Source organism: Vulpes vulpes, chromosome 14 (genome assembly GCF_048418805.1).
Source record: "Vulpes vulpes isolate BD-2025 chromosome 14, VulVul3, whole genome shotgun sequence".
In the NCBI taxonomy this organism is placed as follows: domain Eukaryota; kingdom Metazoa; phylum Chordata; class Mammalia; order Carnivora; family Canidae; genus Vulpes; species Vulpes vulpes.
Window position 1 is genome coordinate 129,201,004 of NC_132793.1, and position 144,179 is coordinate 129,345,182.

The following is a 144,179-nucleotide window of genomic DNA, read 5'->3' on the forward strand; positions in this document are numbered from 1 at the left end:
AAAAGCTTAGTTCTTTCTTTTTTTTCATTAAAGTTCAAAATCATTAAAACTTTATCTGTATTCAATTGAAATTAGGAAACTCAATGAATTCAATCTTTCTTTATGGCCTTCTATTTTTTTTTCTATTTTTATTGTTACCACTAATTCTTACTGTAGACAGAATAACCCCCTCCCCAGATGTCTACATCCTAATCCTTGGGACCTAAAAACGCATTCCTTATAAGGCAAAAGGGGCTTTGCTAATATGATTAAATTAAGGATCTTTCTTAAGGTGAGATTATTTGGGTGGGATCAATTAATCATAAGAATCTTTTTAAAGGTAGACAAGGTCAAGGTAAATCAAATTCCACTTGTGGACAGAAGGTCCATCACCTGCTCAAGCCCATCTTACCTTCCCTGATTGACTCCATCAAGAATTTTGGAGTTACCCAGACAGACCCCACTATTGTGTATGCTAATCATCTCAGTCAAATAAACAAAATAAAATAACTAAAATTATTCTAAAATTATAATTCTGTATTCTTAAGAAACTATAAGGCATAAAGTGTCTGTAATCATCCTTGTGCAGATATGAATGCCAATGAAACTTTGGTCTTATTTTTTTCACATTATATTCTTCACCATGAATTGCTATTTTTGTGACATTAAAAGCACAACAAAAAAACCCAGCAAGTGCCAGAAATATATTCTTATCTATTTTTAAACAAATTAAGATTTAGTGAAGTCTTAGCTGTTTGGTTATATGCATTTGTGTATGTCATCGGAGCCATATTTAAACCTCTGTAATTTCATATACCTACACCAATGCATAAAAGAGTGGCATTTGCTTGTGTTATACCTTAGACAGGCATAAACAAATGACCTTTTTCCTGTTAAATCTTTAATAACCATAGAAATAGCCCTGGTTTTATCTGAAGTCACACTCAGATAAGACTTCAGCAAAAGCTAAAGAGAATTTTCTTTTTTGTTTTCCCTGCCTGGTTTTCATTATTTTGTCTTGTATTTTATTTCTGTTTATGATCCCAAACAATAGTACAGTAGTAACAACCAATTCTAGACTTTCCTGATGAGAGATAGCAATCTAAAATCTGTTTACAATTGTATTCCATGTTTTTACTAACCAATGAATATGTGGCCTAATATTTTAAATGTCAGTCTTCCAATTCTGCAGCTACTATCAAACTGTAGCAAAATGAGGTATTGTTTAGTCAAAGGAATACAGATCCAGGTGCCATCCAAAATCAAAGCAGAATCCTGGGTTACTGTAGGAGATACTGTTGGTCTTCCTCCTTTTTCTAGATGGGTAAATCTTTCTCCAGCTTCTTTCAGTGTTGGCCATTCACACTCACAGCTGTTCCTTCTGAGAATCCCCCCCCACTTCCTATCAACAGGAGCTGCTTAGCATGCTGTGCACACTGGGAGGTTGTCTTGTTCAGAGAGCCTCTCAATCACCACCCCACCCATCTAAGTGCCTACTGCTTCAACAGTGTAGTCACCCTCAGTGGTCACCTGTCTTCTCTGAGCTAGAACTGCGGGCCTGTGGGAAGGGGAGGAAGACCCCTCCCTGAAATTCCCTGCCCTTGATTGAGGTGGATAGTGGGAAGAGGCCCTGGCAGCCAAGTAGGCCCCTGAAATATGCCAAGAATGGGCCAGAACCCTCTATGGTGGTCTGTGCTTAACCAGAACCCAGTGAATATCTGTGTTCGAGGGAGTATGACATTACATGGCAAATAAAAACCAATACAACAGGTTAAAAGATAGTCGAACAAAAGATAAAGTATAATTTAGCACTTTTCCTCTGCTTTTTAACAAGATTTCTGCCTTCCCATAAAGAGATATCTACTCGTCTGCTTCCCATGGCTTGATATAAAATACGATGTTATTAAAGAATTGTTGTGTTCTCTTTTTCCCTTCCTTTCAGTTACCTTTTCTTTCCTCTTCTTCTTTGTTCCTGTTGATCTTTTAATCTCTTGTAGTTTAAAATATCACCTGAGTGGATGACTATTGCTTTGGTCTTCCATAGCTGCTGTAACAAACTGCCACAAATTTAGTATCTTAAAACAATGCAAAATTATGCAAAAGTAATCCAAAATGGGATTCAGGGAGCTAAAATTAAAATTCTGGTAGGACCACTTTCTTTTCTAGAGGCTCTCGGGCAAAATCTGGTTTCTTGCCCTGACAGCATCTAGAGGCAGCCTGTATTCCTTTGCTTCTGGTCATCTCCTCCATCCTCAGTCAGCCACAGCCAGACCCAGTACATTCAACATAGCTTTTTATTTATTTATTTAATTCATAAGAGACAGAGAGAGAGAGAGAGAGACATAAGCAGAGGGAGAAGCAGGCTCCCTGTGGGAAGCCTGATGTGGGACTCTATCCCAGGACCCTGGGATCACGACCTGAGCCCAAGGCAGACACTCAACCACTGAGCTACCCAGGTGCCCCAGTACTTCCAACATTATATCACTCTCATCTCTTCTTCTACCTCTCTTGACCAATTTATAGACCTTTATGACTACATTGGTTCCACCCAGATAATCCAGAATAATCACTCCATTTTAAGGTAGGTGATTAGCAACATTAATTTCATACTTTACATTAATCCCCCTTTGCAAGGTAAAATACCCTATTAACACATTTCAGGAACTAGAATGTAACTACCTTCCGGGCTCTGCTATTTTGCCTACCACACCTTACCAAATCAAAATAAGTATTTGTAAGGATAGATGGAAATTTTTAAAGGAATCTCAAAACTTAACTTTCTAACCATTATTCCTCTGGTGACATAAGAGGATTACCTTTCATTTACCTTTCTATAAACCTAACAAAATCTATTGATATCACCAAAAATTATTTCTCTAATTGGCATTTTTTTTTTACTATCATTGCATTAGGTAGATTGATATTAGTTGCAACAAAAAAGCTTCAATTCTTAAGCTCAACACAAATATGTTTACCTCTTACTCCTGAGATATTTTGATATATATAATCAATAGCTGGTATTCTACACAGTGATTCAGACACACAGAATACTACCAAATTATGGATTAATCCTCTCAGAGGATCATGGAGTCCTTTATTTCCAGCTGGCAGACAGGAGATAGAAGCCATTGAAAACCCATAAATTTGACCACATTGTCCAGAAAATTGCACATCACTTCATTCTATATTCATTGGTTACATAGCCATGCTAGCTTTCAGGAGACTAAAAATATAATCCCTGGCCTTATATCTTACTTCCCATAGAAACAAAACCAAAAACCAAAAACACAGCGGTACAACTGGGCCAACATCTATCAGGCCATGGGATATTTCTGCTTTCTGCAGGCACTTCTTGCTATGCACAAAAGAACCCCGGTCTAAAGGAGATGCGCCACTTTATCAGAACTGGATGGACACCCATTTTTATTATATTTGGGTATGAATCTCATGACCTGAAAATGAATTCATTAAAAACAATTCAGCTGTAACACTTAATACACAAGAGTGGGTAACCGCAACAGAAACTCTCTTTTGGAAAAGGAAAGAATGAGAGCCCACAGGGGTCACTGCTTCACAACAATGGTTAAGTCACACCAACCCAGCAGTGAGATCTCTTGTTAAGTGTGATAAAGTATCTGAGATGTTGCCCTACCTATAAAACTAATGAATTAGCTCAACCAATTTTGTGGAGTCTGTAGAATATACAAGATTTCTAGAGCAAACATGAAAGAAAGTTTAATATTCACAGCAATAGAAATAGTTGGGGTATCAGCATTTTTTGTACCAGTTCTCTGAGCCTCAGTTCTCAGAAGGAAACTGAAGACAGTGTGTATCATCCACACAAACAGTAAGTTAAATTGCAGTACTAGAAACATGAGCTTGGGGAATCTGGATTGTGTGTAATGGACAGTAAATTAACCCAGCCTTAACTCTATCTTTCAAGGCATTTTGCTATAGAAATGTTTAATATCTACCAAGTTTGTTGTACAAATAGCCTTGGGAACATATCTCATAACAAAAAGGCAATTACTGTCTCACAAAATGTGCAGCAACCTAAGAAACCTATACGGAATTGTATTTTATTTTTTTAAAGATTTTATTTATTTATTCATGAGAGACACAGAGAGAGACAGAGAGAGGCACAGACACAGGCAGAGGGAGAAGCAGGCTCCATGCAGGGAGCCGGACGTGGGACCCGATCCCGGGTCTCCAGGATCACGCCTTGGGCTCAAGGCAGTGCTAAACCGCTGAGCCACCCAGGATGCCCATACAGAATTGTATTTTAAAATGCCATGTATCTTGTTGATGGGATAAATGTATTGATTAGATGCTTATTCTGCTTTCTGATATGAATTCTCATGTCCAGTATTCTTTGTGCTTTATGACCATCCTATGGGTGGTCATTGCAAAATTATTACTGCTTTTCATAATTAAAAAACTTTAGAATAGTTGTTGATTCACAGAAAAAATATGAATATTGTACATAGAGTTCTTATACCCCCTGACAAATTTCCCTCATAGCATCTTGTGTCATTATAGTATAATTGTCGCAACCAATGAGTTCAATTTGATATATTGTTAGGAAATTCAAGTAAGTTATGGAGCTTATTTAATTAGATTACTTAGTGTCCTTTTTCTGTTTTAAGATTTCATCCAAATAGCACATTACATTTAGTTGTCATGTCTCATCATGCTACACATCATGTCTCCTGTTTATGATAGTTTTTTTCTTTTTTTCATGAGAGACACACAGAGAGGCAGAAACATAGACAGAGGGAGAAGCAGGCTTCCCACAAGAAGTCTTATGAAGACTCCATCCCAGGACTCAGGATCATGACCCAAGTCAAAGACAGACACTCAACCACTGATCCACCTCAGGTGCCCTCAGGATTTTCTTGTTTTTGTCACCTTGACGATTTTGAGAAATACTGGTCAAGTATTTTGTAGTACAGCCTCAAATGGCATTTGTCTTTGTTTTGGGTTTATATTGTTATTTTCCTCACATGGGTTTGAAAAACTATGTTTTAATTTTTTTAAAGATTTTATTTATTTATTAATGACACACACACACACACACACACACACACACACACACAGGCACAGACACAGGTAGAAGCAGGCTGCATGCAGGGAGCCCGACGTGGGACCTGACTCCGGGTCCCCAGGATCACACCCTGGGCTGAAGGCGGCACCAACCACTGAGCAACCCGGGCTGCCCAAACTATGGGTTTTTAAGGAGAAGACCACTGGGATAAAGTACCGTTTATTACAACATATCAAGAGTACATGCTATCAGCCTGACTTATAATTGTGAATATTAATCATGATCATTTAGTTGAGATAGTGTTTGGTAGGTTTCTCCACCACAGAGTTACCCTTTTGTTCTCCCTTTCCTTTTTTTTTTTTTTTTTATTTTAAACGATTTTCTTTATTTATTCATGAGAGAGAGAGGCAGAGACATAGGCAGAGGGAGAAGCAGGCTCCCTTCGGGGAGCCTGATGTGGGACTTGATCCCAGGACCCTTGGGAACGCAACTTGAGCCAAAGGTAGAGGCTCAACCACTGAGCCACCCAGGTGCTCCTCCCTTTCCTTATCATACTTTTTGGAAGTAAATAACCATGCACAGCTTACGTGTAAAGTGGAGAATTATGTTCCATCTCTTTGAAGGTATAACATCTCTATATAGTTATACAAAAATTATTCTGCACGGGAGATATTTCCTTTCCCCTACTTATTTATCCATTCAATTATTTTATGTTAATATCAACTCGTGGATATTTATTTTTACTTTGAGTTATACTCTAATCCTTTTTTATTGGTTTTGTTGTTCAAATGATTAGTCCTTTGGAAGATCCTTCAGTTGGATTCTATGTTCCTTTGACATAATCCATGTGTACGTGTTTGTGAGCATGTGTGTATTCATGACACTAGAAGATGTTCTGGGCTCATCTTGGATCTATTTTGCCCCCAGGCTTAGAGTCAACCATTTCTCAAAGGAGCCCTGGATCCCATAATTGGATAATGGAATGGATTTTTTTCTTGCCTATTGCTTAAACACTAAAATAATGAAGCATATTTAGGTTTTTGTATCTGGTAACCACTGTAATAGATAGGGTAAGGCTAATTGTAATTGTAAAAACTCCAAACTTTACAAGCTCAATAACATAACATTTTATTCCTTTTTCAGATTTTCTAGGACTGCCTTCCCACATGGTAATTTACAAAGCTGGGCTTCTTCCATCTTTAATCTCTTCAAGTTATTTTGTTTTCTATTAGTAAACAGGGGTAAAAAAAAATGGATACGGCAAATTTGCTTCTTACTCATTTGTCCTGACAATTACACATGCTCTTTCTGCTTACATGCCTTTCGCTATCATCAGACATTTAGCTGTACCTCACTGCAGTGGAGGTTAAAAACTACAGTCGCTGACTAGATCCTGCTTCTTAGCAAAAACTATAAGCTATATATTTTGTAGACAGCAGGTCGTCATTTCCAAGTGCTATTTTACTTTAAGTTCTTCATGTTTCTGTGTCCCAGGCCATGGCGTTAGACCACCCCTACCCCACACATCAATCTTAGAGTCTTTGGGTATCTCTTTAATTACTTCTAGTCATTATATGCATAAATGCCATATTAATAATGCCAAGTCAAAGAATTTATTTTATTAAATTTCCCTACTCAGAAACTCTTGACAACCACCTATTATGGCCAATAATGTTTTAAAACTTGATCTGATTATTCGAATGTTTGCATGAACTATATATTCCAATCTTTTCTCACACTGTTTCTCAATATATGTTAAATGATGCAGCCAATCTGACTTGTTCATCATTCCTAGAACACACCATGTGGTTTCCCTCCTCCATATTTTAATACCCTCTCCCAGTCCTTCTCATTGTGCTGAATTTTTACTTGTCTGTAAAGCCTGACTTAAATGCCACCTCCCTTCAAGATGATGGAAGTTCATTTTCTTTCTTTGAATTTTGACAGAACCTTGTAGCCTTTGAAACCACTTCCCAAAATGTTTATTTTTGTTATAGGGCTATTAAAACAACTACACTATATGGATCTGGAGAACAGATATTAAATTTATCCATCTGTATATCACTTGTAATAAATGATAAATTATGTTTCATGATTTTTTCACTCAATAAACACTTGTTAAGTAACCATATACAAATGATTTTAAGTAAAAAAACCCTTATCATGCATAATCTGCTAAGACAAAATGTTCTTTCATGTTAAATTTAAGCCAGTACAAAGAGCCTAATTTAAACATTTGAATTATAATTAATATTTTTCTGTTATACTTTTTAAAATGTTTATATCAATAATATAAATTAATAAAGATAAAAGAGCGGGCAATTAAAGATTCAAATAGCCAATTTAATAAATGTACACTAATAGAGTTTGGGAATTTAAGCATGTACATTTTTCACACATTATATAAAGATATAAAAATATGAACACAAATCTATTCAGAAATAGCCATGTATTTAACAAAAACAAATTAGAATGTGCATTAAAACATTTATTTTTCTCCAATATTGCCAAGTACTTTTAAGTAAGGACTCCACTTTTCTTACTACTATATCAATTTTTTTTTAATATGGTAAAACACAGAAAAGAAGAGCTAAGTCTTATTTATTTCTACAACCCAAGATGTTAGGAGTTTATTAGTACTTTCTAATCTGATTAAGATTCAGAAAAAGGAAGGCAACATTAGAAAGGTCAACAATTAAATACCTAATCAATTAAGAGTCTGTAAATCATAAAGTACCTACAAAATGCATTCACGTAAAATATAATTGGAAAATAAAATGATAAAATGAGAAAGAGAGCTAAAGGTACTTTCCTTAAGGAACTTTATACCATCCTCAGGGGTGAGCTGAATTGAGATAGGTTTCAAAATAGTCTGTTCATTTAATAGACTTCGCACCAACCACTTAAACATTAATTCCAAATTATTTTAATGATTATGTTATTTAATGATTATGTTATGATCTCTGTATCTATATTCAAAATAGTATATTTCATAATATTAAAATAGAAAATACTAGTTTTAAATTTAATTCCTCAACAAATGTCTGATGAATGGAAAACATTTCAGTGGTTTTCTTTATTCAAGTAACCCATATTTATATAGCCTAAGTTACTATCAGCATTGGAAGAAAAGAATTGCTAACTGGTTCTATGGCCTTTCTTCTAGCTTTAGGGGTGTCTTAGTCAATTCTCCTGGAACATGTGGTTCAGGATATTATTATATGACAATCTGAAAATCTGGCTGAGGCCTATGTAACACACCAAGCAACAGGACTTCATGCTTTGGAGCATGCTTATCAAGTAAAGAGCAACCAGTACTGATGCATTTCAGAAGAACCAGGAGAATGGGAGTTGATCATATATGTCTGAAGAGCTTAATGTGCAATATGCAATGGTTTCTCTGAATTGAGGTTCTCTTCAGTCAGCCTACTCCTTCATGTCTACACAGGCACCAAGGGCAGAATTAATTAGACATAGGATATTATATCTAGCGTGTTTTGAATACGGTATAAATTCTCGTTTTGTATTTATTTGTTTGCACTTCTAAAGCTAAGTGACCTTTATTACTTACAGAGGGTGCCCATTGAATGTGATGATTGCTTGTCATTCTGAAGTGAAGACCATGGATCACTGATGCTAGTTAGAGCAAAGTGAGCAATATGTATATGTTTATGTATATACTTCAAGCATTATATAAATATATGTGTGTATTATACATGCTTTGCCTTTTATATACCTGTGTTTATATATCATTAATCTATTTTAGGCTGTGATGTTTTTAAATATTAAGTGTTATTAAAAAGGGTTTGGTCAAAGTTGGTTGCTATTACTGTACCTTTTACTTTTTTTTTAGAATTTATTTATTTATTATTTATTTATTTATTTATTGAGTATACAGGTAGGAAGAGGTACAGAAGGAGAGGAAGAGATAATTCAAAGCAGATTCCAAGCTGAGTGTGGAGCCTGACTAAAGATTTGTTTTCACCACTCAGATCTCATGACCTGAGGTGAAATCAAGAATTAAAGGCTGAGGGAAGGTGGGAGGGGTTGGGTTTACTAGGTGATGGGCACTTGGCAGGATGAGCACTAGGTGTTATGCTATATGTTGGCAAATTGAACTCCATTAAAAAAATTTAAAAAAAAAAAAAAGAATTAAAAGCTGAACAGCTAACCCACACAGGGATCCCGCCTTCACTGTACTTTTTAACTTTCTGCATTCAGAATACAGCAATATAAGTTACTAGATAGAACATAAAGATTTATTTATACATTGTAAATCTGTTAACGTACTGAAAAATTGATTTACTAATTCATATATCCTACATGGCTCTAAGGTAATGCTATCAGGTATTCCAAATCTTTGCTAATTGGTATATTGGAATTTGTGATACAGCAAATTGAGTTGAGAAGCTTTATAAAGAAGATGTTTCAAGAGTCAAAATGGGGTTATTTAACTCTTACAACTTTGTTGTCAGGAAGTCTGGATTTATTGGAATATCTCTAATAACTTTAAAATAATAAAATGAAAATCTTGAGTGACTCAAATATTGTGATTACCAAATATCCCTAAAGGCCAAAAAAAGGTGGCTGAATGTTGAATAGCTAGGCTTTATAATCTAGTTTCACAGTGGCCATTTGATTATATAGTAAAAAGTTTAGGTAATTTTCTTTCATAAATTTTTGATCATTAAATACATAGCATATTCATATTTCTTTGAAAGTCTACAAGTCAATTCTAATCAATTGCGATAATGATCCATTGTCACGACCATGTAAAATTTTCAACTGAACCATCTAAATTCATTACTACTAAAAATTGCTCTCATATCATCCACATTTTCTTTTTGGGGAGTTACTTCACAAGTAAGACTGCAAGCATTCATAATGGATTCCTATCTGAAAATGAATTTTCTAAGTCACTTTTGACCATCCTACTAATGCACAAACTTGCAATCATTTAAGTAACCAACAAATCCAAAGTTACTTAATTTTATCTATTATATGCCAAGCACTCTTCTTTGAGGGGATTTTTATGTTTTAATTTAAAAAATATTTTTATTAAATTGTAATTAACATAGAGTATTATTTTAGTTCTAGGTGTACCATATAGTGATTCAACAATTTTATAAATTAGTGCTCAACAAGGTAAGTGTACTCTTAATCTTCTTCACCTATTTCACTTGTCCCCTCCACTATCTTTGAGATCATTTTAAAGTGTCTGGGACACTTTTATAGGTTCCTATTGCCTCTTCAGCACAAACTTTGCTGTAATTCTATGCAATGTATTGCTGGGCCCAGCATAACTATGCCAAAGTAATGCTTTTCCATTAGTCATATTACTATTGAAATGAAATAATTTCTTCAACATTTTACTCTGAGTAGTGCTTGCCTTTTCTAAAAATATTTTAGCTGAATGAATACTATGTTATAAAAATAAAAACTCATTGCATGTATTTTAATGTAGGAGCAAAGTGTCTCAACAGTAATTAATGTGTCACTTGAATTAATTTAATATATTTTATTTTATTTTTTAAGATTTTATTTATTTATTCATGAGACACACACACACACACAGAGGCACAGACACAGGGAGAGGGAGAAGCAGGCTCCATTCCATGAAGGGAGCCGGATGTGGGACTCGATACCGGGTCCCCAGGACCACACCCTGGACCAAAGGTGGTGCCAAACCACTGAGCCATCCGGGGTGCCCAATATAATATTTTAAAACAACTTTCTATCAGATGCTGTGCTAGGAATTGAAGATATACAGATAAATACCATATAGAGGAAATCACTGAATGGATATCATATAAACTATTGGATGCTTAGCTCTACATTGAAAATCTTTATTAGATATACTCTAACAACTCATTTATTTTACCAAATGTATTTTCTGGTGTTGTGTCAGATTGTGCATTATGAATATAAATGGTAACAACAAAAACATTTTGGGGGGGTTTAGCTCTTGTTTTTCTCTACAAATTTCTTTTTTTTTTTCTCTACAAATTTCAACAGAAAATGTCTGTAAAACTGAAGGCACATGTTAACTATTGTTAAGTTTTCATAAATAGTTTTTTAAGCATATGTATTTTTATCAGAGAAAGAAATGATTTATGTTGCTTGGCCTGATTGGATTATCTGTAGATTGTGTGGTAAAAGCACTAAAATATGACAGTAACATTTGGTCTGAAATATAGATACATAACAAAGTCATGGAGAAGAAATATATTGCAAGGATTTATTCTCCAATCAATGTGCTGTGGAATAAGGTACATAAATCCCCAGATATCAATGGAAAAATAGAGAAAGTATTATCCTAAAGACACAGCTAAGAAACAGGAGTCTGCACAGGTAAAGTGTTGCCACCTTATTATTAATGTAGCACAATGTAATGGCAGAGTATATTATGTAAGACAAGAGAAACAAAACACAAATCTTGGCCTAAAAATTTGGTTTGAATGTTCAAAAAGGCATGCGGTTCTCTATTCACATCAATGCTCGCAGAATTTCTAAAGTATTTGGAAGTTTTCTCAGATACTAAAGTATTTGGAAGCTCTTTCAGATAAGGAAGAGAACATGCTGAGAAATACATGATATGCTTGATAGTGCAATCTTTTAAAGAATATGTTTATACAATTTCCCATATTTCCCATGAAAAACTATACTTTTTCATATAAAATTGTGATTGATTGAAAAAAAAATTACTACTATAAATTCCCAGGCAACATTCACCTAATTATCCTTACGTAGATTTTACATTACATGTCACACAGGAATGCTGTTTTCTACTTTAGGTTTTATTTAGGTTTTATGAGTATGTGACTCTAAGCTCTTTTAGGAGAAATATGTGTTTTGTGTTTTACTGAACCCCCAGCTATTAAGCCATGGCTATGCACAGGGAATATATTTAAGAAATATCTTAATGGGTAGCTAAGTGAGTTAAGCGGCTGCATTCAGCTCAGGTCATGATCTCAGGGTCCTGGGATCAAGCCTTGAGTCAGGCTCCTTGCTCGGTAGGGAGTCTGCTTTTCCCTCTGCCCTTCCCCTCTGCTCATGCTCCCTAAAGCTCTCTCTCAAATGAAATCTTAAAAAAAAAAAAAGAAATATCTTAACGAATTGAAATGTTTTATAAAAATTGTAAAGCTCTCGACAAATAAGGAAGGTAAAATTAATAAACATTTATTTGAGTGCCAGGCATTGTTTGGGGTTTAGTGCATATATTAACTCACCTATCAGGTAGTAATGAGATTAGAAGAGCTCATTTGAAATGAATGATTGAAGAAGATAACCAGGTTAGATGGGAAATAGAGAAAATTGGAGAGCATCTTATTAATAAGCAGTCAGCTTTCCTAGAACTTAGTCTATATTTTTCCAGTAGAGCTATAGGAAAATAATTTACTTACACAGCATGGAATTTCTAGTACGTCTTAGTAATTTTGAATGACTAGAATTTCAGTTTGGTGTGATGAGGAGAAAGTTAGGAATTTGGCTACATACTGAGAATGAGGTTCTCATAGGAGACTTAAAAAGACTTGAACTAGTAAAAGGAGAGCTCAAACACACACACACACACACATGCACACACACGCACACACACACACACAGAGGCAGAAAGGGAAAATAATGTGATGGAGGAAATAAGTAAAGTTATTATGGTATTGAAAAAAGAAAAAAATCTAGTGTGAGTGGTAAATTTTGAAATATTTTAGTTCACTAAAGGACCTTCCATAGACCAAATAGTTGTCTGTCATGTGTTGAAAATTGTATGTTGAAAACCATGGCCCACCACAAAGACATGGGATATTGGTGGCAGGAGAATTTAACTTTAAATATTAATTGATACAATTTTAGTGTTACATTATTGATGTATATGAATTGCACTTACATATATATTTCTGTGTGAAGAATGCCTTCCTCCATGCCTTATGCTTCCAGAAATAGTGAGATAGAATAGAGCACCATAAACCATATTTCAGAAAATTTAGCAGTTTTAAAATTTTTATAAACTTGTCCTGAGTGATTGGCTTTCTATTTGGTTAAAAATATATTTTAGCCTTTTTGAGTTACATGATGTCAGTCATTACACTTTTTTACTCTTTTCCAATGGAATTAGGTCTGTTCTTCATCAGGGGAGGAAAATATAAACACTCAGGTCTTTGCTGAAAAATATAACCTCAAACTGTTGTTTGAATTTAATTGGAACTTTCAACTAAGAAAATTATGTTAAATAGAAAAGCATATAAGTGTATGTTCTCCTCTCACTTTCTTAAGTAATTTTGGTTCTATCATTGGACCAAGTCAGATAGTGTAACTCTTAAATATTTTCACCTGACAGAAGAGGGATTAAAAGTTACAGGATTTTTCAGGCTTCTTCAAACTTAGATTAGGTCATGTACATTTTATTTGGTTTAAAGACACAATAGTTCATTGTGGCAAAACAACGACTAGAATTGTTGAGCCTGAGATCCAAAATTTCATGACAGAAATCATTCCTTAACTGCAAATAAAACCACCCATGAGACCCAAATAACGTGGGAGAGAGAATATCTTCCAGAGAGAGGGCTGGGATAAATTTAGAAAGATAAAAAGTTCTGAGTAGAGCATCTTGCATTATCTTTCATAGACTTGCTCCAAAATAGATTTTGAATAATACAAACATAGATTTACTGACATTAATTTTTACATTAATTTACTTGATTTGGTTTTATTACAGTATTATTTGTCTTATATATATATTATTAAATAATTGTTTTTATATTTGCCTTGATCTTGGATTTCCCATTCTCCAGAACTGTGAGAAAGAAATTTTTATTATTTAAACCACATAGTCTATGATGTTTTGTTACAGCAGCCAAAATGGATTGAGACACTCCATTTCATCTATGTGTCTAATTGACTTACTCTACCCCAAACAAGCATTAAAAAATTTACACTCACTAAATATATTTTTATATAGCTGAAACTGTTTTGTTACTAGTTCATAATAAGTAGACTAATGTCTACCTGTTTATAAATATTTTTAGCTACTGAATATATCAACCATATTTTTAATGAATTTCTTTTATTGTGTCTCACACACAGCATTAGGTAAACAATGAATAATGTTTAAAATACATACAGTATAAATTATATTAAAAGAAGGAGCATTAGGTAAATAATGAATAATGTTTAAAATACATACAGTAGGGATCCCTGGGTGGCGCAGCAGTTTGGCGCCTGCCTTTGGCCCAGGGCGCGATCTGGAGACCCGGGATCGAATCCCACGTCGGGCTCCCGGGGCATGGAGCGTGTTTCTCCCTCTGCCTGTGTCTCTGCCTCTCTCTCTCTCTCTCTGTGTGTGACTATCATAAATAAATAAAAATTTAAAAAAATTAAAAAAAATACATACAGTATAAATTATATTAGAGAAGGAGCATTAGGTAAATAATGAATAATGTTTAAAATACATACAGTATAAATTGTATTAAAAGAAGGCCTTCCAAAAAAAAAAAAAAAGAGAAGAAGAAGAAGAGAAGAAGAAGAAGAAGAAGAAGAGGAAGGAGAAGGCTTTCTAACTCTGCATTTATTTTGAAATTACAATAAGTACTCTAATAGGTCTACATTTCCAAACACCAGTTTACAAGGGGTAAGAATCACTTAAGAAACTTGTTGAACCTTTTGTCCAAAGATGCATTCCTAAATATTCAGGCATTTTACATATGAACCAAAGCTTAAGTTTCTGTGATTTTAGAGTAGTTAACCCCTCTTCTGGACTGCTTTTTTTTTTTTCCCCAGGCAACACCATATTTAAATGTACCCTAAAGATCTTTTAAACTTCATCTTATTTTTATTTATTTATTTATTTATTTATTTATTTATTTATTTATTTATGATAGTCACAGAGAGAGAGAGAGAGAGAGAGAGGCAGAGACACAGGCGGAGGGAGAAGCAGGCTCCATGCACCGGGAGCCCGATGTGGGATTCGATCCCAGGTCTCCAGGATCGTGCCCTGGGCCAAAGGCAGGCGCCAAACCGCTGCGCCACCCAGGGATCCCCTCATCTTATTTTTAAAGAAGCAAGAACTATAGAGTTTAATACTTTCAGCATTTAAAAAATAATTAGTATATCATATAGTAATCACTAAAACTAGTAAAATTATTATAGTAGAATTAGAAGTCTCTAAATGATATTGGATCCCTTTCAAATTCATAGTTCTAATCTATATTCTTAACTTTGCATTGCAATATGTGAATTATGCTTTTAATATAGAGTGTAAAGTTATAAAGTTTTTAATAATTACCTTTACTTATCTGAAGCCCTATTGTTCACAATAACTTATCACTCTAGCAAAATAATACTTTGGATGAAATATTAATCACAAATAATTGTATTGGGATGCCTAGTTGGCTCAGTGGTTAACCATCTGCCTTAGGCTCAGGGAGTGATCCTGGATGCAGAGATTGAGTCCCACATGGGGCTCCCCACAGGGAACCTGCTTTTCCCCTGCCTATGTCTCTGCCTCTCTCTCTATGTCTCTCATGAACAAATAAATAAAATCTCTGAAAAACGAACAAAAATCAAATAATTGTGTTATATTGAGGAAGATGGGGCATGAGAAAAATATACTTTATATATTATTATCGTGCTGTTTTCCAGTTAGGTGAGATAATAAAAATATGTATAGGGGCACCTGAGTGGTGCAGTCAGTTAAGTCTTGGTCTTGGCTCTGGTCATGGTCTCAGGATCATGAGATCAAGCTCCATCTCAAGCTCCATGCTCTTGAGATTCTTTCTCTCCCTCTCCCTCTGCCCCTCCCCTATTCTCTCTCTCTCTCTCTCTCTAAAGTAAAAGAAGAACTATTTTTAAAACATAAAAATATAAAATAAAACTAGGAACAAATATTTTTCAGAATACATAATAATTAATCTATATACAGAAGACATAGGTTTAGTCAATCTAATGGTGTAGCAATCTATCTATATCAACTTTGAAAACTTCTTACCTCTCTTTTATTTTTTCATCTGTGTAGTGCTCCAATACTTTCTTGATACCTCTTTTTGAATGCTTTGAGAATAAATATTTCATAAAATACTTTATGAAATAGAAATTATAAGTATTAATAGTATTGTAGGTGAAATGTATACAATCAAGATGATTGGTTAGTATATGTAGTATAAGCAGCATAAGCATAAATTATAATTGTAGACTAGTCAGGAAAAAGTGAATTCCAATTAGGATATTAAAGAATCCCTCAAATTTAATGAAATAATAATTTTTAACTATTTGTATACTATGTAGTTTTAATTTTAAGTAAGATGTCATTCCAAGTATTTAAATAAAATGCTAATTATTAATATTTAATACATGTACGTTTTAGTTACCTGAGATATAATACTAATTTTTAATTTGATTCATATATGCTTTACCAAATACAATTTACTTTTCATATTAAAGGTTTATACAGGGGCACCTGGGTGGTTTAGTGGTTGAGTTTCTGCCTTTTGCTCAGGTTGTGATCCTGGGATCCTGGGATCGAGTCCCACATTGGGCTCCTGCAGGGAGCCTGCTTCTCCCTCTGCCTGTGTCTCTGCCTCTCTCTATGCGAGTCTCATGAATAAATAAATAAAATCTTTAAAAAAAATGATCTTTGTCTTGGGAACACAGGATTATCACACATACACTTCTAAATAAATAAATAAATAAATAAATAAATAAATAAATTTTATACAATAATGAGATCTTTCAAAACTGAACCAAAGAATACTATATGTTTTATTTAAAAAATAGATTACCTTACCATCAGAAAATTTATTGCAATTTCCCATGAGAAGTGCCTTATCTCAGTACATTTTTTAGATCAAATCATTATATATCAAAAATGACCATAGGATATTGAATTTTAGAAACAAAAAAATAATATATCCATGAATTTCCCATTGCTGCTTTTGAGAAGGCCACAGTTAGCATCCACTTTCAGTCTGGATGTTTATATCTAGGTTTTCTTTTCTTTCTTTTTGTAAAAATGTTTATTATTTTTTAAAAATATGAGTAAATTCAGGGGTGCCTGCATGGCTCAGTCAGTTAAGCACCTGCCTTCTGGTCAGGTCATGGTCCCAGAGTCCTGGGATGGACCGCACATCAGGAGCCTGCTTGTCCCTCTGCTACTCCCCCTACTTGTGCTCTCTCTCTGTCAAATAAATAAATAAAATATTTTGTAAAAATTGGTAAATTTATCCTATTGTTTTTGGGATACTTTTAAATTTTGCACTATTTCCCATATGCAGAAATTAATGAATACTATGGGAAGAAATGAGAGAGTGTAGGGGGTCAGGAGGACTGTGAAGTTGGGGCAATGGCTGAAATTATAACCAGGGTGTCAAGAAGACTAGTTAAGAAGTTGTCCATTATGTAAGGTCTTGAAAGATGTGAGGAAGTTATCATATGAATTCCTAAATGTGAAAGTGTTCCAGTCAAAGGAGAAAATCAGTGGAAAGATCCTATGGTGGTAGCCTGCCTCACATGTTCAAGGAATAGCGAAGAGAGCAGGTCACCTGAAATAGGTTCAGCAATGAGGAGAGTAGACATAACATTAAAGAACCAGAATCATGAAAGGCCATGTGGGTTATTGTGAGAATTTTTTATTTTACTTGGCATTAAATAGGATGTCATTGAAAGGTTTTGTAAAGACAAGTGATACAACCTAACAGATGTTTAGAAAGGATCACTCTGTCTATGCTGTTGAGAGTAATTTTAAGTGGCCAGTGTTGGAGCAAGGACAGAAGTTGGAATGCTATTGCGGTGGTCTAGGTAGGAAAGAGATAATGATAACTCTATCAAAGAAGTCACAATGGAAGTAAGAGATGAGATGGTTCAAACCAGAGTCAGAACAGTTGAGAAAAAAAAAGAGATTGCATTCTAGAGCAATTTAGAAAGAAACAATCAAATTTCCTAGTGGGCCATCTGGGGTGCATAAAAGAAAGGGATCAATTCAAGATGAAATCAACATTTTGAGTAGGCCAGCTTGAGGGATGGAGACGTCATCCACTGAGATGGGAAAACTGTAAATACAGTATGTTTTAGAGGAAAGAGCAAATTAATTTTGAACATGGTAAGCTTGAGATGCCTCTTAGACGTTCAAATAGAGGTTTGAGGTAGACACTCAGACACATGAATCTGGAGTTGCATACAGAAGTCTTGGATGGAGTTACAAGTTTAAGAGTTATTGTAAATATATGGACATTACTAAAAGCCACCAAAATATATTGATAAGTGAATGAGTTGAATGAACTGAAGAAAAAAAAAATCCTTCCAAATGAACTCTGAGACACTCCAATATTAACAGAATTGGGAAAGTGAAGTATAGAGCAAAGGAAATTGAGAAATAGCAGTAAGAATGGATGATAAACACGGGGCTGCTGTCTCAGAAGCCAACTAAAGTATACCTAAGAAGAGAGAGTGATCAAATACAACTGATAGATCAAATAAGATGAGGAAAGATAATAGACACCTGTTTTATCTAGGTAGCTATTATTTATGAATTGGACAATAATGTTCCTTTGAAATGTTTAGGGATGAAAGCTTGAATGAAATGGGTTTAAAGAAATGGAAAAATAAAATTGGAACTGGATACACAGTCAATTATTTTGAGGAGTTTACTGACATACAAAAAGGGAATTGCAGAGAAAGCTGGTGGGAAAAGTCAGGTTGAGAGATGGTTCTGCAAAGTGACAATTTGTAAATGATTGCAGGGAATTCCTTGAGAGCTCAGTGAGGAAATTAATTATCAAATTAGTAAAAATCATGTGAAGTTTTCTCTTTTATCTATGCTTCCTCATTGCCAACTGCTCTGATTTATTCAGTTACATTATTTCTAACCATACATTTTGTCTGGTCTACTTTCTATATTCGATCAAATTCTCACAGTATCTGGATTTCTAGTGGTACTTTTAGTTATTTTGTAGCCCTGTTGCTAATAAAGTCTCTTATGCAAGAAAATAATCTTCTGTTAGCACTTATCTGCTTCTCTGAAATAACTTGATTTATTCTGTTCTCTGATATTTGATGCCCATTGCTCCCTTTTAATCTGAAATTATTTTATTCATGATCATGGCTAAATTAAGATGTGTGCCCAGAAATGTGGACCTAATAGTATCTAGTTCATTAAATATTCACTGCTGTTGTGGTTTAGATTCCTTAAGACTAGTTTTTTAACATTTAAATATTTGGGTCTCTATAAATATGCATATTAAAATATTTAATAAATACATATTGAATAAATTCATTAATTAATAAATATGATAAGTGACTCTGTGCAAGTGTATATAACTTAGAAAAACTCTATGGAAAAGGCTTAAAATTAACTATTTCAACAAAAATAATCTATTGTCAATGTTGTTTTGGTTATTTAAGCCAGATGTTACCCACTGTAAGGTGAAGATGTAAAGATTGTGGAGGTAAATAAAATTTGTTTGTCTTAACGCTTTTCAAAAATAAATTATTAAACATATTAAAACGTAAAATATGTATGAAATGCAGATATCTGATTTCTCTTGAACAATTAGACTAATATGTTAATGCTGAGCTCAAATTCCACATGGCCACACCATGTTGAGAATCTCTTCTCTGGAAAATCATGATCTCTTTTGTATACTTCCCTGCTTCTCTAATTGACTTTAACTTCTGTTATCTATACAAAGTGACTTTCTTATCTTTATTTAGTCATTTCAAACTAAGTTTAGAATATTGCAATGACTGTTTAACAAAAATTATAAAATTGTAGTAAATCATATAATTTAAGAAGCAGAGTGAAAATACGTTAACCAATTTTCAATTAGTCATTTTAAAATCACAGTTGTTTAAAATAACAACAACCGCTCTCATAGGATTTGTCTTAGCTACCAGGTGAATACACATAATTATGATGCAATGAGATGATATAGAATATAAAACATTGATTTTATGTATGTATGTATGTATGTATGTATGTATGTGTGAGGCAATATTTATTTTAGGCAAACTTTTGTTAGTTAGTGAGAAGTGGGTAGAAACCAGGATCTAGTATGATATCACCTAAGAAAAGTTGAGAAGCAACTCCAATAAGAGGGAGAGTTAGCCTAGGGGATATAAAACATCATCGATGGTATATGGCAAACCCATTCCTGTTTTATGTTGCAGGTTGCTCAGTGCAAGAGAGCTGGAGAGAGCCCAGGTGAAGTAGTGGGTGTTTATTATCATGGTCTAAGTAACTCATCCAGAGTTCACGGCGAAAATCCTAGAAAAGAAGCTTGCAGTTTCCCAATATATTAGGAAACAAAGCAGAATCTCTATCTGGCTAAATATGTGGGAAATCATTGTGAATTTCAATTTAATAAGACTATAATGGGAACGGGATCCTGGCTTGTTCCTTAGACTGGGGACTAAGGAGAATGAGAAACTAACACAGGAACCTTTCAGTAAATATAAGGAACCAGTCAATAGGTTGCAAAGGGCCTAATAGAGCTACCTAGGAAAATAAATTAATATAACAAAACATAGCAGAAGTCCTTTATAACCTCAAAATCTAAATATATGACATATGAAAGTATGCTCAGTTACAATTAAACAAAATGATGTGATAAGCAAAATATATGTGTGTGTATGTATATATATACACATATATATGGATATAGATATATATGGATATATATATATATATATATATATATATATATCCTAAAATGCATACTAGGTTTGATTCAACAAATTATCAAAATAATACAAAAATATTAAGAATTTTACGTAAAGATGTCAGAGCTGTAAAAAACAAGTCAATGCAGACATCAAATCATAATACACAAGAGAGGCTTCCAGGTTTATTTGCTAAATTCCAGACCGTGACTTATACTGTCATTTTCTTATACTTTTTAATACTTTGATCAGAGAGCCAGATGCATGTTTTCTCGCAACTGGATTTTCATAGGTTTTCTTATACACCGTTGTTTTCATTCTAAGCATATAAAATATCAAGCTAAAATGGCCAAAGCAGTTTTCAGTGGACTGGAACATATTGATTGAAAAAATTCTTTAATTTGAAATGTTTCTGTCAGGTTAATGAATTTGAGTAATAAAATCATATTGAAAATACCTACCTGTGAAAAAGAGGCTATGTAAAATCAATGGGGAGGAAAATATGTAGGCGACAAACTGTAAATTTTCTGAAAGAAAATTAGTTTGTCTGATATAGGCAATATTTGATTATTAAGACTCTTTCATTATGAGATATATTGATGTGATTTTGCTTATCTATACATTTCTCTTGTTTACATACCATTGACAGGAAAATCTATCATTTTGTCAATTCTCAAAATACCAAAAAGATGCATTTTAGATTAAATATACTTCAAAATAGGATAATGTAAGATTCAGTGTCTGGTGTCATGGGCAAGTAGAGATTTAACAATGGTAAAAATAAAATCAAGTTTTCTAATAATTTTAGTTAGCAATGGGATTTGAACTATGTAAAATGATAGAATAATTTTTACATTCCTGGATAGGCATAGATATCATATAAAATGGATTGATTTATTAAAATTTATAATGAAATAAAATTGTATTCAATTTCAGATTCCTGAAAGCGAACACTTCTTAGTGGTTTCTATTTAAGCTATCGTTAAATAGAGTTTAACACAGACTTCTCTGGGTCACAAACTAACTTAGAAACTTATTACTGTAGCAGCAACGAAATGTAACTTTAGCAGTAAGATAGACATGAAAACTGTCTTATGTTGAAATTATGAGCCATACTAATGCTCCTGAGTGAGAGAGAGAGAGAGAGAGACTCTGAGAAATTGAAGCAGAGAGAGAAAGATTGCAAAATTGAGAGAGAGATTCTACAGATTGAGCTTTGGATCTTCTGGTATAATTTCTTTCTAAAAACAAAGGTTTATTATTTATAAGCTTCTGTTCTTGTAAAATCATTCAATTTGTAATGATATTCTTCCATAAAATGCCATTAAATTAATATTATATTAATAATTATCAGAAATAATAATTAGATTCTGGTTAAGGAGAGATTTTGTTTGTTCTCCAAACATCTTTTTTTCCCCCATTTCTATTCCTTTCTGCAGGGACTTAATGATATAATTAATTCCTTAATTCATTAATTATAGAAATGTAACTTTGGAGCAAATATTTGGATTTTCTTCATATTCCTCTATTGCTAGTATGTTGCAAAAATAACATGTACCTATTTTTGTTGTGCTTTACGACATCTATTGACTTCACAGAATCCACTGTTTCCAAGATTTATGTAGAACATTTATGCTAATAAACCTTGTTTTGGCACATTTAATATAATATTAACTATTTAACTATTAACTATTAACTATTTCTTCTGAGCAAAGATCTCAGTCCATGTCTTGACTGTACCAAAAGTAAACGAACAACAATAATTTCTGTAAAGAATAAAATTTGTGAAATCATAAAGAAACATACTAAAACTTGTGCCTTATTCATTAGCAAAGTTAAATCTGGGCAACAAAACAATTATGTCTATGTAGTTCATAAATTAATGGCTGATAAACAGATAATTATTTTAAAAAAATTCTTGCTATATAGCAAGGATAATACTAGGAACTGAGATAGGGCTTATGAAACATGACCTAAGAACTGAGTTGTTCCTCCCTGAATTTGCCATTTGTGAAAATAGACTGAATCCACCAAGTGTCAGAAACAATGATGTGATGGAATGAATGGGTCCCAGACTCTGACTGAATAGGGTTCTAGTTTGGGCTCCATCACTGGCTTAGTATAAGATGCTATTTAATTGTTATTGATCCAAGTTCTTTTATCTGTTAGTTGATGATAAGAACAATCCCTGTTGTGTAGCATGTTATGAAGATTAAATGGGGATGATGAAATTATAGTTCCTGACAGATGTTTCACACAGTCTGTGTTAGTTCTTAATATCTTTTGGGAATACCTTCATTTTTATGACTTTACTCAGAAGACGCCCCAACTATCTGTGGAAACTCTGAATTCTGCTTAACTGAAGGTGAAGAAAAACTGACATTTGACAAGGAATACTGAACATAATAATAGTATTTGTAGTAGTAGCAGCAGTGGCAGTAGTAATAGTTTGTTAGGAATTCTTATCAGGATTGTAATTCTGAACACTGTTGACCACGGTGAAGAGCTATGATATAAAAGGTAAACAATTTAGCAAGAGTTTTTGAAATGCCAACTTTAAGACTTGTATGATCAAAACTAATAAATGGGACGCCTGGGTAGCTCAGGGTTGTGTGGGTAGCTCAGGGTTGTGTCTGCCTTTGACTCAGGGGTGATCCTGGAGTCCTGGGATCGAGTCCTGTGTCAGGACTCCCTCTCTTTCTCCTCCCTCTGCTTGTGTCTCTGCCTCTCATTCTGTCCCTCCTGAATAAATAAATTAAATCTTGAAAAAAAAAAAAAACTACAAAATGAATTTTTAGACCGACCAAAATAGGAAACTTGATGACATGAAGGGATATTCTTCAAAGAAAAGATTAAATGTTGAGAATTGTCTCACATATTAATTTATAAATATAAAACATTGACAAAATGATCACAAAAGATATGTGGAAGTAAAAGTAAGCAAAAACTAACCTAAAAATAAAGAAAAAAAAAAACTAACCTAAAAAATATTGAAAACATAGTTTAATGTCAATTTTTTCCCTATAAGCTACTAGAGTAGTTGAAATGATGTTATTTGAACAAGAAATTATAGTCTTCATATGTCAAATGCTTCACCAAATTACATATTTGAAATATGATGAACACCAGTTGAAAAAAGGTAATTCAGTAAGTGGCTTTAGGAAAATTGATTAACTATTTGAAAAAGAATATATTTACCTATGTACTCCCCACAGTACCATAGATTACAAATATATCAACTTGCTTAAAAAAAGTGAAAACAAATGTGAAAAAAAAAGCATAAATTTTAAGAAAGTCTTTATGAGAATAAAATGGGAATGCCACAAGGGAAATTTTTTTTTATCAACTTTACTATGAAACATTTAAGCTTTTGAGCCTCATATAACATTGTAAATAAGATTAATGTGCAAACAAACCAATGAGAAATAAACTGGTAGAATGATTCTTGAAAACATTGTGGATAAGAGATTAATATTATTAAAAGATTAAGTACTTGAAATAATTGATAATTTCAAACTTAAAATGTAAGCAGTATGTAAAAGAATAAATTATAAACTATCACAAATATAATCTACCTTATTACCAAGAGAGAAAATTAGTGAACATCAAAAAAATGACAGATACTGTCTTACAATTTTGATGAGAAAATGACACCTAGGTTCATATACCATTGTCCAAAAATTATACTTCAAAACTTTATTAAGGAAATAATCAGAATTGAGTACAAATATGTATGTAAAGTATGTAAATTCCAAACAGTAATGGTTTTGCCAATGAATTTTGGAATAATATTTAAATTATGTTTAATTAAGAATAATTCCATGGCAATTATTTTTGTTGCTCATAGTATTATATTGTGATAATATAAACAGAAAGAAAATTATATATATAATTTAACTATTTAATTAATAAAAGAGCATATTACATTAATAGTATATTAAAATATTATAGTATAGTTTTATTCAAGTGTTTTCTAGTCTCTGGGTGGTAACTTTATGGGCAACTGAGAGATTTTTCTAGTTTTTTTTTTTTTTTTTACTTACTTATTTGTGAGATACTGTGCGAGAGAGCATGAGTGTGAAGGAGGGGCAGGGGGAGAGGGAGAAGAAGCAGGTTCCTTCAGGGAGCCCCATGCAGGGCTCGTCCTAGGACCCCAGGATCATGACCTGATCCAAAGGCAGAGGCTTAACTGACTTAGCCACCCAGATGCCTCTCTAACTTTCTAATTACACATTACACTTGCCTGTATCTTAAAATGAATAGTTGTAGATCTTAGCAAATTTGTGATATGAGATGATCATGTACCTAAAAGTCAAAGGCAACAATATGTACATAATTAGCTAGCTGAGTTTCAAGTAATTAAAATCTACTTTTTCTTTTATTCACTGAACTATATTAGGCTATGAGTTGAATATGATAGATAGGCAAGGCCTTCCCTTTTGTTCAAGAGACAAACTAAACAAAGAAAAATTAAATGATAATATTATAAAGTTTAAAAATGTATAGAAATAAACTATGAGATCTGAAAATAAAACTTTGAAAGGTCTAGCACAGTCTTGGGAAAGATCTAAGAAAGACTCTTGGAACATACCTCTGTAATAAACAGAAGGACAAACCCAAGTCACATAAAGAATGATAGCATTAGGGGGGAAAAAGGTAGATATTTATGGTTTTTCCCTGAAGATTACATTTTTGGTTAATTGGTTCCTATTAAAAAAAAAAAAAAAGAATTGGTTCCTATTCTTTATGCAGTGTTTTACCAAGAAGTCAAGGGAAATAAAAATTCTAATTTTAATGAACAGCAGGCACTCTGCTTAGCCATCAGAATTCCTGGAAGTGAAGGGTTTTTTTTCTGGGGAGAACGGGAGAAAGAGTTAGACACAGAATTTAATCAGAACATGTTAAAGAGAGAGAAGAGCAAGAGTCAGACTCTATTCAGGGCTTGCAAAGTGATCTGTCCACGCAGGAAGTCACCAGAAAACCAATTGTACTATTAAGCATAGTTATGAAGGATATGAACTATGAAAACATAACTTCAAATTGGAATAATTAAGAACTACCCATTAATTAAATGGATGGACTGAAATAAATGCAAGATCACAGTTCTTAAGTCTCAGAAAATTTTGTGCTCTGCAGTGCAGAGGGAACTTCGAAATAGCACAGGTCCCTGCGGTAAGTTTTGGTCATAATGAGTGTCCAGCAATGCAGAACCCTGAAGCAGAATGGACTTGAGGATCCTCGTGTTCAGGGAGAACTAATGAAAGGAAGCAAAAAACCTTGACATTACATTCTCTCTCTACTGCTCTGCCCAATCAGGAGTCACTTCTGGAAACAACTATTCTGTGGAATAGAACAGGCTCTTGGCTCATTACTGAGCCATGAGCGCAGTGTCACATAGGTCTCAGTGGAAAAAAATAAAGAAAGAAATCCATTAGGAACAAGTCAGAGGACAGTTGCACATAGTCATGCTGTGTAGTTATGGTCCTGCTGTTGTTAAAAACATTCCAAAAATAATGGCCTCTTAAAAGTCACCAAGGAATAAAAAATGTTGAATGTTTTTCATGTTAAAAAATAATTCTTTATGCTCTCTAATAATGTTTACTTCTGACATCTATGGAGATTTACAAAAAAAATAAAAGATGTTTAATGTCAGCTTGTCAAATATAATATTCTTTCTGTCCTTTAATAGCTTTTTGGTAACATTCTTGATTTTATTTAGTTTTTGAAATTATTATTTTTTGTGGCAGTTGTTCTAAACCAATGGGAAAAAAACAACACAAATTATTTTTTGAAGTATTGTCTAGCCCACTAGAGTAGAAATCATCCAAGCAACATTTTCAGAGCCAATATATGTTAAAATATAATTAACTTGTAAAATTTGAATACCTCTCCATGGATACTCAGCAGCTAAATGAAGACAAGACCATGGCTGGGGTGCAGTGTCGAGACCTTGGCAGGTGTGAGGCTGCCTTTTATTTACTTGTATTTAAACTCTTTATTTTGGAATGATTTCAGATTTACAGGGAAATTGCAAAGAAAATACAAAGAATTTCTGTAAAGCCCTTATTCAGTTTTGCCTACTGTTAAATATCTTACATCACTCTAATACTTTCATCAAAACTAAAAGACTGGCATTGGCATATTACTATTAATTAAACTCCAGACTTTATTTGGATTTCACCATTTTTCAGTGGATGATCTTTTTTCTTTCCTTGATATAATCCAGATTTTTTAGTCTGTTTGCAAAACTGTAACAAAAATATCATAGTCTGTGTATTTCTCACTGTTCTGGAGGCTGAGGATTCTAAGATCAAAGCACCAGCAGATTTTATGTCTGGTAGGGTCCATTTTCCTGGTTCATAGATGTCTGTCTTCTGATTGTGTCCTGACGTCATGAAAGGGGGTGAGGGAATTCTCTGGAGTTGTTATTTGTTTGTTTGGAGGGATAGAGTCTGAGGTAGGGAGGGGCAGAGAGAGAGGAAGAGAGAATCTCAAGTAGGCTCCATTGTAGAGACTGACATGGGACTTGATCTCACGACCCTGAGATCACAACCTGAGCTGAAATCAAGAGTCCGATGCTCAACCAACTGAACCACCCAGGCACCCCTGTAGTCTCTTTTATAAAGGCACTGATACCATTCATGGGGTCTCCACCTTTATGACCTAATCAGCTTCCAGAAGTCTTATCTTAAAATACCAATCGCATTGAGCATTAGGTTTCAATGTACACATTTTAGGGGTACTCAAATACTTAGTCTAAAGCACCAGCGTACTACATTCCACTTAGTCCTAATGTCTCTCCAGTCCTCTCAGTCTTTCCTTGTTTTTCATGACCTTGACAGTCTTGAAGAGTATCATCCAGGTATCCTCCAGAATAGCTCCTAAACTGGGTTTGTCTAATATGTATATTTTTTTCTCAATAGACATGGATTATGATATTTTGAAAAGATTACTACAGAACTGAAGTGTTCTTGTCATCACATCATATCAGCAAGTAAATTATATACACATGACTTCACTGATGATGTTTATCTTTATTCCTTGTTTAGGGTAGTATCTGCTAGGTTTCTCCACTCTAAGGCTACAGATTTTCCTTTTTGAAATTGAGTCTTTAAGTCTAGTGTACATCAGGGTTATGGGATTGGAGGAGGGAGATAATCCCCAATTCTTAGAGGGAGTACCTAAGTATCTGTATTTTTGGATTCTTCTATTAGAAAACTTGTCTTTTCTATATTTGTTTCTTTATTCAATTATTTATTTATATCAGTATGGACTACCATTATATTATTTTTATGTGAGATTATAGTCCACATGACATTTATTTTGTTGTTCAAATCGTCCAAATTTTGGTCATTGGTAGCTCCTTTAATTTGCTCCTCTGTCCCTTTGACATGCCCTCAGATTTCTTTTTAGATCATTTAAATTGTACGTTAAGGTGCTCCAGGCTTATCTTCCACTTTCCCTGCCTTAATTCTAAAATCCATTAGTCCAAAGACTGCTGACTTTTCTTATGATTAGTGAATATCATTCAGAAACCAAGATCTAGGTTCTGAGTGTGCTGCTTGCTACAGAGGCACCCTTGTTTCTAGGCCTTCCTAACATAACTAGAGAATATATGTATATTAGCTTGTGTACATGCAGATATCTCAAATTATTTCTATATCTACATCTTTGTGTGTATGTGTGTGCATAAAACTATTCATGAGTTCATACTGATATCTTAGGCTCTAATCCAGTACCACAGCCTACGATCTATCTTCATTTCTTATTTTTCTGAATTTCCTTTGCTGATAATAACAAACTTGACTCTTACCATCGACTCTCATTTATCTAATTCTTCATTCCCAGTAGCCATGTAAAGCAGTTTCAGATATGCTACTTCTACCTAGGGCTCCTTTTAATTTTTTTTTAAAGAGCCTACAACTATATGCATGCTTAAAATTCTTCTGTGACTTCTCATTATCTTTAAGAAAAGTGTGAATTACTTGACACAGTTTAGAGAAGGGTCCTGGATAATCTAACCTCCTACCTCTGCAGCCTCATTCATTAATTTTTCTTTTACGTTGTTTCTTAATTCAAGTCACACTTGTCTTTTCAAGCTCCATGACAATAGCATGTTCTATCCTATCTTGGAACTTCATACCTGGCATAATCCTCTCCCCCATAGTGTGACAGCAGGCAAGTCTTTCTTTCTTTCTTTCTTTCTTTCTTTCTTTCTTTCTTTCTTTCTTTCTTTCTTTCTTCTTTTGTTTTTTACTTTTTCATTTGAGAGAGAGAGCACAAGCAGTGGGGAGGGTCAGAGGAAGAAGTAAACCCCCCACTAAGCAGAGAGCCCCATGTGGGACTTGATCCCAAGACCCTGGGATCATGACCTGAGCTGAATGCACTTAACCAACTGGGCCATGAAGGTGCCCCTCTTTATTTTTCTTTTTACTACTATATTGACATTGCCTAGAAAACTGCCTGACATAAAATAGAGTGTTAAATTATTGCTGAATGAATGAATGAATGAATGATTTTTCTTCTGTACCTGATTCTCTCTGCCTTCTCCTTCCTACTGCCATTTTACTTGGCTAAATAATACTCATCATGAAATTCATTGCTTAAATTACACCTCCTCAAAAACTCATTCCTAAACCACCCTGACCACACTAGGTTTGGGTCCACATCTACTCTTTTGGGTCCCAGCCTGTATTTTCCTTCAGATCATTCGTGGAGATTACAATGTTAAGTCTACATTTTCTTTCTTTCTGAATCAGATGGAGTCAAACTTCAAAACTATGCTTTCTTCTTTCTTTTCTTGGTCCCCAGGGACCCGATAATGTCTTGCCCATACTAGGAAGCTGGTAGTTATTGGTTGAACGAATGAAAGAATGAATTGAAGAGAGAAAAGATTAGATACAGAATCTGTGCAAGGTAATGGAGCAGCTACTGAGATCAAGGGCAAGTTTCTTCGTGTACTTTCAGCTGGAGGCAAAGTCACCTTGGGGTACTTCAAGGAACAAGGTGTAAATTATCTGTGAAAATGTCATTAGGTCTTTGAGGCAATGAGAATTCCATTGAAGAAGTACTTATGAGGTTTCAGAGCACAAATTTTTAAACAGTTCAGTTGAAGATTGCAAGACCTGGGAAAGCTTTTGAAGATACATGTAAATTGATTTTGTGGAAGAAACTAAAACTCTCATATATTTAAAGTTTGCCAGAGTATGCAATTTCTGATTTTATTTTATTTTTCATTTTTATCTTTCTTACATGGGATTCCACTGGAAATCAAAACATCTAAGTCTACACAGCTTCCTGTTTTCATTAGTGTGATTTTTATTATTCACTTTCTTCATCATCATGACTTTATTGCTCTGGGAGACCTTAGCCTAGAAAAATTAAGGGAGAAAATGATTTTATTTTTTATTTTAGGAACTACCTATGAGACCCTCCAACTCTTTGGTAGAAAGTATTGAAACACAATTTATATTTTACTATACAATACTAACTATTTTACTAACTAACTAATTTTACTATACTATACTAACTATATATATACAAATATACAATTTATATTTTACACTTACTTTATTTTTATTCATTAATACATTTAGAAGTACACCATTACATTCCATTTTTGTGGACCAAAAAAAGATTAAATATTGAAGAATATTTTTTACCACCTTTAAGCTATCAATATGACAACTCTTAAATATTTTAGTCTCGAACATTTTTTTTAATCATGTATATTTAACACAAAATGTTACATTAGTTTCAGGTGTATGACATAGTGCTTCCACAACTGTTTATGCTATGCTATGCTCAACACAAGTGTAGCTATTATCTGTCACCATATGCTATTACAATACTGTTGACTATATTCCTTATGCTATACCTTTTACATTCCAAAATATATTTTTGAAATTTAATAGTAAGTGTATATCATGCTAACCAGAATGGTATTGTATGGTTGATAAATGCTTTGTCACTATACTAAAACACCAAAAAAAAAAAAAAAAAAAATATCTGTTTAATGTCACCATATTATTACTGGAAAGCCTTTGAAAATATTGTTTACTGTATTTTTTAAAAGAGAATATGTTTTAAATAATATTCATATGGGCTAGGAGAATTAGGAAAATGCCTTTCATAAATTTGGCTCAGTGGCTTGGCCATTTAGGATACTAATCTATAAAACTTTTAATTTTCACTGACTTTGCAGAGTATTCTGATAATAATTCAACATATGAATTAAATTTTTATTTCACAAAATAAAACCAAATGACTCTCAGTCAATAAATTCCAACCATGAAAGAAGTGAATGGAGCAGCAAACTATGTATTAAGTGCCCAATGAACTTGCAATAGAAAAATAAATGTCACTGTCCCTGGTCCTGGGAACTTGTGATACAAATCATATATCATGATGTCACTGTAAAGCTCAACATCATACTCATGCCTTGTGCTTAGGAAAGCATAAGCCAGAGGTCTAGAATCTTGAGTTTCATTTCTGTTCTATCTTTAAACTCCCTTTGAAGCTTTGAGGAAGAAAATTTATTTTTTAGTTTTTTTGTGTGTGTGAACTGAGAGGGTTGGATTAGATCATTGGTTCTCCAATTGTTTTCTACAGAGACATCTTAGAGGGCATTTTGATCAGAGAGTAATGAATGCGTCCAGTATGAGGACCCCTCACTTTGCCAGTGCTTCAAATAGAGCAGTTCTGTTTTCTTCCTTTTTTTTATTTTGGACTTCTAAGCTTACTTTCACTTGAACAAACAAATCAGTACATTAAACTAAAACAAACAAACAATAACTAAAATTCCACATTCCATTTGTCTCAAATATAGAGTTTGGATTATGACAAACTTATTTCAAATTCCGTAGTTAAAATATTTCTCAATAATAATAATAATAATAATAATAATAATAATAATAATGATGGTATAATTTGTTTGGTCCTTATAATGTCCTGGGCAGCTAAATATATAATCTGATTTCATTCTGACAAGAGCACTGAAAGGTAAGTATTATTATCTTTTTTTAAAATATACATATATTTTTTTTTAAAGAAAGGCAAAGTGAATATCAGAGAGATTGATTTCCAATTATCCAATTCTCTAACATTTTTGAGAGCCTACTTGTACCAGGTGATTTGTTGGGTGTGTTTAGATTCCATACTCACAATACACTATGTAGCTATTTATATAGTAAAGCTCAGAACTGGAATTGAATTCCAGAGTGGATAAAGCCAGTGCTTCATCAATACTAGTAATAATAAAACTGCTGCCACTGAGAATAATGATATACCTCACCTTGATGTGGAGGGACACTCTTGAGGAACATTGCATATTAACAATTTTATTTAATTTCACAATGCAAATGAGATACACTATTTATTTATTTATTTATTTAGTTTGTTTATTTTTATTTTTATTTTTTTGAGATACACTCTTCAATTACTCCCATTTTAAGGATGAAGAAGCGAAAGTTTAAACAAGTTAAGTGGTTTGCCAATATCTAAGATCACAATATTAGTAAGAAGCAGAGATGAGCTACAATCCTAAATTGTCTAAGACCAAAGTATTCATTCAACCCATATACCTTCCCGATTAGTTTATTGCCATACTACCTCCCACTGCAATTTAAAATGTGGTTAAAAGTAATGGAACCTGAGGACTGGCTCTCCCTGATTCAAGACATATTATAAAACTACTGTAATTAAAAGAGTGAAACACTGGAGAGAATATACACAAGTAGACCAATGGAGCAGAATAGAGAGCCCGAGAAGAGATCCACACAGATATAGCCAACTGATCTTTGACAGAGAAGCAAAGGCAATATAATAAAGCAAAACAATCTTTTAACAAACGGTACTAGGACAACTGGACATTCACATGCCAACAAACAAATAAATAAACAAGAAAACAAACAAAAGCTAAACACAGACCAGAAGTCATTAAAACAAAAACAAAAACAATGTAAAACTTTTGCTTATGAAAGACACTGTTAGAGAATGAAAAGACAAGCCACAAACTAAAAAACATAATAGTAGTTTTGAAAAAAGAAAAAAAAATTGCAAGAAACTTTTTGGATAAAGAATTATTACTCAAAATATATGAAAACTTAATTTTCAACAATAACAAAACAAATAATGAAATATTAAAAAAATAGACCTTAACAGATACTTCATTAAAGAAGATATAGAATAGATGACAGGGGAGCCTGGGTGGCTCAGTCAGTTAAGCGTCCAACTCTGGTTTTGGCTCAGGTCATGATTTTAGGTCTGATCTCAGTGGAGAGCTTGCTTCCCCTCTCCCTCTGCCTCTGCCCACCCCACCCCCAGCTTACATACTGTCTCTTCCTAATAAATTGATTAATCTTAAAAATAAAATAAAAAGGGGCAGCCTGTGTGGCTCAATTGGTTAAGCATCTGCCTTTGCCTTATGCCATGATCCCAGTGCTCTAGAATCAAGCCCTGCATTGGGCTCCCCATTTATTTTTTTTTACAAAATAAAATAAGGGTTGCCTCGGTGGCTCAGTGGTTGAGCATCTGCCTTTGGCCCAGGGCATGATCCTGGAGTCCCTGGATCAAGTCCTGCACTGGGCTCCCTGCAGGGAGCCTGCTTCTCCCTCTGCCTATGTCTCTGCTTCTCTCTCTGTGTCTCTCATGAATAAATAAATAAAATCTTATAAAATCTTATAAAATAAAATAATAAAATAAATAATTAAGATATAAAGATGACAAATAAGAATATGAAAAGGTGCTCTAGAGGCAGCCAGGGTGGCTCAGCAGTTTAGCGCCGCTTTCAGCCCAAGGCGTGATCCTGGAGACCCAGGGTTGAGTCCCTTGTCAGGCTCCCTGCATGGAGCCTGCTTCTCCCTCTGCCTGTGTCTGTGCTTCTCTCTCTCTGTGTGTCTCTCATGAATAAATAAATAAAATCTTTTAAAAAAGAAAAAGAAAAGGTGCTTTACATCATGTATCACAAGGAAAATGCAAATTAACACAACAGTGAATATATATAAAATATCTTCACCCATACAGCAAAAAAACATTTGTACAGTTATTACTTAAGTATGTTAACTAAATAACTAAGGAATTGTTAATATTTCTCAATAAAATTTATACCAACAAAAATTAAAATTTCTTTCTTTACTGCGAGATTTGAAAAACAGTTATAAAAATTACTGTACAGTTAGGGACACCTGGGTGGCTCAGCAGTTGATCATCTGCCTTCTGCTCAGGGTACAATCCTGAGGTCCCAGATCGAGTCCCACGTCGGGCTCCCTGCAGGGACTCGATCTTGGGTCTCTAGGATCAGGCCCTGGGCTGAAGGTGGTGCTAAACCGTTGAACCACCGGGGCTGCCCAAAAGTCTATCTATATAATAAATAATAGTAATATTTAAATAATTAATAAAATACCACTACACAAGTATTAAGATGACCAAAATCTGAAACACTAATAACACTAAACGCTGGGAAGAATGTAGAGCAACAAGAGCACTCATTCATTGCTGGAGGAAGTGCAAAATGGTACAGCCACTTTGGAAGACAGTTTGGTGATTTCTTACAAAACAAAACATACTATTATCATAGGATCCAGCATTTGTACTTCTTGGTATTTACTCAAAGGAATTGAAAATTTATGTCCACACAAAACCTGCACATAAATGTCTATAGCAGCCTAACTCATAATTCCCAAGTCTTGGAAGCAATCAGGATATATGATAATGGGTGAATAGGTAAAGGATCTGTGGTACATATGGACATGGGCATATTATTCAGCATTAAAAAGAAATGAGTTATCAGACCATGAGAAGATGTGGAGAAATCTGACAGGTATATGAATAAGCAAAAGCAAACAAGCAAACACAACAACAACAACAAAAAAACTGAAAAGGCCACGTATTGTATGATTTCAACTATGTGACATTCTAGAGAAGACAAAACTATGGAGACACTACAAATATTAGCAGTTGCCAGGAGTTAGTAGAAAAAGATGAATAAGCAGAACACAATACATTTCTAACAGTGAAATTACTTAGTATGAGACTGTAATGGTAAATACATGTCATTATACATTTGTCCAAACCCATAGGATTCACAAGACCAAGAGTAAACTCTAAAAGAAGTTATAGATTTGGGATGATTTTATATCAATGTAGGTTCATCAATTATAACAAATATACCTTTCTGATGGGGGTGCTGATATTGAGAGAGCCTATGCACTGGTATGAGATTGGGGGTGGGGTAGTATATGAGAAATCTCTGTACCTCCGCTTTATTTTTCTGTGAATCTGTAACCACTCTAAAAAACAAAGTATATAGGGGATCCCTGGGTGGCGCAGAGGTTTAGTGCCTGCCTTTGGCCCAGGGCGCGATCCTGGAGACCCGGGATCGAATCCCACGTCGGGCTCCCTGCATGGAGCCTGCTTCTCCCTCTGCTTCTCCCTCTGCCTGTGTCTCTGCGCCTCTCTCTCTCTCTGTCTCTCTCTCTCTGTGACTATAATAAATAAATAAATAAAAAACTTAAAAAAATACAACTATTATTAAAAAAATAAAATAAAAAACAAAGTATATAAATAAAAATGTAAATACTCAACATTTCAAAGCAAATCAAACCACACTGAGACATCACCTCACACCTGTTAGAATGGCTATCATCATATAGACAAGAGACAATATGTGTTGGTGAGGCTATGAAGAAAAAAGAACCCTTGTGCACTGTCGGTGGGAATGTAAATTGGTTCAGCTGCTATAGAAACAGTATGGAGGTTCCTCAAAAAAATTAATAATAGAAATACTGAATGATCCAGCCATTCAACTTCTGGGTATATATACTAAGGAAACAAAATGACTACCTCAAAGATTTGCACCCCATGTTCACTTGCAGATTATTCACAACAGCCAAGATATAGGGGGGGACAGATACCTGGTCATTGAGAGATAAATAAAATATCTTAAAAAGTGAAACATAAAATGGAATGTTATTCATTCTTTTTTTAGAAGGAAATCTTGCCATTTGTGACGATGATAGACCTTATTATGCTAAATGGAATAAGTGATAGGAAAACAAATACTGTGTGATATCACTTATATATGGAACCAAAAAAAAACAAAAACAAAAACAACAACAACAACAACAAAAAACAAACTGAACTCCTAGAAACAGAGAACAGATTGGTGGTTGCCAGAGATGGAGTGAGGGTGGGGGTTGGGAATGGGTCAAGGTGGTCAAGATTATTTATAAACTTCCAATTATATAATAGGTAAGTTTGGAAGATATAGTACAGTGTGTATATAATATTAATTTTATAATTATATATTTGTACATCTTATTAATATGCTTGTGGTGGAACCAAGTATAGTGGGAAGAAAGGAACTTAAAAAAATGTAAGGGAGTCAGTGGTAGACATACTCTAGAAAGAAAACTTTCACCTTTTGGCTTTAATTATGTGTCTCAGGGCCAGTTTCTGCCTTACTTAATGGAGCAAGAAGCCCCTGCTAGGCTTTACTTGCTCTCCACAGCAGGTTCTTAGAACAAAGCAGAGTCTGAACAGCTCATGGCCTGGATCGATAGTTGTAAACTCATTGCGCACAACCGAGCCACTCCACTGCACTGCACTTGAAAACAATGCCCATTGTGCACTCTCAGAATTTGTGTCTCTAATGATTTTCTTGACCAGTTTCACACAATAATCTTGACCCTGATAACTGCTAATGAGGTTTAAAAATAAAAGAAAATTATGACTGTAGCCTAATAAATTATCACTGTAGCCTATCTAAGAGTGTTTCCATAAAATCTGTAGTAGGAGGACATTGTTGTTCATGTGAAATACTAGCTTATATTTTCAGAGTTGGCTACATTGTCTCCTGGAATGCAACTTTTTCTCTGTCCCCTGGGTAGAAATGCACTCACCTCTCTTCTTTCTTATTATATCTATCATTTAACTCAATTCCTTTTTATTCGTAGCTTGAGTTATTATTGTATAAACCATAGTTTTTGCTCAGGAAATCATGCTTTATAAGATAAAATGAGTTTGGAGACCAAAAATGACTGGAATAATTAGTTGAATGAGAAGGATTAAAAATTGAAATTGCATTTTGCACACAAAAATATGTTTTGCTCCCGATTACTTTTCTACATTTATCAAACCACATTTGCTTAGAAATCTATTCATAAAACCATGGTACATTTTGTTTTTATTCTCTCAAATTGGGAGCCAAAACTAAAACTTGCAGAAACACATAAAAAATAAACTGGAGAAAAAATTCAAGTTAGCAAATCTCTACAGCACAACAAATACATACATTTTCTCTCTATGCGTAACACATGGTTTGGACAGGTGTTAGTATTAATAACAACAAGAGATTTGCATATTTTATAAACAAGTTTGCAAATATACCATAACACCTAACACTCCATACATAAATTTCCACAGATGTATCTTTCTTGTCTAAAATATGTGTAAAATTTTCTAGCATGTACCAAAAACACTCCAGCAATAATGCTTACTTCGGCAAAAACAGGGCATATCTATTCACAAGACCTAAAATGCAGAATTTATGCGATCAATTAAATCATTTGCCAATTAAATTTCACCAGCGTATCCAAAAGTTAACTCTTCTAAAAGTCCTCCTAGAGACAAGAATCAAATACAATCTTTAAAGTTAATATACTGAAAACAGTAATGGCATGTTTTTAGATATATTTAAAGAAAAGAAAGCTGTAGTGATTAAAACTCCTTTTTCTAGCTGGTGTTGTGTTGGAAAGGCATGAATGCAGAGACGCACTTATTCCTCCTTTTGTTTGTTTTTGGCCAGCAGCCAGTTAAGGCTGTAACTCTAGCTTGTGGAAATTGGTTGAGTAAATGGAGACAATGAACCAGGTGCGGTGGATAAAGATTAGAGAGGCTGAAATTATACAGTTAGTGAGGTCTGATTCTATTGTTTCAGTAGGGGCACCAACTCCTACTGCAGGGAGGAGGGATGTGGAACGAAAAACCACATCAATCAAAATCTTGTTCCTGTACATGTTGATTTGTATCTCAGATGGCTGTCCATATATTAGGGATATTTACATGAAGAGCTATTTAAAATTGTTTCGTTGTGTTTTTATCAGAAGTATTGGATTCCATTTGTCTTTCTTTTTCTCTCTTATCACAGGAGCTTGCCCACTGATGGATAGGCTTGACAAAATGTTTTGAGGGCTTCTAATAAAAGTAAGATCAGGAAGACATATGCATAAATTTAATCTCAGGGTCACTTAAAAAAAAAAAAGCTCTGTCAGTGGAGTCTAAGACTTTTACTACATCATTAGCTACTATTGTGCATAATTTAAAGATCATCTCAGGATGACTTGATTGATTGAGGATGACATGTATTTTGTTCTCTGAATTTATAACATGCTTCAAAAATGGTAGATTATATGACCCTTACAAGCAGATTTTTGGCATTAACATAGACTCAGTGCTCTGCCGACACAGAGGCTGTTATTTTTGGTTATGATCTCCTTTTCTCAGTCTATCAGATCATATAAAATTTCTGACACTGATCAAGCAACTTCACACAGCTTTCCCCGGCAAATGGTGTGGCTTGGCATTCTTCTTTCCTTATGTGTGACACTAAGCCATACCTTTTACACAGTTTACAAGGAAGATCTGACATTTTTTTTTGACATTTTTATATATAACCAATATAAGAAAACCAAAAGGACAAGTGACATAGGAATTCTTTATGAATTCAAGAATAATTATTCTGCATGTGGATATCAAAATCATTAAATTATTACTAAAAAAAACCTTTAGCAATTATGAAACCTGACACATTCCATGAAACCTTTTACTTTGATCAGTTCTATAACATTGTCATTTACATAAGGCTGAAATATTTCATCAATCCAATATCGTGTCCTTACTAGAAAACAGCAATTTACTCCAATGTGTTTAGGTACCACATAAATTAACGTATATGAAATATATTTGAACAAGGTAATGAAAATCTTGAGTAAAAGATTCTGTCGCTAAGAGCTTTGACAATGATTTTTCTTATAATCTAAATAATTGCCCACCACTCTTCCACTCTCATCAGAATGGACAAAGGGTGTGCTTCTATTTCTTATCTTAAAATCATAATTTCAAATGAGTGATTCCACCAGGTAGAGACCTAAGTTGCTATGCATATTGCATTTTTCAAATACGAGAACTGATGGGAAATTGAGATTCAGTTGAGCTAAAGTGATCACAAGCTTGCTAAATGTCTAATATATCAATATATTTTACCTATATCTATATATCTATAGATACATATTAAATTTTCTTAAAACATCACTAACTTCTTTGTTTAATTTTACATTTCAAATTTATAACTTGTAAGATTGGTGATTTTAATATTCTAACTAAAAACTTTAATTGGAATAGATTGTAAATCCTTAAATATATAGATCTTATGCCTAAATTTTAAAATTTAATAAAATTAAGGAGAAAAATGGAGGGAAAAAGGTAGAAAGCATTCCAATATTGTTAAACATGGTAAGCAGGAACTCCTCTTCCTTTCTCAAAGTTATATTGATCAATGTACTCTTTAGATCCAAAATATCAATACAAGAAGACATGAAAATCATGTAAAGTCCAGGATGCTATATGGAAAAGATATCTATCTCCTCACTATATCTCTATCCCAACAGTCATATCTTCTCTCCTTTTCTGGTTTTTATTCTTGGTCTTTAACTCCAGGCACCAAGCCTCCAGCCCTCCTCCTCTGGAGTCAAGTCAAGACTTTTTTTTTTTTTTTCCAACTTCACAACAAGGATTCTGTAGACTTGACAACCAATATATTGTTAGTTATCAGTAACAATGTCCATTTCTTTCTTTATTTATTTTTAGAGAGGGAAAGGGAAGAGAGAGAATCTTAAGCAGGCTCCACCCCTCAGCATGGAATCTGATGAAGATCTCAAGTTCAAAACGCTGAGATCATGACCTGAGCTGACATCGAGAGTCAAATATTTAACTGACTGAGCCATCCAGGTGCCCTAGTAACACATTTTTTTTTTTTTTTTACTAATGAGTAATCTGCGTCCAAAATTCTATCCTGAACATGTGTAGGGCCCCTCATCATAGCCATTTTCATACTCAGGTTCATCAGAAAGCAGATTCTCAGGGAAAGTCTGAGGAAGCATAATAATCTCAAAGGTGGTACTTGAAGTACAAGAGCAGGAACCAGCAAGAGATAATATAAACATGTATTATCAAGATGGCCATTACTAGTTGGAATGAGTTGCTCGTTATATTTCAAATGCCCACACAAAAATCTATAAAAACTGTCTCTTAGAACAGGCTCTCTGGAAGAATTTATTCATTCCATCTTATAATATTGGTTTGAGAAAGAGAATTTAAAAACAGTCAGCCCTCACATCTGGTAGCTATTTTCTACCAACTTAGCCATGATGTTCTTTTAACATATATTATTTTCATAATATCAACAATGGACAAGAACTATCCCTGACTATAAAAGAAGAGAAAACCAAGATAATTACAAAATATCTCTGAAGAGTGATACAAGTAAGTATATTTGCAAGTACAAAAATATGACCAGACATGCCCTTATACTCATTACTTCTCCAATGATAATCTGGACTCTGCTCTATTCCTCCTGTATTTAACATTTAAAAAAAAATCTTCATATTGTCTCTGACTTCCTAGAGTACTCAATCTAGAATAGCCCAAACTTCCTTGACCCTTCCACTAAATCTCCTAACAGATTCCCAAAATTCTATAGGTCAGCATTCTTCATACAAATCAAACCAATAGTATAGATTAGATAGATAGATGGTATAGATGATATAGATATAGAGATAGGTAGAAAGAGATAGATAGAGATGATAGAGATGGAGATAGAGATAGATAAGAGTTACTATTGCAATTAGTTCACCTCATTATGGATCCTGAGAAGTCTCATAATCTGTTGTTGGAGAACTGGGGAACCAGTGGTGGAAATCACTCTGCATCTGAATGCCTGAGAAAGTGAAGACTGATGGTGAATGTATCGTCTGAGCCTGAAAGTGCAAGAACCAGGACCATCAATGTCAAAGGGCAGGAGGAGATGGATGTCCTAGCTCAGTTAAAAAGAGCAAACTCATTCTTCTTCCACTTTTTTGTTCTGTTCGTCCTCAATGGATGTTGCCCAATCACGCTGGTGAAGGCAATCTTTCCTGTCTACAAACTCAAAAACTAATCTCTTTTTGAACACTCTCACAAGAGGTACCTGGGTGGCTCAGTCAGTTAAGCACCTGTTTTCGGCTCAGGTCATGATCCCAAGGGTCCTGGGATCAAGCACCACATTGGGCTTCCTGCTCATTGAGGTGGCTGCTTCTCCTCTCTCCCTGTTTGTGCTCTCTCTTTCTCTCTCTGTGTGTGTCAAATAAATAAATAAAATCTTAAAAAAAAGAAAGAACACCCTCACAAACACACCTACAAATAATGTTTTACCAGCTACCTGGGCATGCTTTAGCCCAGTCAAATTAACACATAATATTAACTATTATTCCCTCCTAACAACTCTTAATAGTAAGATCACATTTTCCATTGTTTTCAGTCTTTGCTAACAGAAATTAATAAATTTAACTTTGACCATAGATGTGTTCCTCTAAACTTTACCTGTTGGCCATCAATAGAGTAATCATTCACACTTCAGAATTGTACATAGTTGAACACCATGTTGGTTCCAATGAGGCCCTCAACAATACAGCTCCAGGACAGGAAGCATCAAGGGCATGAGGTAAGGTATTATCACGTGTGCCTGTATGAATCTATGAATCTTTCGTGAGACCATAAAAACACATTACCACAGTACTAGAGATGTAATATAACTAGAGATGGGGGGCCCAGTGAGGTAAGGTTTTTGATGTCCCTGATATAATTAGTATCTAAACAATGTGGGGCAGCACTTCATCTACAGTATAATGTGAAATGTGCTCTTTAAGGTTAAATATATTTACATTTTTAAAAGATTTTATTTATTTATTTATTTATTTATTTATTTATTTATTTATTTATTTATTCATGAGAGACACAGAGAGAGAGAGGCAGAGAAACAGGCAGAGGGAGATGCAGGTTCCCCACAGGGAACCCAATGCAGGGCTTGATTCTGGGGTGCAAGATCAGGCCCTGGGCTGAAGGTAGACTCTCAACCGCAGAGCCACTCAGGTGTCCCAATTCATTTACATTTCTGAAACATACTGAGAAAACCATATCAAGATGATGGAGATTGGTTTAAATGGTTGCATGGTGAACATTTTAAAATTATGAATTTAGGGATGCCTGGGTGGCTCAGTGGATGAGTGTCTGCCTTCAGCCCAGGGCGTGATCCTGGAGTCCCAGCATCGAGTCACTCATTGCACTTCCTGCATGGAGCCTGCTTCTCCTTCTGCCTATGTCTCTGCCTCTCTCTCTCTGTGTCTCTCATGAATAAATACATTTAAAAATATGAATTTAAAATTTTAAATATCTTATGAACATGGTATATACACACATCAAAATACCATTTATGCACTCATTTTTGGATTAAAACTTTGTTTATAAGTTTAAGTAATTAAATATATCTAGAACCAAGTTATTTCTTCTTTGCAATTATCTCTACATATGGGAACAATAAAATGATTTTGACCTGTCAAAGAGAGCTCTCCAATTCACAGTAGCCAAGATGGTCTTCAGGAGAAGAGTTGAGATTGAGGTAACCATTTAGGGCTTTATAGATAATTGTAGACTGAAATTGCTCTCCAATGAGATTAGTTGCTAAAATAGACTTAAGATTTGTGTAGCCCTATTGTCCTGTGAGTTCCAGATACTTTACATTTCCTTCCATTTATTTCCAGTGGAATCTATGCTGATATTTAAACAAAAGAGCTGTCCAGGAACATTTTTCTTTTCTGGAACAACACCAACCACAATAGCAGCAACATTCTTCCAACCAGTATCCTTACAGCTGGGTGGCCACTTACAGAATTCTTCTCCCTTGACAATATCAGCAGAATTGTTTCCTTTTTCCATTTTAATAAATACAATGTTTTCCTTTTTATTTTTACTTTTCATCTTCTATAAAATGTTGGAAGACCAGGCATCACCAGGCATAAGTGTGTGTGTTACTTGCTACTTTAATACACCTTAATTTCAAAAGACAAATTTTCTTCAGATTGTACCACATATTAGAAGTAAAAATCAGATTTAATAATCTCAGATTTAAGTCAGATGTTTGACTGTCTTTATTCGTTCATTTATATATTTCTTTCTTCACCCAGTAAATATTTATTGAATATTTCTGTACTAGGCACCATGCCAGGTACTTGAAAACAGTCATAAACATGATGCACTCAAACCCTGTTCTCATGAGGTTTATAATTTATTTCCATTATGCTTAAGAATCTCATGGTAAATATGAAAAAGTCTTTCAGTCTTGGGGATGACCTTTACAAGATATTGAAAGGCAATTTTAATATTGTCTGCAAGCACTTAAGTATTTTCTTATGTAGATTTGCAGAAGAAGGCTTCCTCATCAGGCAAAGCAGGTATTCTCCCTAGATGAAAACAGTAATTTGGTAATAGAAATTCCAAAACGATGTTTCCCTACCATTAACACTTTGGTTTTTCACTTGGCAAACACTGAAAAGGAATGAGTCTGTACAGTTGGAGTGCAACTGAAAATAGCATGAATGTTAATGCTTTTTACAAATCTCGATCACTTAATTGTTCATCAAGCTCAGAACATCTGTATTTAAGCATTAGCTCCACGGTCTGCTATAGGCAATTCCAAGAGCTATATTCAATGGAAGCTGCAAAATCAGCCGATGGAAAAAAAAATCAACATATTTAATATCAAGAACTACAAATAAGAGACTATTTTTACTTTTCTTACATTCATGCAAATCCTGATATTGTTAATAAAAACAAACAGTAATGCTAAGGGCCAGTTCTATTTATAATCATTTTGAAGCCAAACTTCCCCATAGGTTAGTACAATGATTCTATAAGTGGAGACTGTACTTTAAGAGGTAAAGAGATAAACACATAAAGTGTGAAAGCTCATTCAGGAAGCTTTTACTTCCACATTTCAAATTCTGTAATTCATGAGGAAATTAATTATTAGAGTATTTACACAATGAAATGTCAACAATAAACTATCTTAACCTATTAACAAACTTCCAAATTCGGATGATTTAAAACCATGTGACTACAAACATAAAATATGATGGTTCAATAATTATCATGCACTTTTCAAATCAGGTTTGGGTCATATGAAACTTTTTGTGAAAGTTTGCATCTCGTTGTTAATTGTTGTCATAGTTTTACATATGAGGGAAAACACAAACCTGAATGCTATTTTTATTTTTACTATGATTCTCTGGAAATTTAAACTTTGAAGATCATAAAACTCTGGCTCAATAACTTTTCAAACTAATTCTTTGTAGAGACATAGTTCTACATATATGCAAGCACCACTAATGTCATTTTACACTGATAATTTTATTATAAATGTGATAATGATGTAGAGAGAAGAAAAAAGTGTATGAGATTCCAAATTTATGTAACAATTATAAATCTTTACCTTCATTCTTTATTAGTTGCCAAATAGCTATATGTTTTCTATGAAAATACTGATTAATACTGCACTCTATCAAATGCACACATAATAACATTAGTGCATGTAATGGCATACCTTTAATAGATAATAGATCAACAATCACTAGTAGGTAGGAGGGAGAATATTTTGATTACAAAAAGAAACCATTGTTTTACATTGTTCTACATCCTGACTGGAGAGGGGGTTGTGATTGTATGATTCATACATTTCTGAAAATTCCCAACACTGTACAACCCCAAAAAAGCAAATTTTGCTGTATACAAATTAAAAAATAAAATAAAATAGATTTAGACAGTTCTATTCTGCAGGCCACTCAAACACTATGTAAGAATTTTCAGAAAAACAAATTCCCTTTTCCATAGTCTGCCATTTATTTATTTATTTTTTAAAGTTTTACTTGTTTATTTATTCATGAGAGCACAGAGAGAGAGGCAGAGACACAGGCAGAGGGAGAAGCGATGCAGGACTCCATCTCAAGACCCCAGATCATAACTTTAGTCAAAGGCAGACACTCAACCACTGAGCCACCTAGGTGCCCCACAATCTGCCTTTTACGTTTTATTAAGACAGGCTTGATTTGGTTATCCTAATATATATATATATAATACATATTATATATAATTTGTATATATTATATATAATCTAATTTGGATATCCTAAATTACTGAACATATGATCTTTATAAAAATTCTTTGAAAAGTTCTATTCTGATCATTTAAGTTTTAATTTGGAGAAAATTTTAAAGATTAAGATCTTAAAAATTTTCTGAGAAAAGTGGTAACATTTTTGAAGCAACTTTCACATGAAGAATTAAGAAAGTTTCCCGATATTTACATATCTTCTAACTCCAATCATATTCTATTTGTTTGTATAGATGGATGAGATAGAGCTTTCCAGTATTTTGTATTGTCTATTACTTTTTCGTCTGTTCTTAATTATCTGACTGCAATATACCCACTAATTTAGGTAAGAAAATTCTGTAAAGATTTCTTCATTTTAATAGTGTATTGAGTTATATTCCAAGTTTTAACTCTATTATTTTATTCTGAGTTTTATTTGACAATCATTCACCACTGTGATTTGCCAGTTATCTTGCTTGATGATAAGAGGACTGGAAGATAAGAAGAGATGGTCTTTGCTCTTAAAGAACTTAGAAGAGGGATTCTCAGAAATGTAAAATTATTGAATCTCAATGCTTATGAGCCATAATAGATGCCTGAAGAAAGTGGTTCACAGACATGGAATTAAGAATCTTTAAGCTTACCTTTATAATTGAAAGGTAAAGGATCATAAAGATTAAAGGGCATAAGCCCCTATGTCATGACATTGTTGTGTGAAATTAAAAGGTCTCAGATGTGTGTGAGGTTGAATTTGTCAAAATAATTACTCAGGAAGATTTTCTTCTCCCCTCAGCCCTTAGGAATAAAGTGACTTTCTTCCAGAGTAGAAAGATGGTTTGGCTGTTTATCCTTCCGTCCTCCACTATTTTGGAAGTGCCCCCTGGGCAGCTGCAGCCTGTGAGGAAAGTCTCCAATTCAACATTTTACTTGAATGAACACTAATTAAGTAAGTAAATCCTCTACTTTACTATGTCTGGTCTGTTATTACACCTATAAAAGGAATTATTAATTTTAAAAGTTATACTTTTTCTGTTCTAGAACGTTCATTTTATTCTTTTATATTAACAAATTACAATCGCTGTTGAATTTCTTTATGTTTTTACCCTTTATTTCACTATTATTTCTGTATTTTGTTTATTTTTATGGTCATTTTAAAGTCTCTTTGTGCTAACTCCAACATCTAAATTATCAGTGTACCTAATTCAATGTTTCTTATTCTTGATTTAATTATCATTTATCTTTTGATGCCTTTTTTATGACTTATAATACATGATTCCATGCCATATATAGATGTTGTAATTACCTTGTAAAAGGACTTTATATCTAAGCACTGTAAAGACAGAGATTTCACTGCCTTTCAGATATAATACTTCCTAACATTTGGTTTGTTCAGGCCTTTGATTGGATCCTGGAAGATATCTCCCTCTTCTACTCTGAAAGTTTTGCTTTTCAAAGATTTTTAGCTTAGCTCTTTGGTGTCTAACCTCAAATAAGTTCAAAATCTGACAAAGGTCCTGAGAAAAAGACCTCTCCTTAGCATTACTTGTCTCCCAAGCACTGCAAGATAGTAAAAGATTTTACTTTACCTTCATCTCAGCCCTATACCCACCATGCTATCCAGGTATTCAGTAAATATCCAAAGAAGGCAAATTGGCAGAAAATTAGAGAATATTCTAGGAATTATTATGTCATCCTGGATCATAGAGGCCTCAAAAATTATGCTGATTTTTCTTTCTCCCAGTATAGTTTTTCTGCTTGTAACAAAATTGATTTTTAGTTCAGAATAAAACTTGACCAATAACCATAAGAGAAACAATTCTGAAGTCAATCTGAGAACTCTGCTATTTAACCTATTGTCCTGGCTTCTGCAGTTTTCCAATGTGTTTGCGTAGAAGATCCTTAAATGTATCCCTTTACTTCTACTCTAGCAGCATAGGTGGTGTAATGCTATCTACTATGTCTCACTAAGAAATTGATTCTACCTTTTGTGCTATGCATTGCTTTCGTATTTGAATTAACTCCTGCTACTTAGGTTTTTAGGATCTGGATACAAATGAATTGCTCCAGGTTAGGTTGGCTTTGTTGCAAGTCAATAAATTGTACATTTCTTTGGAAGTACAGCTGTATACAGTATTTTCAAGATCACTGCATCCTGAAGGTAGATACTACAATAAAAGTAGGCAAGACTCAAAAGCCAAATCAGCCTTAATAACTTTACATAGTCTAGAGGTAGCTTGACATTGAAATAAGCAAGCATAGATTATCCAACTCAACATGGTTGATAAAATAATCTTTTAAATTGACATATACTTTATATAAGCACTTTTATGAACAAAATAGTAATTAATGAAAAAACTTACTTTTAACAAAATTAATGTAGTATACTTAAAATGTATCTTAAAGATAAACTTAGATGTCTAATTTTTTTTTTTTTAATGGAGGCACCTAGGTGACTCAATCAGTTCAGTGACTGACTTTGATTTCAGCTCAGATCATGATCTCGAGGTCCTGGGTTCAAGTTCTGCTTGGCCTCCACTCTCAACACAGAGTCTGCCTGTCTTACTCCATTGCTCCTACTCCCACTCTCTCCCTCTCTCTCTCTCTCTCTCAAATAAATAAATAAAATCTTTCTAAAAAATTTAAAAATAAAATATTTTAAGAATGTAAACATTCATACTATGATAAACTAGATATCAACCATAGAATAAGAAAACTATTAAACAGTGTAAAGTGAGAAGAAAAACAAAGCAAAACTTAAGAATGTAACCTGGAATTGAAATTAATAAAACTGAAAAAAAAACTATAGAAAAGTTAGGCAATATTAAAATTGATTATTTTATGACAGTATTGAAAGAAATAAAACCTTGTAATCTAATGAAGGAAATTAAAATTAGAAATAAAATTGTTTCAATGTTGGAAAGAGAAAATTGTGAACAAAAATATGCCAAAGACAGCCTTGGTGGCACAGCGGTTTAGAGCCGCCTTCAGCCCAGGGCGTGATCCTGGAGACCCGGGATCGAGTCCCACATCGGGCTCCCTGAATGGAGCCTGCTTCTCCCTCTGCCTGTGTCTCTGCCTCTCTCTCTCTCTCTGTGTCTCTCATGAATAAATAAATAAAATCTTTAAAAAAATATGCCAAAGATTAAAAAAATTAAAGGGGTACATTTACAAATTAATTTCAGTAATGCTGAATATTTCATGATTCTACACATTTCCCAGAAAATGTCTAGTGTAAAAATTTACCAAAAATGTCACACACTTCAACAAAACATTTACTCACAGATGAATACTTAAATGAAAAATATACTATGTTCAGATTATTTTATATCTGAAATTTAACAAACATTTATACACTGTAAGATTACTGTTATTTCTGCTATTATGGATTATATAGAAAGATACTAAAACTCTTCCCCCAAATATTGTATAAATCTTGATCTTAAAAGCTATTTAACAAATTAGTAATAAATATCATACCATTATGTCAATATTGGGTTAAAGAAAAGATTTATGAAGAAATGATACAAATCATCTTTGAAGAATTTTAAATGAGGAAATTATTTACATGATGAATTATATTTACCAACAATCAGCAAACCAAAAAATTGTTATATGAAACATTGTTTCCATAGAGAATCCATGATGTTCCAGCAACCAAAAATATATAGCATTTTTCTTCATCTTTTATATAATAAAATAAAAAAAACAACTTTTGCTATATTCATATTACATACAAAGATATACACCTATGGTGAGAAGAGATATTATCTATTTGAAAATTTTATCTTTTATCTTATAATCCCTAGGTACAGAAAAATCAGCATTAAATGACTAGAACTTGTAAGAGATTTGATAATTAGTAATATCCAATTAAAATAAAATTAGAAAAATAAATATGCCCAGAAATACATATACAGAAAGTAAAGGACCTATGTGAAGAAAACTGTATTTTTTAACTGAAAGATATAAATCATTATCCAATATCATAATAAAATAAGATCTGAGTTAATGTATAGACCATTATATTCTAGAAATAGTTCAGCCATAAAAGTGTCACTTCTTTCTAAATTAATTATAAAGGTAATAAAATTCCAATTATGCATCAAGTGATAAATGATGTATAATTTGCTTTTGTAATTAATAAGTTTAGTTTAAAGTTTATATGAAAGAAAAAAATGGCTGAAAATTATCATGGAAAATTATAAAAAAATAATTACAAAAATTACAAAAGAATATTCAGGAGTTCCTTTTTATCCTTCCAAAATTAAAACACATTTAAGAGAATATTAAAATTAGATGCTTTGAGAAATTTCTAATGCTAAAATTTACCCAAAGAGAGTTAGAAAACCTTAACAGAACATTTACCCAGAGATGAATTCTTAAATTAAAAAACATGCTTAATCCAGATTGTTTCATATCTGAAGTTTAACAAACATTTACATACAATGACATTCTTGTGCTATTTCTGCTATTATGGATCAAAGAGCAAACTAAAACCCTTCTTTCAAATATTATCTGAGTCTTAACTCCAAAAGCTGTTAAACAAAGTAACAACAAATACTATAGTCAACTATATCAATACTGGATATAGTTGATAAAGAAGTTTGATATAAGTTATCAACGATTGTTTTCAAATTTTAACAAGAGTAATCTGGAACATTTTAATAAGATTTTAACATAGGAAGGGAAGAAGAGCAAGGACAAACACCCAAGCATCTCTGAGGAAAATCCTTGTTTTCACTCTCTTAGGTTGAGTTCTAGATATCATTCTGGAAGTGATAAAACTCCTAGAGATACGAAACTCTTGCATCCTTTCTCCCTCTGTAGCCCTTGGAGGCATCATGTCCCCAGGGAGGAGTTCCTGCACCACCACAGAATGACAGCAGTCCAGGAGTACTGTGAGTGGTGTACACAGATCATCATAGAGGGCCTGTGCCAGAGCTTCATGTTTTCCAAAGACTTAGAACCTAAATATGTTCCTGATATGCACATTTTGCCATAAAAATAGAGAACTCAGTGGAGAGAGGGACCATAGACCTGTAGCCACTGGCATGAGGAGACTGCAGAGGGTCTCTGTGGAACTCTGAAATCTCTACTGACTCTGAGGACAAGATTTTACTAATCAATGAATGCTTGATAATAAGTAAACACACAGCCACTTAAACTCATTAAGTTCCCTCCAGAAAACTGGATATTTGCTATGGTCTAAATGTTTGTGTCTCCCCAAAAATCACATACTGAAATCCTAATGTTCAGTGTGATGAAATTAAGAGGTGATTATTTCACAATAATAGAATCCTCATTATTACAATTAGGTCTCTGGTAAAAGAGACTCCATAGAAATCTCTAACCCCTTCTTCTACTTGAGGACATGAGAAATCTGTAACTTAGAAGACGGCTCTCCATAGAACTCAACCATGCTGGCACCCTAAATCCTCTAGCCTTCAAGACTGAGAAATAAGTTGGTGTTGTATTTAAGCCACTTTGACTGTGGTGTTTTATTTTTGCAACCCAAATGGATCAAGATAACATTCAAAGCAAATATTAAGTTCAGTATATGAAAATAGAGAAAGTTCCATGTTTCACATTTGATTTTATATTTATGGACATAATTTATAAAACCAGCAAAACTAGAACAAAATAAATGAGCACATGGTGCCTCTTACAACTTATTTTCTAATTGGGACTTAATCTGTATTTTTCACAAAGTCCTATAGTATCTACAATATGGTCTTTATATACCCGTTCTGACAAGTGCGTGTTAAACATCTATTTATATTTAGCAAAAATTTCATCAGGTTATACTAGGGATTGTATTCATTCATCACATTTCCTAAGCTACATAAATAAGTCATGACTATTTTCACAAATAATGTTCATTATCACACATTAGAAAGTTACACACTATTAATGATAGTGGATCCATGAATTAATGATAAAACAATGCTCCACAAAGTGCAGTCATTTGTAGATTGTGGTTTCGATTACAAAAATACAAAAATTAAAAAAAAAAATAATTCATTGACTATACATAGGGTAAGGTTTTTAGTTTTAAAAACGCTGGGGATCAATCATATATGTATATTTTTAAATGTGCTATGTAAGATAGTGACATTATTCAGAAGCATATGTTTCTGTTTATTTTTTATGTATAGAGGGAAACACTATGTACTATCACTTCACTATTAGTCTCTCTTTTGATGGGCATATTAAACTGGAATATGCCCATAATGGAATATTACAAAAACATATCATTGTATCAGTAAAATAGCTAGTTTTCTTTTCCCCAAAACCATCCTCCAAAACTAAAAGATATGTGCTGACTAGTAAAATGTATATATTTCCCTCAATTTTCCAGACAAGAGTGTTTTTTACATGTTTTTTATATGAACTTCCTAAACCAGAAACATGGAGCTCTATTTCGGTAGGTAGGTGGAACTTATAATAGGTGCCTTAGATCAAGCCTTTTTTTATTTGACTCAAAAATATTTTTGATTCTATTATTTATTATAAACCTTATGCAGTCTCAATGAATAAAGCAAACAGTAAAGAAAACTGCATACCAACAATAGTTACTTTGAATATTTTGAAATATTTTTCCAGATATAAGCTAATATGAAATTATTACAAAGAATTAGTTATATATGAATGTATGTATTCCCAAATTTAATCACTTATATGCATGTATTCATATACATAGATTATATATGTATATGTAGATAGAATATGTATATATATGTCACAAATATTTCAAACTATGGCATGTATTCTATTTTATAGCATAACTTTTTTCTAATAATATTTTTAATACTAATTTTTAAATTAATGTATTTCTGCACCTACATACCTGCATCATCAAAATCAGTAGAATCGTCATCCTACTCTTTAACATCATATGTCTTTTATAGATAAAATATGACTTTTGTAAGCAATCTGTTTGGGAGTATGCACATGATCAATTTTTAATATTATAAATAATACATAAGGAATATCAGTCATTAAACATATATTTCATTCAACAAAATGTACATATAAAACCATGTAGCATATGGCCACAGCAGCACAATAGGAAAAAATACAGTAATTATATGTTTGAGTCTTGCTCACACAAATATTTGTTTCCAATTATTTTCTTGAAAGGTAATATTGAAGTATCATTATTTGCTCCAAGAAAATAATATTTAAAGAATCTTTCGACATATTGCTAAATTATATTCCAAAAAGATAGAGCCAAATTAGAAATATGTTTTAATGTATGAAAATCACCCAATATTCCTACATAGGTGCTGTCATTGGATATTGTCATTTTGAAATATAAATGTGTCTGGCATATCATATTTTAATCTCAATAATTTAATTTGAATAATTTTAACTATTACTTGGACCATTTTTTTCTAATATACTTTTTGAAATTTGGTATTTCTCCTGAGAGTCACTGTTGAAAAATGCTTTGAAGCCTGAGCAATGGTGCTAGATTGTGCTGGTTTAAATCCCAGTCAGCCACCTCCTAGCTTATGACCTGGGTATAGGGACTCAGCTACTACATACCTTATTTTCCCTATTTGTGGGAAATAGTCTTAATAAAAGTGAGGATTAAATGTAATAATATATGTTTTCTTTATATTACATATAATTAGGTATGTAATATATGTATTTTGTATAGGAATGGCACATAGGAATCATTATTATGTAAATGCTATTATTATATGCTCATGGGCACTGCCCACATTTATTTAAGAATTTATCCTTTGTTTTCCTATTATAAGAGATCCTTAGAAATAAATAATATTCATTTTCTTTTAGCCATATAAACTCTAATTTCCCTTCTAACTCTCTTCCCCTTTAATCTCCCAGAGTAAGAATGAGTCTTTTCTTTGGGTGCTCCCTGAACACAATGTGTTTTCACTTGGAAAGCTATAATTTCAAGACTCAATGCTCTAAATGAACAATGCCTTATTTTATCAATCTAGAGATTTGCTCCTTAGTAAACCTGTTTAGTTAAAGCAAAGTTTTACTTGTGCTGATGATTACTTGTTCTGATTAAATGAAAACACTAGATTGTTTTTGTCTATATGTAGAGGCACCCACATTTTCTTGGGAGGTCTAGAAGTAAATACATAGTGCCTGGTGAAAACAGAGGCTTATTTTGCCAGTGTTTATAGATAGATGAGCAGCCATAAGGAAATGTACAATAGTGGCATTGGAGGCCATTTCCAGCTGATGATGTTTCTGTATTGCTTTTCCATAAATAATATCAACACTTCAGAGGAGAATCACTACAGATTCATACTCACCAAAGAGGGAAAACATCACCTCTGGCTATGTAGTGCTCCCAATTCTGACAACCAGCTCCACTTGCCCGTGTGGAAACAGAGGTGATGCAGAGGAGTGCTTCGGTTTCCAAATTCAGAAGACAAAAAAGGACAATTGGCAAGGCAAAATTCAAGCCAAGAGTTTGACCTGAAAACTAATTCAACAAAGTCAGAATTGCCTCATATCCCTTGGCTCTTGGATGATGGGTCCGAAACTCTATCTCCACACTGTCTCATCTCGCAGCAAGCTTCTGAATTTAGAGATGCTATCCTAAAAGTTTCTGAAAGACCTAGACCTGACCTCGTCCTTACCATCTGAATAGGAAATCATGCCAGCTTTGTGTCCTCTTGCTTCAGATCAGGCAGTGTAATTAAAAATGAGTCACACTTTGGGAACCACGGAAAGACACCTTTTCTTGAAATTCAGGTACAGTGCTATTTCTGGTAGATTCCAGGGGTCTAATTTATTCAAATGTTCAATAATAACCCAGCAGGGACAGTGTCTGGGGTCCTATCAAGAAGTTTCTGTCTCTCAAACTTCTTGTTTGAAATAAAAGAAGCTATGGAAATGATCTTTCTGTGGCCTCCTCAGTCATTTAGTACATGCATTCCAGCATTCTAAGTGTGGTGATATTGCTATCAGTGTAAAAATGTTGCTTCCTTGCCTAGAACCAGACTATGTTCAATTTAAACAGGTCAGCATAGAAAAGCAAAAGAGATAGATTCATAACTGTAGAAAAAAAAAAAAAACGCTCTTCCACAATCGGTGTGTTTTATACCCATACCTCTGTCCCATTGTGTGTATATAGTTATATAGCATATAACTATATTATGGAAAAATAACTAACAAATGCATCATTATAATACATTAGAAGCATGTATTTTATCCTTTGCAAATGCATCTCCCAAATGTCTACTACTGATTCTTCTTTGAAGGGACCCAACAAATAATAATACTGAGACTAATGGGCACTCGTTTAATATAACATGGCTGACAAAACAAAGCCCCAACATAAAGAGATTCTCAAGAACACAAAGAAAGCAAGTATATTGATGCCTGCATTCAATTACTGTACTATAAAGCATTCATTCCTTTGGAAGAACCTATTATTTTTCAAAATAATGTGAAGCCTCAGCAGGTGCCATCGTAGTTGGCTGTGCAAACTGTAGCTCCGCCAAACTCCAGTAATTATTTAGACCAGTCAGACTCTGTGTGTGCTCTACAACAGAGTCAGCATTCACTACATCACTTCAAATTGTTTGTTGGATCTTATTGTTAGGATCGTGACATTCATTACTGGGGACTAAACCCTTCATTACACAGTTTGTCAAAGTCCTCAAGCAATACACTCTTTGAAAAAGAACAAGCAGAATTAGTTTCCTGTGGGGAGCTCTTAGAAGCAAAAACATTAAATAAATAAAAAAAAAAGGAGAAAAAAAAAGATTTCTAAAATACATGTTACTTTGTCACCAAATAGTGACAGCTCTTCTTTCACTTACATGTCACTCAGATCAGCAAAAGTACACAATATTTAGGAATGCTCAAAAAACTTCTTTTTAATGATAGTATAGCTTCGGAAGTTCACTTTTTCAAAATACTAACTTTCCTACAATTAAATAATACCTATTGCTGGCCGTGGTATTTTGTTTGTTTGCAACAGATATATGATTTGAGGAAATATGTAGTGATGCTGGAATGAAACATCAATTACCATATAAAGCTCCCAGTAATAACTTATCTCAGTATGTCTTTTGATAAATACAATTTTATCATAGTTCCACTGAAGTTACGAGAGGAGAAAAAAATCTATTATAAACAGATTTAACTATTGACTATTGGAACTTTCCTGTTTTTAAGAGAAATTCCAGAGCTTACTTCCTGTTTGTTTGTCACATCTACTAGGCCTTCTAACCTAAAATTTGTATAGCAAACTGAAAAAAAAAATTGTAAGCAAAACTTTGCTCATGCTTTTTTGTAATAAGTCCAAGCTCTCTTTAATGGAGTTTAAATCCAAAGACAACTGGCATTTTCTGAAAGACTGGCTATTTAATGCATATCAAGTACATTCACAGCCAAGAAAACCAACCTACATTACAGACCATAATTTAGGACTTTACCTTCCTCACATAATGATTTACCCTTGAATGATCCACGTTATCAAGTGATACTATAGCCTGTCTAGTAGCTTGAAGGCCCTCTATTTCTCTCTCTGGATGGTTTTGCCAAGTGTTCTGTTTCCTCTCCTCTAATGAAAATTTATGCCTCACTTCGCATAGCAAGGTAGACCCAATGAAGCAAAAATGCCTCTTCTGCTTTTTGGTTTTGTTAGCATTTCCCAGGTACTATTCCCTCTTCCTATGAATAGTCTTCATTACTTACCTTCATTTATGACTGCTATTGGGCAAGTTCTCCACTGGAGTTCATGTTTCTCCAAACTTATCTTCTGCATACATTTTGACTTCTTCCCACCCATCTTCCTAGAATAGTTATGAAACTCGCTGCTTATAAATTATGTATTATTAGATGAAACCATATTTCAAATCAATAAGGTCATCTGGGTAGTATGATGCTGTGTGTGTGTCTATGTGCCTGTGTGTGTTAGGGACTGATTTCTTCCTTGTCATCTTCCCCTCCTCCTCCTTATCCTTCATCTTCTTGTTCTTCTCATTCTTCTTCCTGTCTTTCTCCTCCTCCTCCTCCTCCTCCTCCTCCTTCTCCTCCTCCTTCTCCTTCTTCTTCTTTTGAGAACTTGGGTTTCTCTATAACAGGTATGGTTTCCCCAAACAGGTGATATTGAATTCTTGAGATTTCATTTCAAACAATATAAAATAGGCCATCCTTGTATGGGACTTGACTTTTTCAATTCAGACTTTTCTGTTTCACAGGTATGGTGAGATAACAAATTATCTTGGCCTCCTGCAGTTTCCAATTATTACAGTTTACATGATTTAAATTAAACTGTGGGCCTCAGTCTGCCATAGGGAGAGAGGGAGTATAGGATTCCTTCTTTGGCATACTGAGACAAGGGAAGAATGAGTCCAAAGCCCAGTGTAGCTTCAGAGAGGGAACAAATTATCAGAGTCAAAGAAAGTTGCTTCAGTCCCAGGAGAAAAACCCTTTGCATTTGAGCCAGAATTCCAATAGTAAGAGAAAGTTTGAGGAAGAATTACTCTGTTTTAGAGCCTGAGTGGACTGCAGACTAAAGTGTCAGCAGTCATGATGCAAAGCATTCTTAAGGCAGGAAATAAAGAACTGCTGAACACAAGACTCTCAAGCTGCTTAGCACTAAAAACCCTCTGTAATAAGATATAAATGTGCCTGAATGTGTCAGATATAATATTTCATATTAAATTATATTCATCATTTAATTTAATACTTCTTCCCAGTTTCATAGTTTGGTAACAGATACCAAAAAGCAAAATGCCCTTTCTGTCCACTAGTGGAAAAATTAAATGTTTGAATCATAGTACCTCAGATATAGAGCAATATTGAAGACTGCATACTACAACACTCTGTTCTTCTGTCACTCTTCTAATCCTTAGGTCCTATCTACAATAGTCCTGAAGCGAAATTGTCCAGGTAGGACACAAACATTCCCAATATTGCATATTGCCTTTCTCCAGTGATATACAGTAATACTATGAGGCTGTTATTTCAAGGAAAGAGTTAGAAGAAGGTGTGGTTGGGAAACAACACTCCATGTAATTCACATGGAGTATTTTATCACAATACAAACAAACAAACAAAAACTGAAAATCGTCCATGGGCAATCAGCTCTTTCGTCACAAAAAGATGACTACCATTCAGTCAGTTTATACTTAGAGTTCTTTTTTAGTCCTCTCCTACCCTTGTTCCCTCTTCCTGACCTATCTCACTGCCAGAGGATATTCCTGTTTAGTATTTATATTGTCTCTTCAAGGATTTCCTGTATTTTTTTTCATGAGTTGTTTGAAGTAGAAGTTAGTACAAAGTTGTATTTTCCAGCAACAAAAATGTTTCCTTTTCTTATTCAATTTGACATCCAAGAGCTATGTTATGGCAACTAGCTTTGCTTCTTAAGTAATTCTTTTAAATATAAACACATGGGCTTGTCTTCAATGTTATTGTCATGGATTATCATCTGCAAGATTAGAAAAAGAATAAAGCTCTTATATGGTGGTATAGGATAGATGTTCCACACTTATTGAAAATTAGGGTGACTTGATTTGAGACTGTCCAAGAGAAATGACTCAATATGATGAGTGAAAAAGAAATCATCTCCCTCCACATATGAAAAGTATCTCAGGAAACTAGGAAAAGATCAAGGGGATTAAGAAAGATATTAGCACTAACTGGTGCTGTGTTAGGCAAATAAAATTCTGGTAAATCTTTCTGACCTGAGGGACTAGAAGTAAGGGTCAGGGCAAGGACTAAGGATCTTAAGTCTAAGGGAAAAATCTGAAAAGAAGAGAGCCAAGGATCAGGAACCTAAAAATCTATGTATAAATCCTGCCAAAATCCCTTGCTGACATCCAAACCAGGTAAGCAGAAAGAAAAGAACTAAGATTTGAGCTCCCACCAGAGAATGAGTCCAATCAAGTTAATTTTCTTCTAAAATCAATAAGCAAATAAACCTACTAAAAAAATAAAACAAAACCCACACTCTTCAGAAGAATAGAATTTAGAGTTTTCATACAATAACAATCCCAATGTCTAATAATGATAAAAAAGTGAACATGAAAAAATAGTTAAATTTTCAAGAGAAAAGACATTTAAGGAGACTAACCTTGAAATGACCTAGACAAGAAAATTATCAGATAAAGACTTTATTCAGCTATTATAGCAATACTCAATGACATAAAAGGGAATTAGGTATATAGTGAATAAAAAGTATATCTGAGTTATTCTGCTGAGAGTAAGAACTAAGGATACAATTTCAAAGAAACCATCAAAGGAGAATATGAAGCTAGTCTGAGAACTAGAGGGACTTGATAGTGGGAAGGGATTATGCACACACACAGACACACACACACACATATATATACACATATATATGAATATTCAATATTCAGATTATATAAAATTGATACATGACTTGAATCAGGAAAAATCAAGTAAACTTTTGACAGGAGAACATATCATACCTGGAAGAAAGACTTAAAATTAGACTGTAAAATAAATTAATATTCCAGTGCTTAGTAAAGATATAAGTGCCAAAGAGACAATCATAGTTAAATGTGTAAGACCTGTATACTTGATGGTCAAGGAAATGAAAAGAAGTATGGGGGACATTTATGTAATTTCTCCTTAGCTCTTGTATACTGGGTCTAGATGATGGAAGGTGGTAGGGAATTGTAGCTCTTTATTTAAGAACTAGCTTAAAAGTCAGCCATCTCCATTAAGTCTTTCCTACCTACAAATATAAAGATATCTAAGTTCTTTGTAATTTTAAATAATTTAATGCCATGTTTCATAAGACATATTCATCATCATCGTCTTATATCATCCTTATTTTCCACAGTTATATTGCAGTTAATTGTGAGTTTCTCATCTCTATTATTTATCAGAGACTTACATATCCCATGGTTTATGTTGCTAAAGTTTTAACCTTTGTAATCAAAACATGTCTGATATAATTAGCACACAAATGTGCATATTTTCTTTCACATGATATCCTAATATTTCACTTGAATCATAATAATTTGATCATGGCTTATGAACTCTCCTTGCATTATCACTGTCATGTTTGTATTTATCCTGAAGGTGAAAATAACCAGATGAGCTTTATAAGGCATATTTTAAAAATAAATATTCCTCCATCTAGATTAGATTCACAATTATCCTGCAAAATTGAATACGGTAAATAGATCTAACAATCATTCTGTTAGGAATCATTTGTTACTTCATGAAATAAGCATGGCTTTGAACAAGAATATGAGGCTTGTAAATTTTTTTAAAAATTTAAATAATTAATTTATTTGACACAGACACACACACAGAGAGAACAAGTGGGCAGAGTGGTAGGCAGAGGGAGAGGAAGAGGCAGGCTCTGAGCAGATAGCCTGGTGCAGGGCTCCATCCCAGGACTTTGGGATCATGACCTGTGCTGAAGGCAGACACTTAACCAACTGAGTCAATCAGGTGTCCCAAAGCTTGTATTTTGAAAATATTTCTTTTGACATTATATCAGGGCAATGTCTAAGAACAAAAAGCAAAGCAACATGCTAATTCTACTACAAAATGTATTGCAATTTAAATGTGTTTATTGATTTACTTTGTATTTTAATAAAATTATCGCTTATTTTTAAGATTCTGACTTGCAAATTAAATGATATTTTTCTTCTGGACATTTCTGATTATTGTTATTTACTATTTAGTACAAACCCATAGCATTCCAGGAAAGATAAATTCAACAATAAAACTGTAATGCTTAAAATGCTTACAAAGTAAAGAGAAAAACACCACAGAGAACAAGTCTAGAGTAACACCAGGTACATATAGTTTGATATTTCTTCTCCATGGAGATCTCTAAGCTTCACATTCAATGGCAAATAATGAATTCTGTTGATTTTGTAGAGTGTAGACTTATAGTTGTACTGATGCCAGCTGAAGTATCCCTATTACCTTATTCTCTCCAGAAGGAGTAAAAATCTTTTTATAAGAAAATATTTCTTATTTTCTATAAACAGAAAGGGTTAAGATCAGAGTCTATAATTCTACTTGGTTCGTTTGCTTTTTACTTTTTGCGAACATTTTTTTCCAGACTAAGCCTTTCACTTGCTCTCAATCGCTATATTTTACATTACATCATGTGCTGATGCAGGAGGCATTATAGTTTTATATTCTGAAGTGTCTCAGTAGAAGGGGCGGAAAAAGAGGGAACGTTTGCCTTTTACAAGATTTCAGAGTTTTTATGTATTTGTGCTTTTGTTCTTGAAATGTGATTGTGTTCCATGAGGGATTTGGCATACTTTCAGAAAGTAGTAAAAATCATTAATGGGCTAGACTATTAAGAAATGGTATTTATTGAAAAACTTATTTCCTGCAGAGCTGCTGAAGTACACAAACCCTTGTTTGGAAGATGTGTCTGCTATGTGGTAGTTCAGCCAACAGAGGAACTCGTCCTATTTCTGATTTGAAAGTATACAGAGGAATACAATAGGGAACACTTAAGCATGCAAAGCGGAACAAAACAAGATTGCATTGTTTCTAGTAAGTATTAATGCCCCACATATTGTCAACTTATAATGGTTCTCCACATCTGGCAGTTATTTTAAATGAATTGTTATTATTACATTGCATCAATCACTGTGAGCCTCATATTTATTGAGGAATATTGGTCAAATAAAATAGTTTGGTTCCCATCGTCAAAAGACAGCTCTAATAAGTGAGGGCTATATGATTTGTCTACTCTTTCAGATAGTTTATTGGTGGTATGGAACCTTTCTTGAGTATTTTGCTGAAGTCCTGCCCAAACCATTTTATTGTCTATTAGTAAACGGGTTATGTTAAGCAGACAGAAGTAAGCCAACCTGGAACCAATAATAGTGCAAATATTTGATTTTGACTGGCATACAGCAGTATTTTAATGCTGGTTTTCAGACAAATCAGTGTTTCCTTGGGCAAAACCTCAAACTGCACACCTTTCTTCCCTTTGGGCCTTGGCTGACCCCTTGTGGTCATGATGTCTCTGCAGTGTTCACTTGAATCTAAAGAAGTCTCATTACATAAGGCAAAGTGCTTCCTTTTAATTACCTTGCTGTGTTCTTAGTTCTCATCTGCTGTGTAGAAAGAAAAAAAGAGAAAAAATAAACAGAAAAAGAAAGAAAAAAATAAAAGGAAAGAGAGAAAGAAAAAGAAAGAAAGGAGGGAGGGAAGAAGAGGAGGGAGGGATGAAGAAAAATGGACAAGGAAAAGAAAAAGGGAAAAAATTAAAAAAAAAAAAGGGGCATACTCTGGAAAATTTCCCCAGAATGATGTCTTTGTGCCTTTATAGATGGCTCTCCCTTAGAAAACAAACATATTGACAAGTCATTCAATAATTTTGTGTTGGAGGGAGAAATCACTAACTAGTTGGTGGCTGCATTGAAATAAATCCTGCTGCTTCTATTGAAAAATCATAAGACAAGATATCATCTATTTGTCCAAAAACTTTTTATCCTAGCAAGTTCTTGACACTAAAATATTCAAAGGTGTGCATACCTCTCTCCCCAACCCACACTTGTGCAAACTTATGCTTATTCCTTAAGAAATCATGGATCAAGAAATCGGGTAACCACATATTCCAATATTGAATAATTGTGTAATCCGAATCATGTAGATTATCATCTTTTGTTCTCCAGTTCATCTAAAAAGAGAGATTTAGCGTATACATTCTTTAATATGCTATAATTTGGCCTTAATATTCTTTCTGTTTTATTCCCCATATACTTGTCCATCTGATCTTATAGAGTATTCCCATATATCCCTGTTCCACTGTTGAGATTTCTTTACACCATTTTCTTCTCTCTTTTTGTTCTCTCAGCCATCACTACCTATATGGCCAATGTCTGTGGAAAATTATCTGTAAGAATTTCTGTGCATTAACAAACTTTCACTTATTCTTTCATGCCTTTCCAATTGTTTTTTGTAAGATGCAATAGAAGAATTCCAACACTTTGATCTGAAAATCCAAACTACTTTGAAGAAAATTAACACAGATATCAGAATATAGTTAATCCTGTCAAGCTCTGGTTCTTTATATCCTCATTTGAACCTCATATCACAATATTTTGTACCTCTGTTTATATTTAGTAGTGATCAATAGCATTGGTTGCTAATTGTATGAACTAATTTAAGACCAGATATACTACCAGGACCCTTCCTGCAGATGTGAAGATGAAAGTGAATGTTTCAGTCAAAATGGTGGGGCACAAACCCATCATATATCCATTCTGTGTGCCCACCAACTAAAATCCAAGAAGCTCAGTCACTTGTTCTCTCCTTTTTGGACATAATTCCCTTAGGTATCATGTCCATCTTCCTTTTCTGCTGCACTGCATGGACTTACAACTCTGTTGTAAATAAAATATAGCCTCTAACTTTTCACTGAACAAGTTTTGTTCCTCAGTTTTAAATGCTAATGAGCTCATTCTTTGTCAAAAATTAGTTAAGTTTAATGTCTTGTATTTTTATCACAAAGAGAGGTCAACCTGCAGTAGCTTACACTAAATTGAAATGCATTTCTCTGTCAAGAAATAGCTGAACTGGGATCCCTGGGTGGCGCAGAGGTTTGGCGCCTGCCTTTGGCCCAGGGCGCGATCCTGGAGACCCTGGATTGAATCCCACGTTGGGCTCCCGGTGCATGGAGCCTGCTTCTCCCTCTGCCTATGTCTCTACCGTCTCTGCCTCTCTCTCTCTCTGTGTGTGACTATCATAAAAAAAAAGAAAGAGAAAGAAAGAAAGAAAGAAAGAAAGAAAGAAAGAAAGAAAGAAAGAAAGAAAGAAATAGTAGAACTAAGTAGAACAGTGGCAGCAGGATTGCTAGGACTCCATAGCACAGGGTTTACATTTCTGGGTGCAAAGCAGCTGCTCCAAATCTCAGGGGAAAAAAAAAGAATTTGAAGTAGAGGGCAGTCTGAAAATTGCATGTTTCATTTCTGCTCACATTGCTTAAACCAAAATATGGCTTCACCAGGTTACAAAAAAATATGGAGTATGTTTTTCTAGCTGAGTAGCCATATGGCCAACTAAATCTCAGAGGGGATCTATAACTAAATGAAAGAAAAGGATAATGTATATTTATGTCCCCCCTTTTTTTTTGCCCATAATATGTTTCCCTTGTAAACTTTTCATTTTTCACTTACTACAAATCATAGAAACAAACTCTACTTACTTCTAAACCAGTGCTTTTGGTTAAGGTCTCAAATAAGCTTTGTTAGATCTCAAAATTTTATATATGGGATATGTGGAATATGTTGCCAAAAGTGATACTTATTTTCATATTTTATCCTTGTTAACTTAAATATTTGACACTGCATTACACATTTTTACCTTTTAAACACTTCTTTTTTTCCCCAAATGTATGTAATAATCTACCCATGGAGGAGGAACTTTGACACCTGTTTCAGTCTGTTACATTTGATCATTATAACTTCAGACTGCAATCAATCTTTCAATCTTCTTCATAAACAACTTTTCATAAATGGTGATGTTAGGTGAAATATCACTTCAATATAAAAACTTAAAGTAACTTGTAAGGATTGAGTAAACCTTGAGACCATTATAGACTACTTTACTTGAGAGTCAAAAATACTGAAATTTAATTATTGCAGTAGATTATTCAAGTGTTTAATTCAAGGGAAACTGGGATATGTAAATCTTGATTATAAGAACTCGGGCAGACTGACACATACCTCATGGGTAATGGGTAGCTTTTGAACTGGCTACAGAGCTCAGCCAATTGTTATCGATCATTCTTTTTATCCTCTTCCAACTTATCAATAGTGATAGACTTACATGACCATTCTGAACTAAGTAATCCTGCCTACTCCCTCCTTTACAATTGACTGCACTACAGATGATGATCTAGTCCATGTTGGAATGATCAGCACTTGATACCCAGGTTTATTGGAATGAAACATTATGGAGAAAAAAGTCAAAAGCAATGCGGCATTAGAGAGTCACTGTGCAATAAAGCAGAGGAAGACAGTTCACGGAAGAGCAGAATGAGCATATGGCAAGAGAAGAGAAGCATAGATAAAGAGAGAAAGTAACATGTTTGGTTTCCTGTTCAGGTCTTCTTGTAGTCTTGACTGGATTCTGAGAGCTCTGTGCCTTCTCATGGTAAATTCTCAACTTTTTTATTGTTCAGGTTCATTTCTGTAACCTTCAAGTAGAGATCTATATAAACCATCAAAATTCTGTTTAAAATGTAACTATACATCTCTACAGATTAGCTAAATACGAAATAGATATTTAAATGGAAATTTCTGTGTGTTGTTCTCATTGGTTTTAGCACAAAAGATAAAAAAAAACTTTTCTAACTATTCTGCAAAATGAGAGCAATTTATTTTTTTAAATGAGATAATTTGTAGCAACTGAGAGTGTTTGCAATGAAGAAAATTTAGAGTTTTTCAAAGAATGGATATTTTGATGATGCAATTGAATATTATGTATCTTATAGAATGATTATAATGCATCAACAGCTGTACTTCATAACTTCTTACAAAGATTTGTTGAATTCTGATCTGAACACTGGATAACATACACAATAAGTATATATTTGAGAGTGTCTTTGCAGTGATACAATGCTGATAGGAATAATTCTGTTATTAAACCACAAGTCTAGAAGTTAGTTTCTGGACTGAACAGAAATTTAGTCTAAAGTTCATAAGGATCAAATGTACAGAATCCAGTACTTAAATGTAATCGTGTCTTTCAATTGAAGGCAAAATGATGGAAACATATTACCTAAGAATAATAAATGATGTAAAATAAATTATTTTGCACTCTTAGCATGTTAAGTAATGGCAAAATGCCAACTGCCTAATCTCTGGTATAGCAGAATATGGTATGACTTCCAGTGAGGGTGCTGACTATACTTGCTAGAAAATTTAAAGGCACTCTGGAACCCATAGTCCCACAAATTGCTCCCTTGAGGACACTGTGGTAGAGTAAAAGCATGGAAAATGAAAATCTTACCTCCTTCTTAGATAAGAACGATGAATCTAGTGGGAAAAAGTAAGGAAGTTAAAAAGATGTGGGAAATGATCTCACACTCTCCAAGCTCTTTACTGTACCTACAAGGAACTTTGGGGGATATATTTGTGGAAGCTTCAAATCACTTTCCTGTTGTAATTCTGTGGGGAAATGCCAGATGATTCTTAGGGCTACAAATAAAAAGAAACTTTCTTCTCTTTGTTAATTTAAGAACAACTTTGGAATCTTATCTTCCATATTTTGGGGTAGACCATTGCTGTGGTTGCTACCTGAGGTTTCAGCAACATAGGTAGTTTAATAAGAATAAGAATATATCAAAGGTATCTCAGAGAGGTAGGCAATAAACAGAATCTATTAGAAGATGGAAATTGAAAAATGATAGAAGAAAATGTATAAATTTTACCTTTAGAGAAACAGTCACTTAAAAAATGTAGAACAAATGAGTCAGGCTATCAGTTATATAATTGGAAAATAGAAGTAGGAGGGAAAAGTGGAGGAAAACATGGTAGCAAAAGAATCTGTTAATTTTCTCCCTAAAATATATTTAAAAAACTGCATGTTGCCCATTAAATTTATTTATATCCTCAAATTTTATAGATGTGTTCATGTAGTCATTTTTAGTTTAAGAAAGAGATTGAGGGATCCCTGGGTGGTGCAGCAGTTTGGCGCCTGCCTTTGGCCCAGGGCGCGATCCTGGAGACCCGGAATTGAGTCCCACGTCGGGCTCCCGGTGCATGGAGCCTGCTTCTCCCTCTGCCTGTGTCTCTGCCTCTCTCCCTCTCTCTCTCTCTGTGTGACTATCATAATAAATAAATAAATAAATAAATAAACAAACAAACAAACAAACAAACAATAAATAAATAAAAGAAATAGATTGAAAGAATCAATTATTTTCCCGTATTTAACTATGAATTTAGACAAAAAAAAAATTAAAATACTCATCATAATTGGAAGTATCTGAAAATGTAGAGTAGAAAAATGAAGAAACTGGGGATCCCTGGGTGGCTCAGTGATTTGGCATCTGCCTTTGGCCCAGGGCATGATCTTGGAGCCCCGGGATCACGTTCCACATCGGGCTCCCTGCCTGCTTCTCCCTGTGCCTGTGTCTCTGCCTCTCTCTCTCTCTGTGTCTTTCATGAATAAATAAATAAATAAATAAATAAATAAATAAATAAATAAATAAATAAATAAAAGAAAAATTAAAATGAAACTGACTAGCAGGCTTCTAGGCAAATTACAATAGAGTCACATAATCAAGTTGTGGACAATAGATGCATCAGCATATGTTCTAGAAGAGGACAGTAGTAATCTTTTCAACAATAATCCAATGGTTTGTAACCCAAATTTTCTTCCATTTATTTCAATCTAGTTAAATTTAAACTCTTGAAACATGGAAGAGAGAAGATTAGATAATGGAATATGTGTTATTTTTTTATGTCTTCATTTATTTAATATTATTGACAGCCTACCACGCAGCACTCACTCAGGTGGACTCAGGTCAGGATACATAGAATACACAGTTCTTGCCCTGAGGAGCTTACAATCCAAAGAGGAGGATGTTCTTCTAATTACAAGGGTGATAATTGTTAAAAATGAGAAAAAATAAAGATGTTTTTAATGTATGCTTGAACTTGCAATTTTACAATAACATCTTTATTTGCTTCCAAATGACCAATTAGTCACCATATCCTTTTTTTTTCCTTAAAAAAAAATAAATTCTCTACCTATGAAGTGGGGCTTGAACTCAAGACTCCAACATCAAGAATCTCACGCTCTACCAACTAAGCCAATTATGTGTTATTTGAAGCATGTTTTCCCCGTTGCCATATCACAACCCCATTGTGTCAGGTGATGAGATGCTACAATCTTCATTATATACATAAGACCAACAAACCCAAGTTGCCCCGAAGACCTATATGGAATAAATGGGGAGTCAGAGTACTATAGTCCATACAGCCTGCTGTCTACTTCTGTACAGTCCAAAATGTAGGAATGTTTTTACATTTTGAAATGATTGAAGCATGTCAGTAGAAGAACAATGTTTTGTGACACTTGAAATTATATAAAATTCAAATTACAGTGTTCATAAGTAAATCTTTATTATAAAACACCTATCTTTTATTTAAACAATTTCTATGGCTGTTTTGTGCTGCAGTGGTAGATCTGAGCAGTTGGAAGAAAAATTACGTGGCTTGTAAAGCTTGAAATATTGGAAATCTGGCCCTTTAGATTAAAAAAAAAAAAGCCTTTCTGACTTTAAAGGAAATGCTCTTTATAGTTTCCTTAATATCTGAATTTTATTGTGTGTTCAGTATATGTGAGTCATTGTTATTTACTTTGCATGCATCAAATTAAGCAATAAAATACATTTATAAGGAGTGGGTTTTCCCCCCATTTTATAATTGTAAAAGTGAAAAATGAGGTGCTTTCTTAAGGTCAAAGGGTAAGAGTTTGAACAGACATTTCAACCTAGTCAGACTGGCTACAAAACCTTCATTTTCCCACTACTCTGTACTAATATTCAGAGTAGGCTGTGTTCTCAAAATTTTCAAGATTGTTTCAAAGTGGAAGTTGTTACAATTCTTTAATCTGAAACCCGAACAATTTTATATGCATATCTCACACATTTAGGACACCTGCTTGGTATTTTAGATGCTAATAGTTAATGAACTCCACTGAATTTAATGGCTACTCCATTGTTTGTAACAGGAAATTAATATAGAATCATTTAAAGATCTTAACTTCTAATGAGTCCAGATATATTATTTTTTACTCTTTGTTATCTATGCAAGAGTTTGGAACAAAGTGAGAATTTAATCCACATTCATTCTGTCATTTCAGTGGCAGTATTCTAATCAGTCTCCATGTTCAAGCCCATACCCCAAAAAAGGTAAATGATTAAGTACTACCAATTTGGATTCATTATGATGCATAATACGTATTCTGTATTAAAACCCATGTCAGAAAATGAACTTCAAATAATCTCACTGACTTCCAGCTGGGATGAGTTTAAGGGAGGGGACCAAGATGGCAGATTCAGGTGGTTTATTTTCATGTTTAAATATGAGCTGCAAAGGGTTGTTCCACACTGCCCTCAGTAAACTTTCCATAGGATGGACCAAAACTAATAAAAGAATGTTTCACCTAACCTTACACAAACTAATATACTTACCTTAAAGTCTTTAATCTCATGCCCAATAATAAGGGACATTAAATGAACAAAGTTCACCAACTCTGTTGAAAATATGTTATGTCAGTTTCTAAGTTTTCCTTTGTGTGACTTGAACCTTAGAGTAAGCATAAACATCAAGTTGAGAGAAGTATTGAAATTTACCTCGAGGCCCCTCTTTTCATCAATTACTTGTTACTCAGCACCTTTTATTGTTTTCAAAATTATTAATACTATGAACTTGCTCTCATTGCTAACATTATGGTGTGTGTGTGTGTGTGTATTCATGTATTCATGTATAAAATCCATTCATCACTAAATTGAAACTTGTTTAAAGGCAAGAGTCAAATATTTCTTTTTCAGCCATTTGACACTTATTTTAGTAGTATTGATTCCATAATTTTTTATATAACAGTTTTGAAATAATGAAGTTATAAAATAATGATTTTTTAAAATTTAATTTCATATTGAAATTTTAATAAAAAGCATAATCATTAAGATATTTATGATCTTCATGAAGGAACTCAATACCAACATATAATTGCTATCTATCGTAACCATAAACTATGTCCTTTATCCTCCTACAATACTTACCCTAAAAGGAAATTGAGCTGTCCTGAACATGCACTATTTTAATCATCAGAGCATCTTGGTGAGGCAAGTATAATTAGTTATAATTATGGTCTTAAAGGAAACTGCGGCTTTCAAGTCAGAGATAGGAATCCAGGATTGTGCCAAGTCATGCTTGAATCAAGAGGCCAAATTCTTCATTTGAGGAATGTACTGATTGTGTAAAAGGCACACACATACACAGAGAATTATTTTACACTAAAAGCATATGTGGAAAATTAGAATTAGAAGTGAAAGGTAGGTAAGGAAGATAGATATGGATTGATCATGATATGATCATGATCTTCACTTTTCTCATTCTTCACTTTTCTCTTCACTTTTCTCATTTTCAAGCTGGATTAAAATAAGAGGAGAAATATGGAAAGAGTTTCTTGAAATCTAATTACAAATTGATAGAAAAGTAAAGGAGAAATGGAACATGGTGAATGGAAATAAGCAAAGGCAGATAATTCAGACACAGTTATCAGTTTAGGTCCTTGTGTCTCCAACAGCGTTGGTATTCCCTCAAACTTGGAGAAATAGATACTAACAGAAAAATTATATTTCTAGTTGTGAAGGTTGATAAATATTGTAGCCTATTCTTTCTGCAGCCTTTTGTTTATTGTTTGTTTTTTTGCCCAGGTCAGTATCTCTACAAACCTTGATGACAATGACACCCATGGGAGGAAATACATCTATTTCCTATCAAAAGAAGGTGCTGAAACTCACAGGAATTGGGAACTGATTCATCTCTCTCCTTTCACTGACTCCTGCAGTTGTCACTCTCCTCATTTAATGTATCAGAATTTGAGTACTTGTAATGATGATTTTACCAAAGCATTAGTGATAACTTACAAGTTATCTGTTAAAATGAAACAATTGTGAAATGAATTGGCAGTAATATTTAAGTCCTACACATGTTTCAGTTGCTGGCCCCAACAGTGATGTGCAAGTCTCCTGTTGAGTAATTGCAAACATATTATACATAACTTAGCAAAAGAGGAAACACTGGCATTAGTATACTTTATTTTTTACTTTTATTTGAAATCTCACCAACATTTCTATGCAAAGCAAGATCATGTTTAAATGATGCAGAACAGGTTAAGCTCTGTTACGGTGACAGTAAACAAACTCTGCATCAGCGTGAGGTCGTAAGATATTGAATCTTCAACCGTTGGGCTCAGAGACAAGTGTGATTGCAAATGACAAAGGGGATTATGAGTATGAGCTGAGTTCCTCGGAACTTTAATTAGTTCACGGATTGTTCAGTTGTTGCTTCCTATTCTATCAGGCAGCAGTAAGACACAATAGGTGATGTACGGCAAACCTCTGGTGAAGTTGTAAAGCAGAAGTCAGAAGAAAAGGTTACTGTTTCTTACCAGAATTTCAATAATGACTCCAGAATCCACCATTTCGAGTGTCTCCTTGCTATCATTATACAATTAGCAAAAATAAATTGATGGACTTGTTTGTAGTTCTAATGTAGTGTATGACACGACTGACAACCAATTATAAAGTTTGAGTTGTTTGTCCTGAGTTGTAATCTCAGTTCCTACTTAATAAAATTTCTTCTTGTGTCCATTCTAGTTAAAAAGTACATGCTAGATTTAAAAAAAATATTTCAGAGAGCAGGTATAAATATCTCCATGGTCATCAAGAATACTTCTGCCTCTCTGATTATCCCCATTTGACTAGATAAATCTCTGGCTACAGAGAAGGAAACCAAGACAAACTGAAGGTTAACAGAGTTTTCTTAAGTTAGATAGCCAGATGAATAGAAAATACCAAAAAAAAAAAAAAAAAAAAAAAAAAAGGACAAGTAGGTGAGCTATAATACTATTCAAATAAAATTACTATGGAGACATAAGGAAAAAGAATATAATGATCTAATCTGAATCCTCTCCAGGAAACTGGGTTTAGCTTCACTAATCCCAATACAAATTATCACTATATTTTCTAAATCATACAATTTGCCTCTGGTGAAGGGCAGATATCAACATTAGCACACTTCCTTTACAGCCTTACTAGGACGTTTACTTTGCTTTCCTGACTTTACTTAATGGTTCTGAGTGACTTCATTGCACTTAAAAAAATGCAAAGTAAAGTAACACTTCTATAATAAGGTACCTATTTTATTTATTTTTTTAGGGAAACTCTAACATCTAGAGAGTCTTTGGAGGGTGTTTTTCCAAATTCTACAGTGAAGAGATAGATTGACGTCAGCTTGTAGCATCATCATAACACAATAATTATTATTGTTCTATATAGAGAAGATAATTTTTAAAAAGATTTTATTTATTTGTTCATGATAGACACACAGAGAGAGAGAGAGAACGGCAGAGACACAGGCAAAGGGAGAAGCAGGCTCCATGCAGGGAGCTTGATGTAGGACTTGATGTCCGAACCCAGGATCATGCCCTGATCAGAAGACAGATGCTCAACCGCTGAGCCATCCAGGTGTCCCTAACCTCATATTCTCGACACCGTGGAGCTACAGGTGAAATATGGGCAAAATTAAAGGAATCATGATTTTGAATAATGTTCTGAGATCCATAATGACTCTCAATAAAAGAATTGAAAAACAAAAATTCACATGAGGATTTTAACCTTATTGTGCAAAGAAGATCCCAAAATATGAGAAAATTTTCCTGTGGAATCCAAGTCGATTCTATATTGGGTAGGGGGTAATTGTGCATTTCCTGGAGAGAGACTATTACAGAGCACCTGATCCTCAGGGAAGCCCAGGAACTAAACAATTTGCCTGGAAATACGGTCCTTGAGATGTGCACGACTCCCACATTGGTTCTCATGGAAGCCTGAAGCTCTCCCTGACTTGTAATACAGTTATTTGGAGCTACACTCTGAGACCTAAATAAAAAAGATTCCCTATAGTTTCAGGTGAAACAAGAAAAAATCTTTTTTTTTTTAACAAGAAAAATTCTTAGCTATTAGAATGCTTAATTTGTGACAACTTAGAAGAGGCAGATTCCATAACAAGCTCAGGCTGAGGTAAATGTGGCTTCTCAAGAGGTGTCCCAAATTATCAATTTGTTTTTCTTTTATTTATTTAACGAACATAAAAATGACTTATTATCATCATGAACTTTCATTAGTACTTCATACATATGAACTCACTTAATAGGGAAGATAGGGAGGGACACCTTGGTGGCTCAGAGGTTGAGCATCTGCCTTTGGCTCAGGGCTTGATCCGGGGTCCTGAGATGAAGTCCCACATCGGGCTCCCAGCATGGTGCCTGCTTCTCCCTCTGCCCATGTCTCTGCTCCTCTCTCTGTCTCTCATGAATGGATAAATAAAATCTTAAAAAAAAAAAAAGGAACACAAAGAATATATATTTTAAGTAAAGTAGAAAAGGACACAACTCCAGTGAGTGACAAAGCTGGGAAACCCATATAATCCAATTTTGGAATGAGTCTGTAATCCACTGTGCTGTGCTATCTCTATCCTGAGTAGATAGAGAACTCCACCAAATATTTTTTTTTTTAAGAATTTCATTGTCTTATAAGTAAGTCAAGAACAAAACACAAATCCCTACCTATCCTTCTAAGTTGAAATAATGCATGTAAAGCATATCGTAAAGTACATGTAATTGCTCATAATAGCAATCAATTATAATGGTAAATATTTACTAATCTCTCATGGTATACCAGGTACATTGAAAATCATTATGTATTCATTATTTCATTTAATAAAACAACACTATGAGGTTAAAAGAATCTATCACCCTTTTTACGGAGGAAATTTTGCTCTAATTATGTTTATAATACTCATAGTTCTTCCAGTATTAAACAGAAGATATTCTAATATAGTTTTTAAGAATGGTGTTATACCATTCTTAAATGGTACAACATTGTGTGTCACCATTAGTTTTACAATGTCATAATTAATTGTTACTATCAATAATTAAATTTCTAAATTTCTCTAGTGATTTGATGTTAACAATATAAATTAGAATAGAAATAGCTTTATTCCTATACTAACCTCAAACTTTTTTATTTGCATTCTGATATGCTTCTCTGAATGGAAGAAAAATAATGGAGTAATATAGCTAGAATGCTGAAAATTGCATATATTTATATATCAGATAAGAGAAATATTTACTGATGGACACACACACACACACATGATAACCTGTACAAAAACATACAGAAATATTTTCCTACTCCTTTATTTTAGATGTTAATACTCAGAGAGGGCATTGCATAGTTACTTCAGCCCTGCTTCTCTGGTATTTATGTGCTCATCACTTACCTGGGACTTTTAACAATTCTTAAGAAACTTCAGTATATTTAATCAGGTTAAATGTCAGCTTGTAATAAAACAAAAAAATATAATTAAATATCCAAAAGACCTACTGTATTCCAATATGACTTTATTTAAATATTTATAATTATATATTATATATAAATAATATAATTATCATTTAAATATTTATAATATATAATTATAATTTCCAACCAACATTTTAATGGTTGACTTTTTTTTAATGTGCTGTGATAGATTCTGAGACTGTGCTCACATTATTCATATTCTAATTGGGAAGTTAGTTTTTTATTTCAGGACTGTAAAAAATAGAATAGAAGGAAATCTATAATAACAGAGTTAACCCAGCAAAGAGAATGATTAACTATATTTGGAGAGATCACGACAATGAAATTGTGATGTAAACTGTAATTTCATATATAGTTAGAAACTACAATAACAATATTAAGCAGATTTTATGGCTTGTTATATTTTACAATTGAAAGTAATATTATGTGATTTTTTTTTTTTTTTTTTTACTAACTTTCCTGTAGGTCACTAAATTCTGGATGATCTTTTATTTTTTTAAAAGATTTTCCTTATTTATTCATGAGAGACACACAGAGAGAGAGAGAGAGACAGTCAGAGGGAGAAACAGGCTCCCCCACAGGGAGCCTGATATGTGATTCAATGCCAGGACCCTGGGATCATGACCTGAGCCAAAGGCAGGTGCTCAGCTGCTGAGTCACCCGGGTGCCCCTTGGACGGTCTTTTAAAAGCTGAGAAATACCCTCTTACACTCCACAAGCATCCACGAATTTGAAGTTGCACACTCATGTTGAAGGATTTTATAGACAGGCTGGTATATCCCCAGTTTTGAAGTTCTGAGCATATACAGTGGGGTTGTGGAGGGAGAGTAAATGAAAGAAAACAGTAGGGGTTTCTTGATTTCCATACATCTTGATCCCTCCTTCTCCCCCAAGATGCTAAATAAATTTTATTGAATAAAACTTAATACTCAGGGGATCCCTGGGTGGCACAGTGGTTTAGCACCTGCCTTTGGCGCAGGGCGGGATCCTGGAGACCCGGGATCGAATCCCACATCGGGCTCCCGGTGCACGGAGCCTGCTTCTCCCTCTGTCTGTGTCTCTGCCTCTCTCTCTCTCTCTCTCTCTCTCTCTGTGGCTATCATAAATAAACAAAAATTTAAAAAAAAACTTAATACTCAGATTATTCTGTTTTCCTCCACTGTTCAGCTTCTTTTAAAGTTTATTTAAAAAAATTCAACTCAATTTATGTTACTCCTCTGTGTAAAGACCTATACTAGCTCCATAACGCCTCCGGAGTTAAACCTAAACTTAAGAACATGGTGTGGGAACTATTTACAACCTGATTCTTAGCATCATTTTATTTCTTTTCTAATTTTTTTTTTTTATTTATTTATGATAGTCACACAGAGAGAGAGGCAGAGGGAGAAGCAGGCTCCATGCACCAGGAGCCCGACGTGGGATTCGAACCCTGGTCTCCAGGATCGTACCGTGGGCCAAAGGCAGGCGCCAAACCGCTGCGCCACCCAGGGATCCCTCTTAGCATCATTTTCTAATCATTCCAACCGTCCTGTGTTATGGTACATTACGCTTTAAATTCCTCCACATACATGCCTTCTCTTCTAATGCCTAATGCTTTTTTGCATGAATGCCGGTCACTCTGCCTAAAATGTTCTTTTTCTCTTCTTTTTTTAATGCCTGGAATGTTCTGATCACTTTTTTTTTCTGATAACTTTAGTAATTTTTTTAAGGGACCAAGTCAAAAGTTGCATTTAACAACTTTTCATATTGTCCTACAGTCACTGCATGTTATGTTGTTGTTGTTCCTTTTTTTTTTTTTTTTTTTAATTCTATTTTGGGACACCTGGGTGGTTCAGTTGGGTGAGCGATCCACTCTTGGCTTCAGCTGAGGTCATGATCTCAGGGTTATGGTATTGAACCCCATCTCAACCTCTGAGCACAGAATCTTCTGGATATTCTTTTCTTCTCCCTCTGCCACTGCTCCCCCCCCAAATAAATATATTAAATAAATAAATAAATAAATAAATAAATACATTTCTGTTTTGGATATTTCTATTGACCTATCTTCAAGTTCACGGATTCTTTCCCTGGTCTTGTTTTGTTTCCTTGGTCTACTGTTGAGTACATAAAGGGATTCTTCATATTTTTTTTAGGATGAGTTTGACCTCTAGCATTTACTTTTGTCTTAGAATTTCCATCTCTCTCCTTACCCATATCTTTTGCCTATTCTCTATGTTTTCCATTTGAGAATTGTATAGTTACCTTAACAAAGTAATTATAGTTATTTGACAATCCTTGTCTGATAACCTCAATATCTGCATCATTTGTGAGTCTGGTATAGATTACTGCATTGTCCCTTCTGACTCCATTTTTCTTGCCTTTTGTGATACCTTATAATTATTTGTTGAAAGATGCATATGCTGTGTCAGATAGGAACTGAGATAGTAGGCCTTTAGTATAAGAATTTGTTTTAATCTGGCTAGATGCTGGGCTATGTTTAATCACTTTAACTACAGGAACCACAGGTTGCACAATCCTTTTAGGGATCCTTTGTCTTGAGACAGTGACCCTCACAAGTGTTACTGCCTCTCCCTCTGTACTACAGCTTTTTCTCCCTGTTTCTACACTGTTTCATGGCTCCAACATTCCTATGTCCTAGAAGACCTATTCTTGGCCAACTACTTTTGTTTTGTGTGTGTGTCTCTCTCTCTTTTCCTTAGGTAAGACAAGAAGGCTGGAGAGAGAGGAAGTGAGGAGAAATGCCCTCTCTACTATCTGGGATAAATTTCTCTTGTCCTTTTGTGCTCTGGCAAAACCCTTCCATTGGAGAGTAGGCAATATGAAGACTCTGAGCATATTTTATAATGATCATTTTTCCTTTCTCTTCCTAATATCACAAAATCTTTTTCAAATTCCGTGTTAGCCTCTAAGACTGTGCATCCCCAAATGTTTCTATCTCTCAAGCTGGTCCACACAGAGGTTCCAGTAATTTATCAAAATGGCCATGTAAGCGTTCCTACCACCTAGGGTAGACAGTGGCTTTTGTTTTTGGTAAGCTAATTTTGGATGCAAAATCTTTCTCCATGTATCAGATACTCCAGATTTGGGGATGATAGTTTTCCTACAATATCAGTTTTCTGATGGGTCCAAGAAAAATTCTCAATTTTCAATCTGTCCAGTTATTTTCTCATTGTAGCAATACAAGTGATAACTAGTAAGCTCTTTATACATTTAGTTTAAAACTAGAAATCCACATTATCTTTAACCTTCCTCAGTTCCCTGGTAAAGGTCATTATCCAGCATGGTCTCCCTTACTTTTCATACACACAAATTCCTACTTAACAGAATGCATTACACCTCTTGGTTATTGATGTAAGATGTGCCTTTTATATAATATGGTAATAGACAAAGACTGCTCAAATGAAAACAAGTAGCAGCTAATTTATTCTGAGTTTTAGGGGACTCAGAAGCAGGCAGGGAAGAGTGAAATCTTCATGGTGAAAAAGAAAAGGTTTCATCTGAGCACTGATTAGTGGTTGTTGGTGTGGGGGAAACAGAGACTGGATAACACATGAGAAGTTTTAGGTTGGTTTTCTGAGTCGGTTGCTGCAGAGGTTATAGGTCAGAGTTTCTTTTATGCGCGTTTCATTTCGTGCTATAACGTTTCATTTTATGTTTCAGTTATACATTTACACAAAGTATAGGTCAGAGTTTCATTTATACAGAATTTCATTTCTATATTTATACAATGTTCTGGCCTCTGTCCATTTGTATATTTGGTCTTTCAGTAAACATCACCCACTTCTTTGAGGGCAGGGTTTTATAACTTCCTAGTGACTAGTTCATAACTAGAACAGATTTCATACATGTCCAATACAAATTAGTTGAAAGTAAGCATCTATTAATAAACTAATACTTAACTTTATTGTCACAATAACTTTGAAAGATTGCCAAGGTTCATACTAGTATCCCAACTTGTTTTAGGTCAAGAAATTGAAACCTAGAAAAAAGTGTGTGCTTTGTTTAAATCGTATGTGTTATGAATGATAAAACAGAACTATAAACAATTTCTTTGATGGTTCGTATTGAGCATTGTTTTCTTTATCAAATGTTATCTTTAATTGTTATCCCTTAAATATTCACTGCACAATTATTGCAAACCTCCTATATGCCAGTCTCAGTGCTATACATATTTACTTTCATTAACTTAATGTCTTAGAATCTTAGTGATGTTTATATTTAAATATTATTTATATGTAAGTCAAAGACCCTTTAGTTTCACCAAGTATTATATCAATTTTAATTATAAAAAGTACTTGATTATTCACATTTAAATGTTTTAAGCATTAACAGAAAGTAATATTATATATTATTCTAGAACTTAATCTTTTTCAGTCAAATTATTCTTTAGACTTTTATTATAGGATCAACTTTTATTATTTTTTTGCTTTTTCTTTGTGTTTTATTTCTTTTTTTGCTATATATATATATATATATATATATATATATACTTCCTCCTACTCCATTTTCCTTTATTCCTGTCTTTTTATATCCCACCAAATACATCCTCTGAGATTCCTCCACTGATGCAAATATCTGACAGATTGAGAAAACCTTTTAACCATGATACACTTAAAAGTGACATTAATAACAATCACACAATACACACTAGTTAAGACCAAGTGGGCTTTACTATTAGCTCTTTAGTCTCTACTCGTCACTCCATGCTTTAGTTAAATAGGACTGGTGTAAGGTTGTTGAGTATATTTATTTATCTGTAGTATAGCTATGACTTAAAACACTGCAAGGGCTTCTCTTTTATTAACTGAGTTTGTAGAAGATGTCCCAGGAGAGAAGAGATTGTAATACTAATAGCAAATACAGACCAACAAATTCTCATATCGATTGATTTATTTTTCAGATCTGTAAAAATCACCCATTCTCTGGAGCCTTTGGGGCAAGCAAGTGATATAAAAACTCAAACATTTTGAACCAAAACAAATAAAAACCAGCCTTGCAGCTCCATTTCATTCAAAAAGCTTCCTTTATGAATTAGAGAAAGCTGATCTAGAAGAAAGCTTGTGTTCTACTCCCAGAGGTTAAATGACATTAAATTTCAACAAATAGAAGAAACGACAAGGCCCGAGGACTGTCCTTGATCAAACACCCAATATCCATTCCATTTATTGTAAACGGGTAAATTCCAGTTAATCCTAGATGGATTGAAAGCAGCAGGAAATGTGAATATGCAGTTCATGCTGCAAAACCTGGTCCTGCAGGCATACTCAGGAAACAAAGGTATTTATTTTCTGTGAGCTTGGTATCAGCTAGAGGAAAGCAGAGAAATACACATGTGGATGAGCAACATTTAGAATATCTGAGAATACCTGTTTTCTTTACAAAAGGTTGAAACTTTTGGGGTAACAAATTCTCATATCAATTCAAGGGATTTTAAGAGGATATTTGTCCCTAGATAATCACAAAACCCAACAGTGATTAAGTCTAGTACCCCTCACAGAAGAATCTGATTGTTTTTCTCCAGTCTCCCCTCCTTTCATGGTAAACCACGGGGAAAGTATGACACTTGCAATCTTACAGCAAATCTCTTGATCTGTAAAAACAAACAAACAACAACACAACCCCAAAAGTTTAGTTCATAAAGTGAAAGAACAAAAACCAAAAATACATGAGATACTTAAAAGTTGAAATAACAAGCCTATAAATCTGTATAATAACAACAATAGGAACTATTTGAAAACTATTAGTAGGTGCAAGCATTATTCTGAGCATTTTAAATTAAGTATCATTATTCTTTCCATTTTATAGCTGAAGAAATTGAGGCTTAACATTACTAGGGCTCATATATGTTATGTTATAATAATTAGAGACCAAGAATGAGGCACATTAAAGAAGAGAAGTTCTAGAATGAGACAATGGCATAATAAAGGGTAAAGTGAAATAAGATTACAGCAAATCTGGAACTCTATTGTATGAACTTAGAAGGCTATTAGCAACTAGACAGAAAATGAGAGTAAGAAAATATCGTTTGATAACAGTTTTTTTTTTCAGTGACATCATTTTGTATACATCATCATTTGAAGGTAAGATATGGTGAATCAGGGTTATGGTTGAAGCAGTCCATTCCATTTGTATAAGTTTCTTAAAAATATAGAAACAATTACACTGGCTCGTGGAAGCAAGAACACCTACCCTTTTTATTTTCATAGGCAACAACAGTAAATTGTTTTGGCTAATTTAGTCTAATAGAATAGAACCAAGCTCAGCAGACATTCTAAATTTCTTTTCATCCAGTGTGGAAGTGATTCCAACTACTTGTTATGTAGCCTACTTGAATTTATTGATACTTGAATCCAAGGAGGCTACATAAAGATGTCATGTAAATTTTCAAATAATCATTTCTAAGAACATTTCAAAAGATAGTGCTTTATGATTTCTGTTCCAGATCTAATTTAGACACGTTAGTTCTTTGAATTTGAACAAGATGTGTGATCTGTTGGAGACTCACTTTCTTTATTAGTATATGGAAGATGAGGATACTTTCTATTATATGAGGATGGTTAGTATTAAGTGCCATAAAGCAAGTCAAAGACTCATGTTTAAAGAATAGATGTACAAAAAAAAAAGAATAGATGTACAATAGTTATTATCATACTGAAAATCCTCAGTGATTTTATTAACTAGACTTCAATAGTTTCTGGAAGCCTCTAAAAAGCAATGTCATCACTTAAGGAAAGAAGATAGAATGAAGAAAGATGTGTTAAAAAAAAAGATCTGTTGAATATTCTTATAGAACCAAAGATTCTATAATCAAAAAAAAAAAATAATCTGCTTTGTCAGAACTGAAGTGCAGTTGGTCACGCGCAGATTTTTCAAGATGGTACAGTTATGAAGTGTTAGCTGCAGTTAAGGACATGCTGCACCAAAAGTGAAAAATTCTTTCAGGAGAACAAAACTGACTAAATAAAGAAGATGGAAATTTACAAAGAGAACGAATGAAGTAAGAAATTGGCAAACAGTAAGGTAAGTATTGAGTCAATATTTATATAGAAAAGATAGATGCAGAAAATGTATCCAAAAATCTCCTTGTAATGATTATTGCTTTAATTCTGAAAGACGTTTTATTCTGTTAAAGACCATAAGTAGGATGAATTTGAAAAATTAGGCAATGATTCTCTGGAGCTAAAATCCAATTTTTGCTCAAGGTCTAGTCTTCTATTCAGTCACTGGTGAATAAAGGAGCAGAACAATTTCAGTTACAAAGCAGCAAGCATCCTTCTCCACCTCATAGATTTTTTTTTTTTTAAGTTAACATTTGATGCTCAATGATTATGCTTTGCAGAAGAGTTAGCTGGAAGTTGAAAAGTTGTTGAAAAAGTTAGGGGTTTTTTCCCTCCGGCAACTGTAATCAGTCAGGAAAAAATTAAAATGTTGACTTAGAATTAGAGCAAAAGTCGATGTTGATATTAAATTAGTGTTTTCAAGATGAGTGAAATTTTTTTGGCTAAAACTTGAGGAATGAAATTATGTTGACCTTCATTGAGAAGAAATATTGAGTCCAAACTCTCTAAATGTTAACTTTTGAACCAAATTAGTGTTTGGAATGATTATAATAATTTGATGTTTCTGCTAATAGTTTTTGTATAACAGCAGCATATTTGACCTTTTTAAAATGTCAGAAATAATATTTAATATTAATATGCTTCTCAGCCACTTTAAACACTCAGGTAATATTTAATTTTAAAAATAATAATCTTGATATTTGTGCTCAAAATGTCATCATATATTGCTTGAAGGATGATTCAATATCTCTCTAAAATTGATGAATTCAAATATTTCTTCCACAAAGTAGTTTAGGAATTGGAATGGATAAAAGTAATTTATTTTGCAGAAATTGAGTAGACTTTACTCAACATAACATGAAGTCCAATGAAACCTAGTTACATTAAGGCCATTTTTATTGTGGGACTAACAACAGTTTAGAGGATGAATTAGGTTAGGAAGAAAAATCTATGTCTTCATGTTGGCATCAGAGCTTCTAAGTAAAAATTTAGAGAAACATTGTAACAATGAAACTTAGGCGAATACTATTAAGCTGAAATGGCATCATTTTTGTCTTTATATAAATAATATATTTTCTGAGCACAAATTTCTTAGGTTAAGGTGACTTCTTCTTCTTTTACTAGTTATTCCTGGAAACTGAAGTTGTACATTTATATCTGGAATGGATTAGAATATTTATTACATTATGGGTCCATGTTAAATTTTTAAATTATTTATTTATAATAAGAATTCTTAAGATATACTTTCTTAAGAATTTTCTACATATATACAGAGGTATTAGCTACATATTATATTCCTAATATTTATGTATCATATAATTGTAAGTGTGTACCTTTCAACCACCATTCTCCAATCTACCCTCCAATACCTCTGGTAATAATCACAGAAATTTGATCTCTTTTTCTCTGAGTTTTCTTTTTCTTTCTTTCTTTCTTTTTTTTTTTTAGTTCCTACATATAAGTAACATCATTTATCTTTCTCTCTCTTGACTTCTTTCCCATAGCATAATGCCTTCAAATTCTATCCACATTGTCAACAAATTGTAGAATTTCCTCATTTTCCTGTGTGGCTAAATAATATTCCATATATACAGATGGTCCCTGACTTACAATGGTTGAATGAGGTGAAAGTAATATACATTCATTAGAAACCATACTTCAGATATTAAATTGTGATCTTTCCCTGGCTGGTGATATAAAGTATAATACTCTTGATAATCTTTCATCGTGCTGAGCAGTGGCAGTAAGCCACAGTGACCCCAAAGTAAATAACCAATGTACTTAGAAACCATTCTGTTCACTTTCATACAGTATTCAGTACATGAGCTATTCAACACTTTATTATAAAATAGGCTTTGTGTTAGATGATTTTGCCAGACTGTAGGCTGATGTAAGTGTTCTGAGCACGTTGAAGGTAGGTGAGGCTAAGCTAGTCTGGTAGGTTAGGCATATTATTATTTTTTATAAGAATTTTTTAAAAAAATAATTTATTCATGAGAGACCCAGAGAGAGAGGCAGAGACATAGGCAGAGGAAGAAGCAGGCTCCCTTGCAGGAAGCCCGATGCGGGACTTGATCCCAGGACTCCAGGGTCACGACCTGAGCCAAAGGCAGACAGATGCTCCAACCACTGAGCCACCCAGGTGCCCCAGGTTAGGCATATTAAATGAATTTTCTACTAATTATATTTTAGCTTAGCATGCATTTACCAAGACATAAGCCTACTGTAATCTGAGGAAAATCTATATCTGTATATACCACTTTATGCATTCACCCATCAAAGGACATTAGGTTGTTGCCATGTCTTGTCTATTGTAAATAATCCTGTTATGAAAATGAAGTGCAGATATTTTTTCCAGTTAGTATTTTCATTACCTTTGGATAAATTTCTAGAAATAAGATTGCTGGATCATGTGGTAGTTCTGTTTTTAATTTGTTGAGGATCCTTCATGCTATTTTCCATAGTAGCTGCACCAATTTTCAATCCCACCAGTAGTTAACATGGATTTCCTTTCTCCACATCCACACCAGCATTTGCTATCTCTTATCTTTTGATGATGGCCATTCTAATAGGCATAAGATAATATTTTATTGTGATCCTAATTTGCATTTTCCTAGTAACTAGTAATATTGAACATCTTTTTAAGTACCTATTGGTCTTTTGTGTATCTTCTTTGAAGAAATGTCTATTCACATTGTTTGCATCTTTTTAAAATTGTGTTATTATTATTATTATTATTATTATTATTATTTGCTATTGAATTGTACGTTTTGGATATTAACTCCTTATCAGATTTATGATTTGCAATTCCTCCCCACCCATTTTATAGATTGTCCTTTTACCTCATTGATGGTTTCTTTTGCTATGCAGAAGCTTTTTAGTTTGATGCAGTCCCACTTTTTAATTTTTTTAAAAAGATTTTATTTATTCATGAGAGACAAAGAGAGAGAGAGAGAGAGAAAGAGAGAGAGGCAGAGACACAGGCAGAGGGAAAAGCAGGCTCCATGCAGGGAGCCTGGTGCAGAACTCGATTCCAGGACTCCAGGATCATGCCCTGGGCCGAAGGCAGGCGCTAAACTGCTGAGCCACCCAGGGATCCTCTACCACTTTTTGTTTATAATTTTATTGTTTGTGCTGTAGGTGTCATATCCAAAAAAAAATTATTCCCAAGACCTATGTTAGGAAGCTTTCTTTTCTATTTTCTATGAGTTTCATGGTTTCAAGTCTTACATTTAACTCTTTATTACACTTCTAGTTATTTTTTGGTGAGTGGTGTAAGATATGGGTTCAGTTTTATTCTTGTATATTCAATTATTGTGGCACCATTTATTAATGGGTTTGTCTTTTTTCCATTGAGTATTCTTGGATCCCTTGTCAAATATTAGTTGATGATATATGCTTCAGTTTATTTTACAGATGCCTCTGCAATCCCCATGGAGCAAGATAGAGTATGGGCTCCCCAAAATTAATCCACAATGCTGAGGGAGGCTGGTTGTCCCTCTTGGTTTATCTTCCCCATTAGAGAAGCCAGAGGTTCAGGCGAGACCTCTCTTGTGGTGTTGCATTGGTGTGGGGGAGGAGCAATGCAATCAACATGTAGCCACTTCTCTTCCCTTCTAATGCTCTCTCCCTTGGTTTCTGAGGTGCTCCACTGGGGTGGGAGTGGGTGCTTCAGCCTCATCTCCATGTTCTATGATTCTCTCAGTACTGTCTTATACTTGAATAGATGTTAGTTGTTCTTGTGAGGCAAACCAAATCAGGAATCAAAAATGTCACTGTCTTGGTGTTGTCATTTCCTGATCTTATCTGAAGACTACTTTGAGTGTCAAGTGCTTTTTGTGAGCAGATACATACAGCATTTTTAAGCAAAAACTACCAGAAAGCATCAGACCTATCTAAGATGTACAATTAAATGAAATAAAGTAATTTGTTAGATGTGGAAACCCAGTGCTCACTTCTGCAGCACATATACTAAAATTGGATGTGGAGAACAAGAGGATGGAATAACATATAATGTCTATATTTACGGCTGAGGAGCAAAAGTGAATGTTGAAACTGTCCATAGAGAAAAGTAACATAAGAGACATTAGAGGCATGATGGAGCAGTGGGGATAAATAGGAAACTTAAATATGTGTAATTGTAGCCATTTAAGGGGAAATAATTAGTAGACAATTAGATATAAAATCTAAATCTCAAGAGATACAACTATGCTAGAAATATATATCCTAAGTTTAATTATGATAATTAAGACATGGCAGTTGTTGAGTCTATAAGGAAATTATGTACAATAAGGTAAGAAGCCAATGACTGATTATGGAAAATACCCTTATTTAAATAACAGCCACAATGAAAAGGCACTCACAAAATGCTGAAGAGCTACCTAGGGGTAGGAAAAAAAAAAAAGACTTTGTACTACAGAACTGAAGGAGGAGAGTATTATGGAAAAATACAGGGTAGTGCAAGAGAGTCAGATGTTCCTAGAGGTTAAACAATGTAAGATAAATAGACTGTGGATTTAACCACACAGAGATCATGGACGTACTATATGAGAACTCTTCCACTAGAATGATATTGGTTGCAGTCATACTGAATTTGGCTGAAGAATAAAAGGGAGGTGACAAACTAGCAATGATACAAGATAGACAACCTGCTCAAGCAGTTTGAATATTTAAACAGGCCAGGGGTAGTATTAGGTAGAATGAGAAACAGATGGGGAGTGAGAGGTTTGTTTGTATTTGTTTTTACCTTTTATAAAAAGATAGTCTTTTTTAAATAATTTTTTTAAATTTTTATTTATTTATGATAGTCACACACACAGAGAGAGAGAGAGGCAGAGACACAGGCAGGGAGAAGCAGGGTCCATGCACCGGGAGCCTGACGTGGGATTCGATCCTGGGTCTCCAGGATCGCGCCCTGGGCCAAAGGCAGGCGCCAAACCGCTGTGCCACCCAGGGATCTCTATAAAAAGATAGTCTTAAACATGTTTAAATGATGAGATAAAAAGATAAGTAGTGAGGAATGGAAGACAGAATAAGTGAGTTTGATGATTTCTGGAAGACGGGATTCAGAGCCCTGGTAAAATTATTTATCTTCAATAGTAGGAATATTATATCATTCCTCCAAACGGAAGGGAAGGAAAGAAGATGAGCACACTTGTTTTTTCTATTTCTAGGTAAGGAGAAAATAAGTTGAGAGATTATTTTCAGATAGTTTTTATTTTCTCTGTGAAGTAAAAGCCAAGGCCATTGGCTCAGATTGCCTGGGCATGTTTGGATTGAAGTGCAATTGATTTAAAATAGTGAGTAGGAAATATAAAAGAATTTCCAGGCTGTACTGAAGGTTTAGGTAACAGGAGTAGATGGGTTTACGTTGGGCCAAGTATGCATGATTTGAGATTTTCTCTAGCAATCCTCAGACTCTTGGATTTAATGCAAAGAGTGCGGATACTCCAATTGTGCTAGAGTTGTGGTTATACTAGACAGGACAGAGGCTAACATGACAGAAGACTCAATTATTTTCGACATTGATGAATCAAGGAGTCTAAGATTATCAAGGAAGAAAAGAGTGATAGGAAGTATAAACCTGGAGAGATTAAAAACTAAAGTCTAAATGTTGTATAATCTCCTTACAGCTGTAATTAGACTTATTGAGGGAGATATGTAAAAATATGAGGTTTTGGTAGCTAGCTGTTTGAGATTTTTAGAGATATAATTGTGTGTAGACCACTGTGGTGTATTGATTCAGAATGGTTTATTCAGAATTTTATCTGAATACATGGAGCTGAATATCAGAAATAGAAATTCAAGAAATGTGCAAAAGAGTTTGTGATTTGCCAATAATGAAACTGGATTTGGAGTTAAGACTTGGTTTTTAATCCAATATTTGCCATTTTCTACCATAAGTTTATGTATGCTAGAACTGTCATTAATAAGATATTTATGAAATCGTGGCAAGGTGTTCAGGAGAAGAAGCAAGTGAAGTTTACAAATATAAAGAAGCTTAAGAAATAAATTAGAATTTTGAAGGATGATTCTAACCTTAAAGAAGACAGTAATAATTCAATGTTTTGGAAATTTTTAGCAATTAAATATTTTGAGAAAGGAGATCTGGGTACTTTGATTTCTATTTATTTTTTGTTAATTCCTTTTTGTTTTTCTGAATTTCTTTGTCTTCACTTATGTTTTTCCTTCAGATTATGGGTACTATTTTTTCTTTGTTCCCCAGGGGAAAGCATCAGCCTCCATATAGAGATGGAATTGAAAGATTTTATTTATCTTTTAAGACATTATTTTTTTAGGGTAGTTTTAAGATCACAGCAAAATTGAGTGCAATGCACAAGGATTTCCTATATGTTCCCTGTCCCATTTGAGGCATAGCCATGCACAGCCTTCCCATTGTCACCATCCCCTACCAATGTAGTGCATTTGTTACAATTGATTAACCTACATTGTTACATAATAATCATTCAAACTCTATAGTTTACAGTAGAATTTACTCTTTCTGTTGTATATTTTATGAGTTAGAACAAATGTATAAGTGACACATCCCTATCATATAGTGGCATTTTATTTTTCATTTTAAGTAAATTTGAGCTTTGGTATATTTCAAAAAAAAATCATGCAGAATGTTGCCTACTTTTGAAAACATATATTAACAATGACCACTTTTATCAGAACACATAAGTTATGCACCTTGTCTATGCAAAACAAATGTTAGAATTGAAGGAAATGAAGAATAGTCCAAACCTAAAGTGTTTGGCAACATCCCTTTATCAATATGAGACCAGCAATGATCTAATGTTTCATGTTCATGTTATTATAGGAATAGTTAAGATTGAAAGAATCAAGTTTTTTTTAATCCACTTACTGAAGATATTTTTATTACTCCCAAAGATTAGAGAAATTAATATTTTTCACAATATTTTGCATTCTCTTGATGGTTATAAGTAGAAGTTTTTATTTAGTCAGCGTTAAGAATGCAATGAAGAAAAGTACCCATAATCCCCCTTAAAATACATTGTATTATCTGTATAGCTAGTTTGTTACAAAATTAGCCCATCACAGATATCACTCTCAGTTTCATTTTGTAAACCATTAGAAATATCTTGATATCACCTTGCATCCTTTTGGAACATTTTAGCTTGGCTGTGGGATGTGCTTTCAACTTCATAAATGCAAGGTAATTATCAACAATGCACAAATACAATCCCAGTACATTCTAGACCACAAGTCATACAACTTTTTTTATTACATAAATACATAAAAATCATAGGTTTTCACTTATAATTATTTCCAATGAAAATGAATTTGTTCTCTTGTCACACAACTGGAGATTTCACTCAATTTATTTTCATCAAAAAGATTTAAAAAGACAGATGACAGTGAACATTAGGGGGCAAATTACATATAATTATTAGATGTGAAGCGTCAGAAAAGGTAGAGTGCAAATTCAGAGAGACCTATGTGTTTAGCCTAGCAAGCCTGGGGCAAGAAGACTTCTTTCCAAACTTGAGCAGGCACACTGAGAAGATAACACTCACAATGAAATTCACTGATGGCAAAGGTTGTACATAAACTTTACAATGCAAACAACTTGCAAAAAGCTAAACTCCATTAAATAGCTTGCTATTTGAAAACTTAGGAGCCTGAATTCCAATGATATCCAAATAGGAATTTGTTTTATTCTATCAATAAACACATAGTAGCGTATTATAGTAGCATATTATAGAATTATTATATTTACTGAATGTTGTCTATCCTGGAGATGATCAGTTCCACGTGAATAAGGATGTAGCTTGTTTTGAGGTATTTTTTTAAAGATTTTATTTATTTATTCATGAGAGACAGAGAGACAGAGAGAGAGGCAGCGGCACAGGCAGAGGGAGAAGCTGGCTCCATGCAGGGAGCCCGACGTGGGACTCGATCTCAGGACCCAGGATCATGCCCCGGGCTGAAGGCAGCGCTAAACTGCTGAGCCACCCAGGCTGCCCATGAAGTCTTCTTTCATATACTCTTTGCCTCCTCATATCTAAGTTCCTTGAGACCCGATCTAGTGCCAGCTGCATCCTATTCTGTGTGGCCTGCAACCAATTCACTTGCATACAACTGGATAGTGATGCCCTTGGTCCATACCATACTCCTCTCATGTACTTCCCCAGAGCTTTCCTATTGTTACATTTCCAAAATGGTTGGCTGCCTGTGCATGTGGGATTCTATGAGGGCAGGGGTACAATGAAGTGAAGTGGTGGTGACATAAAATGCTGGTAAAATGAAGGGAGGAAATCTGGTGCTAAAAGTAGAAGAGATCTGGGCAGCCCAGGTAGCTCAGTGGTTTAGTGCTGCCTTCAGCCCAGGGACTCATCCTGGAGACCTGGGATCAAGTCCCACATTGGGCTCCCTGCATGGAGCCTGCTTCTGCCTCTGCCTGTGTCTCTGCCTCTCTCTCTTTCTCTGTTTCTCTCATGAATAAATAAATAAAAATCTTAAAAAAAAAAAAGTAGAATAGATCTTCCTTTGTAATGCAGCAGGAAAATATGGGGAGATAGTTGTTGGGATACTTTTCAGATGCTTGATACAACATGGGAATCATCTTCACATAGGCTCTTTTTACTTTTCTGTCCTTGCTTCTGTTTTCTGAGATTGCATTCTCTAAAATACTTGACATTTCTTCAGGTTCTGCCTTCTGGAAAACTAGTTTAAAATGTTTAATGATATCTAAAGCCTAGACAGTACAAGGAACACATGAGGCACTCACTAAACATTTGTTGAGTAACATGGTAAGACCTTAAATGGTACTACAGTAGACACTGCTACTGTGACTTACTTAACATCCATTTCAATATCTTCTGGTACATTCCAGAGGCTCCAAGTAGAAATATCCCTTCTAATCTTTCAGGAAAAAAAAAAAAAATACTGAGTGAGGCTGTCCTCATACATAGTCAGTAAAGAATAAATGACTTTGCCCACACCAATGAATGTATCTCTTGACATGCAGGAATAGCATATTTTCCCTTAACACTTATAGGACATAACGTATACATTGTTATTATATTGGTTATGGTGATCTGTGGCCAGTGATCATGACTTAGTGACAGCTCAGAGGACAGTCAGTATTTTTTGGCAGTAAATAATTTTTTAATAAAGGCATCTATATATATATATTTAATAAAGGCATGTATATATTTTTTAGACACAATGTTATTGCACAGTTAATGGGCTACTGTATAGGACAAACATAGCTTTTACATGCATTGGGAACCCAAAAATAAAATAATCATTTGGCTCACTTTATTACAGTATTTGTTTCCTTGTGGTGGTCTGGAATGGATCCCACAATATCTCTGAGGTTTGCCTGTATTTCTTTTGCATTATCTTAATTGTTAATTTGCTGTATCTATCTAGCTGTCTAATTTATCATATACTTTTTTAAGAAGATTTTTTAAAATTATTTATTTATGAGAGACACCAAGAGAGAGAGGCAAAGGAGAGGGAAAAGCAGGCTTCATGCCCTGAGCTAAGGCGGAAGCTCGACTGCTGAGCCACCCAGGTGTCCCTCATATACTTAATTAATAATTAATATGTTTTATACAAACAGAATACACAAGTATCTTCAGGATTTTGTAGATTATTTACAAACAAAAATTTAAAAGAAATAAAACATTTAAATAGGTATTTAATGGGGCATCTGGGTGCTCAGTCAGTTGAGTGTTGGACTTAGTTTTGGCTCAGGTCATGATCTCAGGGGTCACGATCTCACGGATCATGAGACCACGCCCTGGGCCAGGCTCCCCAGTCAGCAATTTACTTGAAGATTCTCTCCCTTTGTCCCTTGCACTACTCTCTCAAATAAATAAAAAAAATCTTTAAAATGAAAATAAAATAGAAAATTTAAAGGCAATAGTAAATTATGTGCCAATAAACATAATGCTTGGAAATTTGTATTAAACAGTCTCTAAGTAAAATCTGATTCGGAAAAAAAGACTTGTAAAGTATGATAAAATAAATTGTAATTTGAAATAAATAAACATGGGCTTGGAATGAGGCAAAAAGGTTTGAAATCTATCTTTGCCACTTTGCATCTCTGTGTGCTCTGTCAGGTTACACCTATATTGAAGAGTAGCTAGAGATTTAAGAAGTCAATGAATAGGAAGTAATACCTTGTTAATATTGTTTTGGTTCTTAGTCATAAAACTATGGTTACATTATTAAAATTATGCTTTTGTGCTGTTCTGTACTGTTTAAGAATATCTTCATCTATCATCACCTTGGTGTATATTCTCTTCCTTAATTTTCTTATTTGTAGCTATGACTATTCAGCTATTCCGAAAATTATTTTAGAATTTTAAAATTAGGGCAGCCCAAGTTGCTCAGCGGTTAGCGCCACCTGCAGCTCAGGGCATGATACTGGAGACCAGGGATCGAGGCCCACATCAGGCTCCCCGCATGGAGCCTGCTTCTCCCTCTGCCTGTGTCTCTGCCCCTCTTTCTTTCTTTCTCTGTCTCTCTCCTCTTTCTCTCTCTCTCTCTGTGTCTTCCATGAAAAAATAAATAAGTAAAAAACTTAAAAAAAAAGAATTTTAAAACTTCTCCCTCTTTCCTTCCTATGGTATATCATAAGACTCAGGGATATTGCTCATGTCACATGGCAAGAATATGATAATATTGGTACTATTGCAACAACAGGAGACTTTCTCATTCTAGTTTTATCCAGTTGCTTGTTTGCTTGTTCAGTGGCCATGGAATGAACTGGCAATTGCCTCCATGAAATATAATATCCATGAGATACTAAAAGGATATTTTGTCCTGTTCTATTTCCTACTTGGTTTCTCTTAACTAGGTAGGTAGTTAATTCTCATGCCAATTTGTTTATGTATTTCTTTAATCATCTTTGATTTGGAAATGATATTCTGCAGAAAAACTAGCTTGTGAATGGTGTAGAAGACAATAGCCATTTGTCAATTTGATCAAGAAATATTAAAAATCATTAGAAATGTATGATATTATTCAAGAAATAGGCTTATAGAGAGAGGCAACTAGCAGCTTTTCAAATTAGGGTAAAAGAAATGTTTTAGATGCTGAAGATGCTTGAATCTAGAAATAAACAAATAAATAGAAATAAATAGAAATAAACACTTGAATTATATAAATAATATCCTCATATTTGTAAAAAGATTTTCCTCATTTGTTTTGAAAAGCTTTGTTTTATCTATAATCTAGAGAGGATATTTTTAAAAGATATTATTTATTCACGAGAGACACAAAGAGAGGAGAGATATAGGCAGAGGGAGAAGCAGGCTCCTTACAGGGAGCCCGATGCAGGACTCCATCCCAGGAGCCTGGGGTCACACTCTGAGCCCAAGGTAGACGCTCAACCACTGAACCACCCAGGCATCCCTATAGAGGATTTTTTACATTGCTGAATATAAAGGTTGGTTAAGAGTCATCACTTTCCATGTTCCCTGCATTAAATTTAGGTAAATTTTTGCATTTTAACTACAGATAAAAAAAAAAAAAAGTTCTATTCTTAGGTAATGGCCCCAGGAGAAAGCAGTCTTCACCCAAGAGTAGCTTATGGAAATGGAAGGACAACTAAGAGACACCAGTAAAATGACATTACTATTTAAAAAAAAAAAAATGAAATAAAGAGAAACAGAAAAAAAAAAAGGAAGAACAAAAGGGAAAGAGAGAGAGAGAAAGAGAGACTAGGGATCCAATAAGAAATTAGGAATCAAACAGCCCAAATTAAAAAAAATTAAAAAAAAAAAAAAAAAACAGCCCAAATTAAATATTGAATAGTAGAAGGTATTTTATGTCTCTCTAGTAAAAATAATGCATAATCATTATTAATTTAATATAAATAATCTAAGCAGAATTTATCATGGAAGACTGTATCTTGCTGATTTATTCATTTTTTTTCAAAGATACCAGATCTTCTTAAGGAAACTACCCTTATCATATACTGAAAAGATAAATTCCCAATCAAATATCAAAAAGAGACAATTATTATATTTCAAATGAGTACCTCCTCTCATAAATTCATTTTTAAGGTGGAAAGTCACTTAACAGAACATAACGTAGTTCATTACAGAGAAATGCTATTTAATTATAGTGATTCAGTATCTAGAAAAAAGGAAAATTTTCCTTAGAGAAAAGGCATGTGTAATGAGTTATCTGAACAATCACTTTGGGTCTATCAGGATGAGAATTTCAGATGGTCCACAGGATTAATAAAACTTTGAACAAATTGAGTAATTTGGTGAAAATGAATACATTAGTCTATTTTCTGTACTGCCAAGGCATTTTTTAATAACTCTATCATTAAATATAACACAGTGCATTGTCAATGTTCTATTCACAGCCTTATCTCCTATTAGATTTCAAGGGCAGAAACAATATCTTTTGGCCTATCCTAATTTCACACCAGAATTGATCCTGAACTCTTCATATGCACAGTTTTTTTGCTGGAACCCTTGTCTAGTAAAAGCCACAACAGGCAGCTTTTTCTTCAGTGGCCAGTTGAAAGTGGAAATCATTTCTTTTGTTACCCAAGATCTGGGAGGTCTGGCAGTGAACATGGCCATGAATTTCCACATGAGTCAAAAACCTCTCCTTACCATTTTCCTGCCCAGACTCATTATTCAAATTAGTTTCTAATCCTCACCCTATTACCTTCCAGTTTTTTATTACCTTGGAGAGATTTCTGCTTCAAGAGTCTTTCCCTATAAGATACAGTCTCTTAGCAACCTTGAGGTATACAATACAGCGTTCTCACCACAAAACAAACAAACAAGCAAACAAAAAACATAATGGAGATATTAGCTAATACTACTGAGGTAATGATGTGGCAACAAATAAATATATTAAGCCACTTTAAACTTACACAATATCACAACACAATGTCAATTTTATCTCAATGACAAATATGCAAACAGATAAAAAAATTTTTTTTGTCTTGATGCTGATGGTCTTTTTTCATTTAGAACATTGTTACCACCAGAAACTTCTCATCATACTTATATCCTGGGAAGCCCTATTTCCTTTTGGGGACAACTGATGATCTCTCTAAAATGTTCCTGACTTAGTTATTTTACTTCCCTAAGTGTCTTCTCATGCTCTAAGCAATACCAGTATTTGTGAGTAAATGAACTAAAATAGTAAGCGAATGGTCATCTTTACTGATATATATATATATCAAAGCAGCTTGTATCTACTCCTGATTTCTCAAAAAAACTTTCTCCAGAAAATCAATATAATTTAAACCCTCAGTTCCTCCACTTGAATATAATTTTATTTTCTACCATGTCAATGAGGATTAGAGTAAAAACACACTAAGCATGCCAAATACAAGATTTTGTTAATTCTGACTACGCACATCTAAGTGAGAAAAAATACATAGAAGTTGTAAAATTTGATAAAAAATTTTAAAGTGTAAAATACCTTTTCTGAAATCAGTGATTATGATGCAGCTGACAACAGTTTAAAAAAATAATAATTACACATATTACGATGGTAACAGACTGTGGATGAAAGACACCAAAAAAGGTGGAGAGTATCATGTCATCTGACCTTCATATTATGGCATATAATAAAAGTTCCTAATGGTGCTCTTACTGACTTGGATTTCTCTCAGTTCTCAGAAGCCACTATTGCACTGCCACAGGTCCCTAGAACCACTGGTTCTCCAGGAGTTTGGTAAACTATTGAAGGGATGTCAGATTTATGTGACAAGGACCACCCTGAAACTCATGCAATTAAATAGTAGGTAAATATGAAAACAGTATACGAGTTGGATAGCTGCTGAGTGAACAGACTGATTAGGGGCTTGACAAATGACCCCAAGATCATGAGCCAAACCAAGAGTGAGACACGATTGATTGAATCCCCCAGGCACCCTATGACCTTACTTCTCTTAAGAGTCAATTTTAGGGTTAAGCATGAGGGTGGATTGCTGAGCTTCTGGGTTCATATGCTTATGTTAACTGAAAAATTTAATATTTAAGTCAAACCAGCCAACTACCTTATTTAGACAAAAGATTGCCTTATTTAGACCCTCAGCATAGAAGGCAGTATACACCATTTGTTTAAAAATGCTATTTTTCTCCTAACTGTAGTTCTATTTTTCAAGTCCTTATTCTGGCTTCAAGATAAACAAATAGGTCAGCACAATGTTGTACTTATTCCTGTTGCTTTCTAATGAATCTTGAAATAAGATAGTCTAAGTAGCCATCAAACTTGTTTTCTTAAAGTTGCTTAAGCTATTCTAGGTCGTTGGCCATTTCCATATATATTTTAGAATTAATTTACCAATTTTTTACAAAAAAAAAACCACTGAAATTTATTTGGAAGTTTGTTGGATCTATAGGTCCATTTGTAAGGAATTAGTAATCTCAATAATATCTGGTCTTCTCTGAAATGGCTTGTAGATTTTAGTGTATGTATATCTCATGTCTTTTGTCTGAATAATCCCAAAGTATTTCACATTTTTGAAGATTTTAAAATGGTAGTCTATTTTATTATTAACTAAAATTCATACTTTATATCATATATCTGAGTTTTCATTGAATACACTTCTTGTCTAGAATTGTATTCAGGAAACCACATAGCATTTAGTTGTCTTGTCTACTTAGTGTACTCCTACTTTTTACTGGGACCATTCCTCAAACTTGCCTTGTTTTTTATTATCTTGATAGTTTTGGGAGTACTGAACAGGTTTGGGGGGTTTGGGGGGTTTTGTTTGTTTGTTTTTATAAAATTAGGGCTTGTCTGATTTTTTTTTCTCAGGATTAGTTCATATTTATGGGTTTTGAGGGGAAGATCACAGAGGTAAAGTACCATTCCCATCACATATTACAGGTACATACTATCAACATAACCTACTTCTCTTGCTTAGACACCTGACTGGAGTAATGTTTGTCAAATTTCTGCACTGTAGTTACTATTTTTTCCCTTTTCAACCTATACTCTTTGGGAGTCCCCATGCACAGTTCATGCTTGAAGTATAGGGACCTACTATCCCCTTTCTTAATGGCATAGTATCCACATACAATGTTTGAAATTCTTTCACATAGGAGATTTATCTTTTCTGTCGTATTTATCTATTAAATTATTTGTATTACTCTGGATCTATAGATATTTATTTTATGTTTTAAGTTATAATCCAATATTATTTGCTCTATTTATCTGTTCAAACTGTTCCAGTTTTGGCCATTGTGAATTATTTCAGTTGGCTGCTATGTTCCTTTGGCATATCAACATCACTGTGGGATTTTTTTTTTATTCTAAAATTTTCTGAATACAAGAGAGTCAAGCTTATTTATACATTCTTTGTCTCAACACTATATTTAGCCATTTCTCTAAGGATTCTCCATTTCTTTTATTGGTGAGTAGAATGAAAACCAAGATCTGCTCCGATTGACTTACTTCACTCAACATAATACCCTACAGTTCCATCCATGTCAAAGCAAATGCACAATCATCATATGGTTTCAGTCATTCAAGGAATATAAGAAATAGTGAAAGGGATTACAAGGGAAAGGAGGGAAAATGAGTGGGAAAAATTAGAGAGGAAGACAAACCATTACAGAGTCCCAACTCTGGGAAATGAACAATAGGTTATCGAAAGGGAGGTGGGCCAAGGGATGGGGTAACTGGGTGACAGGCACTGAGGAGGGCACTTGATGGGATGAGCACTGGGTGTTATACTGTAAGTTGGCAAATTGAATTCCAATTGATTTTTTTTTAAAGATAAAAAAAAATATTAAAAAAAAGGAGGGGGGGCAGCCCGGGTGGCTCAGCGGTTTAGCGCCGCCTTCAGCCCAGGGCGTGATCCTGGAGATCCGGAATCGAGTCCCACGTCGGGCTCCCTGCATGGAACCTGCTTCTCCCTCTGCCTGTGTCTCTGCCTCTCTCTCTCTCTCTTTTTCTCTCCTTCTACCTCTCTCTGTGTCTCTACGAATAAATGAATAAAATCTTAAAAAAAGCAACATCTGGGTGCTGAAGAAGTTCATTGCTCCTGGAATGTCATTGCTCCCAGTCTCGCTGAGCAGATAGAGCAAAGAAATACATGTGTATATACTAATTTGTTTATATATACATGTAAATTATATGCATATTAAATGTGTGCATTAAGCTACATGAGTTTATACTGATATTACCAACTCGACTCTATTATCACTTAGCTCATTGTTGGTTTCTTCCTTGGCTTATCTCTTCCAGCTTCAATGCAAAAAACCTGGCTCCATCCATTTCCCATCCACTTATTTAATTGTTAGTTCTCATAATATCCTAATATAGTTTCAGAATTATTGTACCCACATGGGAAACAACTATCAACAATTACAGATGTTAAGCACAATCCCTTTGCACTGTTTTAAATACTCCACTCCTTTCCAAATTTTCTTAGGTCAGTACTTTTTCCTCCTCTTCTTTCAGTGAGATAGTTTTGTTCATTTGTCATAGTGTTAACTATTTTTGTCATAGTCTGCAACATTTTATCCAGGGATGATTTCTCAAGTCTCCCCCCCCCCCTTCAATCTGTTTATGTTGTTTCACTCTTTATGCTTTCAAATCTAAAGATTTTGACAAATGCATAGTATCATGGATCCACCTTTACATTCTTATACAGAACAGATTTACTGGCCTTAAAAATATGGTTATTCACCCTTTCAAGCTGCTCTTCCCCAAATCTCTAAAAAACACTGATTCTTTTTTTTTTTACTGTCTCTAGTTTCTTTTCCTGCCAGAAGATCCTATGCATAGAACCATATAATTTATAACTTTTTAGAATGGCATCTTTCATATACATTTAATATTCATTTATGCCTTTGTATGACTTTGTAGCTTATTTATTTTAGTAGCAGAATAATATATCATTATATCAAAGTTATAACACCTGTTTAAGCACTCACTTTTTGAAGGATATTCTATTTGCTTCCAGTTTTTTGGCAATTATGAATCGGCTACTATAAGTATTCTTATACACACATAAGTTCTATTGAATTAAGATCTTCATCGTTATGACCTCATTTAGCCTTAGTTAATTTCTTAAAGACCTTAAATCCAAATCTACACATAAATACGTGTCCTCCCATCCAAGTACTAACCAAGCCCTACCCTACTTAGCTAAGAGATCAGATGAGATCAAGGGTGTTCTGAGTGATATGGCTATTGACAAAGACCTATCCTAAGATATTGGGGGTTTGGGTTCCACATATGAAATGGGGGGCACAGTTCTGCCTATAACACGTATTTTTTGAGCTGCTAATAGGATTCTTGAAGATATTTCAGAATTGAAAAATTTCTTCCTAATCCATTTTTTAAAATTGTTATTTGCTATTCCTCCTAGACTATTAAAAAAAAAAAAACTTTAGTGAGGGGGATAGCATTTACTATTTAAAATAGTTCTTTTATTGTTAAGTGTTTAATTCTGAGATTCCTAATTATTTCTCAAATTTTAAGAGTCAAGAAACCTGACCTGAGGAAAACCATAAAGAGAAACACAGGAGTCCAGCTCCATCTGGAATTGCTGTTGTCTATCCTGATTCATCCTGTGTGTCTATAACACACACCAGACTACTGAGACTTTGAATTTTATTACTTTGTTCCTTTTATTAGCTACCATGAGTTACTCTGAGGTCATAGCAATATAGCTTTCCTGGTGATCTAAAAACTTTTGCTTATGCTTAAAACAAACAAAAACACTTATCCTCATTAAAAAACAACTGGCAATGCAGTTATTAACAGACAATGAAAATCATTTTTCACATGCTATTGTTAAGCAGTGGAATAGAATATTTGACAAATTGACTATTTATTTTATTACACGCAAAAAAGGATTTTGGTTAAGTGTATGAATCAAAGAAGAATCAAGTATGGAATGCTTTCATTCTTACTTTAATACCACAAAATAAAGGATCTTGAATAGAATTATAATATATTGCTAGTCAGTTATGTGTCTAAAACTTTCCCATAACAACATCATAAATGCCAACATTTTACCTAATATCTAGATAAACCTATTTGTGGAATTTTTAAAATATCTTATTGCCAGGAGAAGTGCAACCTTTGTGGGGTTTTTTGTTCTTTAATTTTATTCTTTAAATTTCATAACTAGAATCATTTTCCTGGAGAAAAAAGAGGGCTTTTCCTGTAGAACTGCTTTATCTATCTTGGATCCTAAATAGGAAAAAGAATTGGCCCATTGACATTTGATTTGTGTTCATTTTTCTAGGGCAATCTGACAATCATTCTCACTACCTGTCAGAGTAGGTTCTGATTTGGGCTAAGAAAACATATTTACTATGGTTTCTTAAGACGTAGCCTGAATATTTGAGACTTAAAAGGAAATCTAAGGATGGACAAGCATTTTAAAGTCACATCCACATGAAGAGCAGGGAAGAAGTAAAAAAGACCAGTACCTTGTGGGTGAAAACATGCATTACTATTATGAGGTCCATTGATAAAACAACAACAGCAACATTTATTTCAGAGAGAAGTGAAATTTGGAAATCATAAATTAAAAGAGAATCAATCTTTAAAGATTCAAGCAAACAGAGGGTGCTCAGTGGTTGAGCATCTGCCTTTGGCTCAGGTCGTGATCCCAGTGTTCTAGGATCAATTTCTGCATCGGGCTCCCGGCAGGAAGCCTGCTTCTCCCTCTGCCTGTGTCTCTGCCTCTCTCTCTTTGTCTCTCTCATGAATAAATAAATGAAATCTTTAAAAAAAATAAAAATTCAAGCAAAAAGATAGGTAACATGAATCAGGTAAGTTTGCTAACAGATATTATAACTTCTGTCACCTGACTGTAGTTTGGCAATGGTACCATAGGCCAAATGAGGCAAATCCTAAAATGTAGAGGAACTATTTGTTTTAGTGCAAAGCCCTTAAACTAGACCCTATCCACCAAATAAGTAAATAAGTAAATAAATAAATAGTGAGAAAAGTATATTTGCACAATTTAGCAATATGATCAGATCTCTATAACTAGCAAGAGTAACTTAGTATCAAGACATGGAATCTTTGGTTACATAGTTTACTGGCTCCTGACAGCATGGAACTTGCAAGAGTGTGGATGAAGAATTGGGGAGGATAGCCTTTGGCAGACACAAATCTGAAAGAAGAAATGACAAGGCAAATCTAAGAATTTTCCAAAGTTTATCATTGCATATGCCCCTTTTGGGAGTTTTCCCAGCTTGCATCCTAATATTTTCTTGTAGAATACCCTCCAAAGGTTGTGTCTTGAGCAAAGCAAATATTACAGTGGTAGAGGTTTAGTTCAAGTAGAATCTCTTTGATGTGATACCATCTATCTTTCATCTGGGAAGTAAGGCTGTGTTTCTAATGGGAATGTTGTTCGTACTGTTTTGACAGAGAGGTTTTTCCAATGGGACCAGGAGAATGGAGAAAAACAGCAGATTACTGAAGAATATTTCGTTCAGAGAACTTTTGCTCCTGGCGTGGTTTACACAGTGCTTCAATTACAGGGACATGGGGTGCAAATGTTTCAAAAGGAAGTGTGGCCTTGAGAGCACACACTGTTCAAAGGGCTCCAATGAGTGGCTCAGAGATACTTAAATGGTTTTCATCATAGGACTTGAGACTACGAAGATTGCAAAAATCCCCGTGAATTTAAACTGTGGTATTCACAAATTGGGAACAAGTCATGCCCGAGAGAGTCTTTGAATGTATAGTAGATCTCCAGCTTGATGAGCTTAAGATGAAAATCAACTATGATTGTGGCAAATAAACATTGTCACAAACAGACTCTTTCATATCTTGTTCCATTGTGACTGCAACCTGCAAAGCCTGGGCATTCCTATCTCTTCCTAAAGTTACTCAGATTTTATCTAACTTCTGCCCTTTTTACTGTTGACCCTCGATAATTCATTTTCCACAGGGTACCTAGAACGACTATTAAAAAAGAAAATTAGATTGTGTAACTCTACAGTGAAAAACAATTTAATTCTTCCAATTGAGTTAAAAATAAATGCCTACTTCATAAAATGGCCTAGGTAAGACGGGGAGAGCCCTTGATGGAATGGAGGGCATGGCCCCTACCCCAGCCGCAAGGTTTTTTTCTTAATTGATCTTTACTAGTCTTGGTAATTTCTTTTCCTTGGTCACATGACCAAGTTCTGATCAACACACAAAAAGGTGTTCTGAATAGAATTGTGTTTATACACACACACACACATACACACACACACCTTTGTTTGAAAAAGGGAAAGTCCTTCACCTTTCTGCCCCTTACAACTGACCAAAGTGCAGCAGCCATTTTCACCATAGGGAGAAAGGCCAATTTTGCCAACAGTGATAGAACACAAAGATGGAAGAACATGGGTTAGTAAAGACTCTGTTGAGCTGCTGAGCCAATGCTGGATATATTTTCTCTGAATACATTTGAAAAAATTGCACATATGACAATGGTACTCTTCACTGTATTTTCTGTAATGTCCAAGTTAATTCATTCCAAAAAATGCCATTTATCTTCTGGTGTTACTGTGAGGATAGTTATCCTTTCACTCACTGCTTTCCACATGCAGAGAGCTCAGGCACCCATTAGTACTTAAAAAGCTGTGGAGTGGATGTAAATGAGTAATACAGATAAGTAATAATAAATGAATAATCACAAATGGTATACTACTTTATGGTTTTATCTGATTATCAGCCATTACTTCTTCCAAATCAGACTATTCCAACTCTCCAGACATTGTTCCAGAAAGAATGTCAAAGATTTCAGGTCTTTTCATGCTTTCTTCATTTCTATCCCTGAAGAATATTATTGGTACTTGCATGCAATTATAACTTACTGGTAAAAGAACTATTTTGAAGATAGTTCACCATCAAAGGAACATATTTTAGTATATCATATATTCATGAACTTCAGTATTTGTATGAATACACAACAAGAAACTTTAACCATTTTTCACCTCACTGTTGATGATTAATTGCATTATGCAAGTGCTACATCTAGACATATTGTGGTAAATGACCCCAAGGCTTAAATTAAGTAATATTGGAGGATACTATAGTCCAGTGAATATAATTTTACATCAGTTGATAATGATATATTATTACCAATTGAAAACTGTCTCAATTATTTCTGCAATCATGATCTCATGCTTTCCAATTTCTTGGCTTCTGCTTAGATTCTCTATATTCTCATCTGCGGGGCTTAGGAAAGCATACTTATGTGCTTCTTCCTTTAGCTGCCTGTTACTATAGTTTCCAGATTTTGTTTTGCCATCTATAACAATAAACTTACTAAATGATGATGCATACATTTTCTTTCCTCCACATACTTTTATTGAGGAAAACACATTATAAAAAAAGCCTGATTATTATGTGTGAGCGTTTTCTGAAATAAATTATTTAAAAGGGGGGATGGTACAATGCTTATGGGAGTTCTAAATACCTCCCAAAATCTATTTTACACTTTTGAAAAATTTTTAACACTACTTATACTTTGTGTGTCCTCACTGAAGGAGAATATTTTGTAATGACAAGAACAAAGTAAAATGACAAAGAAATGACAGTTCTTTTAGATTTGGTTTCAAATTCTACCTTTTGCTTCTGGATTGATCCTACCTACTCTGACTATTCATCACTTTCTCCCTTGACTTACTATGGCATTACATTTGTATGATATTATCACACTTCCAGTTTCATATGTACCTCCTTTGGTATCTAAATACCACATTATAATTGAAATAAATAGGTCTTAATTTCTCTAATATTTTCCTTATTTCATTCATCATTAGGAATTAATAAATGCTCAGTTAAAACATTTGCATTGAGTTATTCATTTTGCAAATTAATAATGGCTTTATTATTTTTTCTTCCTAAACTTTGAACTATTTCTCCCTTCCAATGTGGTAAAGCATTTTCTGTTTGTAAAGCACTTAGAAATAGCTACTTTTTCTGTTAGCTATTCATACAGGGAGATGTAAACTGAGTTTTCATGTCCTTGCTGGAATTTGAGTCTAGATACATTTCAGAAGTGTTTTTATTTCTCTGTATCACAGGAATGCTTTTTATTTGGATGAGGTTCCATTTCTCCTTGTGTAGAAAATATAAAGATACCTAAAAATTATAATGCTTTTAAAAATCTATAGATATAAGAAATGTTTCAACAAAGTATTTTATTTAGTGGATCAAAAACCTGAAATTACTGAATATCTGAAGAAAAGAGACTGATTCAATGAGTTACTTAAAATGTTTATAAAATATTCTTCTGATATGATGCTTCAGGAAAACTAGCTTAAAAATCATATTCCATTAATTATTAAGTAAAAAACGTAGTGACACAAAGAGAATGTCATGGACAGTGATATTTTTTCTGGAAATATGTATGCAGATACATGTAAGAATAGAAAAAGAGAATGAGAATTATATGTAGTAAAACGTCAACATTGGCAAACTGACAGATATTTTATTTTTTTCAATTCATTTCCGTTTGTCTCTATTTGCATTTTCTAAACTTTTTTTCCAATAAACGTTAATTGCTTCTATAATAAGACAGTAGAAAAGAGCAACTTCATTGTCAAATATCTGAGAGGTCAAAATGAAACAATCTAGAAACAATTCCATTGAGATGCAATTGTTGACTACATATACATGTTGACCATTGACTGTTTCCTAAAATAGCAGATTTATATTGTGTTTTAATTTATACCCCCTGCCTTTGTCTTTAGACCTATGTCTTTGTAACATCCTATTATGCAACATAATTTTGAACTGTGCTTTTTAGGGAACATAGATGGAAGGAAGATAATTTTTCAGCACTGAGAATATATTTGGGAAATCCAAGGTTTTTCTGCTTTTACTGTGAATAGAAAATTGTGTCCAATGTACCAATGTTGAATTAAAATTCACTTCAGGCTGCTTCAATCTATGGCTGCAATTTGATGCAGTTGTATGGGACTCTTCTTATTGATTTATCTTGCTTGAAGCTACTAAAAACTATGGGTTGCCAACTGTTTGGGGAGAAATCATATTGGAGAGGTGAAGTCTTAGTTCAGAGGGTAAAAAGTAGTTTTGACTAGTGCTTTTATTTCCTTTTCTTTGCTGAAAGCAAACATTGCAAAATCTGCTAATGGATATCATCTGTTGATAAAAGTATAGTACTTAAGTAGTCATTTTGTATTTTTTTTGGTAGGTTTTGGGAGAGATTTTTTTAACTTCAATTTTCATCAGTTTCCTTTCAAAATATCAGCTATCCAGGGTAATGTTAGCTGTTCAGTTCTTCCAGCTAACAGTGGAGCAGAGTAGGCCTAATAATGATTGAGCTGGTTTCTAATAGGAAGGATTATTGACTGTGATACTGTGTCAGCTGAATATACCACACACACTTTTGCATATCTGACTTCACTGCTTAAGTATTCTTATATATACAGTGGTGGTGTGAGTTTTCCTGTAGTGAGAAAATGACGTGTGCTTTATTTCCAAAATGAATCTACAAGAATTTTAAGTGAAGTACATATCAGGCATATCTTTTATATTATACTGTGTTAATAATATAGAAAAATTAGAGAAATTATAATGTTTTGTTTAAATAATTGAAATTTCATTTACTGCACTTTGGCTATTGCAGGACTACTCTGGTAAATACACTTGTATTAATCCCCAGCACAATTCTCTGGCCAGGTTTCCATATTTACTTCCATATGACTACAAAAGTCATGTGATACTAATAACCACCATAGCATTCTGTTTCAGTAAATAAAATTCACTTCTACAATTATTTTTAGTTTAAGAATAGGCATTCATATATTATTGTGTATATTTTCTATTACTGTGATTCTTCCAATTGAATAATTAAATATACTTTTTTATACCAGCAGTTGCTTTAAAGTGACTATTTGTGAAGCAACTCTTGTCAAGGATTCTGTAGTGGTCATATTCTAAGTAAAAAGAAAATAATTCAACAATCCCAAGGCAAGACACTAAGTAAACATATCCTGATTTTTTCCTAATCTGTCCTTTTCTCCTATACCTTTGACCCTTATCAATTTACAAAATATTCCAGGTGCACAGAGTTAGTAACTAAATTATACACTATTCTTAAATGTGGAGTAGAGTGAGTGAGTAGGTCCTTGAGAGAATGCACTGAATATAAAATGTTTGTAACATTTTATTGTTTACTCGTCACCTCTGATATAATGGAGAGAGGAGTCAAAGAAGATAAAAGCCCACTTTGCTCCACATAAAACATGATGGATGCGTTTATCACTAATATTTCAAGACTGGATGAGATATGATCTTGCTCAAAGGTTCAGTGACTGCAGAAATGTCGACATGACTGCCATGCCATGAGATAGATTTACCATTAATTCTGACGTGCCATATCGTGAGTGTGTACTGAAGGGTAAGTCAGACTGGGTAATTAAAACTTTATTCTGTGTAAAAGTTTAAAAAAATGAGAATCACTCCTCAACTTTTATGTTATTTCCTGACACTGTTCAGATAACTTCGACACTACCTGGAACTGCCAGAAGAATATATATATATTTTTTTTCAGTGCAACCCAAGAGAAAGATAAAAATTTGCTTTGAATATGACATTTATATGCCAGTCCTTGATTTGGATATGCAGAGGTAGCAAGACATGTTAGCTGAAAGTAGCAATCCAGCATATTTCTAAACATGATGTCCCATTTATGTTCAAAATGATGTGGATGGAATCAATTAGGAGAAACAAGTGAGTTCCAAGACATACTTTTAAAAAGCTGCAGAGTTGCTTAGTAACCTGATGTTATACTTCATTTCCCAAAAGAGCTGTAAGGCTGTCAGAGTTGGTAATGGAGCACTCAGAAATGAATCAAGTCTCATGTGCTCTGACAAGAACATACCCCTATGAAATACGTTAGACCCTCACTGTCAGAAATCGAACATACATGGTCAGTAAAACATGTAGCATGACAGGTATCAGGGAATATGACTTCAAGTTGTGCTTTGACATAAAAACCTTGTTTATTTTCTTTACATGCATTGTGTTGCCATAAATCAACGTGCCGTGTTATCTACCTTTTCTCTGGAGAACGTTCATTCGAGTGTATCATCTTGCCATGCCACTTGCCATTCATTGGATCTTTGCCGGCAGAACTTACTGCTGCCTATACCCTGTATGTTTGGCATTTTAGGATTTCACACACGAGATCACAAGCAATGTTGCTTTTCCTCTACCTTGTCCAGGCAGCCGGTCATCCACTCATATAAATTATAGTCTTACAGAGAAATTGTACTTGTTGAACACTTGAAATAATTTTAATATATCCTCTGCAGATAAAATCAGGCCCATGAGCATAAATTAAACTGTAAAAAAATATTTTTAAAGTATTACTTATGTTCATAATAGTGTTGAACCTAGGACCTAGAACAGCCTGTATATTTGCTAATTGTATATACTTTTAATCCTTTATTATACTTTGCTAGAATAGAAAAAAAAAAGTTCACAAAATGCCAGAGCACCTTTCCTGATTGCAAGTGGGACTTGTATGTTCAGAGGCAAGGAAGAAAAGAAGGTAGAGATGCATTAACTCACTACGTTTATTAGTAAGAACTCAAATGACAGGTCTTGATTTTCAAATTAAAGATCTAAGGAGAAGAAAATCCCTTATTATTTCCTCCTCAGAGTTATTTGACACATAATCATTAAATTATTAATTCTTGTATCATCTTTGTGAGATATATTGGGAGCCATCATTATTCTCATTTTATAAGTAGGAGATTTTACAAATTTCTGGTTAATTGGAGAGCATGTTGATGTGAATCTTAGAAAAATCATAAAGAATTATATTTAATATTTTATTGGAAGATTTTATAAATAGATCCCATCATCAATTATCTGGTAATATCCATGGATACATTTAGTAAAAAAAAAAACAATAATAATATAACCTTGTTTATTTATGTTCAATATCCCAGACTGTGCATATGCCCATTTCCAACAGTTCTCAAACTTAGATTATAAGACTAGAAACATATCATTAATTTAGCTTAAATCAAGAAACATGGAATGAGCATTTAAGGGCATTCTCTTTACAGGTAATCCTTTTAAAAAGGAAAATAGAAAAATTGAGAAATCAAGAGAAATTCACAAACCCCAGTTTTCTCTAAGGTTGCTGCTTCACATTATGATCATCCTTGAAAATAAGAAAAACACTCTTAAAATCAACAAATATGCTTGAAAATGATTTTATTTTTGTTATCCTTTGACAATCAAAAAACGCAAAGGCTATTGAAGCATTAATTGCCACATCAAAGGGTCAAGGTCACGGAATCCCAGCCAACTAGGAATTATCCATTTGACATCATTCTAGTCTCCTTCTAACTGTGATGGAAAAGCATGTTGTGTTGTTATTCAGCCTATCACTAAACTCTGCAACTAGCTAGTAAATCTTTCATGTTCGCTATTCCAAGTATTCAGTTTGGCCCATCTGGCTTCAGAGAGTACATTCTTTCAACCAGCAAGACCGGAATGAGTCAAAACCCCTCCATTGCTTGCTCTTATAAAAAAGCACCAAAGAAGGGAATCAGCCTTTCCCTATCTGTAAATACACAATAAGTGCCCTGATATGAAATATGTATACGTGATTTTCTGAGTCATGAGTTAAAGAATTGAACTACTTTGTTATAGTTAGACTTAAATGAACTTGAAAGTATTTAAAATTGATTGTTAAGTTTGAAGATTTGTCAGCTGTTAGTCAACTGCTGAGGGAAAACAAACTGATAATCTGTTGTCCTCTCCAGTTAACAGGTTAACTTGACCTCAGCCCAATAAAACAAGAGGCACATACAGACACTTTTTAAAAAAAATTTACTTCCTCAAGAAATCCAATCACACTAGCCTTTTATGATTTTTTCCTTTTTTTTTTAAAGATTGTATTTATTTATTAATGAGAGACACAGAGAGAGAGAGGCAGAGACATAGGCAGAGGGAGAAGTAGGCTCCCTGCAGGGAGCTGGATGTGGGGCTCAATCCCAGGACCTCGGGATCATGACCTGAGCCAAAGTCAGATGCTCAACCACTGAGCAGCTCAACCACTGCCCCTATGATTTTTTTTTTTTTTCTGACAGGTGTTAGATTGTTTAATCCTACAATCATAGTGCATGAATTTCCTTTTCTGGCAAATAATTGTTTCCTCCAATTCCCTTTATAGATATACTTTCTCTTTAGTCCTCTGATTCTTCCACTGTGAGCTAAAAGACCTGTAAGGGATTCCAGTAGAGTTGGAATTTATTCTGGACTGCTTTGACAGGTAGATATCATGAGACATTTTCATAAAAGTGTATCTGTTACATTTATAGTACATAATACATTATAACTATTATATTGATTATTTTCAACTTCGTATAAAGCATACAGAATTGGACTTTTAAAATATCACTTTACAAAAGCAGAGCCCATAGCTTTGTGAATTTAGTAACATTTCTAAGGCCTCAGAACTAGTAACCATAGAGGTAGAATTGTTACTCATATGTCTGACAGCAAATGTGCATGTTCTTGCCTTCGTATCAAACTCCCCCTCTGGGAGAAAAAAAAAAAATGGAAAGAAAAGGGTATTACTAGTAAATGTATAAGGCATGGGAAGGTGCTGTCTTAGATCAAGTCATTTATTTTTTAAAAAAGATCTTATTTATTTATTTATTTATTTATTTATTTATTTATTTATAAGAGACACAGAGAGAATCAGAGACATAGGCATTGGAGAGAAGCAGGGTCCCTGCAGATAGCCAGATGAGGAACTCTATGTGGGACTCTATCTCAGGACCCTGGGATCATGACCTGAGCCAAAGCAGATGCTCAAACACTGACCACCCAGGTCCCCAGATCAAATAATTTCTAATGAAAGAATAAAGCTAGGGTCTTTTTATCATATGTGTTCATGTTACTTTACATTTGACATTCATGCTCAAAACCCAACTTGGCTACCTAAATGATCTGAACTTGATTTTAATAAGCCATTATTTCCTCCTCTGGAAAAGACAATGGCTTCTAAATCATAGCTCTGTAGTGAGAATTTGAAGAAATAACAAACATAAATAATTAGCACAGTGCCTGGCAAGAAGTAAATACAGAATTTTAAACAGGGTTATCGTTTGTTTACCTCTCAAGTCAATCACAGTCATTTTGAGAAGCTAAATGTAGATGAAGATGACAGGAACTTTATTTTTTTATTTTTGCTTTTTAAAAAGATTTTATTTATTTATTCATGAGAAACACAGGCAAAGGGAGAAGCAGGCTCCATATGGGTCAATCCGGGTCTCCAGGATCACGCCCTGGGCTGAAGGCAGCACTAAACCACTGAGCCACCGAGGCTGCCTGACAAGATATTTATTAGCTACAGTAGTCACCTCTGTTTTGCCCCACTTATTTTAATGTGTCTCAGCATAGTCTAGGAAGTAATTTGAGATTCAAGGAAGTTAAGTGACCTTTATAAGACCATATATGTAGAGGATAAGACTTTTCTCAACCCCAGATCTCTTGACTCACATCAGATCACACAAAAAACACCTTATGAACCCTACATTGTTTACTAATTATCCTAAATTCTTCTTTGTGTAAAGGAAAACCTTGGAAGGAATCACTGAATAAGAAAGAAAAGGTTATTTATCAGTTCAGAATATTTGTCATACACCTACTTTTTTGAGAATTAAAGTAGAAAAAGAAAAGAAACAGACAATACAAAGAATTACAGTTTTATGTATCTCTGCTTAAATCTTTGCTTATTTAATGATGTATTTATTTATTTATTTTAGAGATAGAGAGTGCACATGAGCTGGGGGAAGAAAAAAACTCTACATTGAGCATAGAGCTGAATGTGGGATTCTAGCCCAGGACTGCAAGATCCAAACCTGAGCTGAAATCAAGTGGGACACTTAACCAGTCAACTGGGCCACGCAGGCACCCCTCAAATCTTTATTTTTAAGAACCAGTGTAAGTCTATGGGAAAGTACGATAGGTAAAAAAACAAAATTAAGGAACATACATCCCATAAAATTCAGAATTTGTGTGTATATGAGGTCATAGAGTCTAACTATGTTTATTCAATAAAGCAGAAGATCGAAATATAGTATGGGTAATTATTTTCACATAAATTTCTTTATATACAGGCATAAAAAGGAAAATGCACCTAGATAATTATATGACAATACATTAGGGAGAAGTAGCTGCTCAGCTGATAAAGAATTTATTGAATTATTAATATGATGGCAGACTAGAAGGTGAGGTTAGCAAAAGTACAGCAATTCTATACACCCATATATTTTGGCAAATGTTGCTTTATAGATACATCAATATTATTTTGGGTTTGGGATTGCCTTAGTGGAGGTCATAGGAAAACTAAGTTCAATTTAGGCTTGTAATGTATTTTGTTCAATGCCATATATACATATAAAAAGCAAAATATGATAGATATTTTTCTGTTGAACTTTAATGTTTTAATTGCAGAGTCATTAATTATACTAAGCAAATGACAGCCATACTCGAAATGATTGGCAAAGATTTTATTTCTAATATGTAGCCTCCACGGTGTCATTCATCTCAACAGTCATCAAGTATGGATATTAGGTAGTGAAATGCCGGTTCTGTTAAATCTGGTATTAATGGGACTAATTATACAATTTATTTATATTAAATTTGAGTTAAATAAAAGTATATGAATTTATATTCTCTTTAAAATTTTACAATTTTACATTATCCATTCATGCCAAACTGATAGTACCTCTGCTATTTCAAGTTTGTTTAAATACTGAAGTTTAAACACTGAAAAAAGTAAACACTTGTTTTACTTCTTCATATGTGAAAATTTGTATATATTCAAAGCTGTATTTACTCTTGATCTTCCAGAAAAAAATCAAATTTTCTTTATCCTTCCCCCATATTCTTGTATTAAGAATTCTGAAAATGTTAATTTTCCAAGTACATGTGTATGTGTGCATGTGTGAGAGAAAGAGGGAGAGAGTTGGTTTTGTTTCTTGCTATCTGTTCTTTCTCTTCATAATTATATGTGTTTGTGTATAAGACTCCAAATGCCTTCCTATTTTAAAATTGGATTTTAAGAACTACAAATATTGTTATTATTCCTTTACTTATTAAGAATAAATATAAATATAAACAAATAATGTAAATAAATGTAAATTGTGCTATACAAAGAACCAAATGCAACGAGCAATACAGATGCTGCCATTAGGATACCTTAAAGAGATTTAACTTTGAAGTCACTAGTTAGGAAGGAAAATAAAGTATTTTAAGGCCAGAGTTGTACAGAACCACCAAGTAGATCTTGGCCTGTGCAATATTATTTAATTTAGTTGTATATTTGTGCTTTTCAAATCCCGCACTGAATATTTATGATTTTTGCAAAACACAAAACCATGAAATTTTTGGTTTTGTCAATTCTAGTCATTAGTGAGTTGTATTATTAAAAGATTATAAACAAAAATCTAAAATTTAAATTCTGTCATAGATAATATTATGTCTCTATAATGTTAATGAACCATGAGCCCGAAAAACAAAGTCTGTTTGCTATACTGTTTAATTCATTTACACCATGCCATAGTCAGTAGATTTTTTTCATTTTTTATAACAGTGGATTTTCTTAATGAATTTGATTTGATCTATTAGACTTTTTGTATTTCTATAGAAATTAATCTTTTTGGAATGTTTTAAAGGTAAGTTCTCAATGTAAAATATTCATTATTATTCCTTTTATTAAAGGTTTATAGTCTTATAAACGTGTATGTATATACACGTATCATGTATCTGATTGCAAGTTTTTTTTTAATTAGGCCACTTAGTATTAGGATTATATTTCCTAATGTTTGACTTTACATATCCAGTAAGATAAATGGAAGAATTAATGCTCAGGACTTCCAACATCTGTTTTCCATTGAGCAGTGCTATAGTCTATTTATGTTTGTTTATATAATATACTCTTTTATATACTGTCCTCTTTTATATACTATGATTTTATATAGGCTATAAAACTTAAAATACTATTAAGACAGGTGGATAAGAACAGCTCAGTTTTTGTTTCTCTACTCTCATACTACCCATCAAACTCACTCAATGTCTTTGACACCAGATTACCTGCTTTTTCCCCCACATTAGCTGTTTTCTTCCACATCAAGCAATTCTTCAAAATTAGCTGGATGACGCACAACTTAATTCTGACACGATGTGTGGAGATAGCATCAGGTCCTAGGGGTAAAATGCTCAGTCCTGCCTGAACACTTGCTCTCCCTCACATACTTCAGATGCCAATCACAAGTGCAGACCAAGGACCCTAAATCGGAAGTTCCCATGACTCACTCCTTGGATTCAATTAATTTGCTAGAACAGTTCACAGAACTTAGGGAAAAGTTTACTTACTGTTTACAAGTTTATTATAAAAGAATATTATAATTGAATAGAGACAAATATCCAGATGGAACAGATGCATAGGGCAAGTTATATGGTAAGGGGCGTAGGGCTTCCAAGCCCTCTCTGGGCATGACATCTTCCAGAACCTTCACATATTTGCTAATATGGAAACTCTGAACTTTATACTTTCAAAATTTTCATGGAGGATTCAAATGTAGGCACAATCTATCATTAACTCAGTGCCAGTTCTTCTTCCCTCTTTGGAGGATGGGAGATGGGCTGTAAACTCCAAGCTTCTAATCATGGCTTAGTCTTTCTGGTGACCAGCCCCCATCCAGGAGCCCCTCAGAGTCACCTTATTAGAACCAAAGACACTAATATCACCTAGAAAACTCCAAGAGATTTAGGAACTCTGTGTCAGGAACCAGGGTCAAAGATCAACCATTAGGGATCCCTGGGTGGCGCAGCAGTTTGGCGCCTGCCTTTGGCCCAGGGCGCGATCCTGGAGACCCGGAATCGAATCCCACATCGGGCTCCCGGTGCATGGAGCCTGCTTCTCCCTCTGCCTATGTCTCTGCCTCTTTCTCTCTCTCTGTGACTATCATAAATAAATAAAGATTAAAAAAAAGTTAAAAAAAAAAAAAGATCAACCATTAGAACAAAAAATTCTATTAATGCTCTTATCACTTAGGCATTTATAAGGGTTTCCAGAGCCCTGTGTCAAGAGCTGGGAGCGTAGACCAGAGACCAATACATATATTTCTCATAATTTCACAACAAGATATCTATAAAGTAGTATTTCCTAAAGGAAGTGAGTACATTGTAAAGTTGCTTATTGTTCTTTTTCACAATATGTAGTATGTATGTGTATGTGTGTGTGTAAAGCTTACAGAATATATGTGGTTCTAATAAGATTTTTTTTAAAAAGTTAATATACTAATTAATGAATCGGTGGTCCAAATCTCTTGAAGGAGTTTCCCAGTAGTAAAGCAGAACATGAGATCAAAGACTTCTCAGTGACCAGAAAATTAAATTCAATGTTATCATTCAAGGGTGTAAGAAAACCAAAAAGGAATAATTGTTAAATTTTTTTTAAATTTTATTTATTTTATTTTTTAAAAAGGAATAATTTAGTATTAGATCACCACTATGAACCTTACTTCAGAAATTATCATTGCTTTCCAAAATTGGAATGCAATTGAAGATGCATCAGATGTCAAACAAGGGAATGAACTATAACCAAATATGTCAGGTGGAGTTTCTTCTTTATCACTCTTTATCTGTTACAGCACTCCCTCCAACCTGTAATCTCCTGCCCTCCCCCTCTCTATTCTTTTCTCCCACCCCCTTTCTTCCGTGGGTGTGTGAGTGTGTTTGTGTGTATGTGTGTGCAACAACCACATATGTTTCATCCCTCTTACTAAGAGCCAAATAAATATCTGCTGAATAAATACAGACCGTGTAATTATTGTGAAATATTTTACCAACAAGGATGTTATTATATGACAGATGCTTTGCTGCCACAATTGGTAGTTTTGAGTAAATTATTTACTTCTAGAATTACGTTGCCACAAAAGTTTGTATTAGATCATTACAAGGGGTTCTTCATTAACAAATGTATTTATATGTGAGAAAAGGCAGCATTAAGAGGAAATTTAAGCATAAATATTTCTAAATATTTGAAAAAATTAATAAATAAAATTAGACAAGTGATTTGTTAATTTTTCATTAAAGCTGAGTAGAAAGAAAATAGTTTCTAATAATAGTGTAACAAATTGTTAAACAAAATACAAGATGAGAATAATTTTTAAGACTATCCTTATTCTCTTAATTATTATATAATTTGATTTATTATTATTTAGATTAGCCATTGCCTCAGGGTTTTCTACTTTTCATAAATACTGATAATCTTTCAACCTTAACATTCCAGAAAAAGTAACAATTGCAAAGTCAACCAATAGATGGTGCTAACCATGATATCTTCTAAAGCACTGACAAGTCCATTAAAAGCTTGAGCTTTGTTGAAATGGATTTAGTCAGCTTTTAGGGAGTGTCGGGATAACCTCAATGTAATGCATATCTTAAATGAGCAGTCGTAGAGTGTGTTCTAAAACTCATCAAGTTTTATTGGGAACCTGATAGGTTTTATTTTCGTTTATACAGGTACAGTGAATCATAGGGAGCAGGGTAGGAAAAAAGTTCAATGAGGATTCAACCTTGAATCTTTCCACTCATTGGAAGTCCCAATTAGGAAAAAGACACACATATTAGATTTATATTGTTGTCTTTTCTCCACAGGACCTAAAGTGATATACACAGTACTTATTAAAACAGGCAACATCCTTTGAAAGGTTAACTATAACTCTGAACAAAAGAGTAAAATCCAGAAACTGGCTTGCTTAAATTAGTTCAGAGGAAAAGATCAATTGATACTGTGGAATATTATTATATGGGAAAGAAATAAACTAAAGTGGTTTAATGAAGATTCAGGAAAGAATTTGGAGTTGCAGATCAATAAAAACTTGGAAGGGATTTCTAGATGCCAGTGTTGTAGACATAATTAACTGAATCCTGTAACTACATGACTCTCAAGAAATACGTATTTAAAAATTGTGTAATTTTGCACAAAATCTTACTCTTTTTTGTTACATGAGAACATATACTATGAAAGTTGAGGGATCAATTTCAGAGACCATTGGCTTAATTTTGAATAAAATGATTGGATCAATTTAGAATGAACTAGACATATTCACTAAAAGTAAGAGTTTATCATTTAAATACCTCAACTGCCTTATCTCAAGTATATTGTGATAATCCAGAACAAAACATACATACATACATTTCACTTGCATACATTACCTTTTGTTTCCAATCCAGGAATCAAGACAAAAGAAAAATTATGAAAAAATAACCCTTATATATTGTTTTCATTCCACTCTATCATCATCAACCATTAGTATTCTAGATTTTACGATTCCTCTTTGTTTTCAAAGGGATATTTAGATAGCAAGTCAGTATTTCTTTCCTTTAAAGCCTGTGTTGAGAAATTATTTTTTTAAAGATTTTTTTTTCTATTTTTAAGTAACTGAGACCAGGAGTCACATGCTCTACTGACTGAGCCAGCCAGACACCCCTGAAAATTGAAGAATCAGATGTAAGAGAAGATATACCAAGTTTTAAGGTAGTACCAGCTTTCTGAGCTCTGATGTTGCCAGCCAGCTATCAGTGCAGAATTAGTGATGGTTGAGAAGGAAATGATAAGGACTATCGTCCCTTTCATCCATGCAAAGTAAAACAAGGCCCCATTATTCTACACCAAATGCTGCACCAAGTAAAAAGCACTGTTGTTTATTAGTGCAAGTTCTCCTGAAATATGTAAGCTTGGAGCAGAGGGAATCAGGACATCAAAAAGGAAAGAGGAACGAACACACCCTCTCTCTTAAGAGGGCATTCTCTATAGCTACATTGACTGTGGCACAATCCTGCCTCTGCCAGTGACTCCCCTAGCAAATTGCCTACACTTTCTGTACTTTAATTTTCTATCTTATTATATAGAAATAACAAGACCTACTTCTTAGGCTTGTTGTAAAATGTCTGATATGTAATGATCAGTATCTGTACTTTTAGATCTCAGCTAATTTTTCAAGTTAAGGTTCTTTTATTTCTTTTTCCCAGCAAAATCTTTTTTTAAAGATTCTATTTATTTATTTGACACACAGAGAGAGAGAGCACAAGCAGGGGGAGCAGCAGAGTGAGAGGGAGAGGGAGAGGCAGGCTCTCCATTGAGCAGAGCTCAATCCCAGAACACAGGGATCATGAGCCAAAGGCAGATGCTCAACCCACTGAGCCACCCAGGCGCCCTCCCTAGCAAAGTCTTAAGCCACAAAGAGTTAACATGATTTTGTACTCCCGAAGACAGGGACTGGCGCTGTTTTTGTAAGGGGTACTGTAAATAACATAATTTCTAGCACCTCGTAAGAGCTTGCAGAGTGTAGAAAGGATACCATTCTCCGAATCTAGGGTCATACTTTGTTCTGATATGTTGAAACTGATATGATTTTTGCATCTATTTTTTTTTTAATTAGAAACTGACTCAAGCTTTTCCTACCTGTTAATTTCCATTTGTATGGCTAGTAGGGGCTTGAAAGCTAAAACATTCTCAGTCATGTTCCTCCCATTTAGCTAGGTGGAAATGGCCTGGGACTAAAGTACTGGCATATTTGAATTAAATATTTTCAACCTGACTACCAGGTGCCACAGGATAGAGTATTGTTCTACAGCTGTAATTGGTACTTGGCTTAACTAATTATACCACTTGGTTGAGTGTTTACAAAATGAGTTGGCTTTACTTTACCAGATTGCCCCTGGTATTCATTATAATAGCATTATCACTTTAATGTACCATTTCATTATTGTCATGAGACAAATCCTGTAAACAAAACATGACCAAACCTCACTCAATGGTTAACTTAATTAATTCTCAGAGAAGGTTTGCACTGGTTCTTAAAGTTTGTTTATGACAAGATTTGTCTCTTAACATTATTCAACATTTTACCAGGGGCCTATGGGCGAATTAAAGGACATCTCAACCTGAGGTGAATATTTCTGTCACTGCAAGGCTAAATTATCAATAACTGTAGAGGAGATAATGTTGGCCTATTAAGAGTTAATAAGCAATTATTTTATTTGCACATAAATATGCAAGAGGTCCGGAAAGATACCAAAATACATGCACATGGTCAGGGATTGCAAATTGTGCTAGAAGATGTGTATTAGCATTTCATTTAAGGTAGGAGTCCAGAAATAGTGTTTTGTTAAAAAAGTTATTATTGTTTAGATCAAAGTGTGAGACCAAGAGCTAAACACAAAATCACAGAGACAGCATTTAAGATAGACCACTTTATTGGGGTCAAAAGACGCTCTGAAGAGATGAAGGAGCAAGCACCATGGAGAAAATTATATTTCTGAAGGTTAAGGGCTAGGGTCATTGCCCTAGAGCATGAACTTTCTTACCCTGAGAGAAGCATTTCATATGGGGTTTAAAAAAAATAATTCTTCCACCAAAAAAAGAGAGAAGAAACTAAACAATTTTGAAGAAATTATTTTTATAAGTGCCGCCTAGGTTTAATCCTGAGGATGGAAAGGAATTAATGAGGTTGAAGAAACAGTGTGCATCCCTTTGGGCAGAGAGAATCACAAGGTAATGGAAAATAAAATAGCATATTCAGGAGATGGCAAACAGTCTGTGTGGTTTGAATTGTTCCTGAATAATACTCCTTTGTCTAAATTTTTAATTTAAGAACACCAACTGACCAGATAGTGTTTGGAATGGTAGGAATAGCATCCCAGCCGACCACAAAGTTTTTGTTTAAGTAAGAGGATCCATCTCTATATTAGTTATTTTAACCACATTCATACTCACTGTAGAAGAAGAAAGAGGTGGCAGCCTGTTACTGAATTGTTATTCAAATCAGAATTATTGCTTACGTAATCAAGATTTGGTACTTGATTTAGAAGATATTTTATGTTTTGGGTTAAGCAGAGTTTTGCACATGATAGTTGTGAAGGAATAAATGAAAAGATGGTATGTGAGGAAATATTCAGTTGGTGCTAATGTCTATTTTTTTTAAACCGTTTTATGTGAAGTGGAAGGAACAGTAGGAAAGAGTGATAGAGCAAATACATCTGTGGCAGATTTATATTAAAAAGAAAACAAATAGTAATGAAATGGGAAAAAAACACACATGTGGACCTAAGGTTGTCAGGCATCTGGTTCACAAACAAGGAAATGTTATTCAGTTTTGAACAGTACAGACTAATAGACCTGGAAAAAAATTGTCTGAGGCACATCAACTGGAAATCTAACCTGTAAAACAGTAATGTCAAATGAATGCCACTGTGCCTCGCTGTAAACTTAACTCCTGGCAGATGTCTGCAGGTATTTCCTTTTTTAAATTTGCCTACAGATAGGTTATTAAAGTCATTGCAAATCAGAACATGTCTTTCCCGTGGCACAAATTAAACTGCACATGAACGGAGACACAGGTAAGGACAAGAACACTTAGGGGGCAGAGAGAAAGCCTTCTGTGAATCCCATGTTAACACTGAGACATGGTCTCAAGAGTTATATTGGATTTGAGACAAAATTTGATTTATACAGAAAAAAAATGTTTCGATAACTTGACACTAAATAAATGTGTCTGTAAGGTCATTGGAGTATGGAAAAATATGAATGCCTTGGTTGTGCTCTAATTGCAATTAGTAGTTTGGAGAAATTGCTCATAATTTATTTAAGGTGATCATTCACTGCAGATGCATAGGGCCAGACCAGGTTCATGGCTGATGTTTTGGCTCCTCTTTCATCTCAGATCTTCCAGTTGTATTGTCTAATGTATGAGTCCAATGTTTGCAATTGTGTGTATATATGCAATGTTTGAGTGCATACGTGGGTGTGTCTGCACGTGTATTTAATCCTCCTTCGTACTATTATTATCTGCCTTAATTTCATCAGTAGATTTATTCTGATTTCCTTGCTATTTTTGTCTTTCCTCTCCGATTCTTTCGAAGAATAGTTCAAATCAGAGAGAAGGGTTAAAGGCAATGACTAAATAACCAGATGATAATCAATGACCTCTCTGCCTCCCTGAGAATTTCTATCTCCTTTGTTTCTCTATTACTACAGTTTCTTGAAAGTGTATTCAATAATCTACATTCTATCTAATTTTCTAGAGCAGATGGGCAGCAAATACCACATAAGAGTTTCTTTCTTGGCTACAAACCATATTTCTCCATTTAGTTCTTGCTCTCTTACCTTCTCCTGTTCTTCAATTTTCAATAAATTTTGATCAGTGGCTCACAGATCCCTGACAGCTTGTAAATTGCTTGAAAATACCCTGGGCTATATATGAACACCAAATATGAATACTAAGCAATGCGGCTTCTAGAGTGCCTTTAAAAGTCTAATAGTCAGCATCCAGATGTGTTAATAATCATGTAAGGTACTTATTGATTTATAGAAACTTAAATAAATATGGAGCACTATCTGAATTAAAAAAGGGTCCCTGGGAATACTTGACTTTCTCATGCGGTGTTTAATAATGGTTGAAGAGGTAAGCTGAATAGTAAGTTCTCTTGAGTTCGTCGGCAGACCTATGAAAATATGCTTAGCATACAGAAAGAAATCACCTTGTAAGATATTATAATCAAACTCACAATCCATATATGCTTCTATATTCTCACACATTTTAACATAATCCTAGGCTGTTTAACTACTTGTCTCAACAAATACAGAGACGAATTCTGTAACAAGAAAGATTCTAGGTCACTACATTTTCAAAGACCGTTGGAGAAATAGTTTAGTGGCAATATTAGCAGGAAAGGACAAACTACTGATGTTTTATCTGGGGTAATGGAGATTTTCCCAAGGAGAAAGAAATTGGGCAATTTCATGCAATGAGGACATTACTTAAGTGCAAATAATCTAATGATGGAAAGGTCAAAAGGGCATGGTATTCCGATTTTTGAAAAGCTTCAATATCCATTGTCTACCAATTGCCTAGGTTTTGTTTTTTTTTTTTTTTTTTTTTTTTTTTTTTCAATTGCCTAGGTTTTGTTGTAGGTTTCAAAAATTAGAAATGTGAAAAATATCCTTAATATTACATTTAATCTGTCCTTCAGTGATTCCCCTGAGCCTGCCCTTGTGTCCACTGTGAGCTTGGCCCTTAACGTCCTATCCCTTGAGGTACCTGTGTTTATACTGACACTTAGGAGAAGGACATCATAAACCCAGAGCACCTTAGTGTGGCAAACCCAGCAATAGGGTGGCAGAGAATCATATGCAGAGTACTTTATTCTTATTCATGAGAGACACACAGAGAGAGAGAGGCAGAGACACAGGTAGAGGAAGAAGCACGTTCCATGCAGAGAGCCCAATGCAGGACTTGATCCCAAGTTTCCAGGATCATGCCACAGGCCAAAGATGGCGCTAAACCACTGAGCCATCAGGCTGCAGTACACTTGATTCTTATACTTAGAAAAAGAAGTGAATATATAAGGTCAGGCCTTAAAATTGTTTCAAAATGGTGCTAGAGACAGACTATTATTGGAACCTTTTTTTTTTTAATTATAGCTTCAGTTTATGATTAGGTTATGCTCTATAGGGAGGTAGGGGGAAGCCTACTATTGATTCATTAACCCACTTATTTATTTAATCTTTTCACCAAGAATTTAATAAATATATACTTTTTATAAAAGAAAACTGCATTGTTAGCCTATAATGTAAAGATCAGCCCTGTTCTAAAAATCAACCTTTATGTCCTCAAAGTCATAAACTATACTTTACATTTACCAAACATATCAACTACAAATGTGCCCAGATAATTTCTCATAAATATATTAAACCGTAGAAATAAATATGTATTCAAAAATTATGTGCTTTTAGGGGCACCTGGGTGGCTCAGTCGGTTAAAAGCATCTACCTTTGGCTCAGGTCATGATCTCAGGGTCCTAAGATAGAGCCTTGCATCAGGATCCCTGCTCAGTAGGGAGCCTGCTTCTCCGTCTCCCTCTGATATGTGCGCTCTCTCTCTCTTTCTGCCAAGTAAATAAAATCTTTAAAATAAATTAATAATTACATAAATAAATAAATAATAAAATTATGTGCTTTCATAACACTCTAGTATATATAATAACACACTAAGAGAATCTCTTTGCTTAGATAGAAACTATGTTAATGATATCAAAGTTTATGTTATATAAACATTGACAATTCAACAATTTATATATATGTGGAGGTCACTCAAGGGTTCTTAAGAAAAAAATTCATAAGTAACAGGAACAAAACCAGCACCAGTTATAATAGTGTGTTATTGTTATTTATTAAGCAATTTTTCTGTACCAGATGCTATGTATGTAAGCAATTTACATATATTATTTCATTTAAACATCAGTTTAGCCTGATACAAGCATTACTATAATCATCATACTAGAGATAAAAAATTTTAAATGAAACTAAATAACAGCTATGCAATTTGGTCAAAGTTATAAGCTACAATATGGTGAAAACATGTTTTCTGACTCAACGCCCATGTTCTAAATGTGAGATCAGCAAACTTTTTGTGCAAAGGATAAGGTAAATATATCTTAGGCGTTGCAGACTATAATGGTCCCTGTCATAAACTGCTCAACTCTACTCAATTCTAATCCTTGTTTAGGGTTAAGGTTAGGCTTAGAGTTAGCTCTGAAACAACTCTGAATTCACATATGGACAGTATGTAAATTAATGAGTATGGCTATGTTCCAAGAACAATTTATTTATAAGAAAAGAAAACAGGCAATCAGTTTGGCCTCAGGGCCATTGTTTGCCAACCCCTCCTATAAAACATTGTGCCATATGGAGTACATTTTATGCTATAGTGAGAAAATTATTAAACTAAGTCATCAGGGAATCCATATTCTTAAGCATACTAATAGTTAATTTACTTAAAATTATGTCATAGTTATTTTAAAAGTTCATTTCAATTAAAACTCTTATATGATGACATATTTCAAAGTGCTAGAAGAGTAAAATTAATGTGTCACATAAACCAGACTTAACAATTCTTAAGCTGTTGTATATGTTGACAAGATTATGTTTGTACTCCAAGTCTGTGAAATTTTTATTACAGCTAGTATAATACTTACTTAAAAATTCCTTTAGAATTAAACATTTAAGGAATAATAAAACCTACTTTTATTTCTTTCACTCTGTGTAAAGGGAATTGAAGATTATTCATTAAGGATTTTTAAGTGTGAAATCAAAACCTTTTTGCATTGTAGGGTAGCACAACATAAAAATCAAGAGCATATGTAATTAATTTGTATTGTTGCTGCTATAATTATCTCCATTATGTCTGACAAGATCAAACTGAGCTACAAAGAAATAAGTGAGCTACTAAAAACAATTGCATATTTAAACACATCTTTTTGTCATAACAAATCCTAGTTGTACAGAGTATTTTAAAAATTGCAAATCAGACGAAGAGAAAAATAGAACTCGAAGACCACAAATAAATCAAATCATATATAAGAAGGAAGAAAAAAAGATAACACCCTGGATATTTGACTCCAAAGCACTTTGTAAGTTGGTTTCTAAGTGAAGACTGTAAAACTCTAAAAATGTCCTGCTACAGAACATTTGAAGAAAGCAACTGAGGCTTGTCTTGTCAAAATTTAAAAATGAAAAAAAAAAAATTTTAAAATGATAAAGTCACAGCTGATCCCAATCACATTAATATTTGAAAATGTACCAATGTGGTCTATTAAAGCAGTTATCTTTTTTTAATTGGTTTTCTTTTTATCTAAAACAAGGATCATAAGCCTGGTCCCCTGAAGATGAGACTGGGCATGGTAGATTGTGAGCTGCATTTTACCTAGAAAGTGACTCGTGTCTTCTCCTCATATTCACTGGACAGATCAGTTTGTGGGGTTACACCTGCTTCAAAGGATATGTTTGCAATCTTCCCATGTGCCCCAAAACAGTGGGTCAAAACTTCTTTGTAATAAATTATCACCATGGCAACTTTCTTCATGGAATGGTGTACTGTGTGCAAAGTAGAGTAGTCAGAGCTGCAAATTTTTTTTAAAGATTTTATTTATTCATGAGAGACACAGAAAGAAAGGCAGAGATATAGGCAGAGGGATAAGCAGGCTCCATGCAGGGAGCTAATGCGGGACTCAATCCCAGAACCCTGAGATCATGACCTGAGCCAAAGGCAGATGCTCAACCACTGAGGCACTCAGGTGCCCCAGAGCTGTATTTTTTTTTTTAAGTGATGAATGTAGCACAAGATCTTACAACAAAGAAACTTTAGAAGAGTAAGATAGATGATAAGTATATAAAGTCACGATGGAAGCCAAGATATGTGCAACTGCAATTTATTTAAAATGCCATGTGCATTTGGAGAACTGTATGTTAGTCACTTCAAAATCTCAGGGAAGGCTTTATAAAAGACTTGTCTTAATATATGATTTTAAAATTATATGCAGGAAATCAACATGGGTTATTTGAAAAGAGAGAAGCCTTTTTAAAATCTGATCCAGACAGAGGAGGCAGCAAAAAGTTGATTTTAGCTGAGACATATGGTGAACAGGTTAATGAACGTGAGCTGTGGCCACAACCCCTACATAAATGGCAATGATCATCGCATATGCATCTCTTTCTTTTATCATCAAGTATCTGATCCTATATCATAAAGCCATTCAGGAAAATAAAGTATTTTTTTTTAAGTAATGGCTTCCAGATCTTTCAGATACACATCAGTCTCCAGTATTAGTAAAAATAATTTAATTTATGACATTAGGCTGATCTGTTCTGAGTTTTATGTTTCTTACTCAAGTGCTAGAAATATTAAAATGCCTTGTTTGTGTGCGCTTGGGGGAGGATTGTGTGAAAATATAGCATGCTTTCTATTGTGCCTACCATGTAATAAACGTTCCATAAATGGTAGCTGTAATCATTGCTGCTAGGAAAAAAATAAACTTTGCACCATTTACAGTGGTATGTGCTTTTTAATGTAAATACTATCTAAATGAATGAAATTCCCATGGTCCATTTATTAAAAAGTTCGTCTTATAGTGAAGTTTTGCAATACTATCTAAAAACATTTTTCCCTCATTATCCCACACTCTCTCTCACTCTCTTTATTTGTGTAAATGGTTGGAAGACAGGATTTCTACTTAACGGTTTTGCAATGATCAATTAAAATATGAGACTTCCATTGCATTAATTCAATTTCATTTTATTTAAAAAATGAAATTAGCCAGTGAGGCAAAATAAATCATATCTATATAAAGTTGATTTTATGGACAAATTAGGGTTTTTTCCTTTCACATTGCATTTTGGTCTGTTATATTGGACAACTTATACTCCCAATTCTGTATTATGGCAGGTACACTTCCGTTGATGGTACCTGCTGCTTTCAACTTATTTCTGAAGACCACAGAGACAACGTGCAGAGAGCGCTGGTCATTGCATGCCACTCTGAAGAGCTAGCATTCCTGGAGGCTGACATAAGGGTCAGAGAGCAAAATAAATCAGAGTAAAGTAAACTGACATTTACTGATTCCACTCTGTGCACTTCCTGCTTGAATTGTACTTAAAAAAAAAAGCCAATAAAGCTTTACTAATCCCAATATATATAGTCTGTGGATCCTGAGCATTAAGTAACTTTCCCAATTTCATGCAGTAACCAGCAGAGAAAAACTCAGCTCCCAAAGTCCCCTCCTTTTTCTACTTCCTTATTTTTCCACTGCCAAAATATCTTTCTTCAAACTATTACCTGAACACAGTATTACTTGTTTGAAGAGGGGTTTTTTATTATTAAAATGGGCAATAGAACACCAGGAAGGTTGTAAGACATCAAGAAGTTATCGCTCTTTCAAGCCTAAGAGTGAAATAGTAGATTTATTTACTTACATGCTAAGGAGCAAAAAAGTATTGTTGGGTAAGAGAGCTTCGTGTGGATCTTGGTTCGGCAGAGAGCAGAGATATAACCTGTTTATCATGGAGTAGATACTCTAAATTTCTCTTCTAGAAGTTATAGCTTTGATTTTGATGACATTGAATGTCTAGAACCTTGTGTTTTTGCAGCCCTATCCACTTGGGCAACATCCATTTGCTGGTCAACAAATATAAACCCAGGGGAATTAAATTTACCACCTTAAGCAGCTTCAACCCTTGTTCTGATTCCCTGTTTCAGGGAACACTGACTCCTTTACCTCAAGCTAGACTTGAGGATAGAAGTGTAGTTCTATGGTTTTCATTCTCAACACACGTATTCACCTTCTAAATTGTTCTCACTTCTGGTCATTTCTGGTTGCTGTCCTGCTCCCATCCCTGGCCTCCTAAATTTAAAAAGTGTACCTGTGAGGACAAAACCGGATGATGATCCTGTCTGTGTTTACACAATGATTTCATAGCCCAGAAATTTCCATCAAGAGTTAAGAAATCCAAGACACATAAAGAAATAATGTGATGGAAGGTCTCCCCCTCCAACTATCCTCTCTAGATGATGCATTGCTTGCTTTCCCTTTAAAACAAACAAACGAAATCAACAAAGAAATTAAATGTAATATGTTTGGAAAACAGCAGATTGTCAGGTAAAGATATTACCGATCTGTAAAAATCAGACCTAAAATGAATGCTATAAATACTTTTTGGCTAGTCTCTGGTTTCCCCTGGAGCCCAGCTCTTCCTTGTTGATACCTAGGGATGGCTGCATCACTGATTCAGGCATCTAGTTTTAAAAGAATGATGAAAAGTTTTACAAAAGACTTTAATCCAATATTCATGATAACTGTTTTATTTATAGAGTATATGATGCCAACACAATGGCTGTGAGAATGCTGTCTAACTTTAAATCATTCACTTGATTTTGTTCAGTAGTTTCACTCTCCTATGATCCAAACTTAAACATTTTAAATGATTGACTTTGGAGCACTTTTTCTTTTTTTGTTTTCCTCTACTCTACTTCCATTTTCATGTTGTGTGTGTGTGTGTGTGTGTGTGTGTGTACGTGTGTTGATACAGATGCATAATCTTCACACAGCAAGTGATAAATCTGAAAAAAAATAGCATTTGTAGCACATGAGTCTTCTTATAAAAAAAACTATGGACAGAGTTGAAAAGACAAATAAAGCTTAATTTCAATTATAAATATTATTTTTAATTTTTCCCTGTATTGGCTGGAATCCTTATTCAGGTAAACATGTGACTGGAGTTGGGTTTATGGCATTTAAAGCACTGAAGATGAATTTAGTTGAAATTCCAAAAGGATATTCTGAATTTGGTTTTAAATTTTAGGAAACTGCCATTGTAAATCTTCTATTGGAGCAAGTTTGCACACTGAGACGTTATAAAATGGTGGGGAAATTTAGAAATAACATTTTCCAAATTAAGTTTTTCTTTGGGGGGGGGCATTCTTCGGAGTAAATTTTGTCATAAAATACACTGGGAAAATGCTGCCCTTAGTGTTCTCATATATAAAGACTAACAGTTTATGGAGTTTGCAGAGACTTTGTTGATGCCAAATAATTAAGTGATTGTGTTATAGAAGACTATCTAAATTAAATAAATTAGTTATTGTGTTGTGGAAGACTGTCTAAGCCCATTCATGATGTTATAACAATATAGCATAGACTGGGAGGCTTGTAAACAACATAAATTTATTTCTTATAGTTCTGAAGGCTGTGAAGTCCAATATCCAGGTGCTGCTATATTCAGTGTCTGTGAGGTCCCAATTCTTAGGTTATATACTACTATCTTTTTTCTGTCTCTTCATGGCAGAAGGGGCGAAAAAGCTCTCTGGAGTCTCTTTTATATAGACACTAATTCCATTCATGAAGACTCCACCCTCATGACCTGATCACCTTCCAAAGGCCCCATTGCTGAATACCATCACAATGAGAATTAGGCTTCAATGTATAAATTCTGGGGCAGGAAAGGAAACACAAATATTCATTCTATAGCAAAGACCTGCTAAATGCTTGGTAGATAGAAAAACCTTTCATAGTGAGGTTTTTTTCCCTAGTGTTTCAGCATACTGTCTTGCAAGTAACTTGTAGTACTGCTCTCAGAACGAGATCCAAGGTCTTCATGTACAAGTCACTATTTTTGAATTCTTGAGAAAATCTCTTAATGTCTTTGATTCTTGGTATTCTCAATGGCCATCTTTTGTGTGTGTGAAGAGGCAAGATTGACTTCTCGTTATTTTTTTCCCCTCTCTCTGGAATCTGTTCATTAAAATAAACAATCATTTCTTGAGGAAGACAAATGTGAAGTGTGGCATGTGAAACCCATCCTCAAGTATCTCATTTCTCTTCAGAGATGGGATAAAAGTAGAAAATATGTGCTCCATTCCGTTTTCTGCTTGGAAGAAATGATCCTGACATAGGGAAGTTTGACTTATTCTCAGGTTAGTTTTATAAAACTTAACTCTGCAGGGATATGAGCTTTATTCTTCAATATTATATTTCACAGTAATAAAGCTGTTGTGTTTTAGTCTTTGCTGATCTTCTATGACTCTGAATTAATATAAAACTTGGAAAAAGAAGAGGATGTTGTTTTATCAAAACATCTAAAATACCCAAAACTGGCTATTAACATATTGGTGCTCTTAGAGATTAACACATTTAGGTATTTTATGAAATAATGAACTGATGCACATTAAGAACATGTATATAATATAAAGTGCTAAAAATACCAAAAAGCTATCAAAATTATAATAAATATCAGTTTAGTAGTGTGAGAATAGTTGCTCTTAGAGATTAACACATTTAGGTTTTATGAAATAATGAACTGATACACATTAAGAACATGTATATAATATAAAGTGCTAAGAATACCAAAAAGCTATCAGAATTATAATAAATATCAGTTTAGTAGTATGAGATACCTTGCTGTGGGGAATTAGACATGGCCAAAAATAATACATTCTTTTCACTGAGAAATGAGGTTGCTTTCCCTCCTTTTGAATTTAGGCTGATCTATGAATGCTCAATCAATCGAGGATGATGGAAACAATTTTTTTGGCAGTTTCAGGTCAGACTTTAAGAGGACTGGCAGCTTCCAATTGGTCTCAAAGATCCCTAATACAACATGTAAAAAATATGAACATCCTGCTAAAAGATGATTCATGAGTAGTGGGAAGAGCTGAGGCTAGGCTTCCAGCCATCTCTAGCATCGTGCCAGTCATGCATGTAAGCAAACCACCTTGGACTCTCAGCCTAACCCAGCTGCATTCTGAAATCCACCCCGTTACTCCACTTGGCAACTAGAATAGCCTGGTAAAAATGTCACCCACATTCAACAAAATCATATAATGTGATAATTATTTTTTCAAGGCACAAAGTTTTAAGATAGTGTTATACTATCATGGATGATCAGACGATCTCTACAAGTCAACAAATACACAAAATGGAAAAGCACATGACTAATTGACATATGACTGAAAATAAAGTTTTAACAATTTAAAGGGATGCCATCTTCAGGTACTAAGATGACTTGATAATGCTACAAATATATATTAGAATAATACAATGATGTAAACTTGTAATATTAGAAAATTTGTGAAATAAAATAGAACAATAAAGAAGCAAAACTAGCATAATCTAGCTATATAAAGAAAACAATTTATTTTATATTGCTTCAGGATTTTTTTTTCTACATAGGTAATCCTCAAAATTGGAATTTTCATCATATTCTGTTTGATAATTTTTTGTTTTAAATTTTCTTCTATAATATAAACAAATATTTTTATTAGTGCTAATGTTATCAAGAGACATTTTATGCAGTTAAATTTCAGGCAATATCTAATGGCTGTCTAATTTTCCATTATGTGGACATATGAAAAATGTTTTAGTGATAAAGTGCTGTCCTAAATAAGTAATGACAATGCCCTAATTAATTCTCCCTACAGCTTTGTATATAAATTGGAATTGTATTTATAGAAATGATATGCTATAACATTTATTAAGCATTTATAATGTGTAAATAGTGTGATGAGTAATTAATAAGTCACAGGATTAGAAGGCACAGTATAGAAAATATAGTCAATGATATTGTTGATAGCATTGTATGGTAGCAGATGGTAGCCAAGCTTGTGAGGAGCACAGTAGCACATAGAGACATAGAATCACTATGTTGTACACTTGAATCTAATATAACATCATGTGTCAATTACACTCAAATTTTTAAATAAGTGAATAAGTAATGAATCCACTTTTCAGTTAAGCCTCATGCACACACACACCAAATAATGAAGTGTATAATATTATTTCTCTACTTTATAGACAAGAAAATTAAGAACTAGAAAGATTGCTCATGCAGCAAGGACTTTAAGGATGTGAGCATAATCATATTTGATCAAACATTGGAGAAGATCGAAATATATTTGGGAGATAACAAGGTTAAAATCAGTAAATTATAAAGGCTTTATGAAGGTGGGAAATCAGGCCAAGAATTTAGGATTCAGTCAAACTGTGGAATCCTTTAGATATCAGGTTAAATGTCCTTGGGGTAATTTAAGCACAGTTCTGTTCTTTGATATAAACTATTGTTTATTTTAGGTTACATTAGATGTTTATGCTGTCATCTACCTACCTCTAGACTCTAAGATTTTTTTGGATGAGCATTTGTTGAAAAAGACTCTTACAATGTAAACCTTTTAGACTTCTAATGATAACTACAAATAATACTCTAAAATATATTGTCTTCATTCATGAATTTTCTATTGTTTTGGACACCATATCAACTCTGATTATATCTTATCCATATTTTTTAATTAGGGGCACATTTACCATCACTTGAAAAACCTTTCTTAATCATAATAACCAGATGTTTCTCTGAAGCCCTGTGGTCCTTACTGTTTTCTGTTTTCTCTATTTTCATGGAACTTAACGTTTCATAGCTCTTTTCCCATATTTATATAGTCTCTAATTTAACACAATTGTAAATTTCTTGAATGCAAGAAATATACTCTATCACTTTATAATGTTTATTTCCATCATTTGTTTATTAGTTTATTAGCTCAGCCAACAGATATTTACTCAATTTTTCAGATCTTGCTTGGTGCTTGGTACTTAGTGGTGAACAACTGTGGAGTATTGTGTCTGGCAAGAGTCACAAATATAAGAAAGTAAGTAAATTAACATAAAAATATGTATTTAATTACAATTGTGATAAGTTCTAAAAGAATTTACCCTTTCTTTCCCTCCATTTCTCTCTCTACATCCATCTGTCCAACTGAATTAAAGTACAGAATAATGCACATAAGATGAGTGAATTAGCAAATGAAAAGCATAACGGTGCATTTAATATGTTGCATAAAATGTCAAAGTAGTTATCTGGGTTTTCTATTACTGCCACAACAAATTACTACAAACTTAAAATAAAACAAACTTATTATCTCATGTTTCTACATATCAGGAATCCAGTAGCCTCTGCTGGGTTATCAGCACTAGGTATCAGAAGGCCAGAATCAACATGTTATTTTCTGGAAGCTCTAGGAGAGAACCTGTTTCCTTCTTTTCCAAGGTGTTGTTTAATTCAATGCCATATTGTTGTAGAACTGAACTTAGGGCTCCTTGTTGGCTGTCGGCAGTCATTCTCAAATTCAAAAGGTCTCCTAGTTACCTGACTTGATTGGTCTTTTCTTTCATCTGGAAAGCCAAGGTCAATACTTCTCAGACTTCAAATCTCTTGTAACTCCCCTGCTGCCCCATCTGCCTTGCTGGTTCCCATTTGTGCCATAATCTCTCAAGCTCACTCCTTTGCATTTCTCTTCTGCATTTTATGGTTCATGTGATTACACTGGACCCATCTGGATTATCTAGGGCAGTATTTCTATTTTAAGGTCAATTGTTTAGCAACCTTAATTCTGTCTGTAAATCTCCTCACAACCCTACCTATAAAAAGAGTGTTTGTTTGATTGAATAACCTTAGAAAGGGAACATCTTCAGAATTTTGTTGACTACACTGGGCTCTTCTAGTTTCACCAAAACCAGTGATTAATGAGCACAGTTGAATAGAATATTATATTGCATATCCAAATCATAAATTCAAAAAGGTATAATGAGTTTAATTATGGAATTCACATATTGTCTGTGCATTTTTGACATTTCCTAAAATGATTATATTTTGAGATAATACAAAAACAATGTGAATGTTTGATTACAATTTGCCGGAGACCAAGTTCTCTGTTGGTGTTTGAAGATTTTAATCATTGTAATAAATATGTTATTACTCTTCTCTAGCAGGAACTAGGTCAGATACTACAGAAGCCTCAGGCTTTCCTTCAATTCTAAATGTTGCAGTGTATTAATTAGCTCAAATTTTTACAGTGGAAAAGGACAGCAATTATAAATGAACATATGTATATCCCCAGCTTTCTACCACTCCTTTCCCCTACAATATCAGTAATGTGCTGTCATACAGGTGAGACAGTACCTGGTTTTTTCTTGCCTGGTTTCCATGGTACATGTTCAGACTCAGCAATGCAGTTCACTTCCAAGTGTAGGGTTTCCAAGGTAACCAGATGGCAAACAAAACCAAAAGTCTTCCCCAACATCAACACGTTCAGTTTTTCTAAGAGATGAACATCTTGGTTTTAGAATTTTTAAGGAAAAGGCGGAAAGTAAGATAAAGCTTCTACCACCAATATACATTATACTGTTTCAGAGATAAATGCTTAATTTAAAAGTTAATTGTTTAACATCTCTAAATATCCACAAGGCTAATGAAATAAAAGCATTTATATTAATTTTATTAGCTTTGACTCTTTTTATTGGATATAATGAAATTTTGAAAGACATGAAGAAAAACCAATACTTACTCAGGATTCCATGTATAAAATGAGGAAGGAACATAGCAAATAATCATCCTTTAATGAGAAAACTTTTGTACGTAATTTAATTTCAAATACTTTGAAATGTATCAAATATATTTCACATGTAACATGTATAATTCTGAAACTATTTAGTCATTAAGATTGGTTAATATATCTCTAATGTTTTCCAAAAAGTTAAAAAAAAAAAACAACAAAAAACCTACTACTGCATTAGGAAGGCACCATCATATTAATATTTACTTTTTCAACTTCACAAATAACCTATGCTTACACAAGACTAGCAAATTATATTTTTAATATCTTATGGTGATGATTACTTTAAAAAATAAAATATTTGGAAGTAAATTTTGTTAATAGAAAATCATTACATGCAGTAATAGTAAAAATAATAAAAGAAAACATAATGTCTCCCCCTTCATCTCTACCCTCGCAGAGTAGCTTTGTTGAAAAAGGCAGAGTCTATTCCTCCAACCTCTCAATATGGATTGTTCATATGATTTGCTTTGGTCAATGAGACATTAACAAAACTGACAAAAGCAAAGACAGGAATATCTTTATCACTGAGGCTTACTGTGAATCCCTCAGACCATGAATATAAGTGTGAGCTAACCTACTGGAGGATGAAAGGCCGTGTGTAAGAGTTTCAACAGTCTCAGCAGCTGACCACAAATTCATGAGTAAACTGTAATTAGTTAAGCCTTTTCCATACCAGATTGACCTCTAAATTCAATCCAGCCCAAATTTATGATGTGCAGAGCCATATAAATAGTTGTTTAATTAAGCCACTGTAAAGTTTGGGTGTTTTGTTACCTAGCAAAAGCTAACCAAAACACCATATTTTCTACATTTCAAAATATAATTTTTGCTAAAGATTTAATGTAGCATCATGCATCCCACCAAAGGAAAGAAAATCGCTATCTTTCAATATTTTTGGAAGGGGGAAATGCCTGGATGGCTCACAGTTGAGCGTCTGCCTTTTGCTCAGATCGTGATACCAGAGTCCCAGGATTGAATCCCGCATAAGGCTTTCAGGGAAGAGCCTGCTTCTTCCTCTGTCTATGTCTATGTCTCTGCCTCTCTGTCTCTCATGAATAAATAAATAAAATCTTAAAAAAATATTTTTGGAAGAGGAAGATCTCTTAGTTCTGGATTTAGAAACTAACATGAAAAGATTTCAGTGTAAAAGTATGTTTAAAAATATATATGCCAAATTCTAATTAAGAGCTGTTTTAGGTCATCTTGACTTGTGAGATTATTAACCATTTACAAATTTCATGGCGCAAACTTGCCACTGTTATAGGAATTACGAAAAATTGACAAAGTATTTTACCAGGGTGACATAAATTTTTGGAAGTACTATAATTTACTATATAAAATTAAAACTTTTCTGTGAGGTTAAAATATTTGGGGATAAGAATTGTAAACTTAACAATAAAATGTATTAATTGTTATCACAGGATTGGCATTTAATCGTATGATTTAATCTCATTAGCCAACCCTAACAAAAGAAACTCCGTATCACCCATATACCAAGACTAAGAAGAAAGATACCTTGCAGATTCAAAGGAAATATATTTTATTTTTTAAAAATATTTTATTTATTTTTTTGAGCGAGAGAAAGAGAGCAAGAGAGCACAAGCAGGGGGAGTAGCAGAGGGAGAGAGAGAAACAGACTCCTCGCTGAGCAGGGAGCCCAACATGGGGCTTGATCCCAGGACTCTGAGATCATGACCTGAGCAGAAGGCAGATGTTTAACCACCTGAGCCACCCAGGCACTTCAAGATATACATTTTAAATACTCTTATGTAATTATTTTTTATAGTGCTTGAATACCAGTATTCCCAAATTATATTACTGCATAAAAACTAGATAGTGTATTTCATGTCTATGATTAATTTAACTATAATCTGGTATCCCCCACAATTTTTCAACTCCTGGATAGTAGTATTTAATAACTTTTAAAATGTTTTTCACTTACATAGATCTCTATGAAACATTTGGTATTACTGATACCTCCCATCTTGAATTCCATTGAATTCTTTCTTTTCCTTTATTATATATGTCCTTGGTTATACTTTGTTTTTTTATTAGCCTATCTTCTCTCTTCCAAATTAAGCGATGAATTTTTTAGACATGGAGGAACTGCCTTATTGCTACATCTCCATTTTTATCTTGTTCATTTAATAGAAAAACTTGAGTTTTAGCAGTACACATAGTCAGTCTCTGACCTAAAGATTATATTTTTAATAGTATGAGTGAAGTACAGTGATATATCTAAGTCCTTATCAAAAGAATATGAATAGAGGTAATTTACATATTTCATAACTTTCTTTAAAGGATATTACCATTCACTTAGTGTTTTTTTGACTTAGAAAAGGCAGAATGAAGAAATTTTTAAGTCATTATTTTACCATGTTGACAAATGTAATAATATAGAAGGAAAGGATATTGCAGATGATTTTGTGAGTATAGATACTCTCATTCACATGTCTACACTATAATGAGAGAGTAAAGTCATTTCTATTTAGTTTAGCACTACTATTTTGGTTTATCCTTTCTTCAGAACCATAGCTTGCACCTTATATAACAGACAGTTATTTTTTTTTTTTCAGACAGTTATTTCTAACAGTGGAATAGCTTCCAAAAAATAATGCAAGTGGATATTTGAAAAGCTGGTGATTTCTGATGTCACGCCAAAACACTTAAAATTGTTACTTGGTGTGTTTTAGAAGGTGGACCACTGATCCTATAGTTCTTAAGAAAATGAATAGAAAAATTAGAATGTTAGTTTACGTTAGCTGTGACTTACTTATCATCACTGTGACAAGAAAAAACAGGCAATATTAAAAAGAATGCAAGCCTTAAGACATATCATTCTCCAATGGTAAACCTTATTCATGGAGGCCTCTAGTTTGATTGCTTAACACACCAGTGGTTTGGAATCTCTCAGGCTATGAAGAAATCCAGTTTTTGTACCACATATCAGAGTAAAGAGTGCTTCTACTCCTTATCAGTCCAGTTTTTGTACCAAATATCAGAGTAAAGAGTGCTTCTACTCCTTATCAATCACCTCCCATGAAGAAGTCTTGGTTTGATGAGGAAAACTAGCACAGTGGCAAAAATACTACCTGATGTTCAGAACCAAGAATAGTTGAGTCTCCTTTCTCTCTAATTACACGCATTTAATCAATAAAGTCTGCCAATTCCACCTTCAAACTACTCATTATGTGACCAGTTTTCATCAGTTTCATGGGTTTTGGCAGCAGATTACATAAAGCCAGAAATAGAGTTAATGAACAAAGAAAGCAAGTCAATCAAAAAATCTGTAAACAAATCACAGAAAAAATAATAATTATTATTTATAGCAGACATGTGAAAAGAACAGAAAAACAAAAAAAAAATACCTTGAATTGCTCGTTTCTATGTTAGACTGTCAGCATTCACTGATACAAATTATTATCTAAGAAAACCAATAAAAGAACATTAAACTAATGAGATAATAGAGGATAAAACACACAAAAAGCAACTAATTTTTAGACCAAAAGTACTAAAAAAAAGGAGAGACTAAGGGATATAAAAGGTGAGTTAAATAGAAAATTAAAAAAGAAGAAAATGAACATAAAAATAACAAAAAAAGGTTGATAGATTTTAAAAATATATATTCAGTGACATGAGACATGTGACAATGAAGAAATGGCAAGATAAAAATAATCAATAATAATAATAATAATAATAATATATACATAATGCCAACCAGAGCCAAATTAAAACTGAATTAGTATAGTAACAAAGACAGATTGCCTTTCTGATAAGAAACACCTGGGAATTTAAAACTTCTATTTTATAATGACATATATTCTAAATATATATGTACTTTATAGTAGATCTTCAAAGTAAAAAGCAAAGTTTATCCAAAGAACTCAGAGCAGAAATATACCACTCCTTAATAACATTAACAAGTTTTTAGCAGATCTCTCTGGATATTTGATAAAGTGAATCATCTAATAACAAAATAATACAAATTATTTTCAAATACACATGGAGTATTTACTAATACTGGCCCAAGGCTGGTCTATAGAACAAGACAGTTATCAAATATATCAAATATATATATGAATATAATTTCGAGATATTCAGTATATAGAGAGAAAGTGAGATCTCATTGGCAACACAAGTAATCAATGATAATAAAAGTAAAAGTCACAAAAATGATAATATCTTTCCACTTGGAAATTAGCAACATCATAGGGAACCAAGGGCCAAGCGTATATCATTTGAAAATACCAAATTTTTATTTAAAATATCAATGGAAACATTTTGAACTGAAGAGTTAAATTATGGGTATAACATACCCATAATTGTGGGATGCAGCTACAGCACAACAAAGAGAGAACTTTAGTTTTAAATGAAGAAATTAGAAGAGCTGAAAATCAAAGATCTGCGTTTTTATATGATGGAAAAATTAAAAAGAGAGAGAGAGAGAAAAGTGGAAGGAAGAGAATAAGAAAAATAAAATTAATGGCTAGAAATTAAACATGCAGTAGATGAATTCAATTAATAGAAATTGCAAAATAGAAAAAATGATCAAAACTAGATGTTAGTTCTCTAAAAGATAAACTTATAAAACCTTAACAAGAGCAATCAAGGCAAAATACAAATTGCCAATATCAGTAATAAAAAAAATAGAAAGCATCAAGGTATCAATTACATGAGGAAGCATAAATAATATTCAGAAAAGAAAGAAATGATGCACAAGGGTTTGCTATCAATATTAAGAATATTACAGAGGGCTCAATGAAAAATTTGTGAGGGAGTAGAAAAATGAGAGTCTAATCAATACAAGTGTACAGATGAGAGAAATTATTTATGATCAGAAAACCCTCCATTTAGGAAAAGGATGGATAATTACATCATAGTATGTTGAGTGCTTTTTTGGGAGGATGAAAATGATGCCCTAGGGAGTACAGAAAATGGTATCTAAGACCACTTTAATGTTCTTTATGCTATGAGACAAACTTTCTCCCTCTTAAACTCTTGTCATATTATTTTGAATCTCTCATGGTCCTACCAGTCATTCATTTATACATTTTTTATCCATAGGAACATTCCTGATTTCTCTTTTGCTATTTCACTCCCAGCATCTAGCACAAAAGAAAATATTATTAAATATTTATTACTGAATGACTACATATCATCTGGGAAGTGTGATAATGATTAACCTTTATTCCAATACTGTAACTAGCTTAGTGATCAGCAAAATGATTATAAGCAAACCATATTTGTTAAGTGAATAAATGAGTAAATTAATTATTTAGAATATTAATTCTTCCATATGGTAAATGAGTCATATTTCCAAAGACTGATTTAGTTAAATGAATTTTGAAAAATACAAAGAATTTGATATTTAAATATTAAAAAAGTTCATGTTAATTTATTTGTTAGTCTTTTGAGAGATTACACAATTCATTTGAAGACTGTATGGAAGCATGCAGTGTATATTCCACTTTAATTTGGATATTGAGCTCTGTGAACTTATGATTGTGAAATCATTATATAACTGCTGATATTTCAGAATCTTGAATACAATTACTTCAAGGATAGTAAATATCAATCACTCAGATTTCCAAAATGCAGGCAATATAGATTCACAAGTAATTTACAACACATTTTGAAAAAAAATTAAAACATATTTCAACTTTGAAAAATGAAGTTGAGTGTTGAATATAATTTCTTTTTTTCAATTTCCCTTTTATGGTGAGCAAATACATATGCCTTTACAGTTGCTTGACATCCCCTTATCATATCTATAAAGAAAATTAATGCATATCTATTAAGAAAATAGAAAGTGCAGAAATACAGAAGTAAAAGACTAAGTTCATCTATATTTTTTTTATCAAGTAGGAAAACTGAAATCTGGGTTAGATTTTGTTTTACATCATTCCATTCATTTTCTGTGTAAGTGAGCATAAACACACACACAAGCACTCATGTTACATATATTGCTTTTTTCTAACATATTCTTTGTGTGCTTCTGCAGCGGATTTTGTTAAAATTAATCTCAGGAAACTGTAATTACAGGGTTCAGGAAGTATAAGACATAGTTTGATATATTCCCTATACAAAGTAAAATATTTGTACAAATTATGTTACTATTAATAGTCGTACCTGCTTAATGTTGAAGGGTAAAGAAAATTTGTGATATGCTGACCCTGTGTTTGTGCATTTTTGTTGGCTATTGATAAGAACAAGTTAGTCATTTTGCATTACATATTTAACTCTCCTGAAGGAATGGGGCTATTGATATTCTTCTGAAGGTGTTTCAGGAAAGAGCTAATGCTAGCTTGAGTCCTCTGAGATGCAGCTTCCAAAACAAAATTATATGGATTAAAGAATTAGTGAGGAGGTACCTGTGAGAGAAAAAGGAGAAGAACCCAGAAGAAATAGGAAAGGTTGTTAGGAAGAAATGTGGAACTAACTCTGAGAAAGGGAGACTTAGGGTGAGGGGGGCTGGCCTTTAATCATTTTCTTATGATTAGGTATCACTGAATAGACTTAATTGTGCTGGATTGGAATCTAGAGCTGGAGAATTGTATTCTTGTCCTAGCTTGGGTATTACATTTTTAGGGTCTTGGACAGTGACTCCATTTCTAAGAGATTCATTTATCTCATCTTTCATATGTAAATAATGCACCGTATCAACAATACTCATTTCAAAGAAATGGGTAAACTGGTAAGCATTTGGCAAAAAATGACATGGTACATATGGAAATGCACAGTATTATTTTACAGTGTTTACCATGTTTAGTTGTAATAATCATTTGAAGAGTAACTATGACAAAAGAATAGCTAGTTCCTGCTAACTAAATTCTCTGAACTTCCTAAGGTTATAAGAATATTACACATTGAGAAATCTGAAGTCAGAGATGTCTTTAATCAAAATTTTCAGGAATGGAAGAGACTAGAAAACAGAGTCATGATAGGTGAATGGTGGACCAAGAGTAAGGAAGTAGAACTGGTTCATTTCTAACACTGTTTGGATGAGTACAAAACTGCATAGAAAGGAAGAATAAAAGATAGATCATCCCTGTGTAGTCAAATGTCTGTATTAACATTCTGACTGAAACTGAAATTCTAGGATCTCTATTTTAAAAATACAGCTTTAGTATTTGTTGTTCAAAATACAAAATTGTCTCCTGCTTTGAGGAAGAAAAGAGAAAAAAATACCAGAGTTATGCTGACATTTTTTCTCATATGTTTAAACACAGTCTAATAATGGCAAAAAAAAAAAGAAAAAAAGAAAAGACAGGCTAGTCTTGTTGATTACTCACAGATCGTAAATTTATCATCTCTAATCATTTGAGTCTAAATTTTTAAAGTAAACTTGTTCCAATGATTGTTCTTTGAATTATAAATCAAGTTCATGTTGCTCTTAAGTGCAAGTCATTGTTTAATGAGATTTATAGGGTGATAGTAATGATGGCATTTAGTAGCATAAAAGATCACTTTTTACACTATTAAAAAAAGCCATTTATTGGCTCTTCCAAATGGAGAAAGTCATTTGATTCTGCATTTGTGGCATGCATTTATGTTTTTACTTGACAGCATATTTAATTCAAAGCTTTTGAATGATTGTTGAATGGCTAGCTATAATTGAACAAAATATCTGGGCATTTCAAGCTTAACCATTTCTTCTCCTTTCTCGTAAAATTTTCTCCATTAGTGACTGAATATCCCACTAGAAACGCAGTTACATTTATTGTTCATTAGGTACAATCTCTTGCTGTCTCTTTACCTGGTTCTTTCACACCTGACAAATTGCAGTAACACATAAGTGAATAATATAATGCTTATATTGTGTAGTTGGATCATTACTTATGCTATGCAATATTCCAAAAAATTTGTGAGTTTTAAAATTTGTTTGTGTGAAAAGCGGGAGAGGAAGGAAAATAGAGTTCAGGGAGATACCTGGGGTTTTATTTTGGTTTGGTCTCTGGTAATCTGGGGCCAAAGTGGCATGTGATGTACAACCACATTCAGAGACTATATTATCAAATTTTAAATTTAGTAAAAAATGTATCTAGTGAGAAAAGTACTTTCATTGTTGCCAATAAAAAATGGGAGTGATTCAGAACTGTTTCAGGTAATATTGATGGTTTAATTATTTATTTTCTAAGCTCTTTCCATTATAAAAAATAAAAGTGCAAAATGAACTAGCTTAATTATTAAAGGAGAATCTATTGCCTCATATTAATTAACACCAAGGTCGATGCTATCTCTGGCCTTATGAACCACTGAAATCATGGGTTAGAATATAGACAGGGATCTTCCAAATAGGTTCTCCATTTCACTTGTATTTGATATTGTTTTTTAGTGATGGTTAGAAATATGCCAATGAACGTAGTTACCACCTATTTTTGGCTTACTTCTCAACAGTTCCATGACCAGAAATTAAAACAGAAACAATCCAGCTTCTCATTTCATTTACAGACTAGATATTACCAAGGGAGATCTTCATTTATCATATGTCCATGGACCACTCATATGTGTAGAGGACTGAGATATTGTGATGGATGATGCTCAGGATGAATAACGTGAACAATCCATTGACCAATGGGACAGAAGAGTCTTTTATCATACAGTCATGTAGAAGGAGACCATAGCTATGTCAATTAAAGATAATGTCACCAGGAAGCAACACTAAATTGTGTCTACTGAAATCTCACATCAAATAACTTCCTTGAATTTATTATGTGTTAAGACACATGAAAAATAAAACAACAAAAAAGTTCTAAAAATTAAATAAACACAGATTCTTCAATTGAAAAGTTATTAAATACACAAACTAAAGATTTCAAATAGTATAAGAAGATTATTCAGAAAAGTAAAGACTCTGCCCACATAAAACATCCAATTGTCTCCTAAAGGGCTTTGATTGTTCTTTTGTAATCTTCCAGAAATTATTCCCTTAATAATATGCCTTGGAGAAATTTACATATTAGCCTAAACATACTAACAGTATTATTATTGTTGTTATCATCACTATTGTTAATGTTTACAGCTGCAATTATTTATTTTATAATTATATATTGTTATTTTTTATTTTCATTATTAGTTCTCTGTGATGCCTGTAGTATAGCAGGGTACTGCTTAAAATCCATGGCTGATATGAAGCATAATTAAAATCTGAATTAGAGGAAATGTAGTAAAACTCAGATTTGTAGTTAAAATTAAAGATTTGACAACAGAATCTTATGGCATGCAAAAATACAATAATATGTAAAAAAATCTATTTCCAGGCAGTATGTGCCTAAGACCATCGCCATTAGAATCAGCCATACTTACATTTGTATTATATCATCTTCTGAGTTACATATACTCTGTCATATTATGTAAACAATTTGAAACTCTATTTACACTCTATATACACTATTGCACTAATATATTTTACACATTAGTGCATAATACTTATGGGACTGTGTGAGACTAAAAAGAAATAATATTTGGAAAATACCCAATATCATCTTGCATTAGTAAATGATCAACTGACATGTGTTTCAGTGTTATTAATAACTTTGTTTAAATTTTTGTAAATTCATAGAGCAGGATCACACCAAGATTTCATTAAACATAAAAATTTTCAATATCATAACTTTTGAACCTTAAATATGTTCTTTTTACCATTACCAAGACTATCATAAGAGCAAGAATTGTTACTTCAAAGTAAATTGCTGGGATCCCTGGGTGGCGCAGCGGTTTGGCACCTGCCTTTGGCCCAGGGCACGATCCTGGAGACCCGGGATCAAATCCCACGTCGGGCTCCCGGTGCATGGAGCCTGCTTCTCCCTCTGCCTGTGTCTCTGCCTCTCTCTCTCTCTCTCTCTGTGATTATAATAAATAAATAAAAATTTTAAAAAATGTTTAAAAAAAAACAAAAACAAAGTAAATTGCTGTTCATTGTACTGTCTAGTTTAATCTATAGACAGTATATTTTTAGTCGTACACAAAATAATAAGATAATTTAGGATTGATGCCACCTTAGCTTCAGTGAAATACATCTGATGCTACATAGGCATTGCAGATGTCATAGCAAAGACACAGAATTGCACCAGAGAGGTAGTATGTATTCATATAATCCAAGTGTCCTGAAAGATGAAATGGGATTTGGGTCATTTTGATGGTCCCTGATGCTCTTTGTGTCCACTTGGAAGCTGAAGTGATCCAAATCGAAGGTTAGATCCCTGGAATGGTTAACCTGATATGGCAGGCCTCAGAAGTCATTTAGAAGACCTATTTCCAACATCAAAAACACTGCAGATGAGAGATCAAGGGTGGTTTCTAGATAGGAAAGCCTTTTGATTTTTTATTTGTTTTATTCTCAAATTGGAAAATTATATATGGATAAAGTACCATGTGAACAATGACAGGCTATCATATGATCCTCTTGAAAAAAAATCACTGTAGCCTTTACTAAAAGAGGAGAAAACTCACTAAAATTATAGTTAATATAGTTACACTGAAGTTACATCCGTGTACATGACAACTTCTATTCAGGTACATCAAAACTGTTTTGGAATTCTAATGACCATTTTGACATTTTCCCAGTTTGTAGGCTAAAATAATATTTTCCAAACAAATTGGTTAACTCACTCATATTCTATGATTTCAATAGAGTATATGAGCAATTAGCTACAGATTGATTTTGAAAATTATCTTTAACTATTATCAATTATTCTTATGTTGAATTTATGTTTTTTTTAATAAATGACTATCTTCAATCATCCCCATTATCAACTACCCTGAGATTTTCACATCAAACTGGCACAACCATCCTTTAGATCCTCACTAATTCTGAATTTACGTATTATACTTTTCATGTCACTTTTTGAGTTTATTCATGTAACCAACATATAAAGTGCAAAAACCCTAAATACATACCTCAACACATTTTTCCAAAGTAAAAAAAACAGTGTAATTATCACCCATATTAAGAAATAGAACTTGAGATGCTCTGTAGAAACCCCTGATACTCCATCCCAGTAGCTACTCCTCAAAAAAAGTGATTACTTAAAAAATTAACTAAAGGTAAGTCTATATTTAGATTAAAATGAGAGAAAATAACTTGCATAGGTTTCAAGTACTGTATTATATCATGTAAGTATATTCTTAAAGAATTATTTATGTTAGAGAGAGAGGGCACAAGCATAGGGCAGAGGGACAGACAATCTCAAGCAGACTCCATGCTGAGTATGGAGTGCAACCCAGGTTCCATATCATGACCCTGAAATTATAACCTGAGCCAAGGGTCCAGCGTTCAACTGACTGCACCATCCAGGTGTTCCTGGAAGTATATTCTTAAAACTATGATAATTCATTGCTTTGGTAGCAAAATGTATTAAAAATAAATTCATTTAATATATGAATGTTTTGAAGCTTGACTAGGAAGGTTGTTCTTTTGAATATCATAAGTGCTTTTCTATAGGGTGTTTTTCCCCCTACATTGGATCCCCATATCTTTAGGAAATTTAGAAAACATGCATTTGCATTTAATCAATGCAAAATTGATTAAATTTCTTTTTTTTTTCCTCAGGTACTATTTATTTATTTATTTTTTAATTAATTTTTATTGGTGTTCAATTTACCAACATACAGAAAAACACCCAGTGCTCATCCTGTCAAGTGTCCACCTCAGTGCCCGTCACCCATTCCCCTCCAACACCCGCCCTCCTCCCCCCTTCCACCACCCCTAGTTCGTTTCCCCGAGTTAGGAGTCTTTATGTTCTGTCTCCCTTCCTGATATTTCCCAACATTTCTTCTCCCTTCCTTTATATTCCCTTTCACTATTATTTATATTCCCCAAATGAATGAGAACGTACACTGCTTGTCCTTCTCCGATTGACTTATTTCACTCAGCATAATACCCTCCAGTTCCATCCACGTTGAAGCAAATGGTGGGTATTTGTCGTTTCTAATCGCTGAGCCTCGGTGTCCATCGAAAGATGAATGGATAAAGAAGATGTGGTTTATGTATACAAATTGATTAAATTTCAATTCATTACACATTTTATAAGCCCATGCTTTATGTCAGAGCCTGATGCAGGGCTTCATCTCACAACCTTGAGATCAAGACCTGAACCAAAACCAAGAATCAGTTGCTTAATTGACTGTGCCACCCAAGTGCCACTACTTAATTTTTCCTGTAGTGTATTTTCCTTTATATTTTAGATATATGCCATAAAAAAGATCTTTTCAACTGGTTGCACGGCTTCAGAGTCACTATTCAATCATTTTTATATAATATGATTTACATTTTTACACTGAGATTGAGTTCTGATACTATACAACTGAAGGTGGGAGATAGACAATGAGAGTGGTGGGGTCCCTAACAAACTCAGTGTTATGACCTTTTTGGAGGACTTACAGGGTAGCAATGTTCCCCAATTGAATCCTCCCATCACATGCACACCTCCTACACAATCAAATCCTCCAGAACCATTTTCACTCAATTAAGACTGAGGCAGAGAATGAATCCATGTTAAATGATCTAGTTATAACAATTTCATGATTAAGATAAATGCACTCATACAAACTCTGTGTTTTCTCTCTCATTCTGGTTCATTATAGACTAAGTTGATGATTATAACAGAATGGAAATAGGCCCATTAAGGCAATAACCCACAAGTACATTAAATAGGACACAATTTCATTTGCTCTTACTGAACTGAAAATTAGTACAAAAAGTCAGAACTTTCTAAAATAGGTCCCTCAATATATTAGGAGAAATGATTATTTTCTGGCTCTTTAAAAACATACACAAAAAACAAATTATTAAAATGAACATAATTAGGAGAACATTTATTCATGGTAAAAGGTTATTGACTTTTTCCTGTGTTTTGTTACTTCTCTCTCTCTCTCTCTCTCTCTCTCTCTCTCTCTCTTGCTAGTTTTTCACATTATCTCACCCATGACTTAGATGTAGATTCAATAAATGCATGTCTGATGCCAGAGGCACAGAAGGTGCATGTGTTGACACATCTTGGGGTGGGGAAGATTCTATGTCAGAGAAATGAAAAGTCTTTATTGAATCTAATCAAAAAGAATGTTTTCTCCCTCTTAATTGTGAAATGAAATGAATTTCAGTTCTGATATCTGATAAATTGTTTCCAACATAAACCTTGGAAAATTAACTAATACAAAACACTTTCATCTAAATAAATATTATGTAAAAAAATCTATTGACAGAAATATCCAAAAGCTTGTTATGTTATAGTCGAGATATTTTGTTCAGGAGAATTGACATCTGACAATTAAGAGTTTAAATTTAGAAGAAAACTTGATTGTGTAGCAGCAGTGCAGTT